Here is a 144,179-nt window from a genome sequence, read left to right on the forward strand (position 1 = left end):
TCTCCCCCGGGGGCTGTACTTAACTGAGTACCCCTGGCATCCACCAGTCTGATGTGATCAAGGAGACGATATCAGAAGGCGGTCCACACAGCATATAGCTTTGCAGATCAGGAGTTCCTTTTGTTCCACAATACCAGTTTGACAATGGGCGGGGAAAACAACGCACATTCGAACAAAGCTTTCTGTCCAGGGAATCAAGCGATTCAATTTGGGACTGTTTTTTGCTGTCTGGGTAGATCAGGCAGGAAACAGTATACCTGGGGCAGCCTCTGAAACGAAAAGGGGATCGAGCCATGGGGTGAAATGAAAAGAAAGGAACACGAAGCATATAGCTCGTCAAAGTCAGCATGGTGGCACAGTGGTTAGCCTCAGGTGATTGTGTGGAGTTTTCTCCCCGTGTCTGCGTGGGTTTCCTCCGGGTTCTCTGGTTTCCTTCCACAGTCTAAAGATGTGCAGGTTAGGTGGAATGGCTATGACCAATACATGGGGTTACGCAGGTAGGGCAAGGGAGTGGGCGTAGGTAGAGTGCTCTTTTAGAGAGTTGGTACCGCCTCAATGGGCTGAATACTTCGTTCTGCACTGTAGGGATTCTCTATAAAAAAACACACTCTAGTTGGTCAAGCTTGAAACCTGTGTTGATTGCATTATTCATCATCTTTCAGCGCAGTTCATCAGCGTCAGCTTTGACAAAGAGGCATCTGGACTCAAAATTTTACCTCTTCTCTCCCTACAGATGCTGCCAGACCTGCTGAGATCAGCATTTTCTCTTTGGTTTCATCAGTGTCAGCTCAGACCTTCAACCGTAAATGAGTGAGTTTGATTGTGACCAGTAAGACAGAAAAACCCTCAAATGATCGGCACATCCTGCAAGATAGAGCTTTGGGTGGGTTGAGCTCAAGACTGGGAGCAGTTGTGAAAAAGGGGGGTGGGCTCGAACTTAAGGGGGTGACCCCTCATTCCCCAATGATCACATCACACCGCTTCCTTCCAGCTCTCTTCAAAAAAACAGGCAGCCTGCTCCTGAAAAACTGTACACACCTAAAGTTTTAATAGTGTGGCAACGTATTATCAGCGTCAATTGGCTTGGTAACAACAGACCCTCGATTAGCTATTTAAATATGGCAGGAAAGCTGCCAATTTCATCCCCCGTGTTATGTGCATGAGCTCAGGGGTTGGCCCTATTTTACATATATATGCCTGCCAGGGGGCACATAAAATCCAGCCCAATGCTTCAAGTGATTGATCTTTAATCAGAACCGTTTCTCATCAATTTGTAAAGACTTACTCTTTTCACTGAAACCCCCTGACATGTTTAAAATTTCTGGCATTGTCCACTTTTATTTCAGTATATCGGAGTCTTGGCCTAATTATGTGGCCTACTGCCATATTCCTCGTACATTTATAGCGAGAATATTGATCCCACAACCCTACAAATTCTTTCTTTTCAGATCTTGCTCCCTTTTGAATGCAGTGACTGAACCTGCCTCCACCACACTGTCAGGCAGTGCATTCCAGGCCTTAACCTGTGTGAAAAGGTTTCCCCTCATGTTGCTGTTGCTTCTTTTTAGTCAATTACTTTAATTCTGTCCTCCCTTGTTCTCGATCCTTTCACGAGTGGGAACATTTTCTCCTTAATGATTCTGTCCAGGCCCCTCATGATTTTGAATACCTCTATCAAATCTTCTGCACTCGCTCCAATCACTTCACATATCTTCCCAAAAGTGTGACACCCAAAACTGAATGCAGTGTATCAGCTGGGGCCAAACTAGTGTCTTCTGCAAAATGGTTTCCTTCTGCAGTGTAGAGATTCAAACTTCTGTGTTACCTCTTCAAAAAAAACTCCAGCAAGTTCCAGCAAGTTAGTTAAGTAAATGCAGTATTCATAAAGGAAATATATGCCTGTGGATTCATTCGAACAGACTTTGTAAACAAAATTAATACATTTACAGTTGTTAGTTTAAGCATGGTTTGTGTGTCTGGTTTTGTAACATAGTCAATTGTACATAACAACAGCAGCAACTTAAATTTCCATAGGCTAATTATGTGCGAGCAATTTTTGTTGAACTCACATCGGCATAAAGCTCTGTAAATGTTGAATTATTGTTGGAAAGGTAGATAACACCTCGAGTCAGTTAATATTTACAAATTTCCAAAGCACAACAGGGCAGCTTGTTTACACTGGTTGGGTTAAATTTCTCCTGGATACCTTCAGTTGAAATAGCCTCTGAGGTGACGAGGGTGCAGTCTTAAGCTGCAATACCAGTTTTGCACACATTACAAGATGCCACTTTGGAAAAGGTGTTGGCTAGAAAAAGTGGCTGGAGAACCATTTAGAATCTGATTGATAAATAAGTTGACTGCTGGAGCTCAGTAGGAGGCTGCATTTTGATGGATGATACTTATACAGCTGCACTAGGGGGAGGAGTCGTGGGCGGAACCAAAGGTGGAGCCCAGTACAAGTTCCTAAGTGCGCCTAGCGCTACTCCCCCTAGTGGTAGGATGGCGCTACTGCGCTTACAATAACAGTATGAATTAGTATATATACATTCATATATTACATTCACCACACATGATTTGCTGGGCTTCCCGTGCACCTCGCACACCTATCCTCTACCCCGAAAAACTTGCTCATCAGGGCCTCTGTCTTGTATGCCTGGTGGACTATCTTAAATTGTATCAGGCTGAGCCTGGCATATGATTAGGAGGTATTAACCCTGCTTAGGGCATCCGCCCACAGACCCGCCTCTATCTCTCCTCCTAGCTCATCCTCACACTTTCCCTTAAGCTCCAACACCGGAGTTTCCTCCGTCTCCGAAACCTCCTGGTAAATATCTGATACCTTCCCCTCTCCCACCCAGGTACTGGAGACTACTCTATCCTGTATCCCCCATGGCGGCAGCAGCGGGAAGGCCGGAACCTGGTTTCTCAAGAAGTCTTGCAGCTGCAAATACCTAAACCCATTCCCTGCTGGCAATTCAAATTTATCCTCCAAGGCTTTCAAGTTGGGGAAGTTCCCGTCTATAAATAGATCCCCCATCCTTCTAATTCCTGCCCTCTGCCAACTCCAGAACCCACCATCCAGCGTACCCGGTACAAACCGATGATTATTGTAAATCGGGGTCCAAACTGATGTTCCCTCCACTCTCTTATATCTCTTCCACTGTCCCCAGATTCTCAGAGCTGGCACCACCACCAGACTTGTGGAGTATTGGGCCGGCGAGAACAGAAGATGTGACGTTATCAGTGCTCCCAAACTTGTGTCTTTACATGACGCCGCCTACATCCGCTCCCACACCGACCCCTCCCCTACTACCCACTTCCTAATCATGGCTATATTAGCCACCCAGTAGTAGTTGCAGAAGTTCGGCAGCAACAACCCACCCTCCCCTGGCTGTGCTCCAGCAACACTTTCTTCACTCGTGGGGTTTTATCCGCCCACACAAAGCCCGAAATAACCTTATTCACCCGCTTGGAAAAAGCCCTTGGGATGAAGATGGGGAGGCACTGAAAGACAAACAGAAATATGTGGAGGACTGTCATTTTCACAGTCTGTACCCTCCCCGCCAGTGACAGCGGGAGCATGTCCCATCTTTTAAAGTCCCCGTTCATTTGTTCTACCAGCTGGGATAGGTTTAACTTGTGCAGTGCCTCCCATTCCCGGGCCACCTGGATTCCCAAATACCGAAAGCTCTTTCCGACCATTCTAAGTGGCAGCTCTCCCAGTCTCTTCTCCTGTCCTCTTGCTTGGATCGCGAACATCTCGCTTTTCCTCATGTTCAATTTATACCCCAAAAATTGCCAAATTCACCTAGGATTCGCATTACTTCCCCCATCCCTTCCAACGGGTCTGAAATATACAAGAGCTGGTCATCTGCGTAAAGTGACACTCGGTGTTCCACCCCCTCCCCCCGACCCCCGAACCAGCCCTATCCAGTTCCTAGAGGCTCTTAATGCCATGGCCAATGGCTCTATGACCAGAGCAAACAGTAACGGGGAGAGGGGGCACCCTTGCCTCGTCCCTCGGTGTAGTTTAAAATACCCCGACCTCAGCCGGTTCATACGCACACTTGCTACTGGTGACTGATAGAGCAACCGCACTCTGGCAATAAAGCCCCCACCAAATCCAAACCTCCCAGCGCCTCCCACAGGTAATCCCACTCCACCCGATCAAAAGCCTTCTCCGCATCCATCGCTACCACCACCTCCACCTCCTTTCCTTCCGAGCCATCATAATAACACTTAACAGCCTTCGAACATTGGCCTGGAGTTGCCTGCCCTTTACAGATCCCGTCTGGTCTTCCCCTATCACCCCGGGACACAGTCCTCTATCCTTGTGCCCAGTATCTTAGCCAGCAGTTTGGCGTCCACATTCAGCAGAGAAACTGGCCTGTATGACCCGCATTGCTCCAGATCCTTCTCCCGTTTCAGGATCAGTGAAATCGAGGCCTGCGACATTGTTGGGGGGAGGCCTGCGACATTGTTGGGGGGAGGACTCCCTTCTCTCTTGCTTCATTAAATGTCCTCACCAGCAGTGGGCTCAATATCTCTGAAACCTTCTTATAGAATTCCACCGGGTAACCATCCGGCCCCGGGGCCTTGCCCGACTGCATGCCCTCCAGCCCCTTGATTATTTCCTCAATTTCAATTGGGGCTCCCAGCCCTTCCACTAGATCCTCATCAACCCTCGGGAACCTCAACTGATCCAAAAACTGCCTCATCCCCTCCACCCCCGCTGGGGGTTCCGACTCATATAATTTACTGTAAAAGTCCTAAACCACCTCATTCACCACCGCTAGGTCCAGGACAGTATTCCCACCTCTACTCTTTACTCTCCCTATCTCCCTGACCGTCTCCCTTTTTCTGAGATGGTGCGCTGACACTCTGCTTGCCTTTTCCCCATACTCATAAATCAACCCCCTTGCCTTCCTCAACTGTTCCACCGCTTTCCCTGTGGTCAAAAGTCCAAACTGCGTCCGGGGCCTCCGAGTATCTCCTGTCCACCTGGAGTATCTCCTCAACTAACCTATCCCTCTCAACCCGTTCCACCTTTTCTCTGTGGGCCCGTATCTCCCCACCCCGCCGACTAGCCACCACCCTTTTTAGGCCAGCCTCCAGCTCACGCCCCTGGCCTCCTCGAGCCCCTCCTCGGGCATTCACCGTCCCCGACCTCCCATTTGTCCACTAGTAACAGTTCCTCCCCTGTCAGCAAAGCAGTTCCCCCCTCTCCCTCCCCCCCAGCAACAGCATTAGAAACCCAACCTCCCATATCAAGCTCCAGCTTAACACCTGCTCACCCCCCACTGTGCTTCCGGGAGTCAGCTGAGCCATGCTGACTTGATAGCGCCTGCCCATGGCACCAAGCAGTCTGTCTCCCCATTGTTCTGTCCCCTCTTCACCACTTAGACAAACATTTTCAAAGCATCACATTCCCCAGTAAACAAACATCAGAAAAAAGTGCAAAAACAACCACAGAAGAAGAAGAAAAAACAGCCCCAAAAACCACCCCCCCCCCCTCTAACCAGCTCCCTGTAAGACAAAGTTAACTTTAGCCATCAAAGCAGCCCCTTATTGCAAATAACACTACTTATACAACCCAACACAACAAATTGCCACTACAGTACTCTCCAAGGCTTCAGTGTCTTTTAGTTCACCTCCAGTCTTTTTTCTTTGATAAAAGTCCATACGTCGTCCGGTGTTTCAAAGTAGAAGTCCCGTTCCTCATGTGTGACCCACAAGCGGGCTGTGTACAACATCTTGAAATTCACCCCCTTCTTAAAGAGGGCCGTTTTTGCCCGATTAAACCCAGCTCGCCTCTTGGCCAAATCCGCGCCCAGGTCCTGTTAAATGCGCAGCTCACAATTCTCCTACTTGCTGCTCCGTTCTTTCTTGGCCCACCACAGAACGTGTTCCTTGTCCAGGAATCGGTGTAAACGTACCATCATCGCCCTCGGCGACACGTTCGCTCGGGGCATCTTCGCGAGGGATCTGTGCGCTCTGGCCACTTCCATGGGCCGAGGGAACACCTCAGCCCCCATCAATTTCTCCAGCATGTTCATCACACAGTCCCTCGCATCCAATCCATCATTGCCTTCAGGGAGGCCGTTGATTCTCAGATTCTGCCTCCTGGACCTGTTCTACAGGTCCTCCAGCTTCTCCTGCATTCTTTTCTGGCGGTCATTCATCATCTCCACCTTGGTCTCCAGCACGGTTATGTACTCCTCGTACTCGGACACCTTTTTCTCCACCTCCTGGATCGCACGTCCTTGGGTCTCCTGATTCTGCACCACCTGATCAATTGAAGCCTTGATTGGGTCCAGCGTGTCCTTCTTAAGCTTGGTGAAGCAATCTTCAAAAAACTCCACCAGCTGCTCTGTCGACCACTGTGGCATCTCCCCACGGCCCTTGCTCTCCAACATGCTTTCCCACGTTGCCGGCTCTGCTCGCGTCTTCCTTTTTGGACTTTGTCTTCTCACACGGCCACTTCTGCTCCAATTCTCCATACACTAGAAGGGGATTTCTCCTCACTGTCTCACTCTTCACCGATTTATCCCATAAAATCCAGAAAAAACGGGGGAAAATGTCTGTAATGAACTCCAATTGGCTTTATTGGTTGGCCAATTGGAGTGTGAGCTCCCTCAATGATAGCTCATTGAGGGGGCCCATATAATCACCTGTGTAGGCTTTGTGAGCCAGTCTTAAGTTGACTGGACTGCTAGCAGTTTGTAGCTGCTCCTGTAATATCGTTATTGTAAATAAATATTGGTGTGGTGACGGAACTCCTGCCTCCCGTGGATTACTACAGTGGCGACGAGGTAAACTAAGAATTTTGCGGAGACCAGCTGCCGCACTTGGAGGGTAAGCCTTGCCATTTAAAAAAATGCCGTTTTTTGGAAGGTTAGAGGCATTCGACCCGGCTATTGAGGACTGGTCCCAGTAGGTGGAGAGACTGTGTTACTTCTTCCAGGCAAATGATATACTGACGGATGAAAGGAAACGGCTTATCCTGCTGTCGGCGTGCGGACCCTCCGCTTTCGCCATTATACGTAGTCTGACTTATCCCGATGCGCCGGACACGAAAACTTTCCAAGAAGTAACGGAATTGGTGAAAGAGCACTACGACCCAAAACCACCCCTCATTTTGCGTAGGTACAGATTCTACACAGTGAAGCGGGAAGACAGGGAGTCAGTCACGAATTTCTTGACCCGCCTGAGAAGGCTGGCAGAAAAATGTGAGTTCGGCCCGACGCTAAATGAAATGCTTCGGGACCGGTTAGTGTGTGGGATAAACGACCTCACAATACAGAAACGTCTGTTGGCGGAAACGGAGCTAGACTGCAGGCAGGCGTTACAGCTCACACTGTCCCTAGAAAAGGCAGCAAGTGGGGCGCAGGAACTACAGGGCACGCCAATGGAGGTAGATACCTGTGAGAGGGACTACCACAACGGGTCCTGCTACCAGATAGCCGCCCTCAGGAAAAACCTGAGGAATAGAGGGAAAAAGGAAAACCCCAGAAGTGCCCCCAAGTCTGCCAGGACTAACTGGAGACAGAGGGAAGTACCGGCTGAGGCTCCCCCAACAGAGAAGGACCGTTTCTGGCACCAGACAGAGTGGGGTAACAACAACAGAAACCCTAGAAGGAGGTGGCAAAAGAGGAATAGCAGTTGGGGACGCAGGGAAGTACACAACCTAGACGCCCCATCCTCCTCCGAAGGGGAACAATTATATAATATTACAACGAAGAAAGCAGAACCCATTAGGATTACCCCACGGGTGAACGGGCGGCCGACAATAATGGAAATAGACACGGGTGCAGCCGTATCAGTAATGGGAGTGGCAGCATTTAGAAAAATCAAAGATGGACTCCAGCCACTAACCCTAACAAAAACATTGACGAAACTTAAAACCTACACGGGGGAACCCCTGGAAGTTCTAGGCACGACTCATGTACCCATGGAATATTTGAAACAATTGCTCAGATTACCATTGACTATAGTAGAGAGCTCCGGACCGAGCTTAATTGGACGGAACTGGCTGAAAGACCTAAAATTAGATTGGATGAAAATTTTCCAGAGTGGAAGCGGGCAGTTGAGTGTGGTACTCCAAAAATACCCGGAGGTCTTCCAGGAAGGTTTGGGGGAAATCATAGGCGCCAAAGCAACTTTGCACGTGGACCCAGAAGCCCGTCCAAAACTTTGTAAGGCCAGGCCGGTACCTTTTGCATTAAGGAAGAAAGTAGATGACGAAATAGAAAGGTTACGGCGCGACGGCATTATCAGACCAGTGCAGTTCTCGGAATTGGCAGCGCCGGTGGTACCAATTTTGAAGCCAGACGGCTCGATACGTCTCTGTGGAGATTTCAAACAGTAAACAAATACGCACTGCTGGACAAATACCCAATCCCGAAAATAGACGACCTATATGCCAAATTGGCAGGTGGGCTTTTGTTCACGAAACTGGACATGAGCCACGCCTACCTGCAGTTAAAACTGGACAAGGGCTCCCAGAAGTTCGCTACGATCAACACCCTGAAGGGCCTTTTTCGTTATTCTAGGCTACCTTTCGGAGTGTCATCAGCCTGCGCTATATTCCAGCGTACGATGGAAAATATTCTGCAGGGACTACCACAGGTGGCGATTTATTTGGACGATGTCTTAATCACGGGTAGGACAAACAGGGAACACTTAAGGAACCTGGAGGAAGTGCTCAGGCGTTTCGCAAAGGCAGGCGTACGACTAAAAAGGGAAAAATTTGTTTTTCTGGCCCCACAAGTGACGTGCCTGAGATAAAAAGTAGACGAGTCAGGCTTACACCCATTAGAAGACTGAGTAAGGGCAATAAAAGAAGCCCCAGCTCCCACCACGGTCCAGGAGTTACGATCATTTCTAGGGTTGGTAACCTATTATGGAAAATTTATAGAAAATAGGGCGTCCATCCTAGAACCCCTCCACCAGCTACTAAAAAAGGGGCAAGAATGGAAATGGTCCACACGCCAAAACCGAGCATTTAGGGACATTAAGGAACAGCTGTCATCCGAAAATGTCCTAGAGCATTATGACCCAAGGAAGGAGTTGGTGGTCACTTGTGATGCATCCCCCTACGGGGTAGGAGCCGTCTTAGCCCATAGAGGAAGGAATGGGGAAGAACGGCCAATAGCCTATGCTTCGAGGACCTTGGCGATGGCTGAGAGGAAGTACGCCCAAATTGAGAAGGAAGGACTGGCGGTAATATTCGCAGTAAAAAGATTTCACCAGTATCTGTACGTGCAGAAATTCACCATAGTGACGGACCATAAGCCGTTATTAGGGTTATTAAAAGAAGACAAGTCAATACCCCCGAGTGCATCAGCTAGGATCCAACGCTGGGCGTTGCTACTGGCGGCATATAGATACGTTCTGGAGCACAGACCGGGAACGCGAGTAGCAAATGCAGATGCTTTGAGCAGACTTCCCCTCCCGGACACTCCGCCGTAAATACCAAAAGTAGAGGAGACAGTAATTACTCTAAATTTTTTGGACACCCTACCAGTAGACGCACAACATATTCGGTTGTGGATGCAAAAAGACCCAGTTTTAGCCAAGATGAAGCATTTACTGCTAACAGGGGAACTGGAAAGACCAGTGGAGCCCCAGATGCACCCATACTGGAGCAGAAGGGACCAAATAACCGTAGAAGACGGTATCCTACTATGGGGAGCCCGGGTAATCGTCCCAGCTCAGGGCCGTCAGGCAATCATAACCGAGTTACATCACGGACACCCAGGGGTGTCTAAAATGAAGATGCTAGCTCGAAGCTACGTTTGGTGGCCAGGTTTGGACACAGACACAGACATAGCAGCCTTGGTACGTCAGTGCCAGGAGTGCCAACAGGGGCAGAGTGGCACCAGTGGCGCCATTGCACCCGTGGGAATGGCCAGGCAGACCGTGGACCCGCCTGCATATTGACCATGCCGGCCCTTTCATGGGCTCAATGTTTTTGGTGATAGTGGATGCCCACTCCAAATGGGTGGGACTGCACTCATATTGTTCTTTTCTTATCTATTTAAATGTAGTCAAAGAATCACTTACAATGTCCTCCCTTCTCACTCCTATGCTGCTACCTCCGGTGCCCCCAAAGACCAAATATTGGCCCCCTCCTCCTTCTTGTCTACATACCATCGGGACTGCACCCGAAAGCACAGCAATGGTTTTCACACGCATGCCGACACCCAGTTCTACCTCACCACCTCTCCCAACAGCTCCACGGTGGCTACATTATCAGAGTTGTTATCAGACATCTAGTACAGGATAAACAGACATTTCCTCCAAATAAATATTGGAAAGCCATTGGGTGCGATCTAGCGGAAAGATTTCTAAGTTTGGCAGCAAGCAGGAACTGACAGGTGTTTCTTGATAGAAGCAGCCCTTAAACTGACCCCACAGAGCAAACCCCAGACAGCAGACAGCCATTCCACCGCCATGGCCAGCCCCACATTCCAGTGTTGCGGAGGTGTTAATGTCAAGGAAGAGGTCATCCAAGGTCACTGGTGACTACATGAGCTGCCTCCAACATGGAGGAACATGTGACCCTGATGTTGACCCTGATGAATGGGTGTGTGGCAGTGTGAGGGCTGTGTGCTGGTGTGAATGGGCTTGTGGGGACTGGTGTAAATTGGTGTGTGGGGGCTGTGTGCTGGTGTGAATGGTTTTGGTGTGCTGGTGTGAATGGGTGTGTGGCGTGGTGGTTGCTGGTGAGAATGGGTGTGTGGAGGTTGTGTGCAGGTGTGAATGTGTTTGTGGGGGTGGTGGGCTGTGTGAATGGTTTTGGGGAACTGGTGTGCTCGTGTGAATTGGTGTGTGGTGGAAAGTTGCTGGTGTGAATGGATGTGTGGCGGTGGTGTGAACGGGTGTGTGGGCAGATAGTTGCTGGTGTGAATGTGTGTGGGGCTGTGTGCTGGTGTGAATGTGTGTGGGGTTGTGTGCTGGTGGGAATGGGTTTGTGGGGGTGGTGTGCTGGTGTGAATGGTTGTGGGGGGAATGGTGTGCAGGTGTGAATGGGTGTGCAAGTGGTGTGCAGATGTGAATGTGTGTGGGTGCTGTGTGCTGATGTGAATGGCTTTTGGGGGGGTGTGCTGGAGTGAATGGGTGTGTGGGCTGTGTGCTGTTGTGAATGGCTTTGGGGAGGTGTGCTGATGTGAATTTGTGTGTAGGGGCTGTGTGTTTTTGTGAATGGGTGTGTGGGGTGGTGTGCAGGTGTGAATGGTTTTGGGGATGTGCTCGTGTGATTGTGTATTGGGGGGGTGTGGTAGTGTGAATGGTTTTTGAGGTGTGCTGGTCTGAAATGGTGTGTGGGGGGCTGCTGGTATGAATGGGTGTGTGGGGGCTGTGTGTTAGTGTGAATGGGGGTGTGTGGGGGGGGGTGTTGGTCTGAATGGGTGTGTGGGGGGGGGGGTGCTGGTATGAATGGGTGTGTGGGGGCGGTGTGTTAGTGTGAATGGGTGTGTGGGGGGTGTGCTGGTGTGAATGTGTGTTGGGGTGTGTGCTGGTGTGAATGGTTTTGGGAGGTGCTGGTGTGAATGGGTGTGCAGGGGTGGTGTGCAGGTGTGAATGGTTTTGGGGTTGTGTGCTGGTGTGAATGGGTGTGCGGGGGTGTGTGCTGGTGTGAATGTGTGTTGGGGTGTGTGCTGGTGTGAATGTGTGTTGGGGTGTGTGCTGGTGTGAATGTGTGTTGGGGTGTGTGCTGGTGTGAATGGTTTTGGGAGGTGCTGGTGTGAAGGGGTGTGTGTGCTGGAGCGGATGGGTTTGTGGGGCTGTGAATTGGTATGATGGGTGTGTGGGGGTGTGCGCTGGTGTGAATGGTTTTGGGGAGCTATGTGCCTGTGTGAATGAGCATGTGGCGATGGTGTGCTGTTGTGAATTGGTGTTTGGGAGCTGTGTGCTGGTATAAATGGTTTTGGGGGTGGTGTGCTGGTGTGAATGGGTGTGTGGGGGTGTGTGCTGGTGTGAATTGGTATGTGGGTGTGGTGTGCTGGTATGAATGGTTTTGGGGTGTGTGCTGGTGTAAATGGGTGTGTAGGGGGTGTGCTCGTGTGAATGGGTGTGTGTGGGGGGGGGTGTGCTGGTGTGAATGGTTTTTGAGGGGTGGTGTGCTCGTGTGAATGGGTGTGTGTGGGGGGGGGTGTGCTGGTGTGAATGGTTTTTGAGGGGTGGTGTGCTGGTGTGAATTGGTGTGTGGGGGGGGGTTGTGCTGGTGTGAATGGTTTTTGAGGGGTGGTGTGCTGGTGTGAATGGGTGTGTGTGGGGGGGGGGGTGTGCTGGTGTGAATGGTTTTTGAGGGGTGGTGTGCTGGTGTGAATTGGTGTGTGGGGGGGGGGTTGTGCTGGTGTGAATGGTTTTTGAGGGGTGGTGTGCTGGTGTGAATGGGTGTGTGTGGGGGGGGGGTGCTGGTGTGAATGGTTTTTGAGGGGTGGTGTGCTGGTGTGAATTGGTGTGTGGGGGGGGGGTTGTGCTGGTGTGAATGGTTTTTGAGCGGTGGTGTGCTGGTGTGAATTGGTGTGTGGGGCATTTGTATCACAGTCACACATGGAGATGTCAATATCAAGAGGTCATTCAAGGTCACAGGTGACAACATGAGCTGCCTCCAACATGGAGAAACATGTGACCCTTAGGTTTCAATGTGACTATGTTATGCATGTCCCCTTACCGCCTATCCCAGCCAACAGGTGCATTTGGGAAGTCCCGGATACCCTGTTTGCCTGAGCAGCTGACTACATAAACTTCGACCTGGACCAGACCCATCAAGATGCCCGAGCAGCAGGATTTTCCGCCATCACCGATAGCCCCAGGTCCAGGGGGTAATAGATGGCACGCATGTCACCTTGCGCACACCAGGCGATCCTGGAGAAACCTTCATTAACAGGAAGGATTTCCAGTCCCTGAACTTCCAACATGTGTGCAACAACCACCTCAAGATCATGCACGTGTATGCATGTTTCCCATGGTGTGCACGACAGCTACATCCTGGGCCAGTTGGAGATCCCCGGCATCTTCAAGGGACACCCCAGGGTGACCGGTTGGCCCTTGGGGGATAGGACCTGGCTAATGATGCCACCACGAAGGCTGGTGACCAATGCCAAAACCGATACAACAAGGCCCATGCGGCCATCTGGGTTGTCATTTAACGATGCATCTGGCTGCTGAAAATGCAGTTCCGATGCCTCGACTGCCCTGGTGGTGCATTGCAGTACACCCCCTAGAGGGTCGCCTGCTTTGTGGTGGTCTGGTATGCCCTCCATAATCTGGCACAGCAGTACGGTGAGGGCTGCACGTGGTTGAGGAACATGCGGCTTCATCAGAGGAGGAGGACAATTGGCCAGACGAAATTGCCCCTTAGTTTCCAAAAGGTTAGGTTTGGTGACTGGGTTACGAGGATAGGTGTAGGCGTGGCCTTAAGTAGAGCGCTCTTTCCAAGAGCCGGTGCAGACTCGATGGGCCAAATGGCCTCCTTCTGCACTGTAATTCTATGATTCTATGATTCACACCAGCACAACAACCCCCATATACCCATTCACATCAACACACCTTCTCCCACACACCCATTCATACCAACAAACCACTCCCACACCCGTTCATGCCTGCACACAAACCTTACATGCGCATTTACATCACCCTCACACACGTTCACACCTGCACACCATCCCCTCATACCACACTTAGGGGAGGCGGTGGCGTAGTGGTGCTGCTGATTGCCAACCAAGCAGGATTCTACGGCCGGTGATCAGGGAGGCAAAGGCAACGGTGTACGCCCTCCACCCCAGGAATAGATCTGGCTGGTCTGAAACCCCGAAGACCGTCACTTTCAAGCATGGCTCCACCCTCATCCTCACCAGCTTGGACATTGCCTCGAAGAAGGCTGTCCAGTACCTAGCAAGTCAAGGGCAAGACCAGAACATGTGGGCGTGGTTGGCCGGGCTCCTTCGTACCGTTCACATCTGTCCTCCTCCTCTGGGAAGAACATACTCATTCGGGTTCTTGTTAAGTGGGCTCTATGTACCACTTTTAGCTGCATTAGGTTGAGTCTTGCGCACGGGGATGTGGAGTTGATCCTATGAAGTGCTTCACTCCAGAGACCCCACCTATTTTGAACCCCAAGTCTTCCTCGTCGCGTCCAGTGCAGTGTTGGCCCTCTCTATCAGTCATTCGTACATGTCGCTACAATTCCATCTACCTAAAATGTCTGCATCCAGTAGTTCTCCCAGTAGCATCCGTCGCAGGTGGTTGTGGGTACGTCCTTGTCTCTTTCCGTAGGAAGTATTTAAGCTGCAGGTACCTGAGTTTGTTGCCCTTAGCTAGCTGGAACCTCTCCATCAGTTCGTCCAGTGTTGTGACCCTGTTGTCGGAGTATAGGCCCCTGGCTGTTAGTGTCCCTCCGTCCTGCCTCCACCTTTTAAAGATGGTGTCAGTGAGTGCTGGCGTGAACCTATGGTTATTGCAGATGGGGGTTTTGTCGGACATTTCGGCCAGGCCGAATTGCTGCCATGATAGGTCTGGAGGGTGGCTACCACCACTGGGCTGCTGGAGTGTTTTTTGGGTGGGGATGGGAGTGTCGCCATGGTGTGGGCCTGGAGCGAGGTCCCCCTGCAGGAGGCCTCCACTGCGCGCACCCACTCGGCTTCTGGCTCCTTAATCCATCCCATTACTCTTTCTGTTGTCGCTGCCCAGTAGTCGTATTATAGGTTTGGGAGGGCTAGCCCTCCCCGGACTTTGTTTTCTGTAGGACCTTCTTTGGGATCCTAGCATTCTTTCCCTCGATACACACGCCATGGTTAATTTGTCCAATTAATTGAAAAAGGTTTAGTGGATCGAGATCGGGATGGATCGAAGTAGGAAGAGGCAGTATGTTCATTTTGATCGCGGGGATTTTGGGGGCTCAATCCCACCCCCCACGCAACAATGCTCACCGGCATACCCCCCCCCCTCACGTCAACATTAATTGTCAGCATTCCACCCCCATCAACACCACAAAAATATACCCGCGCCGCCACCCCCCCGCCCCAGGTGTCTGCTCTCCATCACATCCCACCCATGGGGATCCTAATAGGGTTTGCCCGACACAGTTTGGCACTGTGCCAACCTGGCTGCCAACCTCTACCAGGGTCCCTCTCCCCCAACTGAGGGCTATACTTAACTCTGCGCCCTTGACTATAAATTGATGGAATTACATTCAAATGAGATTTACACCCAATGTGATATCGCCAGCAAGGGGTGGACAAAATTGAGAAACTATGGCCGTGATTCTCCGCACTCACGCCGGTTCGGAGAATAGCGGGCCACGCAAATTTTCACGGTGACGCAGGTCCGACGCCCTCCCGCTATTCTCCGAACCCCGCACAAACTACACGTCGGGATTCCCGGCAAAGGCCTCGAACACGCCCCCGACACGACCAGAATCGCTACTTATTGGCCCCCCGCTATTCTCCGGCCCGGATGGGCCGAAGTCCCGACGTGATCACGCACTGTTTTCACGCCGGCCAACACACCTGCTTTTCAAGTTCGTCAACCAGAACTGACGAGAGCTTCGATTAGGTGAGCGCACCGCTCAGCGCACTGCTGGAGTCTGGCCACAACGGGGAAGGCATCCCCGAGAACGGGAGGGGGGTCCAGAGCGGGGGGGAGTGGGGGAGACTGAGGGGGGAGTGGGGGAGACTGAGGGGGGAGTGGGGGAGACTGAGGGGGGAGTGGGGGACACTGAGGGGGGGAGTGGGGGAGACGGGGGGGAGTGGGAGTGGGAGTGGGGGGGGGGGGGGTTAGGTAGAGAGTGAGGGATTGACCCGTCCAACCCCGTTACAAAATGTCTGCCACCATGCCATGGCGTGCCAGTTACGAGGACACGGCCGCTGGTTCCCCTGTGGCTTATCACCACAGGCCACTGACGCACCGGTGAAGAGGACATTGTTAACTGCCCGTAGGAAGCAGAAAGTGACCAGGGGTTAGGCTGCCCGCGTGTCAGCAGCGCGACCAGGCCACCGGGACACACAGGTATCCCGTGGCAGGCGGCTGCCGAGGTGTCGACTAACCTCCGTCTAACATGTCCGTCTAATATGTCCCGTTTCTCTGCCCCCCACCACCCTTCTGTAGGTTAGCACAATGTCTGTGAACAGAACGGCTATGTTCTGCGCAGTGGTTGGGGCCGCTGCACTGCATTTGGAGATGGAGCAGCATGCACAGCCACAACCCGCAGTGGATGCAGGGCCAGCTGCAGCAGCAGAGGGAAGGGCCGAGGAGTTGCCAGTCGTCGAGCAGCATTGGGGGGGGGGGGGGGGGGGGGGGGGGGGGAGGAGGAGAGAGTGAGGGTGCAGCCACGGCGCCAGAGGCGACGACCAAGGCCGAGGGTGTACCGTGCCTGGATCTCTTTCCTAACAATGACAGACATCACCTGCAGGAGGAGACTCCGGCTGAGTAGGCGGACGGTGATACATATCTGTCACCTCGTGGCGCACCTCGCCCCACGTGGAACGGTGGGAGGACACGCGATCCCGGTTGCCATCAAGGTGACGGTCGCTCTTAACTTCTATGCGACCGGCTCCTTCCAGTCTCCGAGCGGGGACCTCTCCGGGATCTCCCAGTCATCGGTGCACAGGTGTATCCGGGATGTGACCGACGCCCTCTATGCCGTCGCCGATCGCTACATCACCTTTCCCGAGGACCGAGCAACTCAAGACTCACGAGCTCGTGGATTTGCCAGCGTGGCCGGGATACCGATGGTGCAGGGGGCAATCGATTGTGTTCACGTCGCCATGCGCCCGCCTGCAGGGGACAGGGACGTGTTCACAAACAGGAGGGGGACATACTCCATGAATATCCAGGTGGTATGCGACCCCCACATGAGGATCATGAACATCTGTGCAAGGTTCCCAGGGAGTGTGCATGACTCCTACATACTGGCGCAGTCGTTCATCCCTGCGATGTTTGATGGACGTCCCCCCTGGCTGAGGGGCTGGTTGCTAGGCGACAGGGGTTATCCGCTGAGGTCTTGGCTGATGACGCCTATACGGAGGCCTCAGACCAATGAGGAAACACGATACAACGAGGCCCATGCAGCAACCAGGGGTGTGGTGGAGCGCTGCCTTGGCCTCCTGAAGATGAGATTCAGGTGCCTGGACCGCTCCGGAGGGGCCCTGCAGTACCAGGCCGACAGGGCCGCTCGCATTGTTGTGGTCTGCTGTGCGCTGCACAACATCGCGATGCAGAGGGGAGATGACCTGCTCCAGGAGGCGGAGGGAGAAGCAAGTGGCAGTGGTGCCAGCACAGAGGAGGAGGAGGAGGAGGAGGAGGAGGAGAGGAGGGAAGTGGCTGGCGGAGTGGCGGGCGCAGCACACAGACACGCCTCTGGTGCTGGTGATGTCCAGGAGGCGGCACGACGGACCCGGCGAGGACGGCGGGCACGCGACGCCTTGGTGGCAGCACGGTTGACGCGTCGTATGCGACGTCCCCGCTGAACACCAAACCACCACCTGCATCGCTAGTCGTGCAGAGGGTCAACACATAACTGCCACCACCACAACCCCCCCCCCCCCCCCCCCCCTCAGTGTACACTGCTCCACTTCGACATCACCCTTACCACTGGGTCCAGACGGTATGGCACAACATTGATGGCTGTGTGAGCGGGTGTGATCAGTGCCATGTGGAATGATGACAGGCCGCTCTGCGAAGAGCTGTGAGCTCAGAATCGTTAGAGAGAGTCTGACCCATGGCAATAGCTGAACCATCCACCTTGGTGGCCGCTGAGATCATCACGGACACTCCATCACGTGCCCACGTGGGCTAGCTGTAGGAGGGGGTGGGGGGGGAATGGACTGCACACCCGGCACCGAAGTTTCATCGCTCGTCAACGCCAGCGACACTCTGTCACCATCACGATTCCTGTGGCTGTGGAACATCACACGGTATTACAAGTAAGGTGGAACAGTGCGTTTAATGTGAACAAAAATTTACAGATGCCCTAGCCCCTACAACTAAACTGTGCCCTTCACCCGTGCCAACTTACTCAGTGTCTCTCTTTGTTGCCTTACGGGCCCTACCACTACGTCTAAGTGATTCCCCAGATGATACAGCAGGAGTGGAGGAGGACTGCTGCGAATCGCCCCCTTCGACTCGTTTCTCCTTCGGCAAGCGTTTCCTGGGGCGACCCGGCCTTGATGGGCCAGGCTGCTCTGCGGGCGTCTCGGGTGACGTTGTGCCACCCTGCTCTGCCTGCTGCCCACCCGATGCACCAGGGATGGGCCGAGAATTCCGGGACGTCCCGTGATGGAGTTAATGGGACGGGCCCAAAACCTCCTCCTCCCTCGGGGAGCCCGGTGGCCCCCGGGCCTCACTTTGGGACAGAGGTGCGAGCGGGGAGGTGCCCCGTCGCGCCACCGACACCTGGCGCTGCCAGTCCTGGAGGCCTGCAACGGTATCCACCAGGATCCGAAGGTTTGCAGAGACGGAGTCCAGGGAGTTAGACATTCCCGCCAGGGACTGTGCGATCTCAACCTGTGAGTGCACGACACCATCCAGCACGTGTCAGGCGGTTGATGCTCTCCGCGACTGACTGCTGGGACTGTGCCATCGACCTCTGGGACTGTGCCATCGACTGCTGTGACTGTGCCATGGTGTGCTGCGACTGGGCCATGACCTGCTGAGACTCGGCCAAGGCCCGCAGTGCGCCGGCAATGTCGTGTTGGCTCTGGCGCATTGCTGCCTGTGAGAGGGCAACCCTGTCCAGGGCCGAGGATTAAGCCCAACGCCTTGCATAACCTGACCCATTGCCTCCACCGCGGATGCCACCCGTGCGGTGTCGGCCTGGGTTGCTGCCATGAGCGGCACCACTCCCTGCTCGTGGACGAGGTTCGACTCCTCTAACAGTGTCTGCAGAGTCTGGAAGACAGCGCTCATCCCGTCATTGTTTCCCTGGGTTTCTTGATGCATCGGCTGTGCGGGTGGGTTGAGAAAGTCCAGGAACTCGGAAAACGTCTGGGAGCCAGCTGCATGCTGGGCTTGGCCTGGCCTCCGCCAGTCCGGGCCCTCGGCTGCTCCGACCTCCACCTGCTGTACCTGCTCAGCTGTGATGTGCGACCCAGACTGTGACCCAGGAGCCTCATCACTAAATAGCCCAACCGGGGTGAGTGTCTCTGGGATGGTGGATGGTGTGGGAGATAGCTGTGCCGCAAGCTCGAGGTCGTCTTGGTTTGACGCCTCCTCTATGTCATCGGCCCGCTGAGAGGCCGCAGGGCGTTCGCGGGCCATTTCTCTCTCTTGCTCTGTCGCCGCCCTCTGGGCGTCCTGCTCCACAGATTCGGTTGGGGAGGATGAGACTCCTCGCTGATCGGGCACCCTCTCTTGTGCGGCCCTGGGTGAGGTGGGGCAGATGCCTGTGTCTGCCTGGAGGCAGACGCCCCTGGTTGTTCGGCATCACGTCCTAGGGAAGAGAATGAAACGGGTTATTTAGATTTGCTCGGCCGGGCGCTGGACGGTCCCAGTGGGCAGGGTGTGAAGGGACAGAGGATGGGGGAGGTGTCCAAGTGGGCAGGGTGTCTGAAGGGACAGAGGATGGGGGGAGGTGTCCAAGTGGGCAGGGTGTGTGAAGGGACAGAGGATGGGGGGTGGTGTCCAAGTAGGCAGGGTGTGTGAAGGGACAGAGGATGGGGGAGGTGTCCCAATGGGCAGGGTGTGTGAAGGGACAGAGGATGGGGGAGGTGTCCAAGTGGGCAGGGTGTGTGAAGGGACAGAGGATGGGGGGGGGGGGGGGGGGGGGGGTTGTTTGTCATGCAGGGTTGTCTCACTTGTTGCAGCTCCGCCAACCTCGCATTGCGCGATCTCCCGGGTGGCAGATCCCCCAACAAGGTCCAGTGCCCTCTGCTCAAACGTGGTGAGGGGGTGCAGGATGGGCAAACCCCCTCCAGTCTTGTTCCGCTCACGGGTGTTGTGAGCAGTCTTGTCCTGTTGGGGGAGGGGGCATAGGTAGATCATTACAATACGGCAGGTATCAGCAGGCCGTTCAGATACTGGCACAGTTTGGGGGTAAAGTTGTAATAAGACCATTGCATCACTCCACGGGGGCGAGAGCGCTGGGTCTGTGACTACTTTGTGAACCACTCTCAACTCACTCTGCCCCAATCCCCCTCCACCCCCCGTGCCAGGGGGGGGGGGGGGGGGGGGGGGGGGGGGAGAGGAGAAGAGAGGTAGGTGATTAAGTTAAGAGGGAGGGATGGTTGCACCCGGGGGCACCCTCTTGACACCCTGGCAGTCCTGGTGAGGTTCTGCATCTTCTTCCGACATTGGTCTGCAGAGCGAGGGGTCTGCCCCACAGCACTAACGGCAGCAGCCACCTCACGCCAGGCCTGGCGCACCACGCTGGCAGGGTGGCGATGCCCGCTACGCGGGCAGATGATGCCCCTCCTCTGCTCCATTGATTCGAGCAGCGTCTCCACATCAGCCTCAACGAATCGCGGGGCTGCTCTCCTGAGCTCCGACATCCTGGCCTAGTTTCTGTGCTCGCCCGCGCCCTTTAACAGCGTCGGGCGGCGTCACGTGGGCGTGTTCGTCGCGTCGCCGCGTTCCGGCATCATCGCGCATGTGATTGATGCGGCCCCGATCCTAGCCCATTTCCCGGACGTGAATACCTCGGGAAATGGGCCATGTCGGGCCGTCGCAAAAGTCGGCCGTTTTCACGGCCAACTTCACGATTTTCCGCGGGTGCGGAGAATCGCGCCCGATCTCTCTGGCGAGAATCATGTTTCTCAATTCTCACGGGATGTTTCACCCGTGCAGCCGATCCCGCAGATGGCTAGTAATAATAATTACTATTATTATTGCCACAAGTAGGCTTACATTAACGCCGCAATGAAGTTACTGTCATAATCCCCTTGTCGCCACATTCCGATGCCTGTTCGGCTACACAGAGGGAGAATTCAGAATGTCCAATTCACCTAACAGCACGTCTTTCGGGACTTGTTGGAAGAAACTGGAGCACTCGGAGGAAACCCATGCAGACACAGGGTGAACGTGCAGACTCCGCACAGACCGTGACCCAAGCGGGGATCAAACCTGAGACCTTGGCGCTGTGATGCAGCAGTGCTACTGTGCGGGTTCAAAAGTGTCCCCCACATGTCAGAGATGAGCTTTAAGTTTTGAACTTGTTTTATTGAGTCAAGTTGGGACTGAACTAAGGAATGGAAAAGCTGCCCAGCTCTCACTCGCTTTGCCTTGTCAGTTATCCAGCTTGGAATGATCACCTCGGTGGAACATGTCGGTCTTCAGAAACCGAGGGACTGAAACGAGGGATTGATTCAGCTATACTTTCCTCCACACCAAAACTCAGTTGGTAATGACTTCCAGTCATCTACTAAGACTAGTGCTCTGTCTTCACATAAGGGAACACCAGTTCTACAGCGTCAAAACCGTGTGAACTTTCTCCTTGTTTTAATAAAGTCTATTTTCTTTATGAGAATATTAGATTATGAATATCTAATATTCTTTCTATTTGATAAAGTCAAAACCCCTCTCTGCAGAGACCCTATCTGTTTGCCCTTTGTGCATGTACTGTGGAATTTTAAAAGGGGTAATTATATTTCCAGGTTACAATTTCATGTTAAATAGTTCTTGCAACTTGTTTTAAAACAAGTTTTGTTTTATATAAATCAATCAATCTACATTGATTGAAGTGAGCCTGATTAAAATCTTTTATTCTGGGTCTAACATTAGTGAAGGAAAATAGTTTGTCATTTTGGTGAGTTAATTAAACATTTAAACTAATAGTACAACCTATGTATTACTGTGCACTCCTCCTATCCTGGTCATAAGACTTTTAATAGTTTTCTAAGAGTTTTTAATCCTTTTTCAACCTGAAGTCTGGGTGGTAAGGTTGTGCATCATTATCAAGTACTAAATGTTTCTGTTTTACCTCGATGTAGTGCTATGAGATTTAATATTGCAAGTCACATTTTAGTTTGCAGGGAGCAAAGATCTGCTTACTGGGGTGTTTTCTGATGTTGAAACAAGAGAAATATTTGGGTAAAACCTAAAGATGTAAAAAGATGTATTCAATTTTAATTTTTTTATAAATAATTGAATAATTCCAAACAGTACAGTTCTATGAAACAAAAACACATACATTTACAGAATAACAATAAATGTACAATATAGGCTTGGGTATCTTTATCTGCTCCACTGCATTATTTTGATTTCTGGTTTAAAAGCTGCCAGTAACTATAGTTCATGGTGCACCTTTTCAGTTTTATCAGTCTTATTTCTTCTTTTCCATAGGTTTCCAAGTACAATTCCAGAAAGCAGTATAAATCCCAATGTGCGATTCAAATTAAACTTCTTCCAGCAATCTTGAGGATTATTTATGTCCAATGAGTATATCTGTTTTTGAAAGAACAGTTTGCATTTAAATAAAATGGCATTGTAAAGTGGACAAAATGTTCTACTTAAAGGGTTAATTGAAAGAGAATGGCCATAAAAAATTTGTATTATGGTTGATGTAACATTGTTTAAATAAATAAAGTTCATGTTGATGACTTGATAATCTTGAAAGTCAGTCATCTCCTATTGATAGAATACCAGGTCTTTAAAATGAGAATTTATTGATACCTAAACTGAATTTTTCTTGAGGAATCCCTTCTTCCACAATTTGTTTTTCAGCAACAAAGGCAGAGTTAACTATCCCTTGGCAAACCTCCCCTCCCCCGCATTTCTCTAATACCCTACAACCTCACAACGTTCTGACATATGTGTGCTCCTCTAATTATGGTCTCTTGTGCGTTCCAATCTTTTTTTTAAATAAATTTAGAGTACCCAATTCATTTTTTTTCTAATTAAGGGGCAATTTAGCGTGGCCAATCCACCTAGCTTGCACATCTTTTTGGGTTGTGGGGGCGAAACCCATGCAAACACGGGGAGAATGTGCAAACTCCACACGGACAGTGACCCAGAGCCGGAATCGAACCTGGGACCTCGGCGCCGTGAAGCTGCAGTGCTAACCCACTGCGCCACCGTGATGCCCTTGCGTTCCAATCTTAAATGCCCCACTGGTGGTGGCCATACTTCCAGTTGCCAGGCTTCAAGCTCTGGAATTCCCACTCTATGGCTCTCTGTCTCTCACCAATTGCTTGCCTCCATTTAAAAAAAATGTCTTTTATTACAAACATGTATCAAAACAGGTGACAGGAAATAAACACCTCCGGAAACATGCTTCCCAGCAATCGACTATAAAGTCTGTACAGATTTGTCCCCTATTTCACACCTCCCCCCGAGACGAACGGCTCGTCAAACACGGTCACAAACAGACCCCACCTTTTTTTCAAACCCCCCTGCAGAGCCCCTTAACTCATACTTAATCTTCTCCAACCTACAGATCACCCAACCAGGCCGCTACCCCCAGTGCGATGCCGACCGCCACTCCAGCAAAATTTGCGCAGTGCAATCAGAGAGGCAAAGGCCAAGACATGGGCCTTCCTCCTCTCCATGAGCTCCGGCTTCTCTGAAACCCCAAATATTGCCACCAAAACCCTTATCCTCCACTACCCTGTCTAAGATTACGAACACTCCCGCCCAGAATCTTCCCAATTTTTCATAACCCCAAAACATGTACACGTGATCCGCTGGCCCCCGCCCACACCTCTCTCACTCATCTGCTACCCCCTGAAAGAACCCATTCATTCTTGCCCGAGTCATATGAAATGAAATGAAATTAAATGAAAATCGCTTATTGTCACAAGTAGGCTTCAAATGAAGTTACTGTGAAAGCCCCTAGTCGCCACATACCGGCGCCTGTTCGGGGAGGCTGGTACGGGAATTGAACCGTGCTGCTGGCCTGCGTTGGTCTGCTTTCAAAGCCAGCGATTTAGCCCTGAGCTAAACCAGCCCCAAATATGCACCCTGTGCACCACCTTAAACTGTATCAGGCTCATCCTTGCACAAGACGAGGTCCCGTTTACCCTACGCAGTGCCTCACTCCATACTCACCAATTGAGCTCCCCTCCCAACTCAGTTTCCCATTTCTCCTTGATCTTCACCACCTGCTCGCCTCCCTGCTCCCCCAGCCACTTGTATATATCCCCAATTCTTCCCTCCCCTTCCACATCTAGAAGCAGCTGTCGCTCCAGCAAGGTGTACCCCGGCAACCTAGGGAACCGTCTCCAGAATCTTCTTTCGCGCAATGTCCCTAACCTGCAGATACCTGAACTCACTCCCCATGGCAGCTCTACCCTCTCCCTTAGCTCCACCAGACTGGCGAATCCTTCCTCCAAATACGGATCCCTCACCTTGACCAGCCCCACTACCCTCCACCTCCTGTATACACTATCCATCCCCCTGGCTCAAACCCATGATTCTTGCACAGCGGCGTTAGCACCGACATCCCTTCCACCCTAAAATGCCTCCTCAACTGATTCCATATCTTCACCACGGACTGCACCACTGGGCTCCCTGAATACCTACTCAGAGCCATTGGCAACACTGCCGTCACCACAGCCCTCAAACTAAACCCCTGACAAGATTCCTCCTCCATCCTAACACACTCGACCCCTTCTCCTTCCCACCACCGTCACAACTTGTCCACATTTGCCGCCCAATAATAATGAAGCAAATTCGGCAACGCCAACCCCCCTGCTGCCTCTGTAGCAGGGTCCTGCCCACCCTCGGCACCTTCCCCGCCCATACAAGGTCGGAAATGATCGTGTCCACTTTCCAGAAAAAAGCCTTTGGTATAAAGATCGGGAGAGCCTGAAAGATAAACAAGAACCTCGGCAGAATATTCGTTTTCACCACTTGGACTCTCCGCGCCAACGTTAAGTGCAGTGTATCCCACCTCTTAAGATCCTCCCTGGCCTCCTCCACCAGCTTCGTTAAGTTCCATATATGGAGCCCTGCCCATCCCTCGTTACCCAAATCCCCAAATACCTAAAGCTTCGCTACCGTAAATGGCATCCCTCCCTAAATTAGCCCGCTGTCCCAGCTCATTCACCGGGAATACCTCGCTTTTCTCTTTATTCAGTTTGTACCCAGAGAACCTTCCAAACCTCCCCAGCAGACCCATAATCCTTCCCATACTCTCCAACAAATCCGAAACATACAGCAGGAGGTCATCGGCATAGAGCGACACCCGATGCTCCCTCTGTCCCCTCAAAATCCCCCGCCACTCCGCCGACTCCATGAGAGCCATCGCCAACCACTCTATGGCCAGCGCAAACAGCAACGGCGACAGTGGGCCCCCCTGCCTCGTACCTCTGTATAAGTCAAAGCTTTGTGAACTCATATCACTCGTCCTCACAGTAACTTCATTGAAGCCTACTTGTGACAATAAGCGATTATTATTATTATTTAACTTATTTAACAGTCTCCTATGCGGCAACTTGTCATAGGCCTTCTGGAAATCTAAATAAATCTCGTCCACTGGTTCTCCTTTGTCTAACTTCCTTGTTACCTCCTCAAAGAACTCTTAACAGATTTGTCAGACACGACCTTCCTTTGACAAAGCCATGCTGACTCAGTCCTATTTTACCATGCACTTCCAAGTACTTTGCAGTCTCATCTTTAATAACAGACTCTAAAATCTTACCAGTGAACGAAATCAGGCTAACCGGCCTATAATTTCCCATCTTCTGCCTCTATTCCTTCTTTTTATTTATTTATTGTGTTTATTTATTTCTAAATTTAAGAGTACCCATTCATTTTTATAAATTAAGGGGCAATTTTGTGTGGCCAATTCACCTACCCTGCACATCTTTGGGGTGTGGGGCCGAAGCCCATGCAAACACGGGGACAATGTGCAAACTGCACATGGACAGTGACCCAGAGGCGGGATCGAACCTGGAACCTCAGCACCGTGAGACAGCAGTGCTACCACTGTGCCACCGTGCTGCCCTGCCTCACTCCCTTCTTAAATAGTGGTGTTACATTAGCCACTTCCCAGTCCTATGTGACCCTTCCTGCCTTCAGTGTTCCTGAAAGATCATCACCAATGCCACATCCGTGTTCAATAGTAATATGGGCCTATGCGACCCACCCTTTTTCGGGATTAGTATGATTACTGCCTGCGTCATCATCTCTGGCAACTCCTCCTTCTCCAGCGCTTCATTAAACGCCCCCAACAGATGTGGTGCCAGGTCCGTCGCAAATTTCTTATAAAATCCCGCCGGGTGCCCATCCTGCCATGGGGCCTTCCGTGACTTCATACCCCTGATACTATCCAGCACTTCCCTCAGCCCCAGGGGCTCCTCCAACGCCTGCCTCCTTGCTTCCTCCACCTGGGAAAATTCCAATTCATCGAGAAACCACTCATGTCCCCCTCCTCTCCCCCCCGGGTCTGCCTCGTAAAGTCCCTGGTAATACTCCCTAAACACCATGTTTATCTTCCCTGGCTCTGACACCACATTCCCAGCCCCAGTCCGTATCTTCAATATTTCCCTGGATGCAGCCTGCCTCCACAGCTGGTGCGCCCGCATGCGGCTCGCCTTCTCCTAGTACTCATATTCCACCCCTTTTGCCTTGCGCAGTTGTCCTACCGTCCTCCCCGTTGACAGCCTGTCAAACGGCCCCTGCAACTTTTTTCTCCTCGCCAATTCCTCCACGGTGGGCACCGCCGAATATTTCCTGTCCACCTCCACTATCTCGCTCACGAGATGGTTATGTTCCTCCCTCGTTTCCTATCCGCACGAGCCTTAAACAAAATAATATCCCCCGTACCACTGTCTTCAGTGCTTCCTAGAAAATGGCCGCCGACACCTCCCCATTCTGATTCAACTCCACATACTCCTAAGTCGCCGCCCACACCTTATCACAAAAACCTCCATCCGCCAACAACCCCGAGTCAAACCTCCACCCCAGCCTATGCTCTCGTCCCGATCTAAACAGAATCTCCAGCCAATGGGGCGCATGGTCTGAGAGAACAATCCCCGCATACTCTGCCCCTCCACCCCAACCAAAATCATCCGACTCACTACAAAGTAATCAATCCTCGTATACACCTTATAGACGTGTGAAAATTAGGAATACTTCCTTCCCCCTGGGTTCTGAAGGTGCCATAGATCCACCATACCCACCCTCTCCATAAACCCCCCCAGCTCCCTTACCATTCATTCCCTACCCATCGATCTGGGGCTCGGCCTATCCACCCTCGGCTCTAGGACACAGTTAATATCTCCTCCCATGATCAACTGGTGCGTGACAAATCTGGGATCGCTGCCAACAACTCCCTCATAAAACCCACATCATCCCAATTCGGGGCATGCACATTTACCAACACCACCGGTGCCCCTTCCATTACTCCACTCACAATCACATATCCCCCATCAGGATCCCTCATCTCCTTCGTACTCACAAATCTCATTTTTTTGCTCATTAAAATCGCCACCTCCCTCGATTTTGAATCAAACGTTGAGTGAAAAACCTGCCCAACCCACCCCTTCCTAACCTAACCTGGTCCTTCACACAGAGGTGCGTCTCCTGCAGAAAGACCATCCTCCCTTTCAAGCTCCTGAGGTGTGCGAACACCCGTGACCTTTTAACTGGCCCATTCAGTTCCTGGACATTCGTTACCAGCCTTACCAGAGGCTTTCGCCTTCAATCCCCTCTACTGTCCATCAGTTTCCCCACTTAACTCTCGCCCCCTTAATTCCACCCTATACCTAGCCCATCCCAGATGGCCCCTTTTCCTGCCCTTAATATGTCATCTCTCACCCCCTGCCACGTTGCAACAACCTCCCCCCCCCCCCCCCCCCCTTTGCCCTCCCCAGGCCACCCCTCTCGGCCCTTGGCCTTCTCCCCCACTTCCGTTCACCAGCATCACCTGCTAGCACGGCAGCCCCTGCCCAAAGGCATCTCCCAATAACCTCCCCCTCCCCATTCCTCAGCTCAAGGAAAAAGGCTCCCTGTTGACCATAAACCCCCCCCATCCAAACAAAGACTTCCCCTAAACTCCAGGCAGCCTTCTCCAAATGCAAACAAACAAATGTTAATTAAACACAAACAGACCCATAAAACAAGAGGGGGGGATGGGAACATCCATCCCCACATAAACTTTTCACCCCTACAACCCTTAACAATCGCAACAGTAAACAGCAAACCCCCTCTCCCCCAAAAAAGACAAAAATCCTCCAATCCCTACCCCCACTTCAAACATGCTCCCAACCATTACAAAGTGCCAGCACCCCGATTCCCAAGGATTGTCCGCTCAGTTCTCGACACACAAATTTGTGGAGTCTCACGATCACCGCCCGTGGTGGCTCTCCAGCTCTAGGCTTCTGCCTCAGGGACCTATATGTTCGGTCCACTTCAGGCGCCTTACCTAGCATCCTTTCTGCCACCAGCCCCGCCAGCATCTTCGAGACATACCTTATGGCACTCACACCTTCCACTCCTTCAGGCAGGCCCACTATTCGCAGGTTCTGCCTTCTCGGGGTATTCTCCTGCTCCTCAACCTTTGCCGTCTACAGTTTACAGAGGTCCCCTAGGAGCCCCACCTCCGCCTCCAGAGTACCACACGATTCGCTGTGGTCGGAGATCACTCCTTCGATCTCCCGAATCTGTGACCCCTGCACCTCCAAAGAACTCTTCAGGGGTGCCACAGCTCCTTTGATGGCCTTTGAGTGATCCTTCCCGTTTCCTTCCTCTGCTTCTAGAATTCCACCTTAATAAAAGCCATCAATTCCAGTTGGGGCCTTCCAGATTGCAGCAGCTCTTCCCCCTCCTGCATGTTTACAGTGGCTGCTGCAGCACAGGCCTGCGCCAACATTTCAGCCAAATCTCTCACTGTTTTCTGCCAGGTCTGATAACCAGCAGACATACCACTTCCGGGGGAAACAACTACTCCAATATTCGTCAAAATTCCACCCAGTATCGAGTAAAAGGAGCTCTTTTTTTGTGCCTTCAAGCAGGAGCTGCCCTGTGTGTGACCACTGGCTATGGCCACCCCTGCAAGTCAATTATTTGCCTTCTTTAAGAAACATCTTGAAACCTTCCTCTTTGGTCCAGCTTTTGACCATCTGACATAATATTCCCTCTTGTGACTTGGCATCATACTTAGTTTCACAATGCCCATGTGAAGTGCCTTGGGATATTTAATTAAATTAAAGATGCTACATAAATAAAAGATGTTGTTGTTCTGGTCACAAATGTCCCCATGATCAAAACGTGTTCCTTTAATATCCAAAATTCACAATCCACAGAAGGCACTTTGCCTCATGTTTGGTTCATTCCTTTCCTTGTGATGCTATGTTTTGGCCTAGAAATGAATTCACATTGGCCCAAACTAGATGCATGGAATGGTCCCTGCACCTTAATGAACAGGCTTAAATTATACCCAATGTTGAGGCTTGGGCCTCCTTTCCAGGCCAGCGAGCTGCAGATACCTGGACTTCCCCGTTAGTTGTCAGTGAAGATGTCAATTTGAGGACACAGAAATGTTGAGACTTTACTTTCCGATGTCTTAGCATTATTTTCTTCAACAGAAACAAGGGATACAATAGAACATAGAAGGATACAGCGCAGTACTGGCCCTTCGGCCCACGATGTTGCACCGACATGGGAAGTCAAAAACTAAAGGCCATCTAACCTACACTATGCCATTATTATCCATATGCTTATCCAATAAACTTTTAAATGCCCTCAATGTTGGCGAGTTCACTACTGTTGCAGGTAGGGCATTCCACGGCCTCACCACTCTTTGCGTAAAAAACCTATCTCTGACCTCTGTCCTATATCTATTACCCCTCAATTTAAGGCTATGTCCCCTCGTGCTAGCCACCTCCATCCGCGGGAGAAGGCTCTCACTGTCCACCCTATCTAACCCTCTGATCATTTTGTATGCCTCTATTAAGTCACCTCTTAACCTTCTTCTCTCTAACAAAAACAACCTCAAGTCCATCAGCCTTTCCTCATAAGATTTTCCCTCCATACCAGGCAACATCCTGGTAAATCTAATGGGAAAGTTACTATGAAATGAAATGAAAATCGCTTATTGTCACAAGTAGGCTTCAAATGAAGTTACTGTGAAAAGCCCCTAGTCGCCACATTCCAGCGCCTGTTCGGGGAGGCTGGTACGGGAATTGAACTGTGCTGCTGGCCTGCCTTGGTCTGCTTTCAAAGCCAGCGATTTAGCCCAGTGTGCTAAACCAGCCCCTCCAGTGTGCTAAACCAGCCCCTATGTGTGGTAGCAAGCGGGAACTGCCAGGTGTTTCCAGATGGCTGACCTGGCGAGGCCGTCACCGGTATCTAACGTTAATAAGGCCACTTAATGATGCCCCACAGGCTTCATGCCAGAAATGACTATCCCACCAGCTGATTCACCTGAACCGTGCTCGGCAGCTCCCTGCTAACGAGGGGAAGCGGCTCTCAAACCAATCCCATAGAGTAAACCTTAGACAGCAGGTAGCCATGCCACCGCACAGACCAGCTCCACTTTTCTGTGATGCCGACCTGGCCTGACTGTTGAAAGTGGTGGAGTCCAGAATGACTTCCACCAGACCACATGGGCGAGTTGGCATCAGCCCCTTGACGCCGGTCCCGCCTGCCACCTCTGGTGATCACCCCAGCCATGCGGTTGGCACCCCCGCAGTCACAATACTGCACCCATTCCCCAGCACACTCTGGTACCCACTTGCACACCCCACCCACGCAAATGATGCATGAAGCGCACAATTGAAAATGTCCCCATTGTCCTCGCAAGAAAAGTTGGCCCACATGGGCGGCGGGGTGCTGGACATCAGAGTCCTCAGCCCCTACGAGGAACGGGCCCTAGAGGCTACGGAGGTGGCCAAGGACAGATCAGTCACTGACGTTGGGCTTGCCTTCGCCGCACTGGCGAGGATCTACTGGCCCTCACCCAGATGACCCGTCACACGCGAGTTGTTCATGCCAGACGGATGATCCTTCCCTCCGACTGGCCACATGTCCATTCCCCTGCAGAATTGCCATCCTATGGTGCCGGACCATCTGGGTGGACCCTCCTGCCGTCCAAGGGAACACCTCGGAGGGGAGCTCCAAGGATGCCACCGTCGAGGGGTCACACCCTCCACTAGCACAGAGACATACACCTTGGTGGGTGAAAGTGGTGGACAGGTTCCAGGGCACAATCTGGCGAGCACCACACAGTTGCTGATGTACATCCGTTTGAGGCAAGAAAATCCAGTCGGAGGTCTGCTGGACCCCAGAACCCAGCTGGGTTCCACTCAAATGCTGAGCTTCTAGGCCAGATTATCCTGTAGCTGATGCAGACACGACACGGTGGCACTGCTGCCTCACCGCGCTGAGGACCAGAGTTTGATCCCAGCCCCGAGTCACTGTCTGTATGGATTTTGCACATTCTCCCAGTGTCTGCGTGGGTTTCGCCCCCACAACCCAAAGATGTGCAGGTTAGGTGGAGTGGCCACGTTAAATTGCCCCTTAATTGGAAAAAAAATTAGGTACTCTAAATTTATTTAATTAAATAAATAAATAGCTCCAGAATGCAACTTACGCAGGTTATACGGTCACACATGTAAATAATACGTTGTCCCAGCTACAAAATATATATCAAATTTTGTCAAAACCATATAAAAGGCAATCGTTCACCATATTCCCAACTGCCACTATTTGTGTGCTATTTTGTTAAAGCCCTTTGTTGCAACTTGTGATGGGGATTTTGCTTCAAAAGAACACACAAAATACTACAAAGGGAATACCACGAAAAAAAGTAAAAGCTGAAGTTACAATTATGGCCGAACTCCAGTCTCGTAATTTTAAAAGGCATTTTAAAAAAAAACTGTAAGTACTATACAGAAATGTGCAAATGTTCATACCTGATGAGCCAGGTGAGCTCCAACAGTTACCACAGCAGTGTAGTAGGGCAATGTCTGGTCGCAGTTTAGTCCTACCACAGTCAATCCTGTCAGCATGATTGTGCTAAATCCAATTAGCCATTGTTTGGTCTGTTCTTGAAACATCAATGCAGTCGATTTCACTCCTATTAGAACATCATCTGCTTTATCCTAGATACAGAAAACCAGAACAAAACAGTCTAAAGAATGGTCTTTGACATGCCCCTTCAAGTTTGCTTGTACGGGAAAAAGAGGACGTATCATGCATGTAAATTCTTCAAGCCAGACTGAATACAATGCTTTAAGAGAGGAAGTGTCAAGGAATTGAAGACTGTCGAAGAAAGGATAAGAAAGGGCAGCACGGTAGCATGGTGGTTAGCATAAATGCTTCACAGCTCCTGGGTCCCAGGTTCGATTCCCGGCTGGGTCACTGTCTGTGCGGAGTCTGCACGTCCTCCCAGTGTGTGCGTGGGTTTCCTCCAGGTGCTCCGGTTTCCTCCCACAGTCCAAAGATGTGCGGGTTAGGTGGATTGGCCATGCTAAATTGCCCGTAGTGTCCTAAAAGTAAGGTTAAGGGGGGGGTTGTTGAGTTACGGGTATAGGGCGGATACGTGGGTTTGAGTAGGGTGATCATTGCTCGGCACAACATCGAGGGCCGAAGGGCCTGTTCTGTGCTGAACTGTTCTATGTTCTAAACTATCACTAAGTGGTAGTTATCATCTCAGATTGTCCATTCACCCAGGCTTAAGACAGCTTTTTTTTTCTTTAATAAATTTAGAGTACCCAATTATCTTTTCCCAGTTAAGGGGCAATTTAGCACAACCAATCCACCTACTCTGCACATCTTTGGGTTTTGGGGGTGAGACCCATGCAGACATAAGGAGAATGTGCAATTTCCACACAGGCTGTGACCTGGAGCCGGGCCACCCAGGCTTAAGACAGTTAGGAAACGGACTTGATTAGAGGTGCACTGTCTGGAAAATCACCCCTACCCAGTAGAAACAAAATGCCTTTTACACCGTGCATATTGTACTCAAGTCCAATGCCAATTCTTAAAAATAAAAATAGCTAAATGAAGTCTACACTAAAAAACTATGGGAATTTCAATAAGTTTGCTCAAATGTTACTATTTCTAAAATTAGAAAGATGGGCAAACTTATTTGCATTTCAGGGTGGCACGGTGGCGCAGTGGGTAGTATTGCTGTCTCATGGTGCTGAGAACCCAGGTTCGATCCTGGCCCCGGGTCACTGTCCGTGTGCAGTTTGCACATTCTCCCAGTGTCTGCGTGGGTCTCAGCCCCACAACCCAAAGATGTGCGGCGTGGGTGGATTGACCATGCTAAATTTCCCTTAATTTGAAAAAATAATTGGATATTCTAAATTTATTGTAAAACCTTATTTGCATTTTGATCCTAAAGTAAAATTCTCCACATGCTTTAATTAGCATTCGTGTTTTTAATGCTAACTTCATATGTTAAAGATAAGATCCTAAATGAAACACAACAACTTTAATAATAGCAGAAACTGCTGGAAGAACTCAGCAGGTTGGCAGCATCTGTGGAGAGAGAAACACAGTTAAACATCGAGTCCATATGACCCTTCCACAGAACAGAGTTTATCCAACATTTAGTTTTTATTTCAGATTTCCAGTATCCGTAGTAATTAGCTTTTACTTGAACCTTGTTATTAGATTTTGTTTTCACACAAGTTATGCTGGATGAGTGGGAGAATCTCTGTGGTAAGTCAAGTCACCCCATGTGATGTTAGGATGCAGCAAATCAACACTAACAGGAAGAAGTCTCAAATTTGACCCTGCTTGTTGCTGGAAGCAACAGAAGTATTTGAACAATTTATACTACTAGATTAATAGGTAAATCACAAATTCACCAAAATCCTAAATAATGGTCCAGTAACTCAAATTTTGCAAGTTATTGTTAACTTGACATTGAAACACACAAACACAAAATTTTCAGATTCCTAACCCAAGATATTTTGTATGAAATACTTTTGCTGATGTATTATACATTCACCCTTCTCTTTTATTCCCCGAAACCCCTCAGTCTTTCCACACGCCTCTCCTTGTTTAAGTCTCTCCTTAAATCTACCTCTTTAATCCCACTTCCATGAAGCAAATTGGATTATTTTTCTATTTAAAGACAATATAAATGTCAGTTGTTTGTACCCTATTGGACAGCTGCTGTATGTTGTAATACCATTATAATTGTTCATAGTAAACACGAGGCATGATCTAGCGGCTGTTCACGCGGGTCAGGTATTCCGGTCCCATGGGTTTCTCGGCGACAAGGGGTGCAGTCACTGGGAAATCCTGTTGACAACGGCGGGGTCTGAAAATCCAACTGTCATGCTGCCGAAATACATGCAGCGGGTTCGTCGGTAAATCCCGCCCGTGGTCTGATTTAGGTTTTAGCAACTCTTGTGGGTGCTGCCTGTTCTAGTCTAGAAGTTGGAGAACCAAAACTTAGATTTAATTTATAATCTTACCTGATGTGCATAAATAGTGTCATATATCAATGTCCACATGATACCAGAAATATAAAGTGGTAGGCAGATTGACCAATCACAGGAATTCTTCACAGCAGACCATCCTAAAAGTGCTCCCCAGTTGAATGCAAGACCTATAGACAATAATTCAGGATGAATCTAATGTATATGCAAATCTATAAAAGAAATAGTGGAAAAAAACTCGGAGGTAAAATAGATCACAGCAGGTGGTGGGGTGGGTGGGAAGGGGAGTGCAATACAGCAGCTGGCAAGTTAGCAGCCCTTTTTGCAGTGCCACATGAAGTATTTGGGGCAAATAGAATTTCCTGTGCAAGCATAACATTAACAAGCAACAATATCCTCTCTAATAGTAATCTAATTGAGGCAGGAGAACTCCACATCATTCTCCAAAGGCAAAATATTGCAGACACTGGTAATCTGAAACGAAAAACAGAAAATGCTGGAAATTCTGCACTGTAAATTCTATGATTCCATGATACTAATGATTAGCTGCTGCTACAGCAGTTTGTGTTGATCATCAAAAGCTAAAATAGACCATTGTCCTTGGACAAGAAACATTAGGCAGGATAGAAAAGCGACTTTTACACTATTGTTATGGGGGCGGCGTTTTCAGATAGAACATAGAACAGTACAGCACAGAACAGGCCCTTCGGCCCTCGATGTTGTGCCGAGCCTTGTCCAAAACCATGATCAAACTATCTCACTCCCTGTCATTCTGATGTGCTCCATGTGCCTATCCAATAACCGCTTGAAAGTTCCTAAAGTGTCCGGTGAAGATGTGTGATGTTTCATGGAGTTCAACCAACCTCTCCCTTTAATGTATTGTTGCTTTTGAAGCACACGGCCTGGTCTCTCGGTGTGGTATTACAATTATGGATACATGGGTTTTTAAACACAGAACAATGTTTATTCCATGAATTCAACTTAACCTTTTCAAATAAACATTGGATCATTTACCACCCCTTATTCCAAAGATAACCCCGAAAATAATACAACACTAAATAATCCCTCAAAATGTTCCTTCAAACCTCCAAAAGACTTAACACCTTTAACAACAGAAACACATCAGGTTAAAGACATTACTATTATGAGTTTAAATCACCCAAATGATTTAGATAGCCTTTCCTGGCAGAGATCACCGCAGATCCAGCTCACTGCAAACACAGACACACCCAAGTTCTTTTCCTCAAAGCTGAAACCAAAACACTGCAAAATGGCTGAGCTAAAAACCCAGCTCCACCACACTCTGACATCACTTCAGTAATATGAGCTGCTCCATTTCTTAAAGGTACATTGCTTAAACATCCATTTCTTAAAGGTGCTCTCATATGACACTATCACACAAGATCGATTCTACTCTTAAAAACATTTTTTTAAAAATAAATTTAGAGTACCCAGTTCTTTTTTTTTCCAATTAAGGGGCAATTTAGTGTGGCCAATCCACCTAGCCTGAACATCTTTTTGGGTTGTGGGGCTGAGAGCCACGCAGACATGGGGAAAATGTGCAAAGTCCACACGGACAGTGACCTGGGGCTGGGATCGAACTGGGGTCCTCAGGGCTATGAGGCAGTAGTGCTAACCACTGCACCAGGGTGCCACCCTAAAATATTTGTTTAACATGCCTGCCATTTCCTTATTCTCTATTAGCCCAGTCTCTATGAGACCCACACTTAGCTCTGCTAATCTCAATATGTTTACATACGGTGTGCTTTTTATCCGTTTTGCAAATTATTTTGAAAATTTGGTGGTTGTAAAGCACAAGATAGGATTGCATCCAGCAGAAAGAGAACCATAAAAGACAAAGGGTGTAAGACAGACACCATGCTTTCACTTTGCAAGAGAGATCATTTGCTTCCTACAAAAATATGTGGTCTCAACAGGCTTAGAGAAGTTAAATTTACAAGTATAAAATTTCTATACAGTAATTTTTGGATATAGTGTTGAGTTGCACTACTTTGTAGTTTGTTTGAATCTTTACGATGAATGTTTTGTCAATAATAATTGAAATCAAACAACATATTAGGTCACCAGCTGTTTGAATTTATTGGTCTACAAGTCTATAACCATATGACCATATATCATTCCATGGGTGGTGCTGTTCTTCAGTCCCACATTAATCCTTGCTCTGTCGAGCACCACAATGGCATGCAGGCAAACAAACCCATCTTTCTTCTCTAAAGAAAACTTTCTCACTTCTAACAGAGCTATCTACAATACAATCTTTACCTGGTATCCCTTCTCCCCAACCTCAAGCCTCTGACTTTATACATTCAGACGATTTGAGGCTCGACCGTTCTACATTTCAGTTTGTCACGTTTGGAGGAACAGTTGCAGTACTCTGTTTCTGGAAATTGGTTGTCTCCATTAGATTCACTCTTTGCGCTCCTTCGAATTTCAATTCTCTTTATTGACAAGTCATCTGCTTTTTTCAGGCACTGTGGATTTATCCCATTCCTTCTGAAGGGAATGTTCATATCGTTCATTTCTAAAGTGGACTTAAATTTTCCACCATGTTCTTGTTGGACAATGATGTTTTTTGTAGTTTTGCTCACCCATCTTGTGATCCAACCAGGCTCCTTCCCTATGCATCACTCGGGGCTACTTTTTTGTACCTTTGCTCACCTGTCTTGTGATCTGGCCAAGTTCCTACACTCTGTGTCACTCGGGGTATTGCATTGGACTGCCACTCACTCTGGTAGGTTCCTCAACTTCCATGCTGGTAGTAAGCGTCTTCAAATGTTTCTTTAGTTTATAGTCTTAGTCACACGTCAGGCTTCAGCTGCTTATAGTCTTTAATTTCTTGGTATTCTGCTTTGGGTTAATTGTTTCAAAGCCACCTTTCATACCAGCGCTTATCTCCATGTTGTTTTATGGATTTGTTTGGTGTCTCACTGATGAGATCTTGAGACTCATATGTTTAAACTTGAACCCGTTTTTGTTAATCTTCAGTTCTGTACAGATCCCAGTTAATGTCATGCATGGTGCCGATGTCTCCATGCAGGCTCCTTTTAGACTGTTTTACAATTCTATTAACACGTGACTATATATCACACCATGGATAGTGTTATTCTCTATTCCCATGTTAATGCTAGCTCTGACGAGCAACTTTACATTACAATGGCATGCAGGTACACACAATGTAACACTTCCAGCATAGCAATTTAAATTTTCATTATGCCCTAAAATAAACATAATTCTGTGGTATGCTGTGTTGATGCGCAAGAGGTTTGGGAATCTTGTGCCTCATCAATATAAATGTAAGAAACTTAAAAACTGGGAGTGATGCAAAACAAGATGTTGACTCACTCTTGCCCATTTTATTACTCTTGCGAAGTCTGGGAAAGAAATCCGTATTCGTTAATCAGAGATTTCTTACAAAAAGGTCTTCTAAATCTCTACTCCATCCGAGGTTCATCCCAAAATAAAATCATGGAATTTACAGTGCAGAAGGAGGCCATTCGGCATATTGAGTCTGCACCGGCTGTTGGAAACAGCACCTTACCTAAGCCCATACCTCCACCCTATCCCTGTAGCCCATTCTAACCTTTTTTTACACTAAGGGTAATTTAGCATAGCCAATCCACCCAACCAGCACATCCCCGGACTGTGGGAGGAAACCGGAGCACCCGGAGGAGACCCACGCAGACACAGGGAGAACGTGCAGCCTCTGCACGCACCATGCAACGTGTGTTTAAAATCTAGCGGAAGGTGGTGACATGGGACTAAAATTTCTCTGGGTAGAAGATTCCCGATCATTCATTGCAACTTAGGCAAAAAACAAAATTGAAATCGTAGGAAAACAGCTGAAATGGCTTTTTAACCATAAGGGACCTTTAGAGGAACACGGGCCTGTGATCCAAGTGCTTCCAGAAATGTTGTTGATGACATTTTCCAGGTATTGAGCCGAGGTCATATAGTCTTAACTGCTTCCCCCAGTGACTCCACCAAACATACTGGATTAGCAAGACATATAAATACATATGAAGTATATGCCGAGTTCTTCCTACCTCCAAGAGTCTGTTACCAGGGACGATATTATTGCATGCAAATGCCACATTTGTATGGAAAATTATTTTTGTCCTCAAGACTGCATGTGAGGCTCCCTGCTCATGCTACTGAGATAGAGATCCCTCAAGTCAACCGCATATAGCCAGCCTTCCAGTCACATGCTTTAAATGATCTATAGGGACTTCGGGTGTGGCCATGGTGTGAGTGGTTGCACATTTGGCAGCTCCCGCTCATGGCGGTTTTGATGGTCCTTTTCCCGATTAATGGGCAGATGTTTTGACGAAAAAAGGTGCAGGAGTGGTGGAGGAAGAATATATTCCACCGGTGGATGGATACGTGGACCATTAGTGGTTTTAGGCGAAAGGAGCAGTTGGAGCAAAAACCTTTCCCTGCGACACAGGGAAAGATGACGGAGGGCAAGGGGTTAGCCCTACCATCTCAATGGTCGAAAGAGCAGCTGGTGGACTTCTTGAATGAGAAGTTCAGCCAACAGAGAAAAGAAGCTCTGGAAGACCTCGTGTATCTAGACCCGCTGAAGGTGGGGATCGATCATGTAGAACTGAGGTTGGAGATCCAAAATCGGGCGATCCAGAAGGAGGAGGAGATGGTGGGGGAGCATGAGGAGCAGCTCACTTCGTTGGCAGCTGAAATTGGGATGTTGAGGGATACCCAGAAGCGGCTCAAAGAGAAAGTGGAAGATCTGGAGAACCGCTCCCAGAGACAAAAATTGAGGAGTGTGGGGTTGCCAGAGGGCATTGAGTGAGCGGACGCCGGCTCTTATGTAGCCAAAATTCTGGAGACGTTGCTGGGGGAGGGGGCCTTTGAATGGCCCCTGGAGGTAGATCACCAGACAAGAATGTTCCCTTCCAGTCGTGGAACACTTCAGCAGTCAAGGGCATTCGGTCTGATCTTCGGGTAAGCGTTCTCCAAGTCGGCCTTCAGGACGCGCGACAACATAGAATCGCCGAGCAGAAACTGATAGCTAGATAGGTTCCGCACACACGAGTACGGCCTCAACTGGGACTTTGGATTCATGTCGCATTTCATTCACCCCCCCCCACCATCTGGCCTGGGCTTGCGAAATCCTACCAACTGTCCTGGCTTGAGACAATCCACACCTCTTTAATCTGTGATTATCCCTCTCACCAGTCATACCGTCTGGATCTGTAAAAACTTAATCACCTGCAAAGACTCGCATTCAAAGTATCATCTTGCATCACTGACTTTGTCTATATATGTGTTTGTGCAACCCACCTCTTCACTCACCTGATGAAGGAGCTGCACTCTGAAAGCTAGTGATTCCAAACAAACCTGTTTGTCTTTAACCTGGTGTTGTAAGACTTCTTACTATAGTACAGAGAAGGAGGTGCTGGAGTTTTTAAAGAGGATCAAGATAGATAAATCCCCGGGACCTGATGAAACATATCCCAGGACGTTGTGGGAGGCTAGGGAGGAAATTGCCGGCCCCTTAGCTGAGATATTTGAATCATCGACAGCCACAGGAGAGGTGCCTGAAAATTGGATGGAAGCAAATGTTGTGCCCTTGTTTAAGCAGGGCTGTAGGTATAAGCCTGGGAACTACAGACCGGTGAGCCCTGCTTCTGTAGTGGTTAAGTTGTTGGAAGGTATTCTGAGGGGAAGGATCTACAGGCATTTGGTCAGGCATGGGCTAATTAGGAAAAGTCAGCATGGCTTTGTAAGGGGAAAGTCATGTCTCATAAATCTGCTTGAGTTTTTTGAAGTGGTAACCAAGAAGGTAGATGAGGGCAGTGTAGTCAACGTTGTCTACATAGACTTTGCAAGGCCTGTGACAAGGTACCGCATGGTAGGTAGTTACAAAAGGTTAAATCTCACAGAATCCAGGGTGAGGTAGACAATTGGATATAAAAATGATTTGGATGAGAATGTAGGAGGCGTGGTTAGTAAGTTTGCAGATGACACCAAGATTGGTGGCATAGTGGATAGTGAAGAAGGTTATATAAGATTGCAACAGGAGCTTGACCAATTGAACCAGTCGGCCGATGAATGACAGATGGAGTTTAATTTGGGTGAGGTGGTGCATTTTGGTAGATCAAATCAGGGCAGGACCTACTCAGTTAATGGTAGGCAATTGGGGAGAGTTACAAAACAGAGATCTAGGAGTACAGGTTCATAGCTCCTTGAAGATGAAGTCACAGGTGGACAGGGTGGTGAAGAAGGCATTCAGCCGGTTAGGTTTTATTGGTCAGAATATTGAACACAGTAGTTGAGATGTCATGTTGAAGTTGTGCATGACATTGGTGAGCCCACAAATGGAATACTGTGTTCAGTTCTGGTAACCCTATTATGGGAAGGATATCGTTAAACTAGAAAGAGTGCAGAAGAGATTTACGAGGATGCCACCAGGACTTGATGGTCTGGGTTATAAGGAGAGGCTGGATAGGCTGGGACATTTTCACTGCAGCGTAGGAGGCTTAGAACAAAGAAAAGTACAGCACAGGAACAGGCCCTTCGGCCCTCCAAGCCTGCGCCGACCATGCTACCCGTCTAAACTAAAGTCTTCTACACTTCCGGGGTCTGTAACCCTCTATTCCCATCCTATTCATGTATTTGTCAAGATGCCCCTTAAACGTCACTATCGTCCCTGCTTCCACCACCTCCTCCGGCAGCGAGTTACAGGCACCCACTACCCTCGGTGTAAAAAAACTTACCTTGTACATCTCCTCTAAACCTTGCCCCTCGCACCTTAAACCTATGCCCCCTAGTAATTGACCCCTCTACCCTGGGAAAAAGTCTCTGACTATCCACTCTGTCTATGCCACTCATAATTTTGTAGATCTCTATCAGGTCGCCCCTCAACCTTCTTCGTTCCAGTGAGAACAAATCAAGCTTATTCAACCTCTCCTCATAGCTAATGCCCTCCATACCAGGCAACATCCTGGTAAATCTCTTCTGCACCCTCCCTGAAGCCTCCACATCCTTCTGGTAGTGTGGCGACCAGAATTGAACACAATACTCCACTTAGGGGTGATCTTATAGAGGTCTATAAAATAATGAGGAGCATAGATAAGGTAGATAGTCGACATACTTTCGCCAAAGGTAGAGAAGTCTAGAACTAGAGGGCATAGGTTTAATGTGAGAGGGGAGAGATACAAAAGAGACCAGAAGGGAAATTTCTTCACAGAGGGTGGTGAGCATCTGGAACGGGCTGCCAGAGACAGTGATAGAGGTGGGTACGATTTTGTCCTTTAAAAAGCAGCTAGACAGTTACATGGTCAGGGTGGGTACAGAGAGACATGGGCCAAATGCGGGCAAGTGGGACTAGCTTAATGATAGAAACTGGGCTGCATAGACAAGCTGGGCCGAAGGGACTGCTTCCATGCTGTAAACATCTATGACTCCATGACCTGGGGCCCCTGCTGGTGAGGGCATTGAATGAGGCAAAGAAGAAGGTGAGAGCCCCCCCACGATGTCGCACCCCTTAATTTCCTTAATTTTAAAGAGGGATAAGGACCCAGAGAAGTGTGGGTCCTACCGTCCAATTTAATTGCTGAACGTGGATACCAAGTTGTTGGCCAAGCACTTGGCCAAATGGATTGAGGACTGTGTACCGGAGGTGAAAGGGGAAGATCAGACAGGGTTTGTAAAGGAGAAGCATCTGTCGACCAATATTAGGCGTTTGTTAAACGTTATAATGATTATACCGGGGCAGCATGGTAGCATAGTAGTTAGCACAATTGCTTCACAGCTCCAGGGTCCCAGGTTCGATTCCCGGCTTGGATCACTGTCTGTGCGGAGTTTGCATGTTCTCCCCGTGTGTGTGGGTTTCCTCCGGGTGCTCCGGGTTCCTCCCACAGTCCAAAGATGTGCAGGTTAGGTGGATTGGCCATGCTAAATTGCCCTTAGTCTTGGGTGGGATTACTGGGTTTTGGGGATAGGATGGAGGTGTGGGCTTGGGTAGACTCTTTCCAAGAGTCGGTGCAGACTCGATGGGCCGAGTGACCTCCTTCTGCGCTGCAAGTTCTATGATCTATGATGCCCCCCGAGGGACGAAATGTGAAGGTAGCGGTTGCTATGGACGCGGAGAAGGTCTTGTTTTAAAAATATTTTTTTTTTTTTAAACTTTAAAAAACGATTTAGAGTACCCAATTATTATTTTTCCAATTAAGGGGCAATTTAGTGTGGCCAATCCACCTAACCTGCACGTCTTCGGGTTGTGGGGTTAAACCCATGCAGACATGGGGAGAATGTGCAAACTCCACATGGACAGTGACCCAGGACTGGGATTCGAACCCGGGTCCTCAGCGGCTGGAATGGGATTAATTGTGGGAGGTGCTGGGGTGGTTTGGTTTGGGCAGGGGTTTGTGGATTCTCCCCATTGCTCTTTGCCTTGCCGATACAGCCACTGGCAATGGCACTCTGAGCGTCAAGGGGTTGGCAAGGAATAGTGCGGAGGGGGTGGAGCATAGGATCTTGCTGTATGCGGACGATCAATTGTTCTCTATATTGAACCCACTGGAGGGTATTATGGCCATACTGGAGGAATTTGGCCGGTTTTCAGGGTACAAATTGAACATGGGGAAGAGTGAGGTTTTCCCAATCCAAGCGAGGGGGCAGGAGAGGAGGTTGGGTGAGTTGCCGTTTAAGATGGTGGGGGGCCGAGGTTTAGGTATCTGGGTATTCAGGTGGCGCGGGGGTGGGAGTAGTTGCACAAGTTGAATCTGTCCCGGCTGGTGGAGCGAATGAAGGGGGATTTCAAGAGGTGTGATATGCTTCCCCTGTCGCTGGCGGGGCAGGTGGAGTCTGTGAAGGTGACGGTCCTCCCGAGGTTCTTATTTCTGTTCCAGAACCTCCGGGTCTTTATTGCAAAGGCTTTTTTTAGGAGGGTTAATGGCCTGATTTCAGAGTTAATTTGGGCGTGTAAATCCCACGAATAAAGGACGTGCTGCTAGAGTGGAGACGGAGGGGGGGGGGGGGGGGGGGGAAGAGAGAGAGAGAGAGAGAGAGAGAGAGAGAGGAGTTGGCTTTGCCAAACTTGATGAATTATTACTGGGCAGCAAATATAGCCATGGTCAGGAAGTGGGTAAGGGGTCGGTATGGGAGCGGACGGAGGCAACCTCTTGTAAGGACTTGAGCTTTGGGGCACTGTTGACGGCAATCTGCTGTTCTCGCTGGCCAGATATTCCACAAGCCTCGTGGTGGTGGCATCCCTGAGTTGTGGGGACCATGGGGTCAGCAACTGAGGCTGCAGGGGGCCTCGGTTTGGGTACCGGTATGCAGGAATCATAGGTTTGCTCCGGGTGGGCTAGACGTGGGGGTGGCGACCCATGGGGATTGAGCAGTTTGGCGACCTATTCGTTGGGGGCAGCTTCTCGAGCTTGGAGGGGTTGGTGGAAGAATACGAGTTGCCCAGCAGGAATGGGTTCCAGTATTTGCAGGTGAGGGATTATGTTAGGAAGCAGGTACCGTCCTTTCATGACCTGCTGCCCCCAGGTTGCAAGACTAGGTGGTGTCGAAAACAGGGGTGGGCGAAGGTAGAGTGTTGGAGATCGCCAAAGAGCTAATGGATTGGGAGTGCGCCCCGATAGGAAATGAAAAATGAAAAAAATGAAAATCGCTTATTGTCAGGCTTCAATGAAGTTACTGTGAAAAGCCCCTAGTCGCCACATTCCGGCGCCTGTCCAGGGAGGCTGGTACAGGAATCGAACCGTGCTGCTGGCCTGCTTGGTCTGCTTTAAAAGCCAGCGATTTAGCCCAGTGAGCTAAACCAGCCCCTGGAGAGGACACACCTGAGCTGGGGAGGGAGTTGGGAGGCTGGGTTATGGGTGGAGGCTTTGAGGAGACTAAAGGCACCCTCTTCGTGTGTGAGGCTTAGCCTTATTCAGTTCATGGTAGTCCACAAGGCACATATGTTGGTGGCTGGGATGAGTAGGTTTTTTGAGAGGGTAGAGGATAGTTGTGGGCGGTGTGCGGGTGGGCCCGCGAACCATATCCCCATATTTTGGGCCTGTCTGAGCTGGAGGAATTCTGGCATGGGTTTGCTGATGTTATGTCTGAGGTGTTGAGGGTGAAGGTAGTCCGAAGTCCAGATTTCTGGAGTTTCGGAAGACCCGGGAGTTCAGGAGGCAAGGGAGGCTGATGTGCAGGCCTTTGCCTCCCTGGTAGCCCGGAGATGGATCTTATTGGAATGGAGGAACCCAGGGCCGCCAAAACCAGGGGTTTGGGTGAGTGACCTTGTGGAATTCCTCAGGTTGGAAAAGATTAAATTGGCCTCGAGTGGTACTACGGAGGGGTTTGCGTGGAGTTGACACCCATTCATTGACTATTTTGAAAACAGTTAAGATATCAGCAGTGCGGGGGGGGGGGGGGGGGGGGTTGTTGGGGGTCAAAAAACAGGGAGGTAAGGGTGGTGGAGGATAGCGGCAGGGAGAAGGGATGGTGGAGTGTTAGATTTTTATTTATTTGTTATTTGTATTCCTGTTTGCTTTCCTTTTGGTATGGTTATGTTTGATGTATATATATTTTTTCTAAAAATATTTTTTATTGTCCTCTTTTTTCGCATTTTCTCCCAGTTTTACACCCACCAACAATAAACAATAATCAGTATCAAATATGTCAATCCCCATATTAACAACAACAATCCCATCCTCCCACCAAACCCAAAACATTCACCCACATGTTCACATAAACAACTGACAAAAAGGAATCAGGAATCACCCATAGCCCGCATTAACACCCATCGCCCCCCCAACTAATGTTCCATGCTATCCAGTTCTTGAAAGTGCATAATGAATAATGCCCATGAATTGTAGAACCCTTCTGTCCTTCCCCTCAGTTCAAACTTAACCTTCTCAAGAGTCAAGAATTACAACAGATACCCCGCCACGCCAGGGCACAGGGTGGAGAGGTTGCTCTCCATCCCATCAGGATCCGCCTTTGGGCTATCAATGAGGCAACGGCCACAACAACTGCCTCCGCATCCGTTTCCAACCCTGGCTGGTTCGACACCCTGAATATGGCCTCCCGGGGGCCCAGGTCCAGTTTCACGTGCACCACTTTAGAAATTACCCTAAAAACCTCCTTCCAGTAATCCTCTAGCTTTGGACAGGACCATAACATATGAACGTTATTAGGCCCCCCCCCCCCCCCCCCCCCCCGCCCCGCGCGCGCGCCACGTTCACACGTCTTTTACTCCTTCAAAGAATTGGCTCATCCTCGCCCTCGTGAGGTGCGCCCTGTACACCACCTTCAGCTGTATCAGCCCCAACCTCACGCACGAGGTGGAGGTATTCACTCTCCGGAGCACCTCACACCAGAACCCCTCCTCCATATGCTCTCCCAACTCTTCCTCCCACTTTGCTTTGATCCCTTCCAGTGGTGCCTTCTCCTTTTCCAAAATAGCTCTGTAAACCGCTGACACTACCCCCTTCTCCATTCCCCGTCGTCAGCACCTCCTCCAGCAATGTGGAGGCTGGCTTCTCCGGGAAGTTCTGTATCTCCTTTCTGGCGAAATCACAAACCTGCATGTATCTAAACATTTCTCCCTGCTCCAGCCCAGACTTCGCTTCGAGCTCCTTCAATCCTGCAAGCCGACCCCTAAGAAACAAATCTTTCAATATCTTAATCCCCTTCTCCTCCCATTTCCGAAAATTTCCATCCCACCTCCCTGGCTCAAATCTGTGGTTCCCCTGAATCGGCATTTCCCTTGACCCTGCCCCCAACCCGAAATGTTGGCGAAACTACCGGACTCTCTGAGTACTTCCCCGGGGCTATCGGGAGCGGCGCTGTTGCTAGTGCTTTCACTCTCAACCCCCTGCACAAACTCTCCTCCATTCTGACCCACATAGGAGAGTGACTGGCAAGTTACCAGCCAGCCTGAAGTCATCAAACATCCATACAAAAAACAAGGTACTACTGAAGTTGGAAGCACTCAGCAAATCAGACTGTGTCCAAGAGATGAAAGAGTGCTTCACGTTTTAGCTTGATGACCATTCATCCGTTACAGGTGGCTGACTGCCACCTTCTCAACAGCAATTAAGAATGTGCATCGGGGACAGCACGGTAGGTGCAGTGGTTAGCATTGCTGCCTCACGGCGCCGTTCGATCCCAGCTCCGGGTCACTGTCCGTGTGGAGTTTGCAAATTTTCCCTGTGTTTGCGTGGGTTTCGCCTCCACAACCCAAAAATGTGCAGGGCAGGTGGATTGGCCATACTAAAATTGGCCCTTAATTGGAAAAAATGAATTGGGTACTCTAAATCCATTTTTTTTTAAAAAGGAATGTGCACCAAAAGCCTAGCCAGCAATGCTCACCTCCCACAAAATGTATATTTTTTAATTGTCTTGTATTCTGACAGGTCACAACCCAAAGCATCTATATATGTGGGGCTTCTAGGGAAAAGCAACAGAAAGGTTTGAAAGCCACCCAAAGAACAACAAATTAACGCTGAGCTGTGCCCTCCCTTATCTGGTTTGGATCCTATGTCCCTCCTGTGATTAGGAGTGCAATACCAAACAGTCACCCCGGGGGGGGACTGTTTTGGAACTAAGTTGAAGCCGGGGGATCCTGGACAGATGTTGATATTGTCTAAGCTGAGCTTTGGTTGGTATGTTGTAGGCCATACATGTCTATTTTCGGAGTTCTTTATAAATATCTCTGGCTTCAACAAGCTGGGTGAACAAGCTCCTGTCAGGGCTGGTCAGATTATGCACAATACATGTCCAAAATTCCAATATAAACTACTAGTCATTGAGGTTCAATGTCAGTTGTTCAGAGTCAGAAAATTACCCTTTAGTGTGGTCAAAAGAATCCATTTAACTTATTTGGTAAAATAATTTGACATTACAGGTAGATGTGCACACAGTTCAATCACTTATCATATTTGGAATTCTTTAATGTTACTAAGTTAAATATTCAAGTGGATTCCCAGTATAACCACAGCAATTAATCCTTCTGGAAAAGGAAATCCTTTCAATTTAAATACACCATCATTCTATGTCCTCTTATTTTACAATTGTTTATTCATCTACCCTTGGGAAAAGTCACAAATTAAATAATTTTATGGCAGCTTGATATACATGCACTATATTGGATTTTGATTGTCTGATCCCCTAATCTCACTGGCATACAAGGCAAATCATTCACCAAGTGGTTTCCAATGAAGGAATATGGATTAGTCTTCTCCTTGGTACATAAAGTAAATCCAGGGGTTGCAGAATAATTAACTAAATATTAGTCTCAGTTTACCAAATGTTTAAATTGTTACACCATTCACTTTGCAGCTCAACATATTGATCAGAAATTGAATTAAAGCTGAATTTGAATTCATTTTAAAGAAATTTTTTAATGTATTAACCGCTTATTATTACTTGGCAAAGTATAATAAAACATATTTCAGCTGTTTTATCTACACTGTGGTTTTAGAGGTTACTTATTATAATAATAATCGCTTATTGTCACAAGTAGGCTTCAATGAAGTTACTGTGAAAATCCCCTAGTCACCACATTCCATTGCCTGTTCGGGGAGGCCGGTACGGGAATTGAACCTGCGCTGCTCGCATTGTTCTGCATTAGAAGCCAGCTATTTAGCCCACTGTGCTAAACCTGCCCCATGTTCAATATAACATAGAACATATATTTAAAACATATTTCAGATGTTTTATCCACACTGTGGCTTTAGAGGTTACTTATTTCTTGGAAGATGAGCTACTAAGAAATCACAAAGGCTTTACACACCCAGAATTAATTGTGGCCAATACGTTAGTCTCTTCATCAGGGGGTAAATGATCACCAGTCCCAGCGATGCAGCTCCAAGCACAATGCTGTCAATAAAAAGAAATAGGCATCTCATATTACTTGGCAAAGTATAAGACCACTAGAGTCAACTGGATATATGTTGGTATTTTGTTAACAGTTTTTAGATTGTCCTTTCCATCAACACATTCACCTTCATATCAACTTTTTCTGGGGCTCTATGCAGCATTTCTCCAGGCTTTCCTCCAAAGTTGTGGCAGCTCAGGGATTTGCACCATTTCGGCTTAATGCATTACTGATCTTTTTTTAAAAAATATTTTTATTCTCCTCCTTTTTCACATTTTAACCCGAATAACACCCACCAACAACAAACAATAATCAACAACAAATATGTCAAACTCCATAACATTAACAACGATCCCAGCCTCCCACCAACCCCCAAACATCAGCCCGCATGTTTACATAAACAAATGACAAAAAAGGAATCAGGGATTACCCATAGCCATCTTTAATATACACGGCCCCCTACCCCCAACTCACCCACCCACCCCCCTCAATTAATGTTCAATGTTATCCAGTTCTTGAAAGTGCATAATAAATAGTGCCCATGACTTGTAGAACCCCTCCGAGCTTCCCCTCAGTTCGAACTTAACCTTCTCAAGGGTCAAGCATTCCAACAGGTCCCCCCGCCACGCCAGGGCACAGGGTGGAGAGGCCGCTCTCCATCCCAGCAGGATCCGCCTTCGGGCGATCAACGAGGCGTAGGCTATAATATCTGTCTCCGCACCCGTTCCCAACCCTGGCTGATCCGACACCCTGAATATGGCCTCCCGGCGACCTGGGTCTAGTTTCACACGCACCACCTTGGAAATTACCCCAAACACCTCCTTCCAGTACTCCCCTAGCTTTGGACAGAACCAAACATATGAACGTGATTAGCCCCCCCCCCCCGCCGCAACGCTCACACACATCTTCTACCCCTTCAATGAATTGGCTCATCCTCGCCCTCGTGAGGTGTGCTCTGTACACCACCTTCAGCTGTAACAGCCCCAACCTCGCACATGAGGTGGAGGCATTCACTCGCCGGAGCACCACACACCAGACCCCCTCCTCTATAACCTCTCCCAACTCTTCCTCCCACTTTGCTTTGATCCCCTCCAGTGGTGCCTTATCCTTTTCCAACATAGCTCCGTACACCACTGACACTGCCCCCTTCTCCATTCTCCTTGCAGTCAGCACCTCCTCCAGCAACGTGAAAGCCGGTTCCTCCAGGAAGCTCTGTCTCTCCTTCCTGGCAAAGTCCCGAACCTGCATATCTAAACACCTCCCTGCTCCAGCCCATACTTCGCTTCCAGCTCTCTCAATCCTGCAAATCGACCCCGAAGAAACAAATATTTTAGCGTCTTAATCCCCTTCTCTTCCCATTTCCGAAAGCTTCCATCCCACCTCCCTGGCTCAAATCTTTGGTTCTCCCGAATTGGCATTTCCCTTGACCCTGCCCCAACCCGAAGTGTTGGCAAAACTGCCTCCAGATTTTCAATGAAGCTATTATTACCGGATTCCCTGAGTATTTCCCCAGAATTATCGGGAGCGGCGCTGTTGCTAGTGCTTTCAGTCCCGACCGCCTGCACAAACTCTCCTCCATTCTGACCCACTGGGAATCAACCCCTCTGACCCAGCACTGCACCGTCTCCACATTTGCTGCCCAGTAGTAGTACATCAGGTTCGGGAGACCCAAACCCCCTGCCTGCCTTCCCCTCTGTAGCAGCACCTTCCTCACTCTGGCCACCTTCCCTCCCCATAAGTACATAACTGATCTTAGCTAACTTTAGAAAGTAAAGTCCAAAGTAGATAAAATTGTTCAAAGCTAAACCACTTTACAAGTTGGTACATGAATAGTGTGGCCACCTAAAATGGTCTCCCGCAAAGAGTGATGGGAAATGTGGTCAAGCTTGGGACACAGACAAGCGGCAGTTTGTATATTTGCAAGCTGCCGCCCAGACTTTATGCAGGACCTCACACCTGCTGAAGGCCATTCAAAGGTCTTCCCGGGACAATGGGCTCCAGATAGAAACTAACAATAAGTGGCAGACTCAGCGGCGCCTGCTTGCCTTATTTGGGAAGGCCGACATGCCCTGGGCACTAATCGCCGTGGCCGACCTGGACCCACCCAGCCATCAAGGTGCCCGCCCCTAACTGGCCAGGATCGATTAGTGTGATCAAGACCCTATTGATCCATTAGATCCTCCCCTGGGACCGCCCAAAAGGGCAAGAAAGATCGAAGGATAAGAAGAACTGTACAGCCAGCATTCGCTCTCTTTTGGACCGGCTCTTGCGCCTAACATCCGACTGCAGCACAGCTACTGACACCAGCCAAGTTCAAGGGCCCGCAACATCCACCGAAGGACGACAATCAAGCACAGACAACCTACCAGAACTCCAGCCGCCAGAAGTTAGAAAACAGTTAAGGCCGTATCTACTCTATATCGGTCGGTCATCTGGAAGTTAAGTCAAGGTCGTTTAAGTGTGTTAGTTATAGCCTTGGTGTGCATGAACGCGCGATTACTTAAGTAAATAATCTTGTGTTTAATAAATGAACTCTGATTGAACTAAAATACTTGTGTGATTATTTCGCCACCGTACGGGTTAAAACATACACTGTGGTTATAAAAGAATAGCAATTGCTCCTTTTTCACATGTCTTATCAAAAAGGTGCATTATATAACTTAAAATCACCCACAATGCATTCAGAAGAGAAATTGATCTATTCTCTATTAATATAGTTGTACTGTTCACGTTAATGATTCAGTTGAAGTAGACGTAAAGGAGGTTCTGCCGATTACCCTGCTTGATCAACACTTCATTGAGGGACCAGGTATCGGCTTCTGCCATCGGGGCGGATCAGTCAGGGGTTTGTGTGTCTGAGCCTGGGGTCAGGGAAGCTGCGGCAATGTCGGGATGTTCCTGGGGATACGGACCCAAAAACGGTCCAGACCACTGGCACAAAATGGGGTTCCCCATAGCTAAGGAAGGTACCCGCCAGTCACCCATCAAGATCAAGAGTCAGGAAGACAAGTACGACTGTAACCTGAAGCCACTGAATCTGAGCTATGATCCAGCCAGCTCCAAAAGTATCAGCAACACCGGATTCTCCATCTAGGTAGATTTTGACGATCGTACGGACCGATCAGTGCTGACAGGTGGCCCACTTTGTGGAAAATACAGGCTACGTCAGTTCCACTTCCATTGGGGAGCCTGTGATGGTCATGGCAGTGAACATGTAAATGATGGAAAAACCTTTGCTGGAGAGCTTCACCTGGTGCATTGGAATGCAGAAAAGTATAGTTGCGTTGGCGAGGCTGTTAAAGCACCTGATGGTTTGGCTGTCATTGCTGTCTTTCTGAAGGTGCGTGATTCAAATTCAGCTCTGCAGAAGATTGTCTGTTCTCTGGAGTGTCTTAAATCAAAGGATTATAAAAGCGAGTTTAAAGACTTTTCCCCTTGTTCTCTGCTGCCTTCTTGTCTCCAATATTACACCTATCTAGGATCCCTGATCACTCCACCCCTGTGTGAGAGTGTAATCTGGCTTGTGCTTAAGGAACCTGTCACTATCGGCGCAGATCAGATAGCAAAGTTCCGCTGTTTGGAGTTTGGACCAAATGACCCCATGGTAAACAACTACCGACCTCCTGAACTGCCCCTGTGTAGCAGTACATTTGCCCTGATGTGCCCCCCCCCCCCCCCCCTCCCCCTCGCCCACCACCACTATTTACTTGGACAACCAAGCACACAACACCTTTTTAAGCACAAGTTAATAAAATTGGGGCATCCAGATTGGTCTAACTAAGCAGATTGTTATCGTATTCCTGGAACTTCCTGAGCCTAGCCAATTTAACAAATCCTGAAGCAGTAATTTCATCTGTTGAAAATAAGACATGAAGGCAGTCGGTAATTTAGTGAAGAATTAATCTGTAGCACTGACTATATTGTTCAAGTTTAATGAAAATAGTTTTTTTTAGTGATGCTTTTTAAAAAATAATTTTTATTAAGATTTTCACAAAATATAAACAACAAAACAATATTCACAAAACAACCATGGCAAAAACCCAAGAACAACACCCGCCCAACTACAAAAGCAACTGCAAACAAAGAAAAAAAGCAAACAACAAAAGGGAAAGAGATAAACCCGCCACATCCCACAAACCCATGTACACAGTTCTCCCTCCCACCGAACCAAACCTCCCCCCCCCCCGCCGGTTGCTGCTGCTGCCGGCCTATTTCCCTACCATTCCGCCAGGAAGTCCAGGAAAGGCTGCCACCGCCTAAAGAACCCTTGTAATCCCCTCAGGTCAAATTTCACCTTCTCTAATTTGATGAACCCCGCCATATCATTGACCCAGGCCTCCACGCTTGGGGGCCTCGCATCCTTCCACTGAAGAAGAATCCTCCGCCGGGCTACGAGGGACGCAAAGGCCAGGACACCGGCCTCTTTCGCTTCCTGCACTCCCGGCTCCACTGCAACCCCAAAAATTGCGAGTCCCCAGCCTGGCTTGACCCTGGATCCCACCACCCTCAACACCGTCCTTGCTACCCTAATCCAAAACTCCCCCAGGGCTGGGCACGCCCAAAACATATGGACGTGGTTCGCTGGGCTCCCCGAGCACCTAGCACACCTGTCTTTGCCCCCGAAAAACCTACTCATCCTCGTCCCAGTCATGTGGGCCCCATGCAGCACCTTGAACTGTATCAGGCTAAGCCTCGCACAGGAAGAGGAGGAATTCACTCTCTCCAGGGCATCCGCCCACGTCCCCTCCTCACCCAGCTCCTCTTCCCATTTACCCTTCAGTTCCTCCACCGAGGCCTCGTCTACCTCCTGCATTACCCGGTATGTGTCCGAAATCCTCCCTCCTCCAACCCACACCCCTGAAAGCACCCTGTCCCGCACCCCACGTGGGGGCAGCAAGGGGAACCCCTCCACCTGCCGCCTGGCAATCGCCCTAACCTGCATGTACCGAAACATGTTCCCCGGGGGGAGCCCAAACTTACCCTCTAACTCCCCCAAGCTCGCGAACCTCCCCTCCACAAACAGGTCCCTCAACCTCCTAACCCCTACCCTGTGCCAGCCCAGAAATCCGCCATCTATGCTCCCTGGGACGGGACTTCCAGTTGCGGCTATGCGGAGCTAAGCCACACATTCGGCAGCTCCTGCTATTTAGGGACTTTTGGGCCGTTTCGAGGGCCCCAAACGGAGCTGTTTCTACGCATCCCGGTGGGGGAAGGTGCCTGGAAGAACTTGCCCCACACTATATGGTGCTCACCTGGAGTGGGAAGAAGAAAAAGGCTGCAGTAACTCCCCCAAAAAAAACGGGGGAAGAAAAACAAAATGGCGGCCGGCACTCCTGCTATTTAGGGACTTTTGAGCCGTTTTGAGGGCCCCAAACGGCGCTGTTTCTACACATCCTAGTGGGGGAAGGTGCCTGGAAGAACTTGCCCCACATTATCTGGTGAAAAAGGCTGCAGTAACGCCCCCCAAAAAACGGGTGAAAAAAAACAAAATGGCGGCCGGCGCTCCCGCTATTTAAGGGCTTTTGGGCCGTTTTGAGGGCCCCAAACAGTGCTGTTGCTACATATCCCGGTGGGGGAAGGTGCCTGGAAGAACTTGCCCCACACTATATGGTGAGAAAGGCTGCAGAAACGCCCCAAAAAAAACGTGGGAAGAAAAACAAAATGGCGGCCGGCGCAACACCCGAGGACTGGTGGAAGTGGGCGCAGGAGCAACAGGCCTCGCTCCTACGTTGTTTTGCTGAGCTGAAGGCTGAGCTGCTGGACTCCATGAATGCAACTGCGACCAAGCTGCTTGGGACCCAGGCGGCACAGGAGGAGTCTATTCGGGGGTTGCAGCGGCAGGCCGTTGAAAGAGAGGAGGAGGCCGTGGTCCTCGTTGGGAAAGTGGAGTTGCACGAGGCACTTCATAAAAAGTGGCAGGACCGCTTGGAGGAGCTGGACGTTCGCACGAGGCGAAAGAATCTGAGGATCCTGGGCCTGGCGGAGGGGCTGGAGGGGTCGGATCTCCCGGCGTATGTGACCACGTTGTTGAGCTCGTTGATGGGAGCAGGGTCCTTCCATTTGCCCCTGGAGCTCGAGGGAGCGCACAGAGTGATGGCCAGGAGGCCCAAGGCAGATGAGCCCCCGAGGGCGGTGCTGGTGCGGTTCCACCGATTCAGTGACCGGGAGTGTGTGCTGCGCTGGGCCAAGAAAGAGAGGAGCAGTAAATGGGAGAATTCGGTAGTGAGGATCTACCAGGACTGGAGTGCGGAAGTGGCTAAGCGGCGGGCCAGGTTCAACCGGACGAAGGCGGTGCTTCATGCTAAGCAGGTCAGGTTTGGAATGCTGCAGCCTGCGCGCCTGTGGGTGACATACAAGGACCGGCACCGTTACTTCGAGTTCCCGGAGGAGGCGTGGGCCTTTGTACAGGCGGAGAAGCTGGACTTGAACTAGGGCCTGGGAACATACTTTGGCCGGCGTTGTTTCCGCTGTGGCTGTTTTGTTCCAACTGTTTCAACTTTTTCAACTTCGAAATGTGTGTTATGTATGCTGGTTTTCTTTTTGCTCTGTTTACGGGTGGGTTTGTCTGTTGGGTATGGTTGTGGGGTAGGTGGGGAGTGTTGGGGGTTTGTGTTCTATATGTTCTCTTCTGTACGGGGCTGGGGATTGAGGGGAAACTGGATTTTGGGGAACTGCGTCAGAAGGATGGGGTGTGGCATTGTGAAAGCGCGGGCTTTCCTCTGGTTTCCCGCGCTGCGGGGCAGGGGGGTGGAGCTTGCGATGGGGGAAGGGCCTCTACGGGTCTTTTTTCCCGCGCTGCAATAATGCCAAGGAGGTGTGGCAAGAGGGGGATGACCCCAAGCCGGGAGGGGATAGGTTTTGGCGGGAGCTGCCGGGGTCAGCAGAAGTCAGCTGACTCACGGAAGTACCATGGAGGGTGCGTCGCGGCTAGGAGGGGTCCTAGCCTGGGGGGGGGGGAGGGGGGTGGGGGGGGATACCGGGTTGCTGCTGGAACGACTAGGAAGGAGCCGATGAGGGCCGGGGGGGAAGAGGAGAGGCGCTATCGCCATGGGGAACGGGTCGAGCGGGGTATGCTGGCCTGGGGCGAACATCTGCCAAGCTATGGCTAGTCGGCAGGGGAGGGGGGCGGGTTGCCCTCTGATCCGGCTGATTACCTGGAACGTGAGGGGGCTGAACGGGCCGGTTAAGAGAACCAGGGTGGTCTCCCATCTAAGGGGGTTGAAGGCGGACGTGGCTATGCTCCAGGAGACCCACCTGAAGGTGGCGGACCAGGTCCGTCTGAGGAAGGGGTGGGTGGGGCAGGTTTATCATTCAGGATTGGACGCAAAGAACCGGGGGGTGGCGATTCTAGTGGGGAAGAGGGTGGCGTTTGAGGCGGCTGAGGTGGTGTCGGACAAGGAGGGCAGATATATCATGGTGAGGGGTAGGCTGCAGGGAGAGAAGGTGGTGCTGGTGAACATATATGCCCCGAATTGGGATGATGCTGGCTTCATGAGGCGCTTGTTGGGCCGCGTCCCGGACCTGGAGGCAGGGGGCCTGATCATGGGGGGAGATTTTAACACAGTGCTGGATCCCACACTGGACCGGTCCAGTTCAAGGACGGGTAGGAGACCGGCGGCGGCCAAAGTGCTGAGGGGATACATGGACCAGATGGGAGGGGTGGATCCCTGGAGGTTTGGGAGACCGAGAGCGCGGGAGTATTCCTTTTTCTCTCACGTCCATAGGGTTTATTCCCGGATAGACTTTTTTGTCCTGAGCAGGGGGTTGATCCCGAGGGTGCAGGATGCCGAGTATTCGGCCATAGCGATTTCGGACCATGCCCCGCACTGGATTGATCTGGAGATGGGGGAGGCGCGGGACCAGCGCCCGCTCTGGCGCCTGGATGTGGGGATGCTGGCGGAGGAGGAGGTGTGTAAGAGGGTTCGGAGAAGCATTGAGGGGTATCTGGTTACCAATGATACGGGGGAGGTCCAGGTGGGGATGGTCTGGGAGGCTCTGAAAGCAGTGATCCGGGGGGAGCTGATCTCCATCCGGGCCCACAGGGAAAGGAAGGAGAGGAAGGAGAGGGAGAGACTGGTGGGAGAGCTTCTGGAGGTGGACAGGAGATATGCGGAGGCACCGGAGGAAGGGTTGCTGGGAGAACGGCGCAGGTTGCAGGCCAATTTTGACTTGCTGACCACCAGAAAGGCGGAGACACAGTGGAGGAGGGCGCAGGGTGCGGTATATGAGTATGGAGAGAAGGCGAGCAGGATGTTGGCGCATCAGCTCCGTAGGCGAGATGCGGCTAGGGAAATTGGGGGAGTGAAGGATGGGGGTGGAAATGTAGTGCAGAAGGGGACAGAAGTAAACGGGGTCTTTAGGGACTTTTACGAGGGATTGTACCGGTCGGAACCTCCGAGGGGGAGAGAGGGGATGGAGAGCTTCATGAACAGGCTATGTTTCCCAAGGGTTCAGGAGAGGCTGGTTGAGGGGCTGGGGGCGCCGATAGAGTTGGAGGAGCTAGTCAGGGGGATCGGGCAAATGCAGTCAGGTAAGGCCCCGGGGCCGGACGGGTTCCCGGCAGAATTTTACAAAAAATATGCGGACCTGGTGGGTCCCCTGCTGGTGCGAACTTTCAATGAGGCGTGGGAGGGGGGGGCTTTGCCCCCGACGATGTCGCGGGCACTGATCTCTTTGATCCTAAAACGGGATAAGGACCCCTTGCAGTGCGGATCATATAGGCCTATTTCACTCCTTAACGTAGACGCTAAGTTGCTGGCGAAGATCCTGGCTACCAGGATAGAGGATTGTGTGCCAGAGGTAATTCATGAAGATCAGACAGGGTTTGTCAAGGGGCGGCAGCTCAACACGAATGTGCGGAGACTGCTCAATGTTATCATGATGCCGGCAGTGGAGGGGGAGGCGGAGATAGTGGTGGCGCTGGATGCAGAGAAGGCGTTTGATAGAGTTGAATGGGGGTACCTATGGGAGGTGCTGGAGAGGTTTGGATTTGGGGAGGGATTCATCAAATGGGTGAGGCTGCTTTACGCGGCGCCGATGGCGAGTGTAGTCACAAATGGAAGGAGATCGGAGTATTTTAGGCTTTATCGTGGGACCAGGCAGGGGTGTCCCCTGTCCCCCCTGCTCTTTGCACTGGCGATTGAACCGCTGGCCATGGCGTTGAGGGAGTCAGGGAAGTGGAGGGGTCTGGTGCGGGGGGGGGAGGAGCACCGGGTATCGCTGTATGCAGACGACCTGCTGTTATATGTGGCGGACCCAGAGGGGGGAATGCCGGGGGTGATGGAACTGTTAGCGGAATTTGGGGGCTTCTCGGGCTATAAGCTGAACTTAGGAAAGAGCGAGGTATTTGTAGTGCACCCGGGAGATCAGGAGGAGGGAATTGGGAGGCTCCCCTTCAGGAGGGCAGTGAAGAGTTTCAGGTACCTGGGGGTGCAGGTGGCCAGGAGTTGGGGGGCTCTTCATAAGCTTAACTTCACCAGACTAGTGGAACAGATGGAGGAGGAATTTAAAAGGTGGGACATGGTGCCGCTATCGCTGGCGGGCAGAGTGCAATCCGTCAAAATGACGGTTCTCCCGAGGTTCTTGTTCCTCTTCCAGTGCTTGCCCATCTTTATCCCTAGGGCCTTTTTTAAAAGAGTGACCAGCAGCATCATGGGATTTGTTTGGGCGCATGGCACCCCAAGGGTGAAGAGGGTCTTCTTGGAGCGGAGTAGGGATGGGGGGGGGCTGGCGTTGCCCAACCTCTCGGGGTATTACTGGGCGGCCAACGTGTCGATGGTGCGTAAGTGGGTGATGGAGGGGGAGGAGGCAGCATGGAAACGGATGGAGAGAGCGTCCTGTGGGGATACAAGCCTGGGGGCCCTGGTAACGGCGCCGTGGCCGCTCCCTCCCACGAGGTATACCACGAGTCCGGTGGTGGCGGCTACCCTCAAGATTTGGGGGCAGTGGAGGCGACATACGGGAGAAGTGGGGGGCTCGATGGAGGCTCCGTTAAGGGGGAACCATAGGTTCGTCCCGGGGAACATGGATGGGGGATTTCGGGGATGGTATAGAGCGGGCATTAGACAGCTGAAGGACCTGTTTATCGACGGAAGGTTTGCGAGCCTGGGGAAGTTGGAAGAGAAATTTGGGCTCCCGCCGGGAAACATGTTTAGATATCTGCAGGTAAAGGCATTTGCTAGACGGCAGGTGGAGGGATTCCCTGCGCTCCCCGCGAAGGGGGTGAGTGACAGGGTGCTCTCGGGGGTCTGGGTCGGGGAGGGGAAGATATCCGATATCTACAAGCTTATGCAGGAGAAGGAAGAGGCGTCAGTAGAGGAGCTGAAAACGAAGTGGGAGGGGGAACTGGGGGAACAGATCGAAGACGGGACATGGGCTGATGCCCTGGAGAGGGTAAATTCTTCCTCCTCGTGTGCGCGGCTTAGCCTCATCCAATTCAAGGTGCTGCATAGGGCCCACATGACTGGGACGAGGATGAATAGGTTCTTTGGGGGTGAAGATAGGTGTGCCAGGTGCTCGGGGAGTCCAGCGAACCATGCCCATATGTTCTGGGCATGCCCGGCATTGGAGGAGTTCTGGAAGGGGGTGGCGAGGACGGTGTCAAGGGTGGTGGGATCCAGGGTCAAGCCAGGATGGGGACTCGCGATCTTTGGGGTTGGGGTAGAGCCGGGAGTGCAGGAGGCGAAAGAGGCCGGTGTGCTGGCCTTTGCGTCCCTAGTAGCCCGGCGAAGGATTTTGCTACAGTGGAAGGACGCGAGGCCCCCAAGCGTGGGGACCTGGATCAATGACATGGCGGGCTTTATTAAGCTTGAGAAGGTTAAATTCGCCCTGAGAGGATCGGTGCAAGGGTTCTTTAAACGGTGGCAACCTTTCCTCGACTTTCTGGCTCAACGATAGGGTACTGGGACAGTAGCAGCAGCAACCCGGGGGGGGGGGGGGGGGGGGGGGGTGGGTGGGGGTGGGTGGGGGGGGGGGGGGGGGGGGGGGCGTTGATTATGTTAGCTTATTTTATTTAAATTTGATTTATCTAATTTTAATTTATGGTTAAGTTCTCTTGTTTGGGGGGGGGGGTGGGGGAATGTGATACATGTGATGTTACGGTATGGGGGGAATTGTGGGTGTTATGGGGCTGTTAGTTGCATATTACTGCTTTTTGCTATACTTTTTGTTATATTTTCTGCAAAAAATTCCAATAAAAAAAATTAAAAAAAAAAAAAAAATGCTCCCTGGGACAAACCGATGGTTCCCCCGTATCGGGGCCTCGATCGAGCCCCACACAGCTCCCCTATGCCGTCTCCATTGCTCCCAAATTTTGAGGGTAGCCGCCACCACCGGGCTTGTGGTATACCTCGTTGGAGGGAGCGGCAACGGCGCCGTTACCAGCGCCTCCAGGCTCGTGCCCACACAGGACGCCACCTCCATCCTCTTCCATGCTGCCCCTTCCCCGTCCATTACCCACTTACGCACCATCGCTGCGTTGGCAGCCCAGTAGTACCCACAGAGGTTGGGCAACGCCAGCCCCACCCTATCCCTGCCCCATTCCAAGAAACCTTGGAGTCCCATGCGCCCACACAAATCCCGTAATACTCCTGTTGACCCTCCTAAAAAAGGCCTTCGGGATAAGGATGGGGAGGCACTGGAACAGGAACAAAACCTCGTGAGCACCGTCATCTTAATGGACTGCAACATTCCCGCCAGTGACAGCGGTAACATATCCCACCTCTTGAACTCCTCCTCCATCTGCTCCACCAACCTTGTGAGGTTGAGCTTGTGCAGGGCCCCCCAGCTCCCAGCCACCTGGAGTCCTAGGTACCTGAAGCTCTTCCCTGCCTGCTTCAGTGGGAGCCTACCAATCCCCTCCTCCTGATCCCCCGGGTGCACCACGAACAACTCGTTCTTGCCCAGGTTCAGCTTATACCCAGAGAGCCCCCAAATTCACTAAGAATCCTCATCACCTCCGGCATCCCCCCCACCGGGTCCGCCACATACAGCAACAGGTCGTCCGCATAAAGCGACACTCGATGCTCCTCCCCACCCCGCACCAGGCCCCTCCAGTGCCCTGACTCCCTCAACGCCATGGCCAGGGGCTCGATTGCCAACGCAAAGAGCAAGGGGGACAGGGGACACCCCTGTCTCGTCCACCGGTACAGCCGAAAGTACTCCGACCTCCTCCTATTTGTGGCTACACTCGCCATCGGGGCCTCATAGAGCAACCTCACCCAACGGACAAACCCCTCCCCAAACCTCTCCAACACCTCCCACAGATACCCCCACTCAACCCTATCAAAGGCCTTCTCCGTATTTAATGCCACCACTATCTCCGTCTCCCCTTCCACAGCCGGCATCATAATAACGTTGAGGAGCCTTCGTACGTTTTTATTCAACTGCCTTCCCTTCACAAACCCCGTCTGGTACTCATGAATGACCCCCGGTACACAATCCTCTAATCCTGTGGCTAAGATCTTTGCCAGCAGCTTGGCGTCTACATTTAGCAGCGAGATCGGCCTATATGACCCACACTGCAGAGGGTCCTTGTCCCGCTTCAAGATCAAGGAAATCAGTGCCCGTGACATAGTTGGGGGCAAAGCCTTTAACCAGCTCAATCGGCGCCCCCAGTCCCTCAACCTGCCCCTCCTCCATCCTCGGAAATCGCAGCTTGTCCAAGAAGCGCCCCATTCCACCCCCCTCCACCGGGGGTTCAGATCGGTACAGTTCCCCATAGAAGTCCCTGAAGACCCCATTAACATCTACCCCCCCTCCGCACCACCTTCCCAGCTCTATCCGTCACTCCCCCAATCTCCCTGGCCGCGTCCCGCTTTCGGAGCTGGTGTGCCAGCATCCTGCTCGCCTTCTCCCCATATTCATACACCGCCCCCTGTGCTTTCCTCCACTGAGCTTCCGCCTTTCTGGTAGTCAATAGGTCGAAACTGGCCTGAAGGCTATGCCTCTCCCCCAGCAATCCCTCCTCCGGAGCCTCCGCATATCTCCTATCCACCCTCACCATCTCCCCTATCAGTCTCTCCCTCTCCCTCTGCTCCCCCCTCTCCCTATGGGTTCGGATGGAAATCAACTCCCCTCTAATCACCATCTTCAATGCCTCCCAGACCGTCCCCACTCGGACCTCCCCGTTAGCGTTGGCCTCAAGGTACCTCTCAATACACCCCCAAACCCTCCCGGCCACCTCCTCATCTGCCAGCAGCCCCACTTCCAAGCGCCAGAGCGGACGTTGGTCCCTCTCCTACCCCAGCCCGAGGTCCACCCAGTGCGGGGCATGATCTGAAATGGCAATGGCAGAGTATTCAACATCCTCCACCCTCGAAATCAGCCCCCTGCTCAGGACAAAAAAAATCAATCCTCGAATAGGCCTTATGCACGTGGGAGAAAAACGAGTACTCCCTGGCCCTTGGCCTCGCAAACCTCCAGGGATCCACCCCTCCCATCTGATCCACAAATCCCCTCAACACCTTAGCCGCCGCTGGCCTCCTACCCGTCCGGGACTTGGATCGATCCAATGGGGGATCCAGCACCGTGTTGAAGTCCCCCCCCATGATCAGGCCCCCCCACCTCCAGGTCCGGAATGCGGCCCAACATACGCCGCATAAACCCCGCATCGTCCCAATTTGGGGTGTAAACATTCACCAACACCACCCGCTCCCCCTGCAGCTTACCACTCACCATCACATACCTCCCACCCCTGTCAGCCACCACATTTAACGCCTCAAATGACACCCTCTTTCCCACCAGGATCGCCACCCCGCGACTCTTCTCATCCAGCCCTGAGTGGAATACTCGGCCCACCCATCCCTTCCTCAGCCGAACCTGGTCCGCCACTTTCAAGGTGTGTCTCTTGGAGCATGGCCACATCCGCCTTCAGCCCCTTCGAGTGCGCAAACACCCGAGCCCGTTTTACTGGCCCATTCAGCCCCCTCACATTCCAGGTTATCAGCCGGATCCGAGGGCTCCCTGCCCCCCTCCCCTGCCGATTAGCCATAACCCATCCCCTGCTCACCACTGGCCAGCGTCCCCCGCTCGGCAGTTCCCCACGGCGGCAAGTCCCCCCCCCAGCATGCCCTGCATCCTCCAGCTCCTTCCTGACCATTTCAGCAGCAACCCGGTAACCCCCCCCCCCCCCAGGCTAGGACCCCTCCTAGCCGCGCCCCTCCCTTCATCGCACTCCCATGAGCCAGCTAACTTCTGCTGACCCCGGCGACTCCCGCCCTACCTCCGACTCCTCCCCACGTGAGACTACTCCTCCTCCTTCGTGTCCATCAGCAGGCACTCCTCCCCCCCACCCGCTCTTATTGGTCTTAATCGGTGATTATTGGTTTCTCGCCACGACGCAGCGGGATCCTGATCTCACCAACGGGAGAGGGCCACTTTGATTGGAAACTGATTGGCTCCCGGTATGGTTCCCGATTTTTGCCTCTTTTGGTATCTAACCTGCCCGCTCGTTCGCCCACCCGCCGTGACGAGGCTGGCAGGTCGCGGCCATAATCACTTTCCCTTTATTGTTGGTGTGAGAAAATCCTAGAACTTTTCGCTAACAGATTTTGGGAGCACTTTCACCATGCATAGTGGTTCACAAAGGGCCACATGCATCTTCTCAAGAGAAAATAATAATTGGCAATAAAAGCCAACTGCTCCCATTTCTAAGGAATGAATATAAATAGCTGAGAAACATGTACAGCAATGTCGTGAGTCTGGGATGATTGCCTCCCCCAACAGCATAACCTGTTTCCCTTATGCTAGGTATTACTCCAGCCACTGAAGTTGATCCCATACTGACTTCAGAATGTAGCCCAAAGGAGCCTTGGTAAAACTGAAATTAAAATTAAATTAGTAATTCTTTATCAATTGTGTAATGGTTCTACATATTGTAAAGTAAATAAAGCTGTCAGTGCCAGATTAAACATTATGCTGACTGCCTTTAACAGGGAGATACTGCCCTCTTCAGGCCTTTTACAAAAGGGACAGATTTAGAATTTATTTATTTACAATGTTACATTCCAGAGACAGCAGCTTAAACTGAGACCATTTGAAGCGCAAGATAAAAAATTAATCAAGTCCCACACTGCTGCACGCAAGTCAGACTTGGTTAAATTGTCTGACTCCTATATTTTCAGTCTAATTTGCTAACAAATGATGAGTTTGTACATCCATAGTTCTCCGAGAAAGGTATCCCATTACAGCATAAATTAGTTTAAAAAGGATAGAATAAAAAGGATAGCAATAAAAGCAGAAAATGCTGGAAATACTCAGCAGGTCAAGCAGCACCAATGGAGGAAGCAACAGAGTTAACGGCCAGAATTTTTCAGGGTCTTTAGGAATGGGCCTGGAGGAGGGAAGGCATAGGTGACATGGCAGATGGCCACGGCTGCCCCAAGCCAAAATGACCCAATGAACTGATTAAATAAGCTCCTCTTCCTGCTTGTGAACATTTTAGCAGCACCAGGAAGGGAGATTGAGTGGAACCCTGGCAAAAACCACTTAATTGTTTGCTACCGGTAACCTGAAGCACCAGGTCCCGCTACCTGCCAACCCAGGTTCCCCCCCCCCCCCCCCCCCCACCTGCTTTAGCCCCAAGGCACCTGCCACCTGCAAAATATTCCAGTCACTGTTTCAGGTCTGTGACATTCATCAGAAATACAGTACGGTAATGGACCTGAAAGATTGACTCTGTTTCTCTCTCCACAGATACTGTCAGACCTGCTGATAATTTCCAGCATTTTCTATTTTATTTCATGTTCCAACATTCACAGTATTTTGCTTTTGTTGAAAAAAGTGTGTGTAAATTCTCTATCACCATCAGGCTAATCAAAACATGTTAACATTTCATCTTTTCCACACATAAGAGGTGTTAGCTTCACTTGCCTGTAATAATTTAAGCACAAGAGAACAACAAGTGCCAAACTCAGTTGACCACCCAAAAATACCAGGGCTTGAAAATGACTGACTTCTCCAGCAGCTATGGGTCGACTTCCTGTTCTGGCAACCTATTCCAGAATCAGCAGAGAAAGACATGACAATTAACAAGGATCCTCGAGAAGCGGTTTTAAACACAGCATAAGAAATAAAGCAGGCATTAAGTTGACAGTAATCAGCATTCATTTGGCCAACGAAAACAGAAAATATTGGAAATACTCAGTAGGTCAAGCAGTATCCATGGAGCTCAGGAGAGAAAATAACTCCCTTTCTCCACCCTAAAATAACCTTAAAGTCTTTGTTTCTGATTCTAGTCATTTGCACAACTCTCTGAACCCCTGAAGTGGTAAGAAAGGGGCTCAGAACATGAGGAAGTAGATCAGCACAGGTGGAGATTAGGAACAAGAGTCATAAAATACTGGTGGGAGTCATTACTCGACCCCCCCTTAATAGTGGATATACAATTAGTCAAAGCGCTCAGCAAGAAATCATGAGGGGTCTGGACAGAGTATATGGAGAAACTCTTCCTCCTCATGAAAGAATCAATAATCAGGGGGCACAAATTGAAAATAATTGGTAAAAGAAGCCAAAGCAATATGAGGGTAAATTTTTCCCTATAGCGAGTAGTCAAGATCTGGAATGCACTGCCTGAGAGTGTGGTGGAGGCAGTTTCAATAGAAGCATTCAAAAATTCATTAGACAATAATCTAAAAAATGAAGAACCCGCAGGGTTATGGGGAAGGCAGAAGGGGAGACACCTGCTGGAATTTTTGATGCTCGAGAAGGTGGGAGCTGAGGGGGAGGATGGAAGGGTTCTACAATTCATGGGCATTATTTATCTTGCACTTTCAAGAATTGGATGCCATCAAACATGGGGGGGGGGGGGGGGGGGGGGGGGAGTGCTGAGCATATTGTTTCTTGTGTATGGGATGACCATTGATTCTTTTTTGATGTTTCTTGTTTTGTATTTGGAATGTATGGGTGATGTTTGGGTTTGTATGTTGAAGAGAATACATTTGTTATTGTTGGTTATCTTTTGTTGTGTATTTGATTAAAATGTGGAAAATGAGGAGAATAATTTTTTTTTAAAATTTGGATGAAGGAATTGCATGCAAAGAGGCCGCAGGGTGACTTGGACAGGCTGGCTGAGTGGGCAATTACAATATAATGTGGGTAAATGTGAGGTTATCCAATTGTTGACAAAGATAGGAAGGCAGATTATCATCTGAATGGTGGCAGTTTAGGAAGTGAGGAAGTGCAACGAGACCTGGGTGTCATTTGGAACAGTCACTGAAGGTTGGCAGCAGGTACAGCAGGCGGTGAGGAAAGCTAATGGCATGCTGGCCTTCATAGCGAGAGGATTTGAGTATAGGAGTAGGGATGTCATGCTGCAGTTATACAGGGCCTTGGTGAGGCCATACCTCGAGTGTTGTGTGCAGTTTTGGTCTCCTAGTTTGAGGAAAGGCATTCTTGCTATTGAGGGTGTCCAGCGAAGGTTCACTAGACTAATTCCCGGGATGGCAGGGCTGACATGTGAATAAACACTTGATCAACTGGACTTGTAACCACTGGAGTTGAGAAGAATGAGGGGATCTTATATAAAATCCTGGGCTGGTTTAGCTCACTCGGCTATATCGCTGGCTTTTAAAGCAGACCAAGCAGGTCAGCAGCAAGGTTCAATTCCCGTACCAGCCTCCCCGGACAGGTGCCAGAATGTGGCGACTAGGGGCTTTTCACAGTAACTTCATTGAAGCCTACTCGTGACAATAAGCGATTTTCATTTTTCATTTCATGGGACTGGAAAGGCTAGATGCGGGAAGAATGTTCCCAATGTTGGGGACCTCCAGAACTAGGGGGTCACAGCCTAAGAAAAAGGGGAAAGCCATTCAGAACTGAGATGAGGAAGAAGTTCTTCTCTCAAGAGACTTGTGAAGTTGTGGAATTCTCTACAACAGAAAGCTGTTGGGGCCAGTTCGTTGGATATATTCAAGAGGGAGCTGGACGTGGCCGTTGTGGATAAAGGGATCAAGGAGTATGGAGAGAAAGCAGGAACGGGATACTGAATTTACATCATCAGCCATGATCATATTGAATGGTGGTGCAGGCTCAAAGGGCCAAATGGTTTAGGAGTAGCATTGGAGGTTCAGTGGTAGAATTCTCGCCTGCCACGCGGGAGGCCCGGGTTCGATTCCCGGCCAATGCAAAGCTGGCTGGTGTTTAATTGTTATTTCAGTTCTTTGCACTGCATCTCTGTGCTGGTCACATGCAATTTGCTTTGGCTGACACTCATCAACATCTGTTAGCTACTCAAGCATTGTGCTTGAAACTTCAGCTTGAGTTGTGTACTTTGCATTGGTGGTTCAGTGGTAGAATTCTCGCCTGCCACGTGGGAGGCCCGGGTTTGATTCCCGGCCAATGCATCGCACCTCTTTTTGGGGGCATTCTAGCGAAGTTTGCCGATGATACGAAGTTAGGTGGTCAGGCAGGTAGTGCTGAGGAAGTGGGGAGGCTGCAGAAGGATCTAGACAGTTTGGGAGAGTGGTGCAGGAAATGGCTGATGCAATTCAACGTGAGAAAATGTGAGGTCTTGCACTTTGGAAAAAAGAATCCAAGCATAGACTACTTTCTAAACGGTGAGAAAATTCATAATGCCAAAGTACAAAGGGATCTGGGAGTGCTAGTCGAGGATTCACTAAAGGTAAACATGCAGGTTGAATCTGTGATTAAGAAAGCGAATGCAATGTTGTCATTTATCTCAAGAGGGTTGGAATATAAAAGCAGCGATGTGCTACTGAGCCTTTATCAGGCTCTGGTTAGGCCCCATTTGGAGTAGTGTGTCCAGTTTTGGGCCCCACATCTCAGGAAGGACATACTGGCACTGGAGCGTGTCCAGCGGAGATTCACACGGATGATCCCTGGAATGGCGGGTTTAACATATGATGAACGGCTGAGGATCCTGGGATTGTATTCATTGGAGTTTAGAAGGTTAAGGGGAGATCTAATAGAAACTTACAAGATAATACATGGCTTAGAAAGGGAGGACGCAAAGAAACTGTTTCCGTTAGGCGAGGAGACGAGGACCCGTGGGCACAGCCTTAGAATTAGAGGGGGTAAATTCAGAACAGAAATGCGGAGACATTTCTTCAGCCAGAGAGTGGTGGGCCTGTGGAATTCATTGCCGCGGAGTGCAGTGGAGGCCGGGACGCTAAATGGCTTCAAGGCAGAGATAAATTCTTGATGTCGCGAGGAATTAAGGGCTACGGGGAGAATGCTGGTAGGTGGAGTTGAAATGCCCATCAGCCATGATTGAATGGCGGAGTGGACTCGATGGGCCGAATGGCCTTACTTCCACTCCTATGTCTTATGGTTTACGCCTGCACTCATTTTTTATGTTTCATTATGTTAAAGGTGTGATATAAATACAGGTTGTTTGGGCAGCACGGAGCCAGGACCCGGATTCGATCCCGGTCACGAGTCACTGTGCATGTGGAGTATGCACAATCTCCCTACTCAGCGTGGGTCTCACCCCCACAACCCAGAAAAATGTGCAGGGTAGGTGAATTGGCCATGCTAAACTGCCCCTTAATTGGAAAAAAAAGAATTGGATGCTCTAAATTTGAAAGAAATATAATAAATACAAGTTGCTGTTGCTCATCCTGACCCCGACCAGTACTGTAAAGGCATTTCTTCGTGGATTCAGCCCCTCTTACTTCTGTACTGCCAAGTAAACTTGTAGTTTAAAACAAAATTAATGATTTAAAAATGAAGGCACATAGCCTCAATTTAATATTTAAATCAGAATAGTCAAACTGGTGGCCCACCAAATGGTTTGTGCAGCTCGTGGGAGTGGGAGGGTCTGAAGGGGAGTGGTGAGCAGGAGGGTCAGGGAGAATTGTGGAAAGATGCAAAGTGTGAGTTGGGATGGGGAAGCGCCGAGTCAGGAAGGTTGGGGAGGATAAACAGTAAGTGGGAGGAAAGCAGTGAAGCGGCAGTGTGCTTTTAAAAAAGACTGAGCATGCTCAGTAACTGCACTAAAGAAACAGCAGCGCTATTTGGACAGCGTCGCTAATTTACAGACCACATTAAAACAAAATGTGTTATTAGAATCTGCTTTAAACCTAGGAAAGCGAGATTGGTAGATAAATGGTTTCAGAGACTTGCTCTAGAGGATTCAGAGCAAAATTACACTTTCTTGTGTTCTGTTCTAATAGTAATTAAACTTGTTGAACGTAACCATTTTTTAAAAAAACCTAGAAAAGCTTATGGGTAGCACGGTAGCACAGTGGTTAGCACTGTTGCTTCACAGTGCCAGGGTCCTGGGTTCAATTCCCAGCTTGAGTCACTGTCTGTGTGGAGTCTGCACGTTCTCCCCTTGTCTGCGTGGGTTTCCTCCAGGTGCTCCGGTTTCTTCCCACAAGTCCTGAAAGATGTGCTTGTTAGGTGAATTGGACATTCTGAATTCTCCCTCAGTGTACCCGAACAGGCACTGAGTGTGGCGACTAGGGGATTTTCACAGTAACTTCATTGCAGTGTTAATATAAGCCTAATTGCGATACTAATAAAGATTATTATTATTACAAAGACTGAAACCAGAGTGGAATGCTTTCAAAGGGCAATTACCCACACCTTTATTTTGGAGATATGTTCCAATCTGGAAGTATCTATTGTGTAAAAGTACATTCTCCACTTGGTAGTCCATAAAATCTCAATAATGAGGCCACTGTGTAACAAATCACTTTCTCATTTACTGCGACTGTTCTCATAATAAGAACATTTGTCCAGGGCAGCACAGTGCCTCATGGTGCCGAGGTCCCAGGTTCCATCCCACTCTGGGTCACTGTCCGTGTGGAGTTTGCACATTCTCCCCGTGTTTGCGTGGGTTTCGCCCCCACAATCCAAAGATGTGCAGGGTAGGTGGATTGGCCACGCTAAATTGTTTCTTAATTGGAAAAAATGAATTGGGTATTCTAAATTTTAAAAAAAGAACATTTGTCCAGTGTTCTGGATTTGAATGCATTTTACTTGCTAACATGGTCCCAATCCATCTATTTTAGGGAATTAAGGTTCATCCCTAATAATGCCTACATTGCACGTAACTAATTTTCTAATGTCGAATTTGCTTCAACTGGTTACATATTGTAAATAACTTTTCTTTAAATTGTCAACAAAAACTTATATTTGTATAGCACCTTTAACATAATAGAATGTCCTAAAACATTTCACAGGAGCATTATAAAACAAAGTATGACAACAGGCCACAAAAGGAGCTATTCGTCAGATGACTAAGAGATAGTTTTTAAAAGTTTTAAAGCAAGGTACAGAGGAGGAGAGGGTATTCCAGATATTGGGACCTAGGCAATTCAAGGTGTGGTCACCAATTGTGGAGTAATTATAACTGAAATGCACAAAAGGCAAGAAATTTCAGAGGACTGTGGGAGATTACAGAAATATAGAGCAGCATATCCATGAAGGAATCTCAAAACAATGGTGAGAACATGCAAATTAAGATATTATTTGACTAGGAGCCAACGCAAGTCAACAAGCACAGGGGTGATAGTGGAACGCAACTCAGCGAGTTAAGACACGGTCAGCAACGTTTTGGATGTCCTCAAGTGTATAGAGGCTAGGATGTGGGAGACCAGTCAAGGCAACTCCCAAGTTCTTTAAAGAGTATAGGAGGGTACATTTGCACTGATTTGTTTTTTTTGTTCTAAATTTTAAAGTACCCAATTTTTTTTTCCCAAGGGGCATTTTAGCATGGCCAATCCACCTACCCTCTGGGAGGCGAGACCCATGCAGACACGGGGAGACTGTGCAAACACCATGCGGACAGTGACCCAGGGCTGGGATCGAATCTGGGTTCTCAGCGCCATGCAGCAGCAGTGCTAACCACTGCACCATTGTACTGCCCCCGATTTGTTTAAATTGAAAGATTATTAGGTTCATTATGTACAGATCAATATCCTTGTTAATGTCATAAACAGTCTTCTAGAAAATAAATACTTGACACAGGAATATGTGCCAGTGGGGAGTTACCTTTCTGTCAATGTCTTTATCCCACATGTCATTGATTGTACACCCAGCTCCTCGCATCAGTAATGCCCCTGTTCCAAAAAGTGCAAGCATGGACAGATCTGGAAGGCAGCCTGGTTCTGCTGCTAAACTGATACTCCAGGTGCAAGGCAAATACAACAACCAGGTCCCTGAAACATTAAATTGTAACAGATTACACCTTTCTGTGTGCCAGTCAGTACCTTGTCGTCAGGTGAGGATGGGTGAAAGGAGCGACAAGTCATAACATCTGTGTAAAAAATGACTGGTAAATTGGCTGTAAAAAAACATTCTGAATGCTAGTTTGATGAAAGGTTACACGGCCCAAATTAACCCTGCCCTTTCTCTTTACAGATGCTGACTGTCCTTGTTGTGCGTCCACTACAAAATAGTTTACTCATTTCTGCAAGTTTTTATATTCTCAACAATCTATTGATTACTCGGCGCTATTACCAATGTCAAGTCACTATGGACTTGCAAGTGATTTGACAAAACTTGGCGCTTACTCCCCCCGATTATTAACAGAGATTTCCATAAGAATCTGCAAGAAGCAACACGCAGGTTGGGATTTCCTATCAGTTCAGAGTCGCTGATTGACAGGTGCCAGCCTCAGAATCCAGGACCAGTCAGAGGTGGGGCCAGCTGGCTGGCAGGCTCCGTCCGCCGCCCCCGTGCGGTATTCCGGTTCATTTACCGATGGGTTTGTCCAGTCGCATCAGTTTAAGGTAAGGCTGCACGGCCGTGGGCGCCGATCCCACCAGTGCCGCCGCCGACAGGCCGCTGCTACGCCTGATGTCCCCACTCGAGAGCGCCCGGACGTGGCGAGCCGGCGCCCTCAGAGCGGCCGTTAGCCAGCAGCCCCTGGGCGGCGCGAGCGCGGCCAGCAAGCGGCGCGAGCTCGGCCTCAGCCACAACAGCGACATCTCGCGCGGCTCCTGGGGGGGGGAGGTTCCAAGCCGTGTCATAGGGAAAACGTCACACATCCCGCCCTCAACTGGAGAGCATGCGCCATTTCTCCTATATTTAGCAGAATTCGACTGGGTGTTGCAGACTGGCACATTCTAGGGTTCGGGATTACGTGCTGAGGGTTGTACTCAAGTTTGGGGGCTGCCATCGCCGCCAAGACTCAATGGGAAAGGACCACTATGTCAGGCCTTTCAGCAAATGTACACTGGGGGACTGGCAACCGATTAAAACCCTTAGGTCTGGGTGACTAACATTAAATGTACATAACTGTCTTGAAACACTGCAGAGTGTAACATGACCAAAATAAATGTTTTGAAAAGAATTGTGACATAAACATTGAAATAATTTATAATAATCTTTATTGTCACAACACTGCATTGAAGCTACTGTGAAAAGCCCCTAGTTGCCACATTCCGGCGCCTGTTGGGGTACACGGAGGGAGAATTCAGAATGTCCAAATTACCTAATAGCACGTCTTTTGGGACTTGTGGGAGGAAACCGGAACACCTGGAAGAAACTCACAAAGTGAAAGGGAGAACGTGCTGACTCCATACAGACAGTAACCCAAGCCTGGGTCCCTTGCGCTGTGAAGCCATAGCGCTAACCACTATGCTTCAAATGTGTGTAATGTCCTCATTATTGAATTGAAACTCAAAGTGAATCTGGACCTCTGGAGAAAATGTAAATATTATTGTGCTTTACTGTTAGGACAATTTAAAATGTTTTTGTAATTTGTTTTTTGAGATTTTATGAATAAAGTATATTTTTGTAAAAAAAAGTCTATGCAGAGTGAACACACATGAAACCACCAGCTGGCTACAACAACTCTTTGATTCTCAGTACAAAATAACTCTCCATTCCCTGAAGGGTCTCCCTCCCTGACCTGTACCATGTCGACGTTTTTATATTATGAGGGCTCCCCTCATTAAAGGGGAAGCCCTGCCCTGCTACCAGGGAAGTTCATATTCTGAGGCGGTTGGGGGGAACTGGATGGTCCACAGCCCATGCCCTCCATGGGGGTTGTAACACAAAACAGACAATACAATGAAGATACTTCACACCATAGTTTGAAACCAATAAATAACAGAACAAAACCATTAGCATCCAAGACAACCCATGGCACATCTCCCCCACCCCCAGCTCCAGACCCATATCAATGGAAAAGGTGCCCAAGAAAGCATCCACGGTCCACCGGAAATAGTCATGCTGAGGTGGCATGGGTTGTCTTGGATGCCGATGGTTTTGTTCTATTATTTATTGGTTTCCGTCTATGGTGACACTGGGGTTAGTGCATATCAGTTACTGGGGTAATTCCCTCCCATGACCACCTATTAACTAACCCCATGATCACCTTGGAGCTTGGAGGGAAGTAGCCTCCAGGTGACAACTGACAGCAGTGTCTGCCAACCTCAGCAGACAGTATTAACCGTCATCTGCAAAATGATGCCCTCTCGCTCCCCAGCATACAGTCAACCCCCCCCCCCCCCCCCCCCCCCCCCCCCCCCCCCCCCCCCCCCCCCCCCCCCATTCTCAGCAATCACTTAAATCCTCACGTTTCCAACTGTCTGGCTTTTCGCATTGTAAGGAAAGAGCCCACAATTCTCAGGAGGGGTGGAGAAGTGGAGCTACATCCATGGATATCCAGACCCAATGGAGGAGGAATCTCGAGATTGACAGGGTGGCTGCTGATGGAAAGATGTGGATGGCCCAGATAGTGGGAGACAATATTAGAGATCATACAGCTACTCAGTACTGAACTGTCACTAATGTTGAATCGATGTCAGCAGTGCATTAACTGTCATGATCTACACAATGGCAAACTGAACTACAATTTCACCTATTCAGTGCTGGCTTTTCATTTCCTCAAGTGCATTGCTGGAACCATAGCAGGAAATGAAGGAGGAGGCAGTGCAGTCCCCAGATGAGGACCATCACTCTCAGGAAACACTGTCACATGACTCCTCACAACCTCCACCATTGCAGATATAAACACCTTGGTAGGTCCAGCATCACAGATAGAAAGGGTGGCACAAGGTGAAGAACACCTCATGTGAGCAAGAGCAGATGCCGGAGGCAGAGACAGCAGTGGAGTGACCCCATTTCAGCACTGAGAGCACATCAAGCTCCGCTCAGCTGGACACAGATGCTGAGCCTCAGGGGGTCATATACTAAACAGGTTCTTATGGAGCAGCAGTGGGAATTGTGTGGGCATCTGTCAGAATTTTCTGAAGCTGTCTGTACCCCTGTGCAGAAGATGAAGGATTTTAATGGAGATGGAGCTATGATAATCGGCAATTTAACTTTAATTGTGAGGGACGCTGTAGACAACATGTAAATTGTTTGAGCACAGATTTGTTATGGGAAAATCATGTTAGATTAAATGACTTGTGTTTTTTGATGTGGTAACAGGGTTGATGAGGGTAATGCTCTTGGTGTGGTGTACATGGACTTTCATAAGGCACTTGATAAAGTGCCACATAAAAGACGTGAACAAAGCTAAAGCTCATGGAATAAGAGGGACAGGAGCAAAGCAAATATGAAATTGGCTGAGTAATAGGAAACAGAGTAGTGGTTAACAGTTATTTTTCAAACTGGAGAACCGTAGGAAGATTTATAGTGGATTTTATAGTGGGTCAGAGTTCAGATTCCCGCTCTTCCAGACATATATTAATGATCCACATTCTGGCAAACAGGATTTAATTTCAAACTTGTGAGGTGAGTTATACAAAACTTGGAAGTATTGTTCAAACGGACATAAGCAGGTTGGTGGAATTCTAAACTGTGTGCAAACGCAGAGAAATCTGAGTATATGTGCATAATCATTGAAAGTGCAGGACAGGTTGAGAGAGAAGTTACTAAAGTGCACGGCATCCTGGGCTTTATAAGAATATAACAAATTGGAGCAAAAGTAGGTTATCTGACCTCTTGATCCTGCCATTCATGGTGATCTGATTATGGCATTAACTCCACTTTCCCACACCTCTCCAGCCTCACCCCCCACAACCTTTGACTCCCTTGCCAATGAAACATCTGTCCAACTCAGTCTACAGGGGCATAGAAGGAAAGAAGTTATGCTGTATAAAAGAGAAAATGCTGGAAAATCTCAGCAGATCTGGCAGCACCTGTAGGGAGAGAAAAGAACTAACGTTTTGAGTTCAGGTGACCCTTTGTCAAAGAGTCATCTGGACTCAAAACGTTAGCTCTTTTCTCTCCCTACAGATGCTGCCAGACCTGCTGAGATTTTCCAGCATTTTCTCTTTGGTTTCAGATTCCAGCATCCACAGTAATTTACTTTTATACTCTATAAAACACTGGTTAAGCCTCAACTTGAATAGAACAGTACAGCACAGAACAGGCCCTTCGGCCCTCAATGTTGTGCCGAGCCATGATCACCCTACTCAAACCCACGTATCCACCCTATACCCGTAACCCAACAACCCCCCCCCCCTAACCTTACTTTTTATTAGGACACTACGGGCAATTTAGCATGGCCAATCCACCTAACCCGCACATCTTTGGACTGTGGGAGGAAACCGGAGCACCCGGAGGAAACCCACGCACACAGGGGGAGGACGTGCAGACTCCACACAGACAGTGACCCAGCCGGGAATCGAACCTGGGACCCTGGAGCTGTGAAGCATTTATGCTAACCACCATGCTACCCTGCTGCCCCCTAAAATTGGATCAGCCCGAGCCTAGCACATGTCGCGGTCGAATTTACCCTACTCAGGGCCTCTGCCCACAGCCCATCCTCCATTTCCCCACCTAGCTCCTCCTCCCATTTAAGTTTCAGTTCCTCTGTCTGGGACCCTTCCTCCCTCATAAGCACCTTATATATACCCGAGACTCTGCCCTCCCCTTCTTCCCTCCTAGAGACTATTCTGTCGAGGATCCCCATTGGCGGGAGGCGTGGGAAAGATGGGACCTGTCTACGAACAAAGTCCCGCAACTGTAGGTATCTAAAATCATTTCCCCTTACCAACCCAAATTTCTCCTCCAAGCTCCTCAAACTCGCGAAGCTCCCTTCCAGGAACATATCACCCAAATACTGCAACCTGTTCTGAACACCACACTTTCGGAAGGTTGTGAAGACATTAGAGAGGTTGTAGAAAAGATTAATGAGAATGGGTGTTTGGTTCCAGGGATGCGAAACTTCAGTTATGTAGAAAGATTAAAGAAGTTGGGACCATTCAAGAGAAGGTTGAGTTGAGATTAGAGATAAGTATTAAAAATTATGAGGGTTCTGGACAGAGTAGATAAGGGCAAACTGTTTCCATTGGTGGAAGTATCATGGAATTCAAGAGGGAATCAGATAGTTATTTGAAAAGGAAGAAAGTTTGATGGGGAGGTGAGGTGGTGGGAGTGGAAGGGAGGGTTGGTGGTGAAGTTATGAAATCCAAAGATCAATCTGCCTTCAGAGAATTTCAATGTCCTATGTACTGGCCATTTGAGCTATACACACAGATTTAGTGTTTAAGGTAATGTTAGAGAAAAACAGATACTGAGAGAACCACTTTTACGAGTTCAAAGAACACATAAGTCTCTCTCACTCAATCAAAGGAAGAATCTGAATCACACTATTACCTCTGAGGAGACTCTTATTTTAATATTTGAGCACTATTGATGATTATGTGTTCTCTGTAACCTCTGAACACTAAATTGCTGTTAACCTTTCACTATACACTATATCCAGCTAAATAATGATGACATAAAGTAAGCATTCAACGATAAAAGTGCACGTGATCCAAAAGCAACTAGGAGCAGCACTGAGTGGAATCAGGCCGTGAGATAAAACAGGAAACAAGTCTAGGCTATGGTTTCACCTTGGGCCATACTGCAGCACCCAGCATCACCTGGTGAAAGATTGACTTTGGAGAGGCCTGTGAGAAAGCTTACAATTGCTTGTCCATACTCTAAAGAGCCCAGGAAGTTTAGTTTGGAAGGCTGTATATTGTGGAGAGGGGGCCGGGATTGAGGCATAAAAGTTGGTTTTCAGGGCAGCACGCTGGCGCAGTGGTAGCACTGCAGTCTCATGGCGCTGAGGTCCCAGGTTCGATCCCGCCTCTGGGTCACTGTCCGTGTGGAGTTTGCACATTCTCCCCATGTTTGCGTGGGTTTCGCCCCCACAATCCAAAGATGTGCAGAGTAGGTGGATTGAACAGGCTAAATTGCCCCTTAATTGGAAAAAATGAATTGGGTACTCTAAAATTTTATTTTAAAAAAAGTTAGTTTTCCTCTTCTAGTACACAATGGGCGCGATTCTCCGCTCTCACGCCGGTTCGGAGAATAGCGGGCTGCGCATATTTTCATGGCGACGCCGGTCCGACGCCCTCCCGCTATTCTCCGAACCCCACACAAACTACATGTCGGCATTCCCGGCAAAGGCCTCGAAAGACCCCCCGACACTACCAGAATCCCGAATGGGTGGGCCGAAGTCCCGACGTCCTCACGCCATGTTTTCACGCCGGCCAACACACCTGCTTTTGAAGTTCGTCAACCAGTCGTGCTGGCTGACGAGAGCTTCGAGTAGGTGAGCGCACCGCTCAGCGCACAGCTCAGCGCACTGCTGGAGTCTGGCCACAACGGGGAAGGCATCCCTGAGAACGGGAGGGGGTCCAGAACGGGGGGGAGTGGGGGAGATTGAGGGGGGAGTGGGGGAGACGGAGGGGGGAGTGGGGGAGACGGAGGGGGGAGTGGGGGAGACGGGGAGTGGGGGAGACGGGGAGTGGGGGAGACGGGGAGTGGGGGAGACGGGGAGTGGGGGAGACGGGGAGTGGGGGAGACGGGGAGTGGGGGAGACGGAGGGGGGAGTGGGGGAGACGGTGGGGGAGGGGGGAGTGGGGGAGACGGAGGGGGGGAGTGAGGGAGACTATGGGGGGAGTGGGGGAGACGGAGGGGGGAGTGGGGGAGACTGAGGGGGGAGTGGGGGAGACGGAGGGGGGGTAGGGAGAGAGCGCCTCCAACACCTGGCGCTGCCAGTCCTGGAGGCCTGCAACGGTATCCACCAGGATCCGAAGGTTTGCAGAGACGGAGTCCAGGGAGTTAGACATTCCCGCCAGGGACTGTGCGATCTCAACCTGTGAGTGCACGACGCCATCCAGCACATGTGTCAGGCGGTTGATGCTCTCCGCGACTGACTGCTGGGACTGTGCCATCGACTGCTGGGACTGTGCCATCGACTGCTGTTACTGTGCAATGGCGTGCTGCGACTGGGCCATGACCTGCTGAGACTCGGCCAAGGCCCGCAGCATGCCGGCAATGTCGTGTTGGCTCTGGCGCATTGCTGCCTGTGAGATGGTAACCCTGTCCAGGGCCGAGGATGACGCGTGCACATTAAGCCCAACGCCTTGCATAACCTGACCCATTGCCTCCACCGCGGATGCCATCCGTGCGGTGTCGGCCTGGGTTGCTGCCATGAGCGGCACCACTCCCTGCTCGTGGACACGGTTCGACTCCTCTAACAGCGTCTGCAGAGTCTGGAAGACAGCCTTCATCCCTGTGGTGAGATAACCACTGTAGTTATGTGTACTGCAGTAGGGGGATGTATGCCTGTACCTGTAATACAGGTTCCTCCGGTCAGCCCCTGCCGGCTAGCTCCGCCCACAGGGAGCTTATGTATAAATGTATGAGAGCTGCTCAGACCCTTAGTCTACTGTTGCAGATGGAGGGACAACATCGTACAGCAATAAAGCCTCTATTGTACTAGTCTCTCGGCTTTGAGTATAATTGTTAGCGCCACAATCCCGTCATTGTGTCCCTGGGTTTCTTGATGCATCGGCTGTGCGGGTGGTTTGAGATACTCCAGGAACTCGGAAAACGTCTGAGAGCCAGCTGGATGCTGGGCCTGGCCTGCCCTCCGCCAGTCCGGGCCCTCGGCTGCTCCGACCTCCACCTTCTGTACCTGCTCAGCTGTGATGTGCGACCCAGACTGTGACCCAGGAGCCTCATCACTAAATAGCCCAACCAGGGTGAGTGTCTCTGGGATGGTGGATGGTGTGGGAGATAGCTGTGCCGCAAGCACGAGGTCGTCTTGGGTGGACCCCTCCTCTATGTCATCGGCCCGCTGAGAGGCCGCAGGGCGTTCGCGGGCCATTTCTCTCTCTTGCTCTCTCGCCGCCCTCTGGGCGTCCTGCTCCACAGATTCGGTTGGGGAGGATGGGACTCCCCGCTGATCGGGCACCCTCTGTCGTGCGGACCTGGGTGAGGTGGGGGCCGATGCCTGTGTCCGCCTGGAGGCAGACTGCCCTGGTCGTTCGGCATCACGTCCTAGGGAAGAGAATAAAACGGGTTATTTAGAGACGCTCGGCCGGGCGCTGGACGGTCCCAGTGGGCAGGGTTTGAAGGGACAGAGGATGGGGGAGGTGTTCCAGTGGGCAGGGTGTGAAGGGACAGAGGATGGGGGAGGTGTTCCAGTGGGCAGGGTGTGAAGGGACAGAGGATGGGGGAGGTGTTCCAGTGGGCAGGGTGTGAAGGGACAGAGGATGGGGGAGGTGTTCCAGTGGGCAGGGTGTGAAGGGACAGAGGATGGGGGAGGTGTTCCAGTGGGCAGGGTGTGAAGGGACAGAGGATGGGGGAGGTGTCCAAGTGGGCAGGGTGTGTGAAGGGACAGAGGATGGGGGAGGTGTTCCAGTGGGCAGGGTGTGAAGGGACAGAGGATGGGGGAGGTGTTCAAGTGGGCAGGGTGTGTGAAGGGACAGAGGATGGGGGAGGTGTTCCAGTGGGCAGGGTGTGAAGGGACAGAGGATGGGGGAGGTGTCCAAGTGGGCAGGGTGTGTGAAGGGACAGAGGATGGGGAGGGGGGGGGTGTTTGTCATGCAGGGTTGTCTCACTTGTTGCAGCTCCGCCAACCTCGTATTGCACGATCTCCCGGGTGGCAGATCCCCCAACAAGGTCCAGTGCCCTCTGCTCAAACGTGGTGAGGGGGTGCAGGATGGGCGAACCCCCTCCAGTCTTGTTCCGCTCACTAGTGTTGTGAGCGGTCTTGTCCTGTTGGGGGAGGGGGCATAGGTAGATCATTACAATACGGCAGGTATCAGCAGTCCATTCAGATACTGGCACAGTTTGGGGGTCAAGTTGTTCTAAGACCATTGCATCTCTCCACGGGGGCCAGAGCGCTGGGTCTGTGACTACTTTGTGAACCACCCTCAACTCACTCTGCCCCAATCCCCCTCCACCCCCCGTGCCGGGGGGGGGGGGGGGGGGTGATTAAGTTAAGGAGGGAGGGATGGTTGTGACCCGGGGGCACCTTCTTGGCACTTACCCTGGCAGCCCTGGTGAGGTCGTGCATCTTCTTCCGACATTGCTCTGCAGAGCGAGGGGTATGCCCCACAGCACTGACGGCAGCAGCCACCTCACGCCAGGCCTGGCGCACCGCGCTGGCAGGGTGGCGATGCCCACTACGCGGGCAGATGATGCCCCTCCTCTGCTCGATTGATTCGAGCAGCGTCTCCACGTCAGACTCCACGAATCGCGGGGCTGCTCTCCTTTGCTCCAACATCCTGGCCTACAGTTTCTGTGCTCGCCCGTGCCTTTTACGGCGTCGGGCGGCATCACGTTGGCGTGTTCGTGTCGTCGTCGCGTTCCGGCGTCATCGCGCATGTGATTGACGCGGCCCCGTTCCTAGCCCATTTCCCAGACGTGAATACGTCGGGAACGGGGCCGTGTCGGGCCGTCGCAAAAGTCGGCCGTTTTCACGACCGACCTCGCGATTTTCCACGGGTGCGGAGAATCGCGCCCAATGTGTCTACAGTTAAAGAATGGTATTAATTTTGTCAGAGTGGCAATATGTTACTAGCAATTAAGTTTCCTTGAGTTAATTCATTTTTATACCTTTATTCATGATCCAGGTACAGCCTGCAGGAAATGACAATCACACTAGTAGGAGAGGAAATACACATTATGGGATGAGGACAGTTAAAGGAAAGGGCCACAATGAGAGGACAACATCTCTGAATGCCTTTAGAGAAATTCAAAAGGATCTTAGCCCACTATCAAACTTTGCCAAGGCTGAAGAGCAGGAGATTGAGAAGTGGCACTACAAAATGAAGAGAGATGTAGCTCCAAGTTCATATATTTAGAATTACTGTAGAAATTACAGATATGACGGTGGCACAGTGGTTAGCATTGCTGTCTCACAGCGCCAGAGTCCCGGGTTCAATTCCGACCTTGGGTCACTGTCTGTGTGGAGTTTCCACATTCTCCCTGTGTCTGCAGGGTTTTCCTTCGGGTGCTCCAGTTTCCTCCCACAGCCCAAAGATGTACAGGTTATGTTGATTGGCCATGCTAAATTGCCCCTAGTGCCCAAAAAAGTTAGTTGGTGTTACGAAATAAGGTAGGAGTGTGGGCTTAGATAGGGTGCTCCTTCGGATGGTCGGTGCAGGCTCCATGGGCCGACTGGCCTCCTTCTGCACTGTAGGGATTATATGGTAGAAAATGAAGTGGGGGATATAAGAATGGTACTCCTGCATTATTCATGCTTGAGTAACCAAATAATATACTTACTGTTATAATTAAGCTACTGCTTGCTTCAAGTAAGAGGGTCAGAATTTGCCCTGGGCTATCAGACATTAAACACAAATGGGCGAATGGAGCAGGTATAGGTTTCCAACGCTTTATATTCATCCCAGTTCCTCAAGAGCTAGTGCACATTGGGCATTAAAATGAAAAAATCATCCCTGTAAAGTTGATTAAACCTGTAAAACCTGTTCCAAATTTAGAAAAGTTTGCGCAATTCCAGAAAACACAGATTTAATAAAATCTTAAGAGCTAGGAGCCGGAATAGACCGCTCGGCCCATCAAGCCCTCTCCACCAATTAATGAGATAGCCGATCTGAATGTGGCTTTCTGTCACTCTCTGGCCTGCACCTCCTCTACTTCCCCCCACATCTCTTAAGCCTAAATTTCACATCAGTCAAAAATCTCCAACTCAGCCTTGAAAATATGCAATGACTCAGATTCCATTGCATTCTGCAGGAGAGAATTCCAAAGACTAGCAATTCTCTGAGAGAAGAAATTCCTCCTCATCTCCATCTTAAATGGGAGACCCCTTATCTTTAAACTGTATCCCCGAGTTTGAAATTCTCCACAAGTGGAAATATCTACCCTGTCATGACCACTCAAAATCTTATATCAAAAAGATCACCTCTCATTCTTCTAAACTCCAACAAGTATAGGTCTAACCTGCTCAACCTTTCCTCATAAGACAACACCTTCATCCCAGGAATCAGTCAAGTGAACCTTCTCTGAATTGTTTCTAATTTAAGAATATCCCTCCTCAAATAAGGAGACGAAAATTGTACACACTACTCCATGCGCAATCTCACCAATGACAAATGTTGTAGCAAGGCTTCCCTACTTTTATACTCCATCCTCCTTGCAATAAAAGCCAACATTGCATTTACCTTCCTAATTGCTTGCTGTACTTGCATGCTAACTTTTGTGATTCATGTACAAGGACACCCAGATCCCTCTATACTGCTGCATTTTGTGGTTTCTTCCACTTTGAATAATGTTCTGCCTTTCGCCTCTTCCTCACAAGTGGAGAACCTCACATTTTCCCATATTATATTCCATCTGTCATTTTTTTTCTCCACTCACTTAAAGTATCTATATTCCTTTGCAGACTTTTTGTACCCTCCTCACAACTTGCTTTCCTACCTATCCTTGTATCATTTGCAAATTTGGCTACAATACAATACAAATTTATTAATATAGATCCCTGTAACACTCCACTAGTTAGTTGCCAACCTAAAAATGCCCATTAATTCTCACCCTCTGTTTCCTGTTATTTAGCCTCTGTCCATGCTAATATCACTCCAAAATCTTTAAGCTTTTATCTTTTGCAGTAACATTTTATGCGGCACCTTATTGAATGCCTTTTGGAAATTCAAATACACTACATCTACTGGTTCCAATTCATCCACCCTGCTTGTTACATTTCCCTTTTACAATACCTTGTTGACTCTGCCTAATTGTATTATCATTGAATCTACAGTGCAGAAGGAGGCCATTCAGCCCATTGTGTCTTCACTCTTGGAAAGAGTACTCTACTTAAGCACACACCTCTCTGTAACTCAGTAACCCCTCCTAACCTTTTGGACACTGAGGGACAATTTAGAATGGCTAATCCACCTAACCTGTACATCTTTAGACTGTGGGATGAAAATGGGGCACCTGGAGGAAACCCACGCAGACACAGGGAGAACGTGCAGACTCCGCACAGTCACCTGAGGCTGGAATTGACCCGGGACATTGGAGCTGTAAGGCAGCAGTGCTAACCACTGTGCCATCATGCCACCCTGTATTATGATATTCTTTTTTTTAAAAATCATTTTATTAAGACATTTATGATTTTATAACAACAAGTACAAATGTAAACAACTCAGTAAATAACACGCCCCCCCAACCAACAACCATACCCAGCATACATGGCATACAATTCCCCAGTTCCACCTAAACTAAACTAAACTATCTCCCCCTACACCCCCCCCCCCCCTTTTGTATCTGCTAACACTTTAGTTTTCCCCAAAAAAGTTGATAAATGGCTTCCATCTCTGGACGAACCCTAACATCGATCCTCTTAGGGCGAACTTAATTTTCTCCAGCCTGAGAATCCCAGCCATGTCACTAACCCATGCCTCCGATTTCGGGGGCTCCGAGTCCCTCCACGCTAATAGAATCCGTCTCCGGGCTAACCAGGAGGCAAAGGCCAAAACATCAGCCTCTATCGCCCCCTGGACTCCCGGGTCTTCCAACACTCCAAAAATCGCTACCTCTGGACTCGGTGCCACCCTTGGCTTTAGCACCGTGGACATGACATCGGCAAATCCCTGCCAGAATCCCCTAAACTTCGGACATGCCCAAAACATGTGGACATGATTTGTGGGTCCTCCCGCACACCTCACACACCTGTCCTCCACCCAGTCAAAATACATGGTCATCAGGGCCACTGCCATGTGTGCCCGATGAACCACCTTAAATTGTATCAGGCTGAGCCTGGATTATGATTTTCTAATTGTCCTGCTGCTACTTCCTCAACAGCATTCAAGCATTTTCTCAATGGCAGGTATTAGACCAACTAGCCTATAGTTTCTAGCTTTCTGTCTCCCCACTTGAATAGTGAATTTACAATATAGGAAATGGAATTAAGCAGTTCCCTGCCAGTGTTATTTTGTAACCAGCCACTAGGAGCTGCAAAAGGACAGCGTTGAAATGAAAATGCCGAGTTACTTTCTGATTTTTCCTCTCCAGTAGATGGAGGAGCAGGGAGTTAGACTCCCTATTCCTCTCCAGTAGATGGAGGAGCAGGGAGTTAGACTCCCTATTCCTCTCCAGTAGATGGAGGAGCAGGGAGTTAGACTCCCTATTCCTTTCCAGTAGATGGAGGAGCAGGGATTTAGACTCCCTATTCCTCTCCAGTAGATGGAGGAGCAGGGAGTTAGACTCCCTCCATTCTAAGGTCTGTCTTTTTGGGGAGCTGCAGCTTCATTTACAAACTCATGTTACAGCCGCTGTTTGATCAAGCACATTGCTGATACAAACAGAGGGGAGGAATAGTAAAGAGAATGCTCTTCTGAAGTTAGGAATGGGCATGCCATATAGTTAGCATACAGTTGGCTGCAGTACAGAGGTCTCACTTCTGTTGTCTACCTATTCCGATCTAATCTGCAGTAAAATGACAACCTATTCTCATTTTCACTATGGTCATTGCCAAAGCTGAACAATATATAAAACCATTGTTGTAGACTATTGCTTGAGTAATCAAATAACATACTTACCGTGTGGCAACGGCTCCTCAAAATGTTCTTGGAAGATATATTTTTGTGTAGATATGGGGCGCAATTTTCCCACCAAGCCAGATGCAATGGGTGAATCACGGGAGAGGCCCAAATCGGGTTCTGTGCAGCAGTGCAGGTCCTCACTGGGTATGATCCAGATAATCATATTTAAAGAGCCATTGTGCTCATTTAAATATCCCAATGCCATATTCACCCAGCGCACGGGAGTCAGCAGCTGTGCCTACGAGGCGTCAACCGGGCGCTGTTTAGTTTTGATTTCCACAATAGTGTAACAGGCGTGATGGCACTTTGGGCGGGGGGGGGGGGGGGGGGTCTTGGAGGCCATTAGAAGCACCCGGGTTGGAGATAGGGCCGGGTAGTAGCCTGGCACTCCCCTTGGCACCTGCCAGCGACAAGGCCAAGGGGCCTGGGTATCAGGTTGGCACTGCCAAAGGTCGGGGCCTGGGAATTCATTGCCATGAAAGGGGTGACTTGTGGGTTTAAGGAGGCCGCAGAAATGGTGGATGGTGAATGGGAGTCCTAAAAGCAGGGGAATCTTGAAAGTGGGGAGTAGAGATCAGGGCAGCCCTTCAAAATGGTGGCCTGATCTGTGAGGAGCCAGTCCCACTAGCGAGCTCAGCTCCCCAGTGCCGGAAAAATTTTAAAGTGATGCCTCGACAGGGAGAAACTCCCCGTGACCCAGAAATACGGCTCAGTGCCATTGATTAGCGATCTCAATCTCAGCATTGCAGCCGTTGGAAAACATCCCGCCAAACTTGCCCGAAACCACACTTTGACATTTTTCCGGTGAATCGCGCCCATGGATTCTATTTTTGTGAATTCTATTTTTTTCCAAAAATATTTATTTCCTAAAAACATTGATTTATATTTCTATGGACACTGTCAGCTGTTCTATTTCCCAAGTGGTTATTCTTCATGTTCCTGTAGAATAAAGAGTAAAATGGAGATTTTACACATATACGTTCCTGGCAAAGCGCCTCATGTACAAAGGCCACATATCTAAAATTTGGGTTTTGGGATAGCAAGTATGTGACACTGAATATACTGTCCGCACATAGTGGTGCACAGGACAGATTTTCATAGGTTCCCATAGCAAGGTTTTTCCTGGAATAGGTCACTATCCTCTCGCCAGAGGCTTACAGCTTGAGAGGCACCATTCTGCATCAAGTATACTAACAAGGGGCGCAATCTACCAGCTGTTCCCGCTGGCGGGATATTCCGGTCCCACGTCAGCGCACGGGTTTCCCAGCAATAGGGGGTGCAGTCACCGGGAAATCCTGTTGACAACAGCAGGGTCGGTAAATCTCGTTGCCGGGCCACCTCCGCTGCAGAAAGGCACGCGACGGGTTGGTCGGGACATGCTCTGCAGCACCTCAGCCAAGCCCACCTGCGACTGGGACAAGCTCCGCAGTGCCCTTCTGAGCGGGGACATGTCCCACAGAACCTCATCAAGGTCAGCCTGGTGCTGGGTCACATCCCCCAGTGAGGCGGTCATTCTGACGAGGCCATCACCGACTGCGCAACGCCTTGGACACCTTTACTCATGGTGCCGATGTCGTGCACCAGGCTCTCCACTGCCGTCGCCACCCTAGCAGTGTTGGATCGGTGCCACCCATTGCCGGCACCATCTCCTATGCCCGTAGCCAGTGGGACTCCTCCAAACGGCTATGGATCTGCTGGAGCGATGCTGACACCTCCCTCTGAACGACCCAGCCACTCCCTAGCATCTCCATCAGCTCCGGGTAACCCACTTCCACAAGCTCAGCATCAGGCTGGGACCCAGCCGGGTCCTGGGATCCAGCTGTCCTCCGACTGCTGTCTCGTCTGGGGGTTCCTGCCTCCACCAGTTGTACATCAGCAGCAGTGTGCTGCTCACCAGATTGTGCCCCAGAAGCCTGTCCACTAACATTTCCCACCGAGGTGTGTGTATTTGCACTGGTGGGGGTGGGGATGACAGCTGTGATGCGATGATGATGTCATCCTCCAAGCTCTCCTCCGAAGTGTTCTCCTCACGGCCACCTGAGATGGACCGGTGCCATCGGCTGGAGGACCTGTGGGTGATTGACATGTGGTCAGTCAGTCAGTAAGGCAATCATTACTGAATTTGACAGGTCTACCAAGTGGAGCCCAGTGGTTCTTCACCTCTGCGGCATCTGCCAGCCTCCGCGTGGGTGACCATCCTGTTTTGGGCCACTCCAGTCACCTCCCGGGCCCATCACCTCCAAAGAGGTGAGGATTCACAAATCCGGCACCCCTCCGCCAGTCTGGGCCCTCTCTCACCAATTGTGGGAGGGCTTTTCCAGTGGAGACACAGAGGGGGCATCATTAGCCACACGGTGGTGGGACGGAGGGTGTGAAGGTGGGGTTGGGGGGGGGGGGAGAGGGTGGAGGGAGGGCTGGGGGTCGCTTGGAGAGTTGGGGGGTTGATGCTCCCATGGGGCGGAGGGGTCCGGGGAGCGGGGGAGGATGGTCATTGCTGTCTACTCACTCATGCCGCCCGGTGTAGGTCACTGACTTTCTTCGTGCCCTGCTGACCAGTCCACTTGGTCACACTGTTGGAGCTAACAGCTGCCGCCACCTCATTGGCTGTGGATTGGATTGGATTTGCTTATCGGGAAAAGTATTGTTCTGTGCGTAGCTCAGACAGATCATTCCATACTTGAAAAGAAAATACATCGGGCAAACACAAAATACACAATGTAAATACATAGACACAGGTATCGGGTGAAGCATACAGGAGTGTTGTACCACTCAGTAGAGAAGATGTATGAAGAGATCAAATCAATCCACTAGGGTCATTTAGGAGTCTGGTAACAGCTCGGAAGAAGCTGTTTTTGAGTCTGTTCGTGCGTGGTCTCAGACTTTTCTAACTCCTGCCCGATGGAAGAAGTTGGAAGAGTGAATAAGCCGGGTGGGAAGGGTCTTTGATTATGCTGCCCACTTTCCCAAGGCAGCGGGAGGTGTACACAGAGCCAATGGATGGGAGGCAGGTTTGTGTGATGGCCTGGGCAATGTTCACAATTCTCTGTAGTTTCTTACGTACTTGGGTCGAGCAGTTGCCATGTGATGCAGCCAGATAGAATGCTTTCTAAGATGGTAAAAGTTGGTAAGAGTCAACGTGGGCATGCCGAATTTCCTTAGTTTCCTGCAAAAGTATACACGCTGTTGTGCTTTCGTGGTCATAGCATCGACATGGGTGGACCAGGATAGATTGTTGATGATGTGCACACCTAGGAATTTGAAGCTGTTAACCATCCTCACCTCGGCCCCGTTGATGCAGACAGGGGTGTGTACGATACTTGGCTTCCTGAAATCAATAACCAGCTTTTTAGTTTTGCTGACATTGAGGGAGAGATTGTTGTCGTTACACCACTCCGCTAGGTTCTCTATCTATCTCCCTCCTGTATTCTCACTCATCCTTGTTTGAGATCTGACCCACTACATCGTGTCGTCAGCAAACTTGTAGATGGAGTTGGAGCCAAATTTTGCCACACAGTCGTGTGTGTATAGGGAGTATAGTAGGGGGCTAAGTACGTAGCCTTGCGGGGCCCTGGTATTGAGGATTATTGTGGGAGGAGGCGTTGTTGTTTATTCTTACTGATTGTAGTCTATGGGTCAGAAAGTTGAGGATCCAGTTAGGAGTGAGGAGCCAAGTCCCAGGTTTTGGAACTTTTGATGGAAGAATGACTGGGATTATGGTGTTGAAGCAGAGCTGTAGTCAATAGATAGGAGTCTGATGTTGTTGAGATGCTCCAGGGCTGAGTGTAGGGCCAGGGAGATGGCATCTGCTGTGGACCGGTTGCGCGGTATGTGAATTGCAATGGACCTAGGCATTCAGGGAATATGGGGTTGATGTGCCTCATGACCAACCTCTTGAAGTACTTCATTACGATCGATGTCAAGGTCACCAGACTATAACCGTTGAGGCACATTGCCTGGTTCTTCCGGTATGATGATGGTGGCCTTCTTGAAACAGGTGGGGACCTCGGAATGGAGTAGGGATAGAGTGAAGATGTCCGCAAACACATCTGCCAGCTGGTCCACGCAGGATCTGAGTGCATGACCAGGGACTCCGTCAGGACCCGTCACTTTCCGAGGGTTTACTTTCAAGAAGCCAAACTGACTTCGGAAACTATTTTGGTGGGCATGGGTGTGTCCGAGGCTGCTGGGGCAGTCGACCACGATTTGATGGTTTCCCGCTCGAACCGAGCATAGAAAACATTCAGTTCATTGGGGAGGGGTGCGCTGCTGCTGGAGAGTCTGCTCGACTTCGCTTTGTAGCCTGTTATGTTGTTTAAGCCTTGCCACAACTGACGAGAGTCTGTGACATTAGTCTGTGAATCTGGCTCTATTCTGTAACTTGGAGGCCAAGTCACCGAATGTCTTTAAGACAGATAGAGATAGGCTCTTGATTAATAAGTGGATCAGGGGTTACGGGGAGAAAGCAGGTTAATGGGGATGAGAAACATATCAGCCATGATCGAATGGCAGTGCAGGTCCGAAGGGCCAAATGGTCTAATTCTGTTCCTATATCTTATGGTCTGTACATTTCTACAGCCAATTCCTCTCAGGATACCTTGATTTTTTTTGAAAAAAGTTAAAGTAAATATATAGGGATATCTGATTCATTTAACCAAAAAAAAAGCTTATTTGTATTTTGTTTTTGTTTAGATGTCATGACAATAATCCACAGAAGAGTGGGATATTTTGTGGTGTGGTAGGTGTTTCAGAAATTTTAAAATAACAAGGTTGGTTTTCCACAAGATTGTTAACCATTACTTCTTCCTACATAATACATTGCAAAACTAGGACGCAGTGACAAGGGAACAGGCAGAATAATCAAGATTATTTTCTTCTGCAGCGCTACGTAATATTTTGTCTGGTATCTGTTGTCAGCACACAGCAATCCAAGGTCACAGCTGTCATGGTTAGTGCAGAACAAACCTACCTTTGCTCTGCCCATACTTCAGGAAAACACCCCTTCCCATTTTTGACATTGCCAGAAGATTATTAAAAACTGCTTCTTCCCCTACAGAGCATTACACTACACATTTAAGTGCGATTTATTTTGTGGCCTTGTACCCACTACAAATTGAATTGAAAAATTACCAATTATGACTCATTTGGTGAAGGTGCGGCGGGGATGGGGTGGGAGACACGGGCAGGGATGTGGTGGTGGCAAACTTTAGGCCATTTCCTGCCAACGTTCTTCCTTTCTTCCTCTTTTCATATTGGTTCGGCCTACTTAGCCCACTCTGTCAGTAGTGATTCAGCTGGAGCTGGCTTGGCAGATTCCACATCTTAATTTGTGCCTAACTGAATGAAGCAAATGTGTCTGCCATACAATAGCTGTTATTGGGGTCCACGAGGCCAAGTCTCAATCAATCTCTGAGACATTTGCAACCTACATTGAATTCCAGAAAAAAAAGGACTTTCAGCTTCTTTGGAGAAATTGAGCTTGCATGGTGATATTCTAAAACTTTGGTCCAGCTGTGGGACAGTAGCACTGTAAGATTTGGTACAAGGCATTGCTGGAACAGACCAGGTTCCACAATACCACACTTACAATGATGTAGCTCCTGGCCAGAACATTTAGGGTTAGAAAATGCACATTTATTTCATGTGGGGCATTACCACCAGCAGAGAGGCCACTTTCATCCCACCCTGACTGTGTTGAAATCTACACTCCCGACAATGAAAGTTTGTAACCATTCAGCTTGCTCCAATTTGCTTCATTCAGATGTCCTTACTTTTAGTTTAGCACCGCCCATTTACCCCCCCCCCTCCCCCAAGGGCCCTTTAAGAAATGCTCTCTTGTGTACGTGTCTTTTCTCTGCACAACGTTCCTGTTCGACAGGCTGAGACGAGGGCATGACATGCAGAGTACAATAATCCAGTGTAGCTATGCACAAAGCATCACATGCTGCACAACATGTTCTTAAACATCTGCTGTGTTATCAGCTGACATTACTCAGCCGGAGACCCGAAAATCTCTATTGTCATTTACACACAGAAATAATCCCAAATGACGTCTTTGATAATGTTGTAACATTAGAAAAAAAGAAGTTGATGATAATGTTGTTACATTGGAAAAAATACAGAACTGGATCGGAATTTTCTATTTTCTTTGGTATGCTATGAATAGAGGCATTTTTCATGTGCATCCTTTACTTTCATTGAGTTCAGTGAAATTCAGCATAATGCAGCCTTCCAGATCAAGCATAAGTATAATTGCTAAGATATAAACATGGGTAAAAGGTCAGGCATCAGACTTCAGAGGCCTAAATAATGGAAGTAGTAGATTATATTTTCCAGTAAAATAGAGAAACAGTTTAGATTGTTAGTAATATCTGTCTGAGAACTGTAGTTTTATATGTAGATGCATAGAGTACAAGAGTAAAGAGACAAAGTGCTGGATTCTCTGGTTCCCCGGCTACATGTTTCTCAACGGCCTGTCAAAGGGATTTCCCATTGAATCCACCCCACGCCAGAGAATTTCGGCCAATGACACTTTTCTACAAAACTTTGATTGGGCCACAGTTCAGGGTACTCCCTGGAGTTTTGGGTCATCGATTTAGAGAAAATGCAATAGGATTAGAGAATGCACAATGCAGATTCGCCAGGATAATGCCAGGAATGAAAAACTGAGGAAAGATTTAAGATACTGGGACTGCTTTCATTAGAATAGAATCAGGCTTTTTAAAAATAAATTTAGAGTATCCAATTATTTTTTTCCAAATAAGGGGCAATTTAGTGTGGCCAATCCACCTACCCTATGCATCTGTGGGTTCATAATAATAATAATAATTGTCACAAGTAGCTTTACATGAATACTGCAATGAAGTTACTGTGTAAAGCCCCTAGTCGCCACAATCTGGCATGTATTCAGGTACACAGAGGGAGAATTCAGATTGTCCAAATTCCCTAACAGCCGTCTTTCAGGACTTATCTGAGGAAACCGGAGCACCCGGAGGAAACCCATGCAGACACAGGGAGAACGTGCAAACTCCACACAGACAGTGACCCAAGCCAGGAATCGAACCTGGGACCCTAGAGCTGTGAAGCAACAGTGCTACGCATTGTGCTACCGTGCAGCCCACACGGAGGTTGTGGGGGTGAGACCCACACAGATACAGGGAGAATGTGCAAACACCACACGGACAGTGACCCAGGGCTGGGATCAAACCCGGGTCCTCGGCGCCGTGAGGCAGCAATGTTAACCACTTAGCCACTGTGCTGCCACAGAGTAAGACTTTATAGAAGATTTTTAAAATTAATTTAGAGCACGCAATTATTTTTTTCCAATTAAGGGTCATTTTAGCGTAGCCAATCCACCTACCCTGCACATCTTTTGGTTTGTGGGGATGAAACCCACGCACTCATGGGGAGAATGTGCAAACTCTACACGGCCAGTGATCCAGGGCCGGGATCGAACCCAAGTCCTCAATAACGTAGGCAGCAGTGCTAACCACTATGCCACCATGCCGCCCGGGACTTCAAAGAAGATTTACCGGAAGTTTTTTAAATCATGAAGGCTTTGATAGTGAATAAAGAAAAAACATTTCAGTATTTAAGAGCCATCAGTTTAAAATTAGTAATTTGGTTGTACAGAACTTGGGTATTGCTGAAAGAAGATACTATTTTTGTCAAAGCTTATTTTTCAATCATCAGGATATTTGCAAGAATAATGGGGGAGATTCTCCGACCCCGCGCCGGAGAATTGCTGTCACTGCGCCACGACGCCCCGACGCAGGCGCGGGAATCTCTGAGGTGCGGAGAATGGGCACCATTTGCGCCGGCATGTTTGGCACGGTGCCAGCCACGGGCCACTGGAATTGGCGGGGCCGCCGATTCTCTGGCCCAGATGGGCCGACCGGCCGTGCCAATACGACAGAGTCCCGCCGGCGCAGTTCATCCCTGGTCGCTGCCGGCGGCAACTCTGCGGGAAAAGTCAGGGGGCGGCCTGTGGGGGGCTCCTTCACTGGGGGGGGGCCTCCGATGGGGTCTGGTCCGCGATCGGGGTCCACCGATCGGCGGGCCGGCCTCTCCCCCCCCCCCCCCCCGGGCCTACTTTCTGGCACGGCCGGCCCCTTAACACCATCTTGAGTCGGGGCCGGCACGCTGAAGAAGTACCCCACGCATGCGCAGCATGGCAAGTCCCAACTGTGGATGCGCAGGATGGAGCTGGCCCAACTGCGCATGCGCGGGTTAGTGCTGCACCCATTTGGCACCGCGAAAGGAGGCTAGAGCAGCGTGAGCCGCTCCAGTGCCGTGTACCAGAATCGTATGTAACTGGGCCTGGTTGGCGCCGTCGTGAAACGCGACGGCGTTCACGACGGCGCAAACTCTTGGGCCCAATATTGGAGAATCGCCCCCAATGTAAAGGAAATCAACAAATTGGTTGACCAGTGGACTTTGATTGGTAGAGGCATTACCATGGAGAAAACTCCAGCTGATGATTACTGACAGTTAATTGCCAAGCATTGTTTGAAATTTAAACCAGGCAACTTGACTCTAATTGGTCAAGGCACTGCCCTGAAGAATGAACTAGTGAATGGTTGTCACTTACTTTGTTTGGCTGTGGCAATGTTTGTACATGTTCTTTCTGTTTGCAAACAACAGGATCCTGTGTATTAATATATGTAACTTCCTGTTGTAACCCCCACGGGACCCAAGGGGCTGGGCCGATTAGGTTCCCTGTGGGTCTCGTGGATTATGAGCTTCCCGCTGAGGGGCAGGGCCCCCTTATCAGCTGGACAGGAAATCAGAGTATTTGAACCAGGTCCGAGTGTGAACCAGGCATGGTAGTCCCTGCCGGGACGTGTGCACATAGTCCTTTCATACTTCAGTAAATAAACCTTTTGTTCCCAATGCTTCCCCTGAGCCTGCTTCTGTGAACTCAACATTTTCAGTACATGCAAATGTGCCACACTGCAAGCCTGACTGATGATAATGAATTGATTGTTAGCATAATTTAATAATAATAATCTTCATTAGTGTCACAAGAAGGCTTGCATTAGCATGGCAATGAAGTTACTGTGAAAATCCCCTAGTTGCCACATTTCGATGCCTGTTCAGATACACTGAGGGAGAATTCAGAATGTCCAAATTATCTAACAAGCACGTCTTTCGGGATTTGTAGGAGAAAACTGCAGTACCCGGGGAGAACGTGCACACTCCACACAAACAGTGACCCAAGTGGGACCCTGGCGCTGAGATGCAACAGTGCTAACCACTGTGTTGGCATACTGAGGATTATTTAGAAAATTCCAATCATGGAATCATATCTAATGTTGGCCACCGTGTTTTAGGTTTTGCAAGCAGAGACTGGCTGGGGCTGGTCTGCATCTTACACTTTGATCATTTTGCACTGTGTATCATGCAAATGGACCTAAGGCCATCACCCTCGATCCTAAAAAGTGGCTAGTCTACCTCAGATTACTCTGGAAGGGCAATGTATCTCAAATATTTGAGCAATAGGTGGAGCTTGCTGTTTAACTCTGAAACAGCAACAAGAGTGATATTTGCCATTAACAACCTGCTGTCAAGCCAAATGATATTCTCCCTATCACACAAATGAGTAAGGTGGTGTATGAATTTCAGTGTCAGTGTGATGTCAAGTATATAGGCCGTAAGTCCCAGACTGGTGGATGGCCTTAAACAGCACGTCCCTTCTGCGAAATCAGAGATGGGCCCTCCGTTTCTCTGACAAGAGTTAAATCTATCCAGCATCTCATCGGACTGACTGTTACAGCGTTCAGCAAATTTTTTGAGTATAACGTCTATTTTGGTGTTGTCCTCACCTTCTAAGTAATTAAAGCAATTATAAATTTCTCTAGCTTCATGTTCTCCTGTTGAGAGTAGTAGGGCTATTTTCGTTGTGTCAGAGGCAGAGCTTAAATCATTAGCTCTGATAAATATTTGGAACAGCTGTTCAAACATTTTCCAGTTATAACTTAAATTATCGGTTGTTTCCAGCTGCCATGGAGTTCCAACAAGTTCCATCGAATCAGTTAGTCATTGAGGATCCATTTGCTGCAAAGTCTTCCACAGTAGAATATCCAGTTTAAATGTTTCTTCTCTTGCTGGTGTCTAGCTAGCTTTCTGAAATCACTCCTGGTATCATATGTTATTCGCTAAGCCTGAATAAAGATTGTAGACTACCAGTTAACACAAATACTTTATTCAATGGGTTTGTTCTGTTTCCAGAGCTTCACTAGATATAATACAGTCAAGAGGTATGACCAGTGAAGCTCAGGTAAGCTGCCTATGCTGAGCTGTCTCTGTGCTGCTGCTGCTCACTCGCCCTGTGCTTCTGAAAGAGGCGGATCCTCCCTTGGGCTGGACCCTTTATACCCGTCTCTGGTGCTGCCCTCTAGCGATGCTGTGGCTGTTACATCTGTCTGTCGTCCAAAGTGTATGTGCAGATCTATGTACAGATGTACAGATCACTATAGTCGGAACAGGCAAAGTACTGAGTTCCTTTACTGTGTTGGAAGGGGGTGACCCAGGATGGTTGTTGGAACAGAGAATGCTTTCCGACAGTCTGAGGCAGAGATCATTGCAGCATTTAAGGAAAAATAGGATAAATATTTGAAGCAGGTAATTATACAAGGTTATGCTAAGAGAGCAGGGTAGTGTGATTAATTCAGCATTATTCCAGCATTGACATAATGTGCAAAATATCCTCCTTTTGTACTGTAAACTTTAGTCGACAAGGTGAGTAGGGTGCTAGGAATGTGTGGGAGTCAATATTGTGGAGTTTACTGATTCTGGACAGACATTATTCAGACTGGGTTTTGATGAGATTTTCACAAAATAGTACGTTTACCTTCTGCTTGCGTGTTATATTCAGATGATTATCGCTGCACAAAGGAGGGAGTCTCAATCAATGCAAGCACTAGTTGGAGTTAAGGATACAACATTGCTGCCCTGATTCTCTGATCTCTGCTTACCTTGAGTGAAGCTTCAAGTTGCAACTTACATGCAAAATTGTACTGTAATTGTTCTCTCTGTGTTTATGTTACGAGAAAAAGCAAATTTAAAAAAGGGTGCAGAGGTGATTCACCAGGATGTTTCCAGTTTCCTTTTGTTTTTAAATTTAGTGTACCCAATTCATTTTTTCCAATTAAGGGGCAATTTAGCGTGGCCAATCCACCTAGCCTGCACATCTTTTGGCTGTGGGGGCGAAACCCAGGCAAACACAGGGAGAATGTGCAAACTCCACACGGACAGTGACCCAGAGCCGGGATTGAACCTGGGATCTCAGCGCCGTGAGGCCGCAGTGCTAACCCACTGTGCCACCGTGCTGCCCACGTGTTTCCAGTTTCCTGGCTGGAGCATGTCAGTGAGGAAGAGAGGCTGGTTAGGCTGAGCTTGTTCTCCTTAGAGCTGAGAAGGCTGAGACGGACTTGATTGAGATGTTGAAAATGATGATGGACATAGATAGAGTAAATGGGATGAAACATTTCCCCTTAGTAGAGGGGTCAATAGACAGGGGGCATAGATTTAAGATAGGTGGCAGGAGATTTAGAGGGGATTTGAGGAAAAACTTTTTCACCCAGAGGGAGGTGGGAATCTGGAACTCACTGCCTGAAAGGGTGGTAGCGGGAGGATGCCACAGTATACAAGGCTACAGACCAAGTGCTGGAAAATGGGATTAGAATAGATAAGTGCTTGACGGCCGGCACAGACACAATGGGCCGCAGGGTCTCTCTCTGTGCTGTAAAGCTCTATGACTCTATAAACCCAGGAACACTAGCACCACAACTGGCATCCGATCTGAGACCTGTTAACTCTGCATTGATCAAACAAGATATTATCCTATCAATATTTGCTTAAAACATCTCAACGATAGAAAATGTTATGATGTTGATTTGTTTCTGTGAAAAGGACTTTGTACTATGATCAATATGAGGGGATTACTTTGATAATTCAGTCGGCATACATGTGATAGTGAGTTCTATAGACCAATAACAGGTTTAACTTTTGATCTCTGCAGACAGACATATCAAACCCAGACAATTAAAGCTTTTGTACTGCAAGCAATGTGTGCAGAAGTCTGCAAAAAGATTATGTAGACTAATCATTGCACTGTAAGAAACATGTTGTTACAGATCCTTGTCTGGCTTCATGTATTGAAAGTTAGAGATCATAGAAAAAAAAAATAATGTTTGTTCAATGTCTTCAGGTTACTATACCATTTTGGCAGTAGAGTGGGATGCTATTCCACTTAAAGTTAGAGAAATCTAAGTCGCGGAAAGCATTGAAACCAAATGAATGGCGGCACTGTAGTGCAGTGGTTAGTACTATCTAACAATCTACCTAACCTGCACATCTTTGGGTTGTGGGGGCGAAACCCGTGCAGACACGGGGAGAATGTGCAAACGCCAATTATTGGATCCATTACTGATCTCTTGGTTAAATATTGTACTTATTTGTACAAACCCCTTTAAGGATAATGTCCAAATTGTTGTTCTGAAATTATCCAGTTTTATATAGCTAATTATTTCTTGCCATTTTATTCTTCTATGCCAAGTCATTCAATTAAATAAACAACACAGGGTACAATATCAAATAAAAGGAGTATTGTGAGGTTTAGGTAAGAAATTATTGTATTAATAATGCAATCGAAACATTAGATAGATTATTTTCATTGGTTAATAAATTAAAGACAAATGGCCACAACTTTAAGACAAACTCGAGATCCATTTAAACAGCAATTAAAATAAACTTGCCTGCATTTGGAACTGTAAATGCCAGAAGTTGTGTTTGATACTGAATAAATCACAGGGGCGGAATTGCGCCGCGCTGGTCGGCGCCCCCCCCCCCCCCGGCAATTCTCCGGCCCGCCGCTGTCATGCCTCTCCCACCGGCGTGGATCAAACCACCTACCTTATCGGCAGTACCAGGCGGTGCGGACGGGCTCCGTGGTCCTGGGGGGGACGCGGGGCAATCTGGCCCCGGGGGGTACCCCTACGGTGGCCTGGCCCGCGATCGGGGCACACCGTTCGGCGGGCGGGCCTGTGCCGTGGGGGCACTCTTTTCCTTCGGCCTTCGCTATAGTCTTCACCATGGCAGAGGCGGACGTGACCCCCTCCCCTGCGCATGCGCGGGGATGACATCAGCAGCCGCTGACCCTCCGGCGCATGCGCGGACTTCCGCCGGCCAGCGAGGTCCCTTCGGCCCCAGCTGGTGTGGCGCTAAAGGCCGTTCCCGCCAGCCGGCGGGGCGCCAACCACTCCGGCGCGGGCCTAGCACCTCAATGTTAGGGCTTGGCCCCTAAAGGTGAGGAGACTTCCGCACCTTTGGGGCGGCCCGACCCCGGAGTGGTTCACGCCACTCCATCACGCCGGGACCCTCCGCCCCGCAGGGTTACGGAGAATCCCAGCCCAGGACTCAAACACACGGGTCAATTACTTAAAGAAGAATCTAAAAAGGCACTGGGGATAAATGGGATTGGTACAAAAATAATGCAGACAGAAAGAACCAAACAACCTGTTCCTGAACTAAAAATGTCATTTGATTATTGTTCATGACGATAGGCCCAACAGTTTGATTGGTATCTCCAAACGCCGAGGAAACAAGTCATTGTTTTCCTTGGACGTAGTTGTGCTTACAGTACGTGCACTTGGCAAGGAATTATATGCTGTCTTCAACTATTTCTATTCGAAATTTAATAAAAATATGTTTACACATTGTATTATTGGATGAGATTAAATGTACGCGAAGGTGTTGTAGTGTATCGTTAGGTAGGTACATCCATAATCTGTGAACACCATCAGGCAGGACGTGATGTTATCTGTCATGTGACAGAGTTCGAATGTGTTAGTTGATCAAGCAAGACATACTAGTAACAGTAATAAATACTCATAATAAATAACTCACAATATAGTTTATCAGGGGTGGGATTCTCTGGTCCCCCAGCCGTGTGTTTCTTGGCAGCGTGCCTTTCGCTGGGGGCGTGATTACATCTTCCCGCCAATGGGATTTCCCATTGAAACTGCTCCGTGCCACCGCGAAACCCGCTGGCGGGGGTGTGCTCCCAGTGGGAAAATTGAGTCCCAAGGACCAGAGAATTCCAGCCCAGATCTCTACCCGAGTGATTGGTGAGTTTGTGTTTGAGGGAGAGAAGGAAATACAGCAGATGGGATTCTCTAAAGATGACAAACAGCTCCAGTGTATGATGGAATCATTCTCTCAGAGTTTGCACTGAGCACTGAGATCTGTGTCAGCAAAAATTCAATCTGTTTTGTTTCAATATGTAATAGTAAATGATGCCAAGGCTTCAATAGAAATGTTTCTTCTATCTCCAATTTCCAATCCAAGTATATTGGGCGGGATTCTCTGATCCTGAGGCTAAGTGTTGATGCAGTCGTAAACGCTGTCATGTTTTACGACGGCGTCAACAGGCCCCCAGGAGCAGCTATGCTGAGCCCTACAGGGGGCCAGCAAGGCACTGGAGCGACTCGCGCAGCTCCAGCTGCCGATACTGGCGTCAAATTGGCGCCGCGGGTCTGCACATGCGCGCTGCGACCGGTGCGAATTTGCGCATGTGCGGCAGTTTCCTTCTCCGCGACGGCCCCGACGCAACATGGCGTAGAGCTACAGGGGCCTGGCGTGGAGTAAAAGAGGCCCCCACAGGGGTCGGATCCCCCCTCCTCTCCACAGGATGGATGGCGAGGTCCCACCAGGTAAGACCACATGTGAACGGCGCCGGCGGGACTCGGCCTATGTCGGTGGCCGCTTGGCCCATCGTGTATGGAGAATCGCCAGGGGGGACACTCTAAGGCGCCGCAACGACCGCGCCGGCGCCAATGGCGTTGATTCTCCGGTCAGGGCGGCACTGCCTGAATCCCACCCGGCCCGGCGATTCTCCAACCTGGCCAGGAGTCAGAGAATCCCGCCCATTGAGTGTGGGATTCTCCATCGGCAGACGTCAAAATCGAGTGAGGCAGTTGGGTGGAGAAACAGTCTTGACTCCAAAATCATGGCGGTCACTGGAATCACACCATATCGCAATTCTCCCGTGCCTTGACAGTGGGGACAATGCTTTCCACCCCCCACGTACAGTAAACGGCTTTTGCATATCTTTAGCGGCCTGACTCGGTATTCTGCTGGGCCTCCATGATCACCTGCCTCCACCAGAGGGAATTCCCGACGCCGAAGTTCCAATTATGCTTTTAAAAATCGCGAAACAAGCACCGTGGCTGAGGAGAGAGGGGAGGTTGGCAATGCAGAGGCGCAACTGTGGGCTGCCAGCCCTGACATTGGCCGGGCTAGCTGTGGGGGGGAAGAGGTGGTGTGCTGTGTGTGTGTGTGTGTGTGTGGGGGGGGGGGGGGGGGTGCCTGCCGCAGCCAGTGGGGGGTGGCAGCAGGTGCCTAGGGGAAGGGCCGTGGGCAGTGGTGACACCCCACAGGACTGGGGCGGAGTCCAGGCACGGACAGACATCGCCACGGCCTGCAGGGCAGCTATCTCACTGCACACGCCAATGACCACTCACCTTGGCCTGTGGTTTTGCAGAGTGACACCGGCTTTATGCGTCCACCCCACCACCCCTGTACCCCAGCCCCAACTCGCCATCCCAACACTCCAGCACCCCGCCCCAAAACCAATATTCCTGCACCGCACATTCCGCACACTACCTCCTCCCCAACTGGCCAGCTCCCACAAGCGGGGTATCAACTTGCCCCTGGTAGCCGCTACAAGGCGATGCTGGATGGGGCAGTGGAGCATACCGCTGGCGTGGGCAACACCAGCTGACAGTACCCCTGGCAGCAGGGAGAGGAGCCAGCACCAGAGGCCCCCACGGTGCTGGGCACCAATGGGGCCAGGGGTGTGGGGAGTGGGGATGGTGGAGGAGGGGGAGGTGACGGTTTCCCTAAAAGTCTACGCAACGGGGTTCTTCCAGGCACTGAGTGGGGACCTGTCTGGAATCTCACTCAGCTCACTGCACAGGTGCATCCGCACTGTCACAGAGGCCGTGTGTGCCCAGTCGGCACAATACATCCATTTCAATGTGGACCGATCCCACCAGGATACCTGGGCGGCAGTGGGGTTCGCCGCCATTACCGAGATGCCCCAGGTCTAGATGGTGATCGACAGGATGCACGTCGCCCTACAAACACCTGCAGATGACAGGCCTCTCTACACAAACTCAATGAACGTGCAGCTGGTGTGTGACCATCAGATGCCCGGGCAGTGTGCACGACACATTAATCCTGGCACAGTCGACGGTTCCAGGCCTCTTTGAGGGGGGGGGGGGTTGGCTCCTGGGCGACGGGGGTTATCCACTGCGTTAGTGGCAGATGATGCCTATCCGGAGGCCACAGACCGACGCGGAGACTTGCTACAATGATGCCCATGCAGGGGGCGGTGATCGAGCGGTGCTTCAGCATCCTGAAGAGGCAGTTGAGGTGCTGGATTGGTCTGGAGGGGCCCTACATATCGTGCTGGGAGGGTCTAACACATCGTGGTGGCCTCTTGAGTCCTCCACAACATCAGCAGCAGAGGGACAACATCTGGAGGAGGAGGATGAACGTCAGTCCTTGTCCGACGAAAGCGATACGGGGGAGGACAAGGATGTACAGGACGTGGGGCCTGGGCAGGTATGGGAGGTCGCACAATGTGTGCACCTGGGCCAACACGCGCGGGACGCTCTAATCGCCTCCAGGTTCACCGACTGGGGGGGTACTGGCCAGTGGCACGGACACATCATCCCATCTCCACACCACGCGTCCACCCTCCTGGCCACCCCTGCTTGCAACCCCCTCCATGATTCCCACCTGCCTCACTGCAGTGTGGGCCCTGGGTTGGCAGTAACAATGGTTCTGGACCATGGGATGGAGGATGATGACCACCCGTTCTGGATATGCTCTGACGCTCTGCATCGTTTGACAACGTCTGGCTCCTGTCCATGGCAGCACTTTCCATCGCCCACCTGAGTGATCCCTACATTTGAGCTGGCCATTCCATCACGCTCCCACTGAATGTCTATCCCTGGGTCAATTCCGTCCACAAAGTCCATCCATTCCCGCCCCACCCCACACCCCCTCTGCGACTAGCCCAGACCAGCCCACCCCGCACACCCTTCTGACAAAGGACTGAGGCAAGTTGAAACATTGTGCACAGGTGTTTCTTTAAAATTTAAAGAAATCAATTTAGAGTACCCAATTATTGTTTTCCGATTAAGGGGCAATTTAGCGTGGCCAATCCACCTACCCTGCACATCTTTGGGTTGAATGTAGGAATTTCATATATCCTATTATGATGCAGTAAGGATTAAAAGCCTGGGTTAGTTTGTGTGTGATGGCTGCTGTAGTACAAAGAACAAAGAGAATTACAGCACGGGAACAGGCCCTTCGGCCCTCCAAGCCTGCACCATCTGAACTAAAACCCTCTACCCTTCCATGGTCCATATCCCTCTATTCCCATCCTAGTCATGTATTTGTCAAGCCACCCATTAAAAGTCAATATTACATCAGCTTCCATTACCTCCCCCAATAGTCAGTTCCAGGCATCCACTACACTCTGTAAAACATTTACCTTGTACATCTCCTCTAAACTTTGCACTTCATACCTTAAACCTCTGCCCCCAAGTAATTGACTCGTCCACCTGGGAAAAAGCTTCTGACTATTCATTTCGTCCATGCTCCTCATAATCTTTTAGACTTCTATCAGGTCGCCCCTCAACCTCCGTCGTTCCAGTGAGAACAAACCAAGTTTATCCAACCTCTCCTCATAGCTAATGCACTCCATACCAGGCAACATCCTGGTAAATCTTTCCAGCACCCTCTCCAAAACCTCCACATCCTTCTGGTAATGTGGTGACCAGAATTGAACACTATACTCCAAATGTGACCTAACTAAGGTTCTAAAAGTTGCAACATGACTTTTTAAAAAAACTTAGAGCACCCAATTAATTTTTTCCAATTGAGGGGTAATTTAGCGTGGCCAATCCACCTACCCTGCACATCTTTGGGTTCTGGGGTTGAAACCCACGCAAACACGGGGAGATTGTGCAAACCCCACACCGTCAATGACCCAGAACTGGGATCGTGGGCAGCACGGTGGCGCAGTGGGTTAGTCCTGCTGCCTCACGTCGCCGAGGTCCCAGGTTCAATCCCAGCTCTAGGTCACTGTCCGTGTGGAGTTTGCACATTCTCCCTGTGTTTGTGTGGGTTTCTCCCCCACAGCCCAAAGATGTGCAGGCTAGGTGGATTGGCCACACTAAATTGCCCCTTAATTGAAAAAAGAATGAATTGGGTATTCTAAATTTATTTAATAATCAAAAAAAACAAATATTTGTTTAATTGATTAACCAAATCTGCAGGACAGAACATCTGTATTAAAGAAAAACCTTTCTTTTCTGACATTGTAGAAGGAAGTTCATCAACATTGTTTTTATTGGCTTTAAGATCCATGGCACGCGGGCTAAAATATGTGGATGTGACTGTTTACAGATGTTTGGACTATTTCCAAATAAGGGATGTGAAGTAATGTGATAAATGTAGGAATTTCATATATCCTATTATGATGCAGTAAGGATTAAAAGCCTGGGTTAGTTTGTGTGTGATGGCTGCAGTAGTACAAAGAACAAAGAAAATTACAGCACAGGAACAGGCCCTTCGGCCCTCCAAGCCTGCACCGACCATGCTGCCCATCTGAACTAAAACCCTCTAACCTTCCATGGTCCATATCCCTCTATTCCCATCCTAGTCATGTATTTGTCAAGCCACCCCTTAAAAGTCACTATTACATCAGCTTCCATTACCTCCCCCAACAGTGAGTCCCAGGCGTCCACTACACTCTGTGTAAAACATTTACCTTGTAAATCTCCTCTAAACTTTGCCCTTCATACCTTAAACCTCTGCCCCCTAGTAATTGACTCGTCCACCTGGGAAAAAGCTTCTGACTATTCATTCCGTCTATGCTCCTCATAATCTTTTAGACTTCTATTAGGTCGCCCCTCAACCTCCGTCGTTCCAGTGAGAACAAACCAAGTTTCTCCAACCTCTCCCCATAGCTAATGCACTCCATACCAGGCAACATCCTGGTAAATCTTTCCAGCACCCTCTCCAAAACCTCCACATCCTTCTGGTAATGTGGTGACCAGAATTGAACACTATACTCCAAGTGTGGCCTAACTAAGGTTCTAAAAGCTGCAACATTACTTTTTTTTAAAATTTAGAGTACCCAATTAATTTTTTCCAATTAAGGGGTAATTTAGCGTGGCCAATCCACCTACTCTGCACATCTTTGGTTCTGGGGGCGAAACCCACGCAAACACGGGGAGAATCTGCAAACTCCACACCGTCAATGACCCAGAACTGGGATCGTGGGCAGCACGGTGGCGCAGTGGGTTAGCCTTGCTGCCTCACGGCGCCGAGGTCCCAGGTTCGATCCCAGCTCTGGGTCACTGTCCGTGTGGAGTTTTCACATTCTCCATGGGTTTCGCCTCCACAGCCCAAAGATGTGCAGGCTAGGTGGAGTGGCCACACTAAATTGCCCCTTAATTGGAATAAAATGAATTGGGTACTCTAAATTTATTTTTTTAAAAGAACCACGATTGAACCTGGGACCTCGGTGCCGTGAGGCAGCAGTGCTAACCACTGCACCGCCGTGCTGCCCAGCTGTATTATGACTTGCCAATTTTTAAACTCAATACCCCAGCCAATGAAGGCAAGCATGCCGAATGTGTTCTTGACTACCTTCTCCACCTATGTTGCCATTTTTAGTGACCTGTGTACATGTATATGTACATCCAGATCCCTCTGCCTATCAATACTCTTAAGGGTTCTGCCATTTACTGTATATTTCCCATCTATATTAGACCTTCCAAAATGCATTACCTCACATTTGTCTGGATTAAACTCCATCTGCCATCTCTGCCCAAGTCTCCAACCGATCTATATACTCCTGTATCCTCTGATGGTCCTCATAGAATCATAGAATTTACAGTGCAGAAGGAGGCCACTTGGCCCATTGAGTCTGCATCGGCCCTTGGAAAGAGCACCCCACTTAAGCTCACACCTTTACCCCATCCCCGCAACCCAGCAACCCCGTCTGACCCTTTGGACACTAAGGGCAATTTAGCATGGCCAATCCACCTGACCTGCACATCTTTGGACTGTGGGAGGAAACTGAAGCACCCGGAGGAAACCCATGCAGACACGGGGAGAACGTGCAGACTCCACACAGACGGTAACCCAAGCCGGGAATTGAACCTGGGACCCTGGAGCTGTGAAGCGACAGTGCTAACTAATATGCTACCGTGCCGCCCTCATCGCTATGCATAATTCCACCAATCTATGTGTTGTCCGCAAACTTACTAATCAAACCAGTTACATTTTCCTCCAAATCGTTTACATATATTACAAACAGCAAGGTTCCAGCACTAATCCCTGAGGAATGCTACTAGTCACAGCCCTCCATTCAGAAACACACCCTTCCATTGGTACCCTCTATCTTCTATGACTGAGCCAGTTCTGTATCCATGTATCCATCTTGCCAGATCACCTATGATCCCATGAAACGTCACCTTCTGTACCAGTCTGCCATGAAGGACCTTGTCAAAGGCCTCACTGAAGTCATGTAGACAATGTCCACTGCTGTACCCTCATCAATCATCTTTGTTACTTCCTCAAAAAACACGATCAAGTTAGTCAAGTTAGTGTTTTAAAAAATCTTGGTTTACAAGACAGCTAGGCCTTTTGGAGCAAGAGGTACAATTAGAGCATCATAAAAGTTTGGATCTTTGATTTATATTAAGAGGGTTCCTGTGAAGTAGCTAATTAGAGACATTGCGTTCAGTTTATTTAGCTTTTTTATAATAAATTTAGAGTACCCAATTCATTTTTTCCAATTAAGGGGCAATCCACCTAGCCTGCACATTTTTTGGCTTGTGGGGGCGAAACCCACGCAGACACGGGGGGAATGTGCAAACTCCACATGGACAGTGACCCAGAGCCGGGATCGAACCTGGGACCTTGGTGCCGTGAGGCAACAGGGCTAACCCACTGTGCCACTGTGCTGCCCAGTAAGATGATATAGTTAATGGGAGGAGCCAGGGGCTGTAGCAGTCAGGTACTGAGGTTTTCAGTGTTAGCTTCTGGCTGGAAGGTGAGCTGAGAAGGTTCCTGAAGAAATACAGCCAAAGATTCTGCACTATTCTGACAGATTGTCAGGTCTCTTTTTTTAAGCAGTCTTCAAAAGATCTCTCTCAAAGTGGAGCATTCAAGGCACCGCTATACAACAATTATTCCTGAGTGAAAACTGTATTTAAAAGTGGATTGCAATTTGAGATGGTTTTATTGTTTAAGTGTAAGTAAAGATAGCAGTTAAGGGTTATTGTGTCATTGTATTGATTGGCATTGCTTAAGGGGTAATTGTAAGCTATTTTCTTGTGTGATGTTAAAGATATTTTAATACTGTGTTAGTAATAATTTTTTATAAATTTAGAGTACCCAATTCATTTTTCCAATTAAGGGGCAGCACAGTGGCTCCGTGGGTAGCACTGCTGTCTCACGGCGCCGAGGTCCCAGGTACGATCCTGGCTCTGGGTCTCTCTTCGTGTGGAGTTTGCACATTGTCCCAGTGTTTGTGTGGGTTTCGCCCCTCACAACCCAAAGATGTGCAGGGTGGGTGGATTGGTGAGCTAGATTGCCCCTTAATTGGAAAAAATGAATTGGGTACTCTAAAAAAAAATTTTTTAAATAAAATTTTTTTCCAATTAAGGGGCAATTTAGCGTGGCCAATCTGCCTACCCTGCACATCTTTGGGTTGTAGGGGCGAAACCCACGCAAACACAGGAATATTGTGCAAACTCCACACGGACAGTGACCAAGGGCCGGGCGGTGTGAGGCAGCATTGTTACCACTGTGCCACCATGCTGCCCTGTTATAAAGTTTTCTTTAATATACCATATCCCTATTTCTTTGTGTAATCATTCCTGGACCGAGGTATCTTTTCCTCACAGACTTACGAAATTAAAGCAAAATATAGGGGGTTACATCCAGTATCCTAGTCACAGTCTGGTCCAGGATCGTAATAGTAAGGATAAAAAATGGAAAATCAAGGGGCGGGATTTTCCAGTTCTTCCCGTCGGCTAGATCTTCTAGTTCTATCAAAGGTGACCCCTACTGCAGCAGGTTCCCAGGAAGTGGGACGGGAAAGCCACGCAAAATGCCATCGACGTCAGTGGGACTAGACCATCCTGCAGCAGCCCATGGCAAGCCAAACCCACAGTCTGAAACATGCTGTGGGGGGGGCAAAGAATCCTGCGAATGTCTTCACTGGCACAGCTTTGCCAATGTTTCTGTGATATATTTCTTGTGAGAAACATTTGAAGAGGTCCTCTTGATCACGCCGGCAACATTGATGGCCTCTGCCCCCTCATCCCAAGCCCAATTGTGAATGGCAGGCCTGTGTCTCCACCCCACCCATGTGGGGTGTCCAGCTGTCTTTCTATTTTCACATCCAAGAAACAAGGTGCAGCACTTCTTGTCACCAGCTTCCTGCTGGAATTAGAGAGCAGTGTGAGGGGAGTGCTTAAACACTGCTCAAGCTTATCAGGCTCTAAGCACTAACCCGACCCCAGTGAATCAGACACGAGCGGGGAAGGGAATTGCGCGGGCTGCATGCAGCCTACTTGCTGGCCCATTTGCATGAGCTGAACAGATTATCACCAGTGCTCCCAGCGATTCTCCTCTGGTGGGAGAATAGTTTCCCAAACGCAGTATCCTTCCCCTGATGTTAGGCCATCTGGCCTCTAGTTCCCTGATTTCTCGTTCCCTTCTTTCTTGAAAAGCGGAGTAACATTTTGCCAACGTCCAAACTGCTGAGACTGTTTTCAAGTCCAATTAATTCTGGAAAATCACACCACGGCATCCACCATTTCTGCAGCCAACCTCTTTAGAACCCTAGGCCCAGGATATAGGCCCTGACATTTAAGATTAATTGCATTTTAGTCCCTTAAGTTTCTCCAATACTTTTTCCTCTGTTGATATTAAATTCCCTAATTTCCTCACTCTCTTTAGCCCCTCATTACCATCTAGCTCCAGAATGAAAATTACACCTCTTGTGTTCTTGATTAAAACATATAAGATTCTGTGGGGTCTTGGCAGGGTAAATTTGAAGGGGATGTTCCTCTTGTGAGAGAATCTCGAACTAAGGGTGACTGTTTAAAAATAAGGTGTAGTCCATTTAAAACAGATGTTGGGTGCGATTCAACCACCGCAATGCGCCAAGCGCAGATCTGCGGATCAGACGGGCTTCTTTTTAAAAACGTGAAGCTGGCACAATGATTGCTATGGGGAATTGAGGTGGTGAGTGGCCATTTCCATTTTCGGGTTGCAGCTCAAGGATATTTGACCTCCTGCCCCAGTGCTCGAGGAGGTTGGGGGTCACCCCTGAGCTTTGGGTGTGGGGGAGGGGGGGGGTGAGGGGCTTTGCATCTGTGAGGCTTTCTAGCCATCTTCCAATATTGTGGAGACCCATAACAGTGCAGACTGTCCCACCAAACACTTCCAGGACAGAGCCTTACTGTGCCTTCAATGCAGGAAGTCAATCTTACTTCCTTTGACTGTGAGCAGCCTCTAGTTGCATAGCTGAAGGCTATTGCAAATGACAAATTCACCTTGTTTGTTGTGAGAACACTTCACACTCATCAACTCTCAAGTGTCTATTCCAGGGTACACATACCATGCTGCAGAGGATTAGTGCATAGCATCTCAAGGAAACTTTGAAGCCTGAACAGTGTGCCGTGACTCTCGGAGCACCAGTATCATAGAGGCAGCTGCCAGCAATCAAACACTAAAGAGCAGGCCTTCAGCACTGGGGACCAAAAGGATCCAGCATTGGCCAAAGGGATCAGGGGAGGGCATTGGAGCACAGCCTCCTGTTATGATTTGAGGGTCCCAGGATGGACGTCCTAACTGATTGTCGGTCTCTCTCCTTCTCCACTTCCTTCCAGATTGAAACATGTTTGCTGGTGTGGATCCATCAGAGGCTATCCTCATGTTGCTGGTGGCAGCTAAGGCAGGTAGATGCCAGAGAAGGTGGCAGCAGCGATGAGGCAGGCTGGAGGCGGCACCCCATGGGCAGGGGGAGGCCAGTGACAGCTCAAGGTGTACAGGCATCATTGGTCTTTCGATGAGATGACGGACAGTATGTGCCACAGGAGAGATGATACGTCGCAGACATGGCACCCCGTGGAGGAGGAGGACACCTGCTCCCGGTGCCCGTGAAGTTCCCCGCAGCCCTGAACTTTCAAGCAACCAGATCATTCCAGGGCTTGAGTGGGGACCTGCGCGGCATTTCACAAGCTACAGCCCACAAGTGCATTTGTGAGATCATGGATGCTCTGTATGCATCAAACTATATCACCTTCAAACTGGACAAGCCCACAAGATGCCTGGGCTGCAGGATTCTTCATCATCGCCGGGATGCCCCAGGTACAGGGGGTAATTGATGGCGTGCATGTCTCCTTGCATGCACCGGGGCATCAGGGAGTGCCCTTTATTAACAGGAAGGGTTCCACTCCCTGAATGGTCAGATTGTGTGTGACCACTACATCCATATCATGCTCATGTGTAAAGGCTACCCGGGGAACATGCATGACAGCTACATCCTTGGACACCCGGAGATTCCCTGTGTCTTCGAGGACCACCCCAGAAAGACAGGTTGGCTTTTGGGGAACAAGGGTACCCGCTGCGGTCGTAGCTGATGACGCCGGTGCGGGGGCCTGCGACCAAGGCGGAGACCCGATATAATGCGGTCCATGCTGTCATCTGTACTGTCATTGAGCAGTAAGTTAAGAGCCCATGGTGTTAAGGGTAAGATCCTGGCATGGATAGAGGATTGGCTGACTGGCAAAAGGCAGAGGGTGGGGATAAAGGGGTCTTTTTCAGGATGGCAGCTGGTGACGAGTGGTGTGCCTCAGGGGTCTGTGCTGGGACCACAACTTTTCACAATATACATTAATGATCTGGAAGAAAGAACCGAAGGCACAGTTGCTAATTTTGCAGATGATACAAAGATCTGTAGAGGGACAGGTAGTATTGAGAAAGCAGGCGGGCTGCAGAAGGACTTAGACAGGCTAGGAGAGTGGACAAAGAAGTGGCAGTTGGAATACAATGTGGAAAAGTGTGAGGTTATGCACTTAGGAAGGAGGAATGGAAGCATAGACTATTTTCTAAATTGGGAAATGCTTAGGAAATCAGAAGCACAAAGGGACTTGGGAGTCCTTGTTCACGATTCTCTTAGGTTAACATGCAGATTCAGTCGGCAGTTTGGAAGGCAAATGTAATGTTAGCATTCATGTCGCGAGGTTAGAATACAAGAGCAGGGATGTACTTACGAGGCTGTATAAGGCTCTGGCCAGATCCTATTTGGAATATTGTGAGCAGTTTTGGGCCCTGTATCTAAAGAAGGATGTGCTGGTCTTGGAAATGAACTCTTTGGGGTTTAGAATGATGAAGGCGGATCTTATTGAAACTTACAGGATACTGTAAGGCCTGGATAGAGTGGACGTGGAGAGGATGTGGAGAGGAAAAATCAGAACCAGCGGACACAATCTCAGACTAAAGGGACAATCCTTTAAAACAGAGATGAGGATGAATTTCTTCAGCCAGAGGGTGGTGAATCTGTGGAACTCTTTGCAGAATGCTATGCAGGCCAAACCACTGAGTGTCTTAAAGACAGAGATAGATAGGTTCTTTATTAATAAGGGAATCAGGGTGGCATGTGGCACAGTGGTTACCACTGGGACTGCAGGGCTGAGGACCCGGGTTCGAATCCTGTCCCTGGGTCACGGTCCGTGTGAAGTTTGCACATTCTCCCATGTCAGCGTGGGTCTCATCCCCACAACCCCCACATCCCAAAGATGTGCAGGGTAGGTGGATTGGCCATGCTTAATTGGGAAAAAAAATAATTGGGTACTTTAAAATTTAAAAAAAAGAGAATCAGGGGTAATGGGGAGAAGGCAGGAGAACGGGGATGAGAAAAATAGCAGCCATGATTGAATGGCGGAGCAGACTCGATGCGCCGAGTGGCCTAATTCTGCTCCCATATGTTATGGACTAGCATCCCTGCCGAGCACTGGGGTGGCAAACCCTGCGCCCCCCAAGCTCTTTGCATGTGGGTAAAGATGGCTACTCACCTCCTCGGCTCCCACAGATGCCCTTTTGGCAGGTTCACGTTTTTCAAAAGGGGTACTAATTGGCACCGTCGTGTCCACTTGCTGGGGAGGCCACTGTATGACGGGAGGCCATTGGATATGGGGTGGCTCTCGTTAATTGTATGCAAATAGGGCTTAAGTGGTGATAATTGGTTTCTCACCACACTTCGGCGAGATCCTGACTTTGCAAGTGAAGTGGGCTGGTTGCTTCACAAAGTGTTTGGCGCCTGGCGTGGTTCTCGTTTTCGGCCTCTCCCGCTATTAACCAACCTCGTTTTGCTCGAGCGAGAGTGCAACAAGGCTGGAGAATCGCGCCTTCTAATTCTATCGAATCAATGTTAAACTTAGCTACTCTCTTCATTTTTATATACTTATAAAAGCTCTTACTATCCATTCTTATGTTGCAGGCTCGCATCGTAGTAGGAGTCAGAAACTTGCAGGCAAGAATGTCATTGGAAAAGTAAAGTCAAGTTGTAGATGGAAGAATATTTTGATTTGATTTGATTTATTATTGTCACATGTATTAGTATACAGTGAAAAGTATTGTTTCTTGCATGCTGTACAAACAATGCATAGCGTACATAGAGAAGGAAAGAGAGCCTGCAGAAAATGTCATGTTATGAATTTGACATGTAAGAGTTTTGTAGTGTTCCCAAATCGCTTTATTATGTTTTCCTGGGGGAGGGCGGGGTGATGGTGTTGATTATAAAGGTTTCAGGAATGTTGAAAACAGAAAGAAACAAGAGAAACAACATCGCCATGCCTGATTGACGCTGAAACATAAGCTCAGGATAGAGAGTAAATGCAAAAGGTACCCAGAGGAACAGTGGGAAGACAACTGAAACAAATCAATAGATAAACAGGGATCATTTGTTGCAGGAAAATGCAGAGTAGATCCAGCTGCTCCAGAGCTGCATTTTATCAACACACCAGCTTTGCTTCAGTTCTAGTTAATGTGGGCTTGGGTTTGTGTAAATCTGAGGGCCCAGGATTGCCCAATAAAAATGTAATCAAAAAGTAGCCTTCGAACATTTGTTTTACTACAAAATGTTTTTTCCTATAGAATCATATTTTAATATATTTTTGTGTTTTCTTCTTAATTCTGTGAGTCACCCTGATAGTATGTTTTAAAATGCTTTTAAAAATAGAATTTTAATATGGCTGTCATTGTTTAACCCTGATTCCAGTTGAAACCCTCATTCACTGCACTCTCCCAGGGTCAAGTACAGTAAGCTTATCATATCTGAACACCCCCCGCAGCGCAGTGTGCTGCCATGGAAACAGGGTCAGGGTGCGAAGAGGGAAGGCAGAAACATGTTGCTGTTGTTCTATTAGACAGTCCAAATTGTAAATAATAGTGCTTGCTGGTTGAGAGACTAGGCCTCCATTTTTAGCTTTTAGAAATGTAATTTCCTTCTTAATGCTTTGTGAACTGTGTAATGTAATTTACAATCTCCAGTGCTTTGGTGTTAATAAAATTTGCTTGCTATATGGGGTGGATGGTAAAACCAAATAGCTAAGTAGCCAACATAGTTTTTACAAAACAGGAAATCTCACTTAGAAGCTGCCTTTCCAAATTGTTACCAGTTGTATCCAGAATCACTGAGGTAACCTTAGTTCAGTATGCTGCTGAAACTGCTCAAGACCAGACATTGCCTGGAATCAGTGTAGCCTTTAGATAAGTAACTAATTATTGAACTGCCCAAACTAACGCATACTTAATGTGTGGCTGCATAATTTGGCTTTGTAGTACCAATGGTTTTGATGCTAAACCAGTCCAGGTGAAAAATGGCAGGGTTGCCAATCCCACCAACTTCCTCCATGGTGTGCGCCAATGGCCATGCTGTGAAGGGCGATAGCGCAAATGGGTGTTCCAGAAAAATGCAGAGAAAATAGATCATTAGTTAGTGTCTTGGTGCCGGTCATGACATTTTGGACTTCAGTGCACCTATTAACAGCCTTGCTTAACAATGGCAAGGTGAACATGCATTCAGCTGCACAGGCTGTCACCACACCACAACAACCCACCTCCCACATAACCCACCCTACCCCCTCCTTCCTCCCCCCACCCTCACTCCTTCCTCCATAAGGCATCACCACCAATTAGCAAGGGGAGACATTTTTGACTATCCACTTGCTGTTGCAGAGTTAGTGGAAGTTCCCTGTTCTTGGAAGAGTTTTGAGAGGTTGTTGAGTCAGAAGGGAGCGTGCTGGACATTAAGAAGGAGTTATACATTTTTCAAAGGCCACTGAGTTCCCCACTTCTTTGCAGTCATGGAAGCTATAGTTACAGTTCCCCTTGAGTTGTAGCATCAGAGGGAGATGGAGGCAGCAGAGACGACAAACTGCTCGCAGAGGGAGGAGGAAGAGGGCCCTCAGCAGGAAACCATATCCACTGAGGGTTTTCAGGGGCCTCTTATTCCAGGGACAATGTGTTCAGCAGCTGCTCTTCACCAAAGAAAAGGTCACTTCCTGCTATCAGATTTGCTGCCATAGAGCAGGTTAAGGATGATACCGCCAGTGGCAATGACCATCCTGGTGATCATGGCCCTCAATTTTTACATCAGTGATGCCTACCCGGCTGGTGTATTTCATTACACGGACGTGGACAGCAACCATCTTGTGGTTTACTTGAATATTGTCTCCCTCTCTCTGGGTTCTTCTGTCTCTCTTACTCTAGAGTCTTTTGTGTCCCGCTGTCTGTTTCTTTCCTGCCACCCTCTCTTCTTATGTTGCCTTTTCTCTGTTGGCATGTTCAGAGTTAACAGCCCAAGGTTTAGACTTGCTCCAGTTGAGGTGAATGGCTGTGGCATCCCATCTCTGATCTGGAACTCTTGGTATTAGTATTGTGCCATCATATAACCTCAGCCTCACTTTTGAGGGCTTCATTTTTGGATCGACAAGTTGCCATTTCCTGATCGACCCTGATATTGCATGATGCACTGGTGTCTATCTGACATTTCTTGTTCACTTGAGACTCTCCCTCTGTGGTCATTTTAGTAACAGTTACAAAGCATCAGAGGGAGATGGAGGCAGCAGAGACGACAAACTACTCGCAGAGGGAGGAGGAAGAGGGCCCTCAGCAGGAAACCATATCCACTGAGGATTACAAAGTTACAAAGCAGTCATTGCCTATAGATTTGACTGAATCAACCTGTTGGATAATTCTTCATCAGACTCTGATATCTCTCCAGTGACCATTTATGTAGGTTCATTTCACTTTTTTCTCACCAAGTTTATGAAATGATTCTGCTTCTTTCAGTTAAAATATTGCTTCCCCCACATTGAGCTAGTAATCCAGAGACCCGTATTCGGGTCATGGGTTTAAATCCCACAATAACAGCTGGTAGAATTTGAATTCAGTTGATGACATTTTTAACTAGCATCAGTAATGGAGTCCATGAAAGCGCATTGATTGTCATAAAAACCCAACTGGTTCACTAATGTCCTTCCGTGAGGGAATCCTGCCGTCCTTACCTGGTCTGGCCTACATGTCAATCCAAACACCAAAACCATTCCTTCGGCACATTGCTGGTTTGCTCTACGATGTTCGTTATTGCATCTTGCCTTTCATTACAGGAGTGCTTGTCGTGTGTGTTGAGTGTTTGGGTTTTGTAATACAACAGGGCTACATGTCCATTTTGGCTTGCCATAGTCATGTGACTCTGCCATGAGGCAAGCTTACTGTAGGCTGCCATCTGAGATCAGTTCAATAAAATCTTTCACTCAGAAACACTGATGAAGCACTGCTGTCCTTAAACTTGAAGCATGGGTCAGAATTTTCAGAATGGCGGGGCTCAGCCCTGCTGTCCAAAGAGGCGGTGGGGAGCACATCGCTGTCAACTCCAGCAACAACGTTTCTTCCTCAGAGGCCTGCTCTTCCTCGGAAAATTCATTCAAAGATATCAATGGTTGGCTAGGTGGCAGTTTTGGGGTATCTGAAAGCATAAATGCAGAAGGGAACCATTAATGTTAGAGAAGAGAGGCTGGCGGGCAAACAAGAGATGAATAATAATGTCATTTGCAGCCTGTACTTCATGCCAGATCCCAGAATGAGGGTCAAGTGGGATTTGAGAAGCTGCATGAGGCAGGAACAATCTGTTATTCTGGATGGTTTCAGAGCTGCCCATTGCCATGACTCTTTGATGGCTGTGCCAATAATGCCAAACACTATCTCCTCCAATGGGAAGAGGATATGCTGCTGTGCCGGTGCCTCTATGGTTTGTTGCAGCTCCCTCCCATCCTGAGTCATCTTGACCTGCAAGAGAGAGAGAAGTGTGTCAGTGGATTGTAATGTTTGAGAGTGATGGACCTTCATAGCTGAATAACTGGCAGTTTGTGGAATGTGAGATGTGTGTGTGAGGCTTGTGGCAGTGGTAACTGTGAAGGTGAGGTGGAGCAAATGAATGTTGGGCATGAGTCCTGATTGTTAGAAATTGCTGATGGATGAATGGTGGTGTGGTGCATCAAACACCACTTGGTAGTGCAATTGTGACAATATGGCATTGCAGATGTAGTCACTGACCTTGACAACAGGTGAGGTCTTCAAACTTTTTCTGGTACTGTATCTAGGTCCTTGGGGCCAGACCCTTGGAATTGCAATGTAATGAAATTGTCTGCTCTGGTAAACACCGCTCGATGCCACTGTGTGCTGTATTATTATTATTACTGACTGCTGTCGCTGATGTCCTCTGTGGTTTTAGTTCTAACTCAAATACAGTGGAAGAGGTGGAGGTGTAAAAGTTCAGCTGATGCCATTTTCATGTCTGCTATTGCTGCGATGTGCCAGCAAGGGAACTTAGCCTTGACCTGAGACTAGATGCCAGTATAAATCACAACTCTTTAATAGTCTATCTTGTGATGGCGCAGTTTACAACAACAAAGTTCTCTGACAACCGCAGGGAATTCAATCTTTGCCTATATATCTAGATTTCGGAGTGCTCATGAGTGCAGGCACTCCACACCTATTTTTAACTCAAATACTTGGATATCTTGAGCACAAATTGTATTATTTAACATTTAACAACTGTAGCCATCTGGGTTGGCCACTTACAAAGGATCCCAGGAAATATGGCCACCTGCAAAGGACCATGGGAAATATGGTCAACCCAGGACTCAGACGCTCAGAGCTTATGCATATTGGCAACTAGGAAAACGAGACGCTATCGAAACCCCCAGCTACTTTACATTCTAATGGCCCATTTCCCCAGAACAAAAGACATGTACGCAGGTAACAGATACAGAAACAGACTCATCAGCGCCCTCCCTTTGCTCAGGGAGCCCAAAATGCCAAGGTCAATGACCGCTCAGGACACGCCCAGCCATCAAGTCACCCGCCCCTTTATTGGCCAAGACCGAAGGCAGTAATCGAAGCCTGCCGAATTATTGGGTCTAAAGCTAAGGACCGCCCAAAAGAGCGCGACACCCCAGAAGGATAAAGAGAGACACTGCCGTGTGTTCAGTCTCTCTTGACCCCGGCGCTCGGTCTCTCTTGGCCCCGACCTATGCCCAAAATCAAGTGTAGCATCACGACCAGAAGACAAGTTCAAGACCAACGATCGCTACCAGACAGATGAGCCCAGCAGAAACGAAGTCACTTCTCCAGACCCAGCCACGCAAGATCCGAACAAAGGCCTTGTTCCTCTACATAAAGCCGGGTGCCTGAAGTTAAGTACAGGTTGTTGTAGTGTTAGGTGTAATTTAGCTTGTAGTGTTTTATGTTGCAAGTCGAAGTAATTCTTGTGTGTAAATAAACTATCATTGAACTTGAACTAACTAACTGGTTGTTTGGTCTTTGATCGATATCCGGTAAAACCTTGTGGTGGTATCATTTGATACCTGGCGGCTCTGAAAAGCAATATCATCATTAATAACTGTCATATCCAGGTTTGGAATGTTGCAGCCTGCGCACCTGTGGGTGACATACAAGGACCGGCACCATTACTTCGAGTCCCCGGAGGAGGCGTGGGCCTTTGTACAGGCGGAGAAGCTGGACTCGAACTAGGGTCTGGGGACATACTATGGCCGTTGCTGTTTTCGCTGTTGCTGTTTTTTCAACTTTTTTAATTTCGACATGTGTGTTATGTATGCTGGTTTTTTCTATTTGCTCTGTTTACGGGTGGGTTTGTCTGTTGGGTATGGTTGTGGGTTAAGTGGGGAATGTTGGGGGTTTGTGTTTTATATGTTCTCTTCTGTATGGGGCTGGGGGTTGGGGTGAAACTGGATTTTGGGGAACTGCGTTAGAAGGGTGGGGTGTGGCAGTGTGAAAGCGCAGGCTTTCCTCTGTTTCCCGCGCTGCGGGGCGGGGGGGTGGAGCTGGCGGTGGGGGCGGGGCCTCTACTGATCTTCTTTCCCGCGCTGAAGCGGTGCCAAGGGGGTGTGGCAAGAGGGGGATGACCCCATGCCGGGAGGGGATGGGCGTTGGCGGGAGCTGCCGGGGTCAGCAGAAGTCAGCTGACTCACGGAAGTACTATGGAGGGTGCGTCGCGGCTAGGAGGGGTCCTAGCCTTGGTGGGGGAGGGGGGGGGGGGGGGATACCGGGTTGCTGCTGTAATGACCAGGAAGGAGCTGGTGAGGGCCAGGGGGGAAGAGGGGAGGCATTATCGCCATGGGGAACGGGTCGGGCGGGGTGTGCTGGCCTGGGGCGAACATTTGATAAGCTATGGCTAGCTGGCGGGGGAGGGGGGGGCGGGTTGCCCTCTGATCCAGCTGATTACCTGGAACGTGAGGGGGCTGAATGGGCTGGTTAAGAGAACCAGGGTACTTTCTCATCTGAGGGGCTTGAAGGCGGACGTGGCTATGCTCCAGGAGACCCACCTGAAGGTGGTGGACCAGGTTCGTCTGAGGAAGGGGTGGGTGGGGCAGGTTTATCACTCAGGATTGGACGCGAAGAACCGGGGGGGGTGGCGATTCTGGTGGGGAAGAGGGTGGCGTTCGAGGCGACTGAGGTGGTATTGGTAAAGGAGGGCAGATATATCATGGTGAAGGGTAGGCTGCAGGGAGAGAAGGTGGTGCTGGTGAATGTATATGCCCCGAATTGGGATGATACTGGCTTCATGAGGTGCTTGTTGGGCCGCATCCCAGACATGGAGGCAGGGGGCCTGATCATGGGGGGAGACTTTAACACAGTGCTGGATCCCCCACTGGACCGGTCCAGTTCAAGGACGGGTAGGAGACCGGCGGCGGCCAAAGTACTGAGGGGATACATGGACCAGATGGGAGGGGTGGATCCCTGGAGGCTTGGGAGACCGAGGGCGCGGGAGTATTCCTCGGCGCCTGGATGTGGGGATGCTGGCGGATGAGGAGGTGTGTAGGAGGGTTCGGAGAAGCATTGAGGGGTATCTGGATACCAATGATACGGGGGAGGTCCGGGTGGGGATGGTCTGGGAGGCTCTGAAAGCAGTGATCCGGGGGGAGCTGATCTCCATCCAGGCCCACAGGGAAAGGAGGGAGAGGAAGGAGAGGGAGAGACTGGTGGGGGAGCTCCTGGATGTGGACAGGAGATATGCGGAGGCACCGGAGGAAGGGTTGCTGGGGGAACGGCGCAGTTTGCGGGCCAAATTTGACTTGCTGACCACCAGAAAGGCGGAGTCACAGTGGAGGAGGGCGCAGGGCGCGGTATATGAGTATGGAGAGAAGGCGAGCAGGATGTTGCCGCATCAGCTCTGTAGGCGGGATGCGGCTAGGGAAATTGGTGGAGTGAAGGATGGGGGTGGAAATGTAGTGCAGAAGGGGACAGAAGTAAACGGGGTCTTTAGGGACTTTTACGAGGAACTGTACCGGTCGGAACCTCCAATGGGGAGAGAGGGGATGGAGAGCTTCATGAACAGGCTATGTTTCCCAAGGGTTCAAGAGGAGCTGGTAGAGGAGCTGGGGGCGCCGATAGAGCTGGAGGAGCTAGTCAGGGGGATTGGACAAATGCAGTCAGGTAAGGCCCCGGGGCCGGACGGGTTCCCGGTGGAGTTTTACAAAAAATATGCGGACCTGGTGGGCCCCCTGCTGGTACGAGCCTTCAACGAGGCATGGGAGGGGGGGGGGGGGGGGGCTTTGCCCCCGACGATGTCGCGGGCACTGATCTCTTTGATCCTAAATGGGATAAGGACCCCTTGCAGTGTGGATCATACAGGCCTATCTCGCTCCTCAATGTAGACGCTAAGTTGCTGGCGAAGATCCTGGCCACCAGGATAGAGGATTGTGTGCCAGAGGTGATACATGAAGATCAGATTGGATTTGTCAAGGGGCGGCAGCTCAACACGAATGTGCGGAGACTGCTAAATGTTATCATGATGCTGGCAGTGGAGGGGGAGGCGGAGATAGTGGTGGCGCTGGACGCAGAGAAAGCGTTTGATAGAGTTGAGTGGGGGTACCTGTGGGAGGTGCTGGAGCGGTTTGGATTTGGGGAGGGATTCATCAAATGGGTGAGGCTGCTCTACGCGGCTCCGATGGCGATTGTAGTTACAAATGGAAGGAGATCGGAGTACTTTAGGCTCTATCGTGGGACCAGGCAGGGGTGCCCCCTGTCCCCCTTGCTCTTTGCACTGGTGATTGAACCTCTGGCTATGGCGTTGAGGGAGTCAGGGAGATGGAGGGGTTTGGTGCGGGGTGGGGAGGAACATCGGGTATCGCTGTATGTGGACGACCTGCTGTTGTATGTGGCGGACCCAGAGGGGGGAATGCCGGGGGTGATGGAGCTGTTAGCGGAATTTGGGGGCTTCTAGGGCTATAAGCTAAATTTAGGAAAGAGCGAGGTATTTGTAGTGCACCCTGGAGATCAAGAGGAGGGAATTGGGAGGCTCCCTTTTAGGAGGGCAATGAAGAGTTTCAGGTACTTGGGGGTGCAGGTGGCCAGGAGTTGGAGGACTCTCCATAAGCTTAACTTCACCAGACTAGTGGAGCAGATGGAGGAGGAATTTAAAAGGTGGGACATGGTGCCGCTGTCATTGGCAGGTAGAGTGCAGTCCGTCAAAATGACGGTTCTCCCGAGGTACTTGTTCCTCTTCCAGTGCTTGCCCATCTTTATCCCTAGGGCCTTTTTTAAAAGGGTGACCAGCAGCATCATGGGCTTTGTTTGGGCGCATGGCACCCCGAGGGCGAAGAGGGCCTTTTTGGAACGGGGTAGAGATGGGGGGGCTGGCATTGCCCAATCTCTCGGGGTACTACTGGGCGACCAATGTGTCGATGGTGCGCAAGTGGGTGATGGAGGGGGAGGGGGCAGCATGGAAACGGATGGAGAGAGCGTCCTGTGGGGATATGAGCCTGGGGGCCCTGGTAACTGTGCCGTGGCCGCTCCCTCCCACGAGGTATACCACGGGTCCGGTGGTGGCGGCTACCCTCAAGATTTGGGGCAGTGGAGGCAACATAGGGGAGAAGTGGGGGGCTCGATGAAGGCTCCGTTAAGGGGGAACCATAGGTTTGTCCCGGGGAACATGGATGGGGGATTTCAGGGATGGTACAGAGCGGGCATTAGACAGCTGAGGGACCTGTTTATCGACGGGAGGTTTGCGAGCCTGGGGGAGTTGGAGGAGAAATTTGGGCTCCCCCGGGAAACATGTTCAGGTATCTGCAGGTAAAGGCATTTGCTAGACCGCAGGTGGAGGGATTCCCTGTGCTTCCTGCGTGGGGGGGTGAGGGACAGGGTGCTTTCAGGGGTCTGGGTTGGAGAGGGGAAGATATCCGATATCTACAAGGTTATGCAGGAGGTGGAAGAGGCGTCAGTAGAGGAGCTGAAAACTAAGTGGGAGGGGGAACTGGGGGAACAGATCGAAGACGGGACATGGGCTGATGCCCTGGAGAGGGTTAATTCTTCCTCCTCGTGTGCGCGGCTTAGCCTCATTCAATTCAAGGTGGTGCACAGGGCCCACATGACTGGGACGAGGATGAGTAGATTTGTTGGGGGTGAGGATAGGTGTGTCAGGTGCTCGGGGAGTCCAGCGAACCATGCCCATATGTTCTGGGCATGCCCAGCACTGGAGGAGTTCTGGAAGGGGGTGGCAAGGACGGTGTCAAGGGTGGTGGGATCCAGGGTCAAGCCAGGATGGGGACTCACGATTTTTGGGGTTGGGGTGGAGCTGGGAGTGCAGGAGGCGTAAGAGGCCGGTGTGCTGGCCTTTGCGTCCCTAGTAGCCCGGCGAAGGATTTTGCTACAATGGAAGGATGCGAGGCCCCCCAGTGTGGAGACCTGGATCAATGACATGGCGGGTTTTATTAGACTAGAGAAGGTCAAATTCGCCCTAAGAGGATCGGTAGAAGGGTTCTTCAGGCGGTGGCAACCTTTCCTCGACTTTCTGGCTCAGCGATAGGGTACTGGGACAGTAGCAGCAGCAACCCGGGGGGGGGGGGGGGGGGGGGGGGGGGGGGTGATGATGACTATGTTTGTTTTGTTTTGTTTTTTGAAATAATTTTTATTGAAAAATTTTGATTTTATACAACATTGACACACCTTAGTAAAATACCGAAAATAACAATAATATTAACAATCATATACATTCGCCCCACCTCCATGAACAACACAGCATTTTAACAACAACGCAAATTAACACACTATAAAGTTACAGAATAAACACTACAATAGTGCATCACCCCCCCCCCCCCCCCCCCCCCCCCCCCCCCCCCCCCCCCGGGCTGCTGCTGCTATTGACCAAGTTACCTATCTCTGAGCCAGGAAGTCCAGAAAAGGCTGCCATCGTTTATAGAACCCTTGTATTGATCCTCTCAGGGCAAATTTGACCTTTTCCAATTTTATAAATCCCGCCATGTCACTGATCCAGGTCTCCACGCTTGGGGGCCTTGCATCCTTCCACTGTAACAGAATCCTTCGGCGGGCTACTAGGGACGCAAAGGCCAGGACACCGGCCTCTTTCGCCTCCTGCACTCCCGGCTCTACCGCAACTCCAAAGATCGCGAGTCCCCACCCTGGTTTGACCCTGGATCCAATCACCCTCGACACCGTCTCCGCCACCCCCTTCCAGAATTCTTCCAGTGCTGGGCATGCCCAGAACATATGGACGTGGTTCGCTGGACTCCCCGAACATCTGGTGCACCTATCCTCACCCCCAAAGAACTTACTCATCCTGGTCCCGGACATGTGGGCCCGGTGCAGCACCTTAAATTGGATGAAACTAAGCCTCGCACATGAGGAGGAAGAGTTAACTCTCTCAAAGGCATCCGCCCAAGTCCCGTCCTCTATCTGCTCCCCGAGTTCCTCCTCCCATTTAGCCTTCAGCTCCTCCACTGACGACTCCTCCACCTCCTGCATTACCTTATAGATGTCAGACACCTTCCCCTCTCCGACCCACACCCCCGAAAGCACTCTGTCCATCGTCCCCTGCGAGGGCAGCAAAGGGAATCCCTCTACCTGTCGCCCAGCAAACGCTTTTACCTGCAGGTATCTGAACATGTTCCCTTGGGGAAGGCCAAATTTATCTTCCAGTTCCCCCAGGCCCGCAAACCTCCCGCCAATAAACAGGTCCCTCAATTTGCTGATGCCCGCCCTTTGCCACCCCCTAAATCCCCCATCCGTGTTCCCTGGGATGAACCGATGGTTGCCACACAGTGGAGCCTCCATCGAGCCCCCTGTTTCCCCCCGATGCCGTCTCCACTGTCCCCAGATTCTTAGGGTCGCCGCCACCACCGGGCTCGTGGTAAACCTCTTAGGGGAGAGCGGCAGCGGTGCCGTTGCCATGGCACCCAGGCTCGTACCTCTACATGACGCCATCTCCATTCTTTTCCATGCCGCCCCTCCCCCCTCCATCACCCATTATGTTTGTTTATTTTATTTAAATTTGATTTATTTAATTTTAATTTATGGTTAAGTTCTCTTGTTGGGGTTGGGGGGGTGGGGGGGATGGGATACATGTGTTGATACGGTTTGGGGGGTGTTACGGTTGTTATGGGGTAGTTTGTTGCATATTATTGTTTGTTGTTATATTTTTATATTTTCTGTAAAAAATTCCAATAAAAATTATTTTAAAATAACTGTCATATCAATATGCAGTTAAAAAGAGCAATACAACCAAATATAATAGCTGAATATGAGTGGAGGGAGATACTGACTTACTTTAGGAGGCAGAAAAAGTTTTGTTGCATATAGAAAAATTGTCCATTTTATTAACTAGATGGAAATCAGCTCCGGATTCAAGGATTTCTCAGAATACATAATCGGCAGGTCTATATACTATCTGGATGTTTTTGTAACTAAGTACATCCAGAAGGTGAAACCATGGACCTAATGTCCTGGAACATTTTATTCCTTGATAATAAATTCTTTCTTGTGGAGGTCAAAAGCTTTTCACTAACCACAACAATCGTCCGATGCAGACATAATGCATTATGATAACAAGTACTTACTTGAAAACGGGAATACATTTATTAGTTAACTTCACAATAAATTACACTTATTGTTTCATAAAGGCATACTTCAAAGCATTTTATAAGAGGCTGTAGTGATTACCCAGCAGTGGACTCCAAGGCATGATTGATGAGATATATTAGCAGAGGTCCAGAAGGCAGGTTTATAATGGCTCAACAGATCCATTTTGAATGAATAATGAAATGCGCATTCACCATATGTAAAAACGCAATGGGCTGAATTTTCCAGCCCTTCCACCAGTAGGACCTTCCAGTCCCACCCAGGGCGACACACTGTGGCGGGCACCCTGACACCGCAGCCAGCGAACAATGTAAACCACCATCGACATCGGCAGGACTGGAAGATCCTACTGCCAGCCAATGGTGAGCCATCTCTGCGGCTGGAAAACGTGTGTGTGTGTGTGGGTGGGGGGGGGGGGGGGGGGGGGGGGGCATCCCTCCTGATGCCTTAATGAAAATAATGACAATGTCAAGTGAATGTGTGCACAGCTAGGTATCATAGTTCAAAGGGGTATTGTCACTGCACTAGGAATTCCGAGGTCCAGGGTAATGTTCTGGGGACCTGGGTTTGAATCCCTCTACAGCAGTTGGTGAAAATTTACTTCATTAAAATCTGGAATTAATAGTCTGATGATGACCATAAAAACATTCTTGATTGTTGTAAAAACCCATCTGGTTCACTAATGTCCCTTTAGGGAAGGAAATCTGCCACCAAGTCCACTCAGCTCCTGACCTCATCACAGCTTTAATTCAAACATGGACAAAAGAACTGAACTCCAGAGGTGAGATGGGAGTGACTGCCCTTGACAGCAAGGCAGCATTTGACCACTTATTCCATCAAGGAGGCCTGGGGTCAATGGGAATCGGAGAAAATCCTCTGCTGGTTGCAGTCACACCGAACTCAAGAGAAAATAGTTGTGGTGGTTGGAGGTCAGTCATTTCAGCTCTGGAACGTCACTGCAGGATTTCCTCAGGGTAGTGTCCTGGGCCCAAACATCTTTACCTGCTTCATCAATGTGGTGATCCACTGTGTGCACCTGTATTAGGGGATGTAAGGTAGGACCTGCACTACAGGTTCGCCGGTAGCCCCTGCCGGCTAGCTCCGCCCACAAGGAGACGTATAAATATGCGTGTCCTCCTTCTGATCAGCCATTTCGCCAGCTACAGTAGGAGGCCACGCATCTGACTGTAATAAAACCACAGTTGTACCAATCTGGGTCTTTCGTGCAATTGATCGTGCATCAATCAATGACCTTCCTTCCATCATGAATAAGAATGCTCACAGGTGATTGCACAATGATCAGCACCATTTGTGACTGCTCAGATAATGTAGCAGTCCATGTCCATTTGCAGCAAGAGCTGAACAATATTCAGGCTTGGGCTGATGAGTGGCAAGTAAGTACACAAGTGGCAGGTAATGACCATCTCCAACAAGAGCAAATCCAACCATCTTACCTAGACATTCAATGGCTTTACTGTCACTGAATGCCCCACTATTAACATCCTGGAGGTTACTGGACCAGCCATATAAATACATGACCACAAGAAGGGTTCAGACTCTGGGAAATCTGTGGAGAGCAACTCACATCCCAATTCCCAAAGCATGTCCATCATCTACAAGGTACAAGTTGGGAATCTGATGGCATACTCTCAATTTGCCTGGGCGAGTCAAGTTCCGACGACACTCAAGAAGCTTAACACCATTGAAGACAAAACGGCCTGCCTTGATCAGCACTCCATTCAACACTTTAAACATTTGCTCCCTGTGCCAGTCACACACAGTGACAATGTCTGCCATCTACAAGGTGCACTGCAACAACTCACCAAGCCTGCTTTAACAGCACCTCCCAGCTCTGTGACCTAGAAGGACAAGATGCATGGGAAAACCAGGACCAGGAAGTTCCCTTCCAAGCCACACACCAGCCTGACTTGGAAATATATTGTCGTTCTTTCACAGGGATCCCTAATAGCACTGTGGATGTACCTACACGGCCGGGACTGCAGTGGTTCAAGAAGGTGGTTGACCAGCTCCTCCAGTGAAATCAGGGATGGACAATAAATTGAGGCCGAGCCATCCTGTGAGCAAATAAAAAATTTTAAAAGCCAGCTCACACTTTGTGTGTGTAAGCAGCTTCGCTGCAGACCAGCACATGCAAATGAGATGCTGAAGAAGCAAGAGCCTTGTGTCCATCTCTCTTTCCAATTAACTTTTAAGTTTCAAATCCTATCTGCTGTTTCTGGATGTTCCATGTGTCGCAGGCAGAGATTTAAAAAAAGAACTCAACCCCACACTGCTATCTTTTGAACAACAGATAAATTGTCTATATCTTTAAGCCATGTTGAGATCAACCCAACAGAACAACTGAGTTCATTCTGAAGGCAGTCAAGCCACCTTTAAGACTATGTGTGTGTGTGTCGGCATTGTGGTAATGTCACTTACGTAATAATCTAGAGGCTCTGCGGTTCAAATCCCACTAATTTAAATTCAATTAGTAAATAATTCCACTAATAAATCTGGAATATAAAGCCAGCCTCAGTAATGGTGACTACATCCTGTAGAAGAATAAAGGGTGCAATCTATCGGCCCCGCCGTGCCCAACTCGGGACGCAATGAGGCTGGTAAATCCCGCGAGAGGCTTCTCGCAAGATTTACCAGACTCGTCATCCTTGTGAGATCGAACGAGATCTCGTGAGGCATCCCGATCTGTACCCCGCCTATTGAGGCCGGGACCCAGATTTGCATATTCAAGTGAGTACTTAGCCACAGGATCTACCTAGCGCCCAGGATCAAATGGTCTCACCTCAGAGACCCCAAATGGGCGCCATTTAGCTCTGTTATCCACAAATGTGGACCAGGTGTACTGGCACTTGGGAGTGGGGGGTGTCCAGATGATCAGGGCCCCCTGGGTGGTTGGGCTGTGGGCAGGGTGGTACCCTGGCATTCCCAATGCCATTTGGGCACCTTGGCACTATCAGTCTGGCACCCTGACTTTGTGACCCAGGCTGGGGTAGTTTTGTCATGGCCAATCCACCTGCAAATCTTTGGACTATGGGAGGAAACTGGAGCACTTGGAAACCCATGCAGACACTGGGAGAAAGTGCAAATTCCATACAGTCACCCATCCTTTACATATCGTTTATCTGTAGTTTGTATATCTCAAAAAGGTGTTGCAGTCAAACAAGGAGAAGGAAAATAATGTAACCATTTGACCCCTCTTCACCAGATTGCAAAAGGATCATGTAAAATATTTGCAAAGCCGAAACCAGCAATAGTCTTCATTCTACTGGGTAGTATATGTCTTTCCAGATATTGCAAGGAAAAACAGATAAATTTCCCTTCCCTACAGACCCACACTGCCAACTATGGTAGAAAAACAACTTGACAGCCACGGACTAATTAACCATCTCACAAGCCAAAACACATCCTCCATAGAATTCTAGATCAAACCTCTTCCTTCACCATTGTGGAAAGTCAAATTCCAGGAAGTATTGGTATCAACTAGAAAAATGGACAACTACTCCACCAATAAATTAAGAGAGAATTAGCAGTCCATTTTGTCTCTCTGCCAAGAAAATTAGACGAAGAGGAATTAAGAACTCTGTCATAAAGTTGCATGGCACTGTTACGGGCACGACCTGACGGCCGCATTGCGCCGGGCGCGAACCCAGGCAAGCCAGTTAGATTGCGGGAGAGTCCGAAATCAGGAACCGTGCTGGGCGCCGATCAGTTTCCGATCGAACCGACCCACGCCTGTTGGCAAAATCTGGACCCTGCTCGGGGGGAGAGGAGTTGTGGGAGCCCCTGGGGGGCTGGTTTGGTCAGGAGGGTCAGTCACCATCGGTGGGGGGGGGGGGGGTCACCCGTGGCCTGGCAGGGTGAGGGACTCAGCGCCAGCGGTTCCCACATGCCACCTCCCGGATTGTGTATACTCATAACAGGGGCAACTTCAACTTCTGCCTGTGCGTCCCACCGAGCACCTCCAAGAGAGAACCCCATCTGTGGTAATATGGTGCAGGTCATATCTTAACCTCCACTGAACGTGCCAGCCTTTGACCCATACAGCTAAAGGCTATCGTTAATTTGGAATTGGCAATGTTAGTAATGTGAGCACTCCAGAGCTCTCAAGTGGATTCCTGTGGGTAGACGTGCCACGTCAGAGGCCTAGCATCCCAATCAAACTGTGAGGCATGAATACTGGAGGCTGCACAACTGCAGGGGCAGCAGCCAATGATTGGACATCCAGGAGCTAGGCTGCAGCACTGGGGATACCCCCATGACCAGAGGGTGGGGGGTTGGATTGGGTGGCGGGAGTGGGGGAGGGGGGTGTACCAGACCCCAGGCCCAGTGCTGTTCCCAGTGGGGGGTCTGGGGACCGGTGCCCAGGAGCCGTTGCTGTGGCTGGGGTTGCATCTGCAGGGTGGAGTCCCCCAGCACAACCAGCTCGTTGGATGGTACATTGAGAGATGGCAGGGAATGTATGGGTGGAGAAGGTTTGGGAGACTTGAGGGATCTGGGGTAGAAGCCATAACTGATTGTCAGTTTCACACTCTCTCCAGTTCCTCACAGATATCACGGTATGGTGAAATATTTCGATGGTTAGGAAGTCGGTAGTGGGGGAGGGGTCGGTGTGGGAGCGGGTAGAGGCGGAAACCTGCAAAGGTTCGAGTCTGGAGGCTCTGCTGACGGCACCTCTGCCATTCATGCCGGCTCGGTAATTCACAAGCCCAGTGGTAGTGGCAGCCCTGAGAGTGTGGGGGCAATGGAGGCAGCACATGAGACTGGGGGGGGCTTCTGTGTGATCACCAATCTGTGACAATCACCGGTTCGCACCGGGGGGGGGCTAGATGGGGGCTTTAAGAGGCGGCAGCGGGCAGGGATTGAGAGATTTGAAACCTTTTCATTGAGGAGAGTTTCCGAGCCTGGAGGAACTGGAAGTGGATTTTGAGTTACCGGGTGGGAACGGATTTCGGTACCTGCAGGTACGGGACTTTGTCCAGAGGCAGGTTCCAAGCTTCCCTCGCCTCCTTCTAAGGGGACTACAGGATAAGGTGATGTCTAAAACAGGGGTTGGGGAGGGGAGGGTCTCGGAAATATATAAGGGATTGACGGAGTGGGAAGGGTCCCAATCGGGGAGGTGAAGAGGAAGTGGGAAAACGAGTTGGGAAGGGAGTTGGAAGTTGGGCTATGGGAGAAGGCCCTGAAAAGAATCAATGCATCCTCGTCGTGTGCCAGGCTTAGTCTGACACAGTTCAAAGTGGTCCACAGGGCTCATACTGTGGCCCGGAAGAATAGGTTTTTTGAGGAGATGGAGGACACATGTGGGCAGTGTGGGGGAAGTCCAGCGAATCATGTACATATGTTTTGGGTGTGTCCGAAGCTGAGGGGATTTTGGCAGGGATTCTCAGGTGCCATGTCAGAGAGCCTGGAAGGGAGGGTGACTCCGAGTCCAAAGGTGGCAATATTTGGAGTGACGGAAGATCCGGGAGCCCAGGGGGCAGAAAGGCTGACGTCTTGGCCTTTGCCTCCCTGGTGACCCGGAGACGGATTTTGTTAGGATGGAGAGACTCGGAGCCTCCAAAGGCGGGGGTGTGGGTCAGTGACGTGACAGGGCTTCTCAGGCTATAGAGGATTGTTCGCCTTAAGGGGTTCAATACAGGGGTTCGCTCGGAGGTGGCAGCCGTTCATCAACTTCTTTAAGGAAAACTGACCATCAGTAGAATAAGGGGGAGGGGGAATGGGGAAAGGGGAGGCATGGAAGAGGAGAATAAGGGCAGGGAATCTAATATATGGGTATCTAGGAGTTAGGGCGGAGGGAAGGTTGGGTATGTTACTGTGGGGTTTTCGCATGTGTCGGACCGTTCTGTTATTTAGAATATCAATATGTTAAATGTTAAAATTATAAATGCCTCGGGGCAGCACGGTGGCGCAGTGGGTTAGCCCTGCTGCTTCACAGCGCCGAGGTCCCAGGTTCAAATCCCGGCCCCAGGTCACTGTCCGTGTGGAGTTTGCACATTCTCCCCGTGTCTGCGTGGGTTTTGGCCCCACAACCCAAAAATGTGCAAGCTTGGTGGATTGGACACGCTAACTTGCCCCTTAAATTGGAAAAAATTAATTGGGTACACTAAATTTATTTTAAAATTATAAATGCCTCAATAAATGTTTTCTAAAAAAAAAGAAATGTTTCATGTGGAGGGAATACCCTCATCAATGGGGAGTTACTTATATTGAAAGTGAACTGGGGGGAACACAGGACAGCCAGCTAGTTGTGTGCATGTCTGGGGTTTTCTTTGCGTGTTCTTCTGTGGTGGGTAAACTGACACCAAACCAAAAATAAAACCCTGCTGTTTTCCCAGTCTAAAACACAAATCCTTTTCGCCAAGCCCTCTAATTCGTTACAGCCAGGAAATAGCATCTCGCACTCCACCAAGACTTATCACTTCAGGCCTGCCAATATTGAATGAATGGGATTTGCATTACTCCAGCTATCCTGCTTTGTTTTAGTAACCGTACAACACCAAGTTAAGGGGAAGCACGGTGGTGCCGAGATCCCAGGTTCGAATCCCGGCCCTGGGTCACTGTCCGTGTGGAGTTTGCACATTCTCCCCGTGTTTGCGTGCGTTTCACCCCCACAACCCAAAGATGTACAGGTTAGAGGGATTGGCCATGCTAAATTGTCCCTTAATTGGAAAAAAAAAATTAGGTACTCTAAATTTTTTAAAAAAGCAACACCAGGTTAAAGTGCAACAGGTTTATTTGGAATCACTAGCTTTCGAGCACTGCTCCTTCAAGGAGCTACGCTCCGAAAGCTAGTTACTCCAAATAAACCTGTTGGCCTTTAACCTGGCGTTGTAAGACTTCTTACTGTGCCCACCCCAGTCCAGCGCCGGCATCTCCACATCTTGTTTTAGTAAATCATTTCCAATTGTATTTCCTGGTTGCAATGAGTTGGAGCACTCAGCGGAAAGAAATCTTGTGTTTTATACCGAGAAATCAGCAGGCCTTTAATGTTAGCTCGGTGTCAGTTTACACGCCACAGCAGGACTACCGCTTCAAATGTAGCTTGCGTTTGATAGGCATCACCGTCAATCTTCTGTTGTCACCCAGAGGCTGATTCCTGCCCTGCTCTGGATGTCAATGAGAAGGATTTCTGTCCATATGGGAACGCCCCAGCACAGTCATTTAATGTTCAGCTAGTGGACAGTATTCTAATTCCCAGGGTGCAAGCCAACACAGAGTGAGAAGTATTTTTGGGGTTTGCTGTCAGAAATGGGCAGCACGGTAGCTCAGTCATTAACACAGTTGCTTCACAGCGCCAGGGACCCGAGTTCGAATCCCGGCTTGGGTCACTGCCTGTGCGGAGTCTGCGCATTCTCCCCGTGTCTGCGTGTGTTTCCTCCGGGTGCTCCGGTTCCTCCCACAGTCCAAAGACGTGCAGGTTACATGGATTGGCCATGCTAAATTGCCATCGGTGTTCAAAAAGGTGGGGTGGAGTTGCGGGGATAGGGTGGAGGTGTGGACTTGGGTAGAGTGCTCTTTCCAAGGGCCAGTGCGGACTTGATGGGCCAAATGGCCTCCTTCTGCACTGTAAATTCTATGATGATGATTCTATGAAACACAAGGGCAGGGTAAATTGGAGGGGACTCAGGAGAGGAAGTGAAGAGATGCTGATGCCATGCTAAAAGAAGAATGGAAATCGCTGATGTGGTTTATGCCATGGAAAAGCTGAAAGCAAAGGTATTTGAACAAAATGGAGAAAACTGTCTGAACACTCAGGCATTTAATGAAACCAGTACAGTCCCGGCAAAACCAGAAGTCTGGGCACCCAATCTATGGGTCACCAACATTGCATGTCAAAAATAATTTCAGCGAAGGCATTGTTACAATCTTTGTAGAGATTGATAACTTTTAAAAAAGTAATTCTAACTTCCAGTTAGTAGCAGAAAAGGTAACATTACAAGATTTCATGTTTTACCACTTTTACTGTAACAAAAGAATAAAAGCAACTGTGACTAAACTTTAACTTTGGAGGTAACGTATACTTTAAACCACAAAACAGAACATCCCACTTTTTCTTTAACACAGTTCAAACACACTTCACACATACACATTATACTCTTCTTTAATTGGCACTCAATTTCCCTGGAACCAATCCAAGGTGATTCTTACCTCCCGAGGGTTTACTTCTGTTCTTTTCCTTTCTCTACCTGGGAACATCTAAGTTCAGAACCGTCTTTCACAGTGAGACATTAATTGCGCGTTTAAAGGGTCTCAATTAGTGGCAGTGCAAGAAGGCTGTCTGTCCATGAGCCTATTCACCCACTCACTTTATTGGAAAAAAGGCAGGAAGGTGGCACAGTCCTCTCTATCCAATTAAATGTCCCCTCACCTCCAAACTAAGCTTGGGGTGGGGCATTACATTTTCCCCAAGGTGTGCAATTCCCCCCACACAGTGCATATACTCCATCTCCTTGTTTCCCATTCACCCACCCCAATGGTAATTGTGATATCTTTACAAGACAAAAGAGATTGCATGTCATATGGAAGTCAAATACCCAAATATCCAAATGAAACTAGTTTAAAAGTGCAATGGTGGAGATGATGGAAATCTGAAATAAAAACAGAAAATGCTGGATCAACTCAGCAGGTCTGGCAGCATCTGTGGAGAGAGAAACAGAGTTGACATTTAGAGTCCATATGACTCTTCTTTCCCCCCAAGCTGCTCCAACTCAACATGTTGCTGCTGCTGCTTCTGGCTCTGCAGGAAAGGCTAGGTTCCATGCCATTCTCCCGAACTCTCTTTCCGACAAACCCCATCAGCCTGACACCGGGTCCCCAGTTTGCCTCTACGGGTTCCATCTTAGATCACCCTCTCCTGTGCTTCTGTCACCTCTCTCTGACCCCAGCAGTTCTTTAATACTCTCCTCTGGCCTCCTTCTGCGCTGTAAATTCTATGATAATCTATGATTAATCTAGGACAAAGGTTCAGCATAACATCATGGGCCGAAGAACCTGTTCTGTGCTGTATTTTTCTATGTTCTATGTTCCTGATCTCCTGACTGTATTTTGATGGTCAATGAGTTTCTGTGTAAAGTAGGGAAGCTTTTAAGGTTTCCTTTAAAGTTCCTGCTTGGTGGCACTGCTGACTCAGGACAGTGGGAGAAATGAACAGCATTAAACATTCACTGACAGGATCTCATTTAATCATCTCTTCTAAAGTATGCGAATGGCACTTCCCTATGATTGTGCTGAATTGGGACACATTGAATTAATGAATTCAATACATTTTTTGAAATTTTTTTTTGGAATACGCAATTCATTTTTTCCAATTAAGGGGCAATTTAGCATGGCCAATCCACCTACCCTGCACATCTTTGGGCTATGGGGAGGCAGCACGGTGGCACAGTGGGTTAGCACTGTGGCCTCACGGCGCTGAGGTCCCAGGTTCGATCCCGGCTCTGGGTCACTGTCCGTGTGGAGTTTGTACATTCTCCCCGTGTTTGCGTGGGTTTTGCCTCCACAACCCAAAAACGTGCAAGCTAGGTGGATTGGCCACTCTAAATTGCCCCTTAATTGGAAAAATGATTGGGTACACTAAATTTTTTTTTTTTAAAGAATCTTTGGGCTATGGGGGAGAAACCCATGCAAACACAGGGAGAATGTGCAAACTCCACACGGACAGTGAACCAGAGTGGAAATCGAACCTGGGACCTTGGCGTCTTGAGGCAGCAGTGCTAGCCACTGCATCGCCGTGCTGCCCTATCAATTCAATACTTTAAACAGAAAGCAATAGTCCCTCAAATGTCTGACAAAGGTCTAATTACTTTGTTTATTGTTTTATTGCCTCTCCAACTGATTTCTGAACTCCCAATAGTGACGATACAGAATGGGGCAGCATGGTGGCGCAGTGGTTAGCACTGCTGCCTCATGGCGCCGAGCTGCCAGGTTCGATCAAAGCCCGGGCCAGTGTCCATGTGGAGTTTGCACATTCTCCCCGGGCCTGCGTGGGTCACAACCCAAAGCTGTGCAGGATAGGTGGATTTGCCATGCTAAATTGCTCCTTAATTAGAGAAAAAAAGAATTGGGTACTTTAAAAAATTTTTTAAAGTGACTATGGAGTGGTGCTGCAGCGCAAAATGTTAAGGTTCTGTTCGCCTGGGTTGTTGGAAACAGCATCCTTACTATTTGAAGGGGCTGTTCTTAACTTCAATTCCATGCTTCTGATTTTTGGCTACCTGGTACAGGGAGGGGCCTCCTCAGGGTCTGCTACTGAGGCTAATCAGGTAGTCATCCAGAAGTCAAAATTTGGAGGAGTTTGGTCTGACTGCCTGCCTTTCTGTGATGGATATCCCTACGACAAGGAATTCTGGGAAGGAGCAGGCAGTGTCTGCCAGTCCACTTGAGGCCTGCTGCAAGCTTCAGTCCTCCAGAGAGGCTGGTTAGTTTGGCTGACACAGATAATGGAATTCTTATTTAATTTGTTAAATTTCCTTTAACGTTTCAAAATAAATTTAGAGTATCCAATTATTTTTTTTTCCAATTAAGGGGCAATTTAGTTCGGCCAATTCACCTACCCTGCACATCTTTGGGTTGTGGGGGCGAAACCCACGCAGACATGGGGAGTATGTGCAAACACCACACATACCCGGGGCCGGGATCGAACCCAGATCCTCAGCGCCGTGATGCAGCAGTGCTAATCACTGAGGCACCGTGTTGCCCAAGTTTCCTTTAGGTTTTAATCATTCTTTTTTCTATCTGATGTACTTCTTTAAAAGGGGGAACATTTGAAAGAAGTTTTCAGACACAGGGACAGACCGATGCCATCCCAACGTGTAAACAAAGGAATCATAGAATTTACAGTGCAGAAGGAGGTAATTCGGCCCATTGAGTCTGCATCGGCCCTTGATAAAAGCATCCTACTTAAGGCCACACCTCCACCCTATCCCCGTAACCCCACCTAACCTTTTTGGACACTAAGGGACAATTTAGCACTGCCAATCTACCTAACCCGCACATCTTTGGACAGTAGGAGGAAACCAGAGCACCCCAAGGAAACCCACGCAGGCACGGGGAGAACGTGCAGACTCTGCACAGACAGTAACCCAAGCCAGGAATCGAACCTGGGACCCTGGAGCTGTGAGACAACAGTGCTAACCGCTGTGCTATCGTGCCGCCATGGAATCAATTTCAGGAGGTTTGACATAGATCACCTCAGCCAGATCAAACTGTTCTCTGGGCCATACGTTTGACATCTGTGGGCTATAGCATGAAGGGGTAATTTTTCATCTTTAATACTCCCTGTGCAACATTTTCCACATTGGGGCACATATCAGGAGCCCAAAAATATGCTGCAATGTGTGGTATACACACACTCTGTGCACAAATCATTGTGGCTAAAAATTTACAACAATACTGACTCTGTGTCCTGTGCACCCATCTAGTGTGATTCCATGGCCAGTCTATCACCTTCTGTGTTCTTGTTATTGTGAACGGTTTGGATTCTATGATTTCACTGATAACTTTTAATAGAAATTCTTAAAATAGCATTGAAACAGCCCTAGTGGAACAGGTCTTCTCCAGTCACCTTATTTTTCTTTTAAAGAATTTTGTGGTTCAATTATTTGTTTTCCACCCAACCTTACTACAGATTACAAACATGATGAGATAACTCCCAGGTATTTTGGCAGCCTAATGGTTGACGTCTTCAGATGCGTCACAAGTAATATTTTGCACACTAATTGAGGTGGTGTTATGAACTTCACTGAGTAATGATGTGTCAACCATCCACAGTAGAAGTGTCTACAGTCAGAGCTGTAACAGTGAGTAACTCTGTCAGACTCAGCCCACTCCTAAACTAGGGCCATACAAAGCTGTCAGGCTTTGACTTCTAATTTAAATTGGCCAAATTAAGAGCTCAACAAACATTTTGCACCTTTTGGAGTTGCAATAGCAAAGGATTCATTTATAGGAGTTATAATACAGAATTGTAATTTTTTGTACAATGAGTGAGTTGCTGAGAGGGGCGGACACAGGTATGGGAGAGAAAGTCAAAGTGCGATTGAATCCAGGACAGGTCTTGTCTTTGGTTTCAGAGTAGCCTAAGCACAAACTAGTGTAGAGGGCTGTCCTTCTCTGCACTAGCTGTTTCAGGGATGTGGGGTAGGGAGAGCCAAATGAGGCAGAGAAAACACATATATTTAAAGACTGCAATTAAATAATGGATATGTGTCATTTGCATTTTAACAGTAAAGTTTGTAGAAACAAAATTGTGTTTCACCTGCCATTGGTGGATGCTGTGTGGAGGCTTCGGGACGACCTGTGAGGGGGCGTCGAGTTTATTGCTCATCGTTCCTTCTGAAAAATACTTTAGAACATATACATAACAATAACAATGACCGCGGAAATCATTTACAAATGCTACAGGGAGCGCACACCGGTGTTTATCCTTTCACGGACCTCAAAGTCTTTTTTTTAAATTTTAGTCTCTAAGGCACCTTTTTCTTCCCATGCAGCTATCATTAATTTATTAATTAAGATAACTCTCCGGCATGAGTCACTGGTCAGTAATTAAGGCTGCCGAGCCGCAGACCCCCCTTTCAGCTGGGGCTATTTCTCTCTGTTTAGAGATTTGTTTCGGGGTTCACTTCCCGTTAAATTAGGGAAACTGCAACGGCTAAGCCAATTTGTCGTGGAAAGCATAATAAAGACAAATTCATCAAGGTTCGATTTAAGGAAACTTATTTACACAAATATATTTGTGGAGAGAGAGTGTTCCAGCTGCAAAAGCTAGTGCACTGCAGTCGAGTTATGCAGTCGAAAACCATTATATTTATAGTGTGATATAAACAACTTTGAAGAGATAAAGCTTGGGAACATACGCAAGAGGAAATATGAATGTTTTGCCCTTGGTTTAAAAACAATTCGAGTACGCACTTTGTTGTCCTTCAGAAGAACAACTTATTGCCATAATAAGGCCTAGTACAAAATACTAAGCAGTATTTAGTTTACATTACTTGACCTACTTATTTTCGCTCAAAAGCAATGTTAAAATATAGTCAATATTCCCATCATGCTTCTAAATTGGTAACTCACTAACTTCCCTTCCACACTGTGTGTACCAGACTCAGTGCGATGAGAATCAGGCAGGTTGCACAATTGTGGGGGTTGTGCCAAATTACCAGCCTGACAGTGAAGGTAAGAACTTGAGCACAGGAGGGATGGGTGGGGGAAAGTCAGTAGAGAGAAAATCATGAGAAAACTAAAACAGTAATCCAAAATTATGATTTAGGAAATACTCATGATGTTTGACAGGCTTATTTTGGACATTACCCAGAAAATCCAGGAATCAGAAGTGAAAGCAAAACTGCAGAAGTGTTACTTGAGTTTAACCGGGTTAGTGGGTTTACTAAAATAGAAAAACATTTATGAAATGCAAAATCTAACCCTAATCGTCATACATCGAATTCTTTTTAAAAGCACGCCTTCCTGAAGGCTTTATGTTGCTTCAAAACATAGAGTAACAAATACCACAGATTATAATGTGAGTCCATCTTTTAGAGATGGTGTATTACCCAATGTTACAACATAACATGTCACACTGGAAATTTTATATTGCTGTTGTAAATGCTGCTTTTCCATTATCACTGAGCCATACAGTACTCGTAACTAGTTACAGAAATTCCTCAATCAGTTGAAATGTAATTTGTACCTGGCATCAGAAAGTAGTTCTGTTTTCTGTGATTTTCATGATATTTCGTAACTTATAACTTGGGAGTTGCATCTGAAGCAGGGATTTTCCACACCTGAATGAGTCTCATTGACGCAAGAAGAATTTTTGGCCCTGCCCCTGTCTGATTGTGATCAGCTATCATTACTTCAAATAGCTTAGTGACCATAGCACACATCCCTAAGGGGAATTCCACTTTCTCGAAGTTGGTGTTAGTTGTAATAATAGTTCCTCAACAAGACGAAGGACTAGAATTTTCCCATAACTACTTCTTAAAAATTTCAATCACTGAAGATGGTTACACCTTTCCCCGTCTGCTTGTTTGCACCCACACTCGTATAAAATGGACATGATGCTGGCCTATCTGGAAACTTGTATGAAACACTCATAAAATATTTCATTGCAAATTTATCAGAACTTTTATTACACTTGTACAGAATGATGATCAGGCAAACATTAGCTAGATCCAGATGACATTAGGTGCATGGCACTGTGTCAGAGAGGAAGGAAAACTCATTCAAACCTCCAAGTTTTCCTGGAGGGCATGTGGGGTGCAGTGGCTGGGGTATCGAAGGAACAACAGACATCTCAATGTGAGTACCAAACAGTCATTCGTGCTGTCTGCACTGAGGTGTCACCGGCAGTAACTGCCAGCTCGCTCAATCCTCGGGATGAAGCACTGTGCCACAAAAAGTTCCATATCCTCAGCAAGGCAGACAAGTTAACACACTTTAGACCTTCCCTTGTCCACCAGGGACACCAGTACACCCATCATTTTCTTAAACTAACACACACACAATTAACCTATTACAGTGCTACCTCATTAAGGGAGTTACCAACTTGATATACTGCGCCCTCCCCAACTCTTCACATGGCAACTGCTTACATGTACAGCCCTAAAACCCCTTCTCAACTGTAAATATATCCAGTTGGTCCAGAAGAATGTGAGTCTGGGGAGTTACAATAGAAAATAAGGAGATGGCCGATGAATTGTACAGTTAGTTTGTATTGGACTTCACTATAGAAGATACAAGTAACATCCCAGAAATTTCTATAAATCAGGGATTGGAAGAGAGGTTGGAACTCAAAAAAATTACAATCACCAGGGAAGTGAAACTTAGCAAATGTTTGGAACTACGGGTTGGCTAATCCCCGGATTCTGATAGACTTCCCCTGAGGGCCTTAAAATAAGTGGCTTGTGAGATATTTGATGAGTTGATATTAATTTTCCAAAATTCAATACATTTGGGGAAGGTTCCATTAGATTGGAACATAGCAAATATTCAAAAAGAAATGGAGACAGAAAACAGGAAACTACAGGCCAGTTAGATTAACATTTGTCAGAGGGAAAATGTTTGAAGCTCTTATTAAAGAAGTTATAACAGGGCACTTAGATAATTTCAAGGTAATCAGGCAGAGTCAGCATGGTTTTGCGAAAGGGAAATCATGTTTAACGGATTTCTTGGAGTTCTTTGAAGAAGTAACAGGTGCTGTGGATCAAGGGGAATCAGTGAATGTACTGTACCTAGGTTTTCAGAAGGCAATTGATAAGGTGTTTCATCAAGGTTATTGCAGAAAGTAAAAGATCATGGTGTAATGGGTAACATATCGGCACTGATAGAAGATTGGCTAGCTAACAGGAAATAGAGTAGGCATAAATAGTTAATTTTCTGGTTGGCAGGATGTGACGAGTAGTGTGCCTCAGGGATCAGTGCTGTGGCCTCAACTCTTTACAATTTATATAAATGATTTCGGGGAAGGGTTGATGGTAAATTTGCTGATGATACAAAGATAGATAGGAAAGTAAGTTCTGAAGAGGACATATGGAGGCTACAAAAGGATATAGATAGGTTAGGTGAGTAGGCAAAGATCTGGCAAATGAAGAAAATAGGTGGCAAAATGTGAGGTTGTCCATTTTGGTGGACAAATAAAAAGGAATCATATTATCTAAATGGTGAAAGATAGCAAACCTTTGAAATGCAGAGGGATCTGGGTGTCCTAGTGTATGAATCACAAAAGGTTAGTATGCAGGTGCAGCAAGCAATTAGAATCATAGAATTTACAGTGCAGAAGGAGGCCATTCAGCCCATCGAGTCTGCACTGGCTCCTGGAAAGAGCACCCTACCCAAGGTTAACACCTCCACCCTATCCTCATAACCCAGTAACCCCATCCAACACTAAGGGCAATTTTGGACACTAAGGGCAATTTTGGACACTAAGGGCAATTTATCATGGCCAATCCACCTAACCTGCACATCTTTGGACTGTGGGAGGAAACTGGAGCACCCGGAGGAAACCCACGCACACACGGGGAGGATATGCAGACTCCGCACAGACAGTGACCCAAGCCAGAATCGAACCTGGGACCCTGGAGCTGTGAAGCGATTGTGCTATCCACAATGCTACCGTGCTACTAATAGAATGTTTATCACATATTGCAAGGAGAATTTATTGCAAAAGTAGGGAGGATGCTTCAGTTGTACATGGCATTGGTGAGACCACATCTGGAGTACTGTGTACAATATTAGTCTCCTTATTTAAGGAAATATGTAAATGCATTAGACACAGTTCAGAGAAGGCTTACTATATTAATACCTGGAATGGATGGGTTGTCTTATGATAAAAGGTTGGACAGGCTAGATTTGTATCTGCTGGAGTTTAGAAGAGAATGAGGCGACCCGATCAAAACATGTACAATCCTGAAGGACATCCGGTGGCGTTTACGAACGAAGCAGCTGCAGCAAAGAGGCTCCTGCAGGTCCACAAAATCACTGGTTTTATCAGGAGTTTTCTGGCAGGCTTTAAAAAAAAATTAAAGTCCCGTGAAGTCGACCCTGCCTCCCTTGCCCTGCCCAGACGCCAAAGCTCTGTTCCACGGAGCCGAAGAGAAAAATAGGCGAGAGAGGAGAGACTGGTCTCGGTGGGCTGCACGTGGAGGACGAGGGGGTTCACGACCAAGAAACAGCCTGAAAGTCGGAGGACTCAGAGAGCACGGAGAGGATAAGACAAAACATTTTATTTAATTTTTTCTCTCCTGAAAATTTAAAAACTTTTTTAAAAACATTTTTTTAGAAAAAACCTTTGGTGGGTTTTTTCTTTGAAAAAGAAGAGAATTACTTTTTCTCACCGAAACCCAGCAAAAAGAAAAAGGCACATGACAAAGCACACCTGACCAGAACCTGAATGAGCAGGTTCTTCCCGGAGGTGGAGGACAAATGTGAGTGGTGCCAGAGGGGCCCGGCCAACCACACCCACGTGTTTTGAGCTTGCCCCAAGCTTGCTGGGTTCTGGACAGCCTTCTCCGAGGCAATATCCAGGGTTGTGGGGGTGAGAGTGAAGCCATGCCCAATAGTGGCAATCTTCAGGGTATCGGAGCAGCCAGAGTTACACATGGGGAATGGGCCAACGCCCTTGCTTTCGCTTCCCTAATCGCACACCGGAGAGTCCTGTTCAGCTGGCGATCGGCAGCACCATCCACAGCTGCAGACTGGCTCGCTGACCTCTCGGAATTTCTACATCTGGAGAAGATTACCACTGAGGGTCGGAGGAAGGCTTCCTGGATACTTAGGGGGGAAGTTTGTCAGTCTATTCCAAAACCTGTTCGAGGCCAGCAACGAGGAGTAACCTGATAAGATTTTTTTTAAACCACCAAGATAGATGAGGAACCAAAAGACTGCGAAACCCGGGGTGGGGGGGGGGTGGGGGGGGTGGGGGGGGGGGGGGGGGGGGGAACTATAGACCGATCTAGAGGGCAGCGAAATGTACTTATGATCAGTTAAACGAAGGACAAAACAAACCTCTCTGTATAATAAAGGAAATTAGCGCGGGCAAAAAGAATGTGATATATATATACAATTGTTTACAAATATGTATGATCCTGAGGAGACTTGATTTGGTGGCTGTTGAAAGGATATTTCGTCTTGTGGGAACATCTAGAGCTCGTGGGTCAATGTTTTGAAATAAGGATTGCCCATTTAGGACAGAGATGAGGAGAATTATTTTATCTCAGAGGAATGTAGGACATAGGAATTAGGAACAGAAGTAAGAAATTCAGCCCTTCGAGCCTGCTCTGTCATTCAATCAGATCATGGCTGATCTCTTCCTGGTCTCAAATCTACCTCCCCATCTGTTGCCCATATCCCTTTAACCCTTTTTTTATCAGAGTTGTGAGACTTAGAAATGCTCTTCCTCAAAAGGTGGTTGAGGCAGATGCCTTGAATAACTTTTAAGGCAAAATTAGATATTCTTTATAAGCTAGGGGGGTGAAAGGGTACACCAAGGTCTGGGTCATTAATGTATATCAGGAAGAGCAGAGCTTCCAACACATCTCCAAGGGGACTCCATTACAAACTTACCTACAGGTCAAATAATAATTGGTAACCATTACTCTCTGGTTCCTGCCACTCAACCAATGTTTCTACCATCCCTTTTATTCCGTGAGCTCTGGCTTTGCTCACAAGGCTGTTGTGTGACACTTTATCAAAAGCCTTTTGGAATTCGATGTGCACTATATTAACAATATTTTTCCATCAACCCTCTTTGTTACCTCAGAACACTCCGGCAAGTTATTTCATCATGATGTTCCTTGATTAATCCATGCCGGCTTTCATGAATTCACCTACATTTCCCCCCAAAACTATTAATTTTGTCTCAAATTGTTGTTTCTTAAAAGCTCCCCATCACCCAAGTTAAACTAACTGTCCTGTACTTGCTGTGCTTATCTTTACACTCTTTTGTAACATCTGCAAATCTCCAGTCCATTAGCACCATCCTGAATATAAGGAAGATTGGAAAATTATGACCCGTGTCTCAGCAATTTCCACGCACACTACCCTCAGTATCCTTGGTGTATCTCATCTGATCCTGATGTCTTATCAATTTTAAGTACAGCCTATTCAATACCTCCTTCTTATCAATACTGAACCAATCAAGTGTCTTAACTATGACCTAGGAAGCATTTTCAACCCTTAATAAAGACAGATGCAAAGTATTAATTTGGCCATACCCCTGCTGCCAGATGTAAATCCTCTCTTTGGTTCCTAATTGGCCCCACGCCTTCTTTTACTATCCTTTTACCATTGATACACCTATAGAACTCTGTTGAATGCTCTTTTATGTTAGCTGCCAGTCTCTTCTCATACTCTCTCTTTGCTTTTCTTATTTGCTTTTTTAATTCCTCTGGGAACCTTCTATATTCAGCCTGGGTTTTATTTGTAAATCCACCTGACATCTGTCATAAGCACCCTTTTGCTGCTTCATCTTAATCCCTAATTCTTTCATCATCCAGGGAGCTCAGGATTTGTTTGCCCTACCTTTCCCCTTCGTGGGAATATACCTTGACTGTACCCAAATGACCACTTCTTTAAAGCAGCCGTTGGTCAATTGCAGTTTTGCTTGCCAACCTATTATTCCAATTTATCTGTGCCAGATCCTTTCTTGCCCATTTGAAGTTGGCTTTACCTCGAATAATTTTTTTGCTCTATTTGTCCCTTGTACCTTTTCCATAGGGAACCTAAACCTTATGATACAATGATCACTGTTCCCTAAATGTTCTCCTACTGACACTTGATCCACTTGGCCTACCTCATTCCCTAGAACAAGGTCCGGCAATTCTTCCTTTCTTATTGAACTGGAAACATAATGCTGTAGAACTTTCTCCTGAAAAATACTCTGGGAACTCGTTGCCCCTCTGCCCTTTAACACTACTATTGTCCCAATTTATCTTCTGTAATTAAAGCCCAGCATTTTAAGTATTCTATAATCCTTGCACTTCTGACCCAATACTTCCAGCTGCACAGGGGCACCAGACAAGGATGGCCACTGTCCCCGTTGCTTTTCGCACTAGCGATCGAACCGCTAGCAATCGTGCTCAGGGCAGCAAAAAATTGGAGGGGGATCCGAAGGGGAGGCAGAGAGCACAGAGTCTCACTCTATGCAGATGACCTGCTCCTCTACATCTCGGACCCACGGAGCAGCATGGACGGAATCATTGCGCTCCTGAAAGAGTTTGGAGCCTTCTCGGGCTACAAACTCAACATGAGCAAAAGCGAGATCTTCCCAGTACACCCGCAAGGAGGCCTCCTGCATGGGGACCTCCCTCCGGGCCCTCGCCACGGCAGCACTCCCATCCCCACCCAAAAAACACTCCAGCAGCCCAGTGGTGACAGCCACCCTCCAATCCTGGAACCAACTGCGGCAGCAATTTGGCCTGACCAAAATGTCAGACAAGGCTCCCATCTTCAACAACCATAGGTTCACACCAGCACTGACTGACACCACATTCAAAAGGTGACACTGACAGTCAGGGACCTATACACGGACGGCAGGATCGCAACACTGGACGAACTGACAGAGAAATTTCGGCTAGCCAGGGGGAACGAGCTACGGTATCTGCAGCTCAAAAACTTCTTACGAAAGGAGACAAGGACGTACCCACAACCGCCATGTCAGACACTACTGGAAGACCTACTGGACGCAAGTATCCTAGAGAAAGGGAACTGTAGCGACATGTATGACCGACTGGTAGAAAGGGACGACACCGTACTGGACGCAACAAGAAAGAAATGGGGAGGATGACCTGGGGATTGAGATAGGGTGGGGACGCTGGAGCGAAGCACTGCATAGGGTCAACTCCACCTCCACGTGCGCAAGGCTCAGCCTGACGCAACTAAAAGTGGTACATAGAGCCCACTTAACAAGAAACCGTATGAGTAGGTTCTTCCCGGAGGTGGAGGACAGATGTGAACGGTGCCAAAGAGGCCCGGCCAACCACGCCCACATGTTCTGGTCTTGCCCCAGACTTGCAGAGTATTGGACAGCCTTCTTCGAGGCTATGTCCAAAGTGGTGGGGGTGAGGGTGGAGCCATGCCCGATAGTGGCGGTCTTCGGGGTTTCAGACCAGCCAGATCTATTCCTGGGGAGGAGGGCGGACGCCCTTGCCTTTGCCTCCCTGATCACCCGCCGTAGAATCCTGTTTGGCTGGCGGTCAGCAGCACCACCCAGAGCTGCAGACTGGCTGTCCGACCTCTCGGAATCTCTCCAAATGGAGAAAATCAAATTCGCCATCCGAGGGTCAGACGACGGCTTCCACAGAACGTGGGAGCCATTCATGCAATTGTTCCGGGACCTGTTTGTGGTCGACGAACAAGAGGAAGAATAGTCGGGTGGCCAAGAATCAGGGGAAAATGGACGGGAATCGGGGGAAGGTAGCCGGGGGGGGGGGGGGCTACGGGTTCGTTTAGGGCGTTTGTTCGCATGGTTTTATGCTTATTTATTTTTCTTGTTAATTTCTTGTTTTTGTATTGGAGGGGAGGGGTTACTGTTTTTCTCTGTTGTGATAAAATTTGTTGTTGAAAACTTGAATAAAAATTATTCCAAAAACAAAAAGGGAAGGACAAAGCTGCAAGCGACAGTATGATGGCAAGCTAAGGCCCAAAGCCAAATTGTAAATAAATGCCTATAAACATGTGCCTCGGCCATATTGGGGAATGTAAAATATGTATGCCGGTTAAAGGGGGTGGCCACAGTTGTTATTATGAAGATGCTTACCTGTAAATATACATGTTAATTTTTGCGTGTTTTTTTTCTAATAATTTGTAATTTGTTGGACATAAAATATGAAAACTCAATAAAAAACATTTCCAAAAAAAAAAATCCTTGCACTTCTGTGAAATTACCTTGAAATGTATTCCCTAACATATTTTCCACGAGTTGCACAACAACTAGTTCAGCTGTATATGGGGGTCCAACAAGACTGGAAGAAGAGCAATAGTAATAGATGAATAATTAAGATAGAGGAACAGACAGCCATTTCTGCATTCGCAGGCATGAATCCAGGGTGGTATGTTGCCTCCCTGGTACCAGAATTAAATATGTCATTGAGTGGATGCAGAGCACTCTGAGGGAAGAGGTTGACCATCCACATCAGTACCAACAGCATACATAGAAAGAAGGATGTTGTCCTGCAGTCAGAATTTAGGGAGCTGGATAGTAAGTTAGCCAGCAGGACCTCAAAGGTAGTAATCCCAGGATTTCTC

The 144,179-nt window shown here is 49.0% G+C and overlaps 2 protein-coding genes and 2 non-coding genes across 4 annotated transcripts; 3 read left to right on the plus strand and 1 right to left on the minus strand.

The window, feature by feature from the left end:
* Window positions 1-22,045: 22,045 nt before the first annotated feature.
* coq2 (coenzyme Q2 4-hydroxybenzoate polyprenyltransferase) lies at window positions 22,046-71,051 on the minus strand. Its single transcript, XM_038791688.1, has 7 exons — window positions 70,808-71,051; window positions 70,099-70,265; window positions 64,012-64,133; window positions 48,058-48,143; window positions 34,317-34,450; window positions 31,797-31,985; window positions 22,046-22,383 (listed from the first exon to the last, which is right to left on the minus strand). The coding sequence occupies exons 1-7, from the start codon at window positions 71,034-71,036 to the stop codon at window positions 22,225-22,227; spliced, it is 1,086 nt and encodes a 361-aa protein (XP_038647616.1). The 5' UTR covers window positions 71,037-71,051; the 3' UTR covers window positions 22,046-22,224.
* LOC119963779 (carbonic anhydrase 13-like) lies at window positions 50,961-62,908 on the plus strand. Its single transcript, XM_038793063.1, is given in 4 exon segments — window positions 50,961-51,745; window positions 57,205-57,212; window positions 57,970-57,975; window positions 62,890-62,908. Coding segments are annotated over 4 exon segments (753 nt in total). The 5' UTR covers window positions 50,961-51,025.
* Window positions 66,195-66,265, plus strand: trnag-gcc. Its single transcript has one exon. It is a non-coding gene; the product is annotated as a tRNA-Gly (tRNA).
* On the plus strand, window positions 66,412-66,482 carry trnag-gcc. Its single transcript has one exon. It is a non-coding gene; the product is annotated as a tRNA-Gly (tRNA).
* Window positions 71,052-144,179: the final 73,128 nt, after the last annotated feature.

Source organism: Scyliorhinus canicula, chromosome 3, assembly GCF_902713615.1.
Source record: "Scyliorhinus canicula chromosome 3, sScyCan1.1, whole genome shotgun sequence".
In the NCBI taxonomy this organism is placed as follows: domain Eukaryota; kingdom Metazoa; phylum Chordata; class Chondrichthyes; order Carcharhiniformes; family Scyliorhinidae; genus Scyliorhinus; species Scyliorhinus canicula.

Bases quoted from the DNA above. Each gene is read 5' to 3' on its own strand.
- coq2 (XM_038791688.1), bottom strand. From the start codon at position 71,036: ATGTCGCTGTTGTGGCTGAGGCCGAGCTCGCGCCGCTTGCTGGCCGCG. The intron at 48,144-64,011 runs GCAAGTGAAGCT...TTTTATTGACAG, and splicing joins TTGTGCTTAAATTATTACAG to CATTGTGCTTGGAGCTGCAT. The intron at 34,451-48,057 runs GTGTGTAAAGCC...TATTGTCTATAG, and splicing joins TTGGCCACAATTAATTCTGG to GTCTTGCATTCAACTGGGGA.